The 132,356-nt window shown below is 39.3% G+C and overlaps 3 protein-coding genes and 1 non-coding gene across 6 annotated transcripts; 3 read left to right on the forward strand and 1 right to left on the reverse strand.

Annotated features, from left to right (window-relative positions):
- The first annotated feature begins 39,992 nt into the window (after positions 1-39,992).
- G3BP2 (G3BP stress granule assembly factor 2) lies at positions 39,993-65,993 on the forward strand. Of its 2 annotated transcripts, XM_069458275.1 has the most exons (12): positions 39,993-40,196; positions 52,313-52,431; positions 54,926-55,007; positions 55,799-55,972; positions 56,485-56,575; positions 57,273-57,375; positions 57,743-57,923; positions 58,931-59,029; positions 63,233-63,335; positions 64,502-64,630; positions 65,190-65,308; positions 65,647-65,993. In XM_069458275.1, the coding sequence occupies exons 2-12, from the start codon at positions 52,337-52,339 to the stop codon at positions 65,917-65,919; spliced, it is 1,449 nt and encodes a 482-aa protein (XP_069314376.1). In that variant the 5' UTR covers positions 39,993-40,196; positions 52,313-52,336; the 3' UTR covers positions 65,920-65,993. The 2 variants fall into 2 exon arrangements, with proteins under 2 accessions (XP_069314376.1, XP_069314375.1); XM_069458274.1 differs by lacking the exon at positions 58,931-59,029.
- An 11,071-nt stretch (positions 65,994-77,064) lies between these two features.
- Positions 77,065-101,322, forward strand: CDKL2 (cyclin dependent kinase like 2). The gene is made up of 12 exons (XM_069457821.1): positions 77,065-77,109; positions 79,295-79,493; positions 80,265-80,459; positions 84,791-84,969; positions 86,340-86,452; positions 88,029-88,168; positions 90,243-90,331; positions 92,145-92,280; positions 93,417-93,715; positions 94,319-94,412; positions 99,279-99,367; positions 101,120-101,322. Exons 2-11 carry the CDS (start codon positions 79,326-79,328, stop codon positions 99,342-99,344), a joined length of 1,479 nt encoding a protein of 492 aa, XP_069313922.1. The 5' UTR covers positions 77,065-77,109; positions 79,295-79,325; the 3' UTR covers positions 99,345-99,367; positions 101,120-101,322.
- An 11,956-nt stretch (positions 101,323-113,278) lies between these two features.
- ODAPH (odontogenesis associated phosphoprotein) lies at positions 113,279-119,331 on the reverse strand. 2 transcript variants are annotated; one of them, XM_069458290.1, is made up of 3 exons: positions 119,265-119,331; positions 113,472-113,610; positions 113,279-113,330 (listed from the first exon to the last, which is right to left on the reverse strand). In XM_069458290.1, the coding sequence occupies exons 1-3, from the start codon at positions 119,329-119,331 to the stop codon at positions 113,279-113,281; spliced, it is 258 nt and encodes an 85-aa protein (XP_069314391.1). The 2 variants fall into 2 exon arrangements, with proteins under 2 accessions (XP_069314391.1, XP_069314390.1); XM_069458289.1 differs by having other exon boundaries at positions 113,279-113,610.
- A 7,355-nt stretch (positions 119,332-126,686) lies between these two features.
- Positions 126,687-126,792, forward strand: LOC138375155 (U6 spliceosomal RNA). The gene has a single exon (XR_011231417.1). It is a non-coding gene; the product is annotated as a U6 spliceosomal RNA (small nuclear RNA).
- The last annotated feature ends 5,564 nt before the right edge of the window (positions 126,793-132,356 follow it).

Genomic DNA, 132,356 nt, shown 5'->3' on the forward strand with positions numbered 1-132,356 from the left:
CTTTACATTTATTAATACTCTCTATGGAGGCATTCAATAAATGCTTTAAGGACAAGACTATGTTATTCATTTTTGTATCTCTGTTGCTTACCACTGTCTCATAAAAGGTGATATTGATGGAAAAATGAATAAATCATTGAAAGAATACATGTATATTATGCTGAGGAGGAGGTCCTTTGTTCATCTGTAAAGTGGAATCGCAGAGAACACACATCATAGGCTATAGCGAGCATTCATTTCCTAGTGCCAAGGTTTTAAGCCTGGGTGACTTGGAGAATGAATGGTGGGGTCATGCTGCCAGAAATACTGCACGCTAAGCATTGTCCTATGCTTTAAAACTAGACACTTGACATTTTGCTTCAGACATTTTCCATGAGGGCATTTTGTTGCAGCCTAAAAAAAGTAACCAATAAATACTCAGAATTTTAATTACCAAGTAATGTGTGCAAAGAACCTCACCCAGCCCCTAAGCCTTACTTGTCTCTGAGCCCCACTCTACCCTATCATCACGCATGAGGCTCTGAGATAGAGTGGACTCATGGACGTCTATTACTGCTCTTACTTGGTAATAAAACACAGTGCCTTGACATTTTGGCAAAGTTGTTTTAAGGCACCAGCCTTGTCAAATGTCCTGGTTTTGTTGTTGTTGTTATTGTTGTTTTCTTTGAGACAGAGTCTCACTCTGTCACCCTAGGTAAAGTGCAGTGTTATTGTAGCTCACTGCAACCTCAAACTCCTGGGCTCCATTGGTCCTCCTGCCTCAGCTTCCCGAGTAGCTGGGACTACAGGCACATGCCACCACACCCAGCTAATTTTTTTTATTTTTGGTAGAGACAGGAGTTCGCTCCTGCTCAGGCTGGTCTCAAACTCCCAAGCTCAAGTGATCCTCCCACCTTGACCTTCCAGAGTGCTAGGATTACAGGCATGAGCCACCGCGCTCAGCCGCTTCCTTCCTGTTTTGTTTTAGACTTTGGCGACTATAATAGATGACCATACTTTAGTGAGTATAGTCATGACAGCTTACTATGAATTTTCCCTTCACTTGACCGGTTTCTTCCCTAACAGCATCACCTGGGGAAGAGGGACTGTGGGCAGGAGGGATGGACAGCTGGGTGGTTAGGGTGGAGTCACCCATGTCCCCTGGCCCCACAGTCTTTCCTCTGTTCTGGTATCTGAGAATGTATTGAGCTGCTCCCTACCTCCAGCCTCAAGAGGAGGCAGAGAGGGTGCAGTGGCTAATTTGTCCTCCAGTTAGTGTCTGAAAGGGGAGCAAAGGCACTGTCACCATGTAACAACCATGAAATGGACTCCTTATGTCAGAGCAAGAGTGTTACATATTATTCCACTTCCACTGTTTTTGTAGAGAAAAGTCAGGGACTGTGTCTTATTCCTGTTTGTACCCTTTAATCATCTAGCATAATTCCTCTACCATGGTACATCCTTAAGAACTGTTTGTTAAATAAAGGAAGAGAAGAAAATGAAAAAGTTGTGACTGCCTGACTTACACTGTTATATGTGTGACTTTCATAAATCTAAGCATTCAGGATAAGAATGCCATGAATCATTAAAATACACATAATCCAAAATTTTGAGTAAATAAGAATGATCTTTCTTTTCTTAAACCAAACCTGACAACAGAGCAACTAAAAATTCATAAGCTTGAAATCCATTTTTAAAAATTGCTTTTTTCAGTGGCCCTCTTTCCCATCCTTTCTTCCTTCCTTCAGCAAAAGCAATGAAATATCATTACACAAGATTGTTTTATTTGGGGGTAGATGGTGAGGTGGAGTGTTGTCTATACCTGCTTAGGAGAAGTAGAAATGATATTTTATGTGTGAAATACATCCTACACAGGTTTTTAGAGACTGATTACTGGAAAATCAGTGTCCAAAAACATTATTGACACAATTATGTGTTGCTATCAATCATCCAAACAACATGCAGCAAAATAAATTGATAATGATGAAGCAGCAGTCAAAATTCATGACTAACTAATAATAACAATATCAAACACATAGTGTTCTTTATTTGCGAGGCTCTGTTCAAAGTGCTTTACGTAAAATAACTTACATAATCCTCACAACAGCTCTGTGAAGGGGGTAGTTTTATTAGCCCTGTTTTGCAGATGGGCTAAACAGGTCAAGAGAGTAACTTGACCAGTGTCATATTAATAGCTAGGAAGTGGCAGAGCTGGGGTACAAATTGGCCATCTGGCTCCAAAGCCTGTGCTCTTAGATATTACATTATCCTACCTCTACTGCACTCAAGACAATCATTGTGCACTAAGTAGAAAGCTGGCGTACAAATCCATAAATAATCTGGCCCTTCTCTTATGTCTCTGAACTCATCTCCTCCAGGGGTGGAGAACCTGCAGCGTCAAGGCCACATGTGGCCCTCCAGATCCCCAAGTGTGGCCCCTCAACCGAATCCAAACTTCACAGAACAAATCCCTTTATTAAAATCCCCTCTCAGGGGAGACGAGGTCTTACTCTGTTGCCCAGGCTGGAGTGCAAGGGGTGTGATCATAGGTCACTGCAGCCTCGAAATCCTGGGCTCGAGCCTTCCTCCTGCCTCAGCCTCCCAAGTAGCTGGGACTATAGGTGCACACCACCATGCCCAGTTAAATTTTTTTTTTGTAAAGATGGGGTCTTGCTATGTTGCCTAGGCTAGTCTTGAACTCCTGGCCTCAAGCAGTCCTCCCACCTTGGGTTCCCAAAGTCGTAGGATTATAGACATGAGCCACTGCACCCAGCCCCAAATATTTTTTAAAGCCCTAGGAATTCCTTCAAAGATTAGGGTACAAGGAAGAGACTTTGGGGCCCCCATCCTGCTCCATTTCATTAATTTTGTTCATTTATATTACTTCCTATTTCATTTAACAAAAAAATTCAGTGGCTAAAATGTTGGACAGCTACCTCTCTTAGGCAATATGAAAATTTGACCAAGGCAAGAACTTGGAATAGTTGAGGTGTTTCATATGCTGTAGAGTCCAGGGTTCCCGCTCTACCCTTTTAGAAAGGAACAATAATTGTTACTGCATGTGGTTGTTTTTAGAATTTTATTAGATAGTATATCTAACAAGCCAGGCATGATGGCTCACTTCTGTGATCCCAATGATTTCAGAGGCTGAGGTGGGAGGATTGCATGAGGCCAGGAGTTGGAGACCAGCCTGGGCAACATTAACGACACCTTGTCTCCAAAAAAATGAAAAAACAAATTAGCTGGGCATGGTGGTGCACACCTGTAGTCCCAGCTATTTGGGAGGCTGAGGCAGAAGGATGGCTTGAGTCCAGAAGTTCAAGGCTACAGTGAGCTATGATCGTGCCACTGCACTACAGCCTGGGCGACAGAGCAAGACCTTGTCTCTTTAAATATTAAATAATATTTCTGATGATTATAGTACTTAGTATTTGAAACGTAGTAAGTACTCAATAAAGGTTAGAGTGAAGACCTAGATCATCTTTGGTATGTATTTTCAATTTCATAAAAACAGTTAAAGATATTACCCTGTAATAGTACTCAACTCCAACTTCATTGACTTATCTTACTGAAAAGTCTATTACTTCAGATGTCCCATAATCTGGGGTATCAAGACAATTTCTCCAGGACCTGGGTTTTCACTATTTCTGGGCTCTGCTCTCCTTGTTGGTTTTTTCTGCAGCTACCTAGTGGGGCAAGATGGCTGCCAGGACCTGCAGTCCTACAGTCTCCCAGGTCCAGGTTCCTAAAGGAAGATTCCGAACCTCTTTCTAATAGGCCCAGCAAAAGTCTCCTTGTGTCTTATTGAATCTAAATGGTCATGTGCCCATGTAGTGAGCCAATTCCTGTAGTCCAGGGTTTGAGATGTTTTCATTGGTCTTGGTTCACATTCCTACCTCTGAAGCAAGAAGTCCTCATCTCAGAGCATATGGCCTAACAGCTGGGGAACAGGGACATTCCTCAAAGGAAAGCTGGAATACTGTGCTGTGCCAGAAGAAAGTTTATCAGGATAGAAAAATAATAGATGCTCACTGTATCCCCTAATGTATTTAACTGCTTGCCAGGTTTTTTAAAAACATTTTTCCAGCAGTACCAGATGTTAGCATATGCTAGCATCAGTTCTATTCCTCTACAAAAGATTCAAAAGACCATGTCATATTGTTTAATAAAAGTAATTTTACATTGCATTGTATTTACATTAGCAAGCAAATCTACACCTTTTTTATTTTAAAGTATAATACAGGTGTTTTTCCATTTTTAAGAAAATACAATAAACACGGCTGGGCGTGGTAGCTCACACCTGTAATCCTAGCACTCTGGGAGGCTAAGGGGGGAGGATCACTTGAGATCAGGAGTTCAAGACCAGCCTGAGCTGAGAACAAGACCCCGTCACTACAAAAAAAAAAAAAAAAAGAAAATTAGCCAGGCATGGTGGTGCATGCCTGCAGTCCCAGCTACTCAGGAGGCTGAGGCAGGAGGATTGATTACTTGAGCCCAGGAGTTTGGGATTGTAGTAAGCTATGATGATGCCACTACTGCACTCTAGCCGGGGTGACAGAACAAGACTCTTCCTTCAAAAATAAAAAATACTGAATAGCTGGGGCTATAGGGGCATGACACGACAGCCAGATGATTTTTCTATTTTTAGTAGAGACGGGGTCTTGCCCTTGCTCAGGTCTTGAACTCCTGAGCTCAAGTGATCCTGCCACCTCAGCCTCCCAGAGTGCTAGGATAACAGGCGTGAGCCACTGCACCTGGTCCAAAGGACAGTTTTTGTTTGTTTGTTTTTTTAATAAACAAAATTTGACTGTTACCTCCCAACACCCATTGTCTCCCTGCTTCCATACCAACCCCCACCCTATCCCAGCTAGCTGAACAGGCAGGTCCTGAATAGGCAGGATGGAGTTGAAGTGTTTACTGTTCTATTCCATAACTAGACCAAAGCCTTTGAAATTCACATTACTGGCTGATGGCAGGATTCCATGGAAACTTAAGATGATTGATAGAGTCATTGCCACATTCACCAGCAAGCTATGATCCCAGAGCAAGTTGAAGCTGATCTATCTCATTTGCCTGAGACTATGGCCTAAGGGAGCAGGGGGTGGGTGTCAGGGTTGTTTGTTTCTTGAGATCAGAGTATAGTCTGTCGAGGCAGACTGGGTCTCCAGGCCAGCAGACGGTAGCTGACCTGGGCCAGAACTTTTCAACGCAGGCTGCACCTCCAAGATCCTCTTCTTCCCCAATGCCAGTTCTTTAGTGAAATGACTATAAATTGCCAATGCCCTGTGATTAGTGAGTAGATTATGCAGATAATCAAGATGGGCTCAGCAACTAGCAGATGTAAGGTGGAGGGTCCAGAACTGGCATAGGCAGGTGGTTTGAGGAAAGAAGGAGTTGGGTGTGGGCATCATTCTCTGCCTGTAGCTCAGGATGCGCAGAGAGATGAAAGATGAGAAGAGATTATAAGCACAGAGAGGCAAAAGAGAGAAGTCTTCTCTTTGGCCTGACTCTGTTCCCTGCTGCTGTCTTACCCAGCATCTTGCAAACACCACACTAGTGTGAGTAGTACAAAGAGCTAGACGAGCTCCAATTTGCCCTCCCCACAACCTACACCCCACCCCATACTCATAAACACGCCTGGCCTTTCCAGAGCAGGGCCACACAGTGTTTGTGACCCAAAGTGACCCAGACCCAAGTCCTAGAAGTGCTCCCTCTCAACTAAGTATGTGATCAGTGACTCCTAAAAAGCTCAGAATCCAAGGACTCTATAGGTCACTGCAGCAGCCAAGCTCCTTCCTGTGAGGGTGCTGCTATCTAGGTCTGGTTCTTGTATCTGGGTCAGAGCAAAATGACTATACTGGTATTTTGGTATTTATTTTATGGTATAATACATAGCAGGATCTTTGTTTTTAAAAAGTTAAGAGTCCATACCATTTAAAACAAATCAGTGAAGCAACGTATTGAACACATTTCATTTTAAACGTATATTAGCGATCTGGCATGCGTTCAGTGCCTTCCTGCAGCTTTAGCTCTTCTGCCTGGAGCTTTCAGAGCCGCAGCCTCTGGGTAGTTACTCAGCTCTGGCCAGAGGCTAGGGCTCCCTGGTGCAGCAGTTTTGACTTTTCTTCTGCCAACTTGGGAAGGATGGTCCTTTCTGTGGTCTAACTCTTGCCTTCCCCAGCTGAATGAGCCACTTTGTTCAGAGAGCTTTTCATACGGGATCCATATCAGCAGCCCCTTTGCAGGGAGATGGAGTTGCAGGAGCTGATTGATAAAGAAAGGGTAGAAGAGCTTCTATGGAGAGAGGAGGCAAAAAAGAGGAAAGGGATAGAGTGGCGCGTGAGAGACATCCAAGAAACTGAATGAAATTGCTGACTAATACCTGCAGCAGCTAGAGTATCACACCCACATAAATACAGTTTTTTTCCAGTACTTAAAATAACTCAGTATACTAGAATACTGAAAACAGATGTGTTTGGTTTCTTGAATTATTGATTCAGCAAACATTTGAGTCTCTGTGTTCTGTGCCAGGCCCTGCTGTAGGTACTCTCCTGTGTGTATCTCATTCTGGACGGCTAGAAATTCTTGTTCGTATTTCATAGAGAGAGAAGCCCGGGCTTCAGCATGGTATAGATGAGAAAGCCATGTTTTCTTTGCAAATATTGACAGACTTGGGTTTTCATTCTAGTCCTGTCACTTTTGAACTGTGTGGCCTTGGGCAAATTACTTACCTTTGCTGTATCAGTTGTGATTACCATCCACTGCAACAGAAAACCAAACTACAGAGTCTTCAATAAATTAGGAGGTAGGCAGTGCAGGACTAATGCAGAGACTCCAGGACTCCAGCTGGGATCCAAGCTGGAATTTTTCTGTGCAGGCAGCCTTGGTGTGAGGTTACAAGCTGGCTGCTCTGTCTCCGGCATTGCATCCTTATTTTGGGCAGGAAGAAGAGCTGCGGTGAAGGGGAAAAAAGTATCAACAAATGAATGTGTCCTCCCCTTTCTTCTACCCTTTTAACTTTTTATTGTGATCTTATTTCAGAATTGCAGAAAGGTTGCAAAAATTGTACAAAGAATTTCCATATACCCTCCATCCAGATTCCTCAAATGTTAACTTTTTTTTTTTTTTTGAGACAGAGTCTCACTCTGTTGCCTGGGCTAGAGTGCCATGGCATCAGGCTAGCTCACAGCAACCTCAAACTCCTGGGCTCAAGCAATCCTTCGGCCTCAGCCTCTCAAATAGTTGGGACTACAGGCATACGCCATCATGCCTGGCTAATTTTTTCTATATATATTTTTAGTTGTCCAGCTAATTTCTTTCTATTTTTAGTAGAGACGGGGGTCTTGCTCTTGCTCAGGCTGGTCTCGAACTCCTGAGCTCAAACTATCTGCCCGCCTTGGCCTCCCAGAGTGCTAGGATTACAGGCATGAGCCACTGCGCCTGGCCAAATGTTAACATTTTTACCCCAATTGTTTTATCATTTCTTTCTCTCTATATACATTTTCCCCTGAGCCATTTGAGAGGAATTTATAGGTATGATGTCCCTTTACCTCCCAAATACTTGAGTGTCTAATTCCTATTAAGACAAAAACTTTTTTTTAAATTAACACAGTGCAATAATCAAAACCAGAAAATTAATATTGAAACATTGCTATTATCTGATCTACAGGCTTTATTCAAATTCTGCCAATAGTCTCACTAATTTCCTTTTTGGGGAAAAAATTTTTTTTCTGGGAGTCCAATCCAGGATTACATGTTGGGTTTATTTATTCATTTAAGACAGAGTCTTGCTCTGTTGCCTAGACTGGAGTGCAGTGGCATGATCATAGCTCACTGCAACCTCAAATGCCTGGGCTCAAGCAATCCTCCTGCCTCAGCCTCTTGAATAGCTAGGACTAGAGGTGTGCGCCCGCACATCCAGCTAACTTTTTTTTTTTTATTCTTGTAGAGACAGGGTTCTCACTGTGTTGCCCAGGGTGGTCTCTAACTCCTGACCTCAATCGATCCTCCTGCCTTGGCCTCTCAAAGTGCTGGGATTACAGGCATGAACCGTGGTGCCCGGCCTACATGTTGTATTTAGGTGTCATATCTCTTTAGTTGCCTTTAATCTGGAATAGTTCCTCTGTCTTTCTCTGTCTTTCATGATCTTGACATTTTAGAGAGTAAAATAGGTTAATGATTTTATAGAATGCCCCTCAGTTTAGGTCTGTCTGATCTTGCTTCTTGATTAGGTTCAGGTAATACATCTTTCGCAGGAATGTCACGGAAGTGCCATCTTCTCATAGTACATCCTCTCAGAAGGTACGTGACATACGTTGGTCCCGTTATTGGTGACATAACTTTTGATCAGTAGTTTAAAGTGTTGGCCAGGCTCAGTGGCTCATGCCTGTAATCCTAGCATGCTGGGAGGCCAAGGCAGGAGGATTGCTTGAGGTCAGGAGTTTGAGACCAGGCTGAGCAAGAGCGAGACCCCCATCCATACTAAAAATAGAAAAAGTTAGCCAGCCTGGCCAACAGAGTGAGACTCTGTCTCAATATATAAATAAATAAATAAAGTGTTGTCTACCAATCTTCTCCATTGTACAGTTACATCTTTGCCCTTTGTAATTAATGTCATTTGGGGGTAGTGCTTTAATACTGTATAAATATCCTGTTTCTTATCCAACTTTAACCCTCCAATTTTAGCATCCATTCATATTTTCTGGATTTTTTTTAAATTTTTTCTTTCTGTTAAATGACACCTGAAGAGACATATTTTCTGATCAGTGGTGGTTCCCAGTCTACCTCCCAGATGAAAAGCCTTCCAGGAAGCTCCATCTTTTGACTTCCACCATTTTGTTGAGAATTATGTCCACCCTTAGCTGTCAGAGCGACTGGGAATTGCATGATTTTGTTGTTTTGTTTTGATATGGACCTGTTTTCTTGATAGAGAGGGGAGAATAAAAACTAGGTAAGCAGCTTGCCAACCTAGTAGCAGTGTTGTAAGGATTAAATTGAATCATGGTTGATATCTGTTCCCAGCCTGTGGGATCTGGGTACTGTTTATTTGTTGTTGTTTTTGTTCTTTTATCAGTTTTCGTCACACAGCTAGTAAATGGCAGAACAAGCCTGCAAACTCTAGCCACTGTGCCATAGTTTCCTTCCACTGGTTCTAGAAATTCTGTGGTCTCCTAAATCTTTTGGCACCCTTTCAGCTATTCAACTAAAAGTACTTCTATACTGTATTAATCTACAGAACTGTAGAATGGTCCTATGTACTAGATGAAGACAACATTATATGTATATTAAATGAAAGCATGACTCAAATTTCTTTATATTTGGATATTTTCACCTCCCTTATCATCAAAGGTATTAAGAGTTGTGTTCTTTTGGGACAATGGCTATTCATTGATTCTCCCAGGGATTATCATCTGGAAAGACCTGAGAGGGGAAAATAAATAATGGCATTTCTCAGCTTTATAAATAAACATAATCACGTGTTTTGATTCTTTGCAGTTTTTAAAATATTTAACGGAAAGAGAGAGGGAACTGTAAAAATCTTTTCCTCTTCTGCCAATTATAAGAATTGGGACTTTAACATTCCCTTGTAATAGAATCAATGTGAAAGAACATGAAAATTTAATTCCAATTGGCAGCAAAGCTCACTTCGTTTAACTGAGAATTTTACATCATTAAATAATATCAGTACATGACAGAAATAAAAAATGATGGTAGAAAAGTAATAAACTAGAATATAAAATTACTAATATGTGTACTGAATGATCACAGCTAAATTTAAAATATATACATAGGAAAAAGCTTAGAAAGAAATGTAGTAAGATGTGAATTAAGAATAGTTATAGACCAGGTGTGGTAACTCATGCCTGTAATCCTAGCACTTTGGGAGGCCAAGGTGGGAGAATCCCTTAAAGTGAGGAGTTCCAAACCAGCCTGGGTAATATTGAGACCCCGTCTCTACAAAAAGTAAAAAAATAGCCAGGCGTAGTGGCACATGCCTATAGTCCCAACTACTAGGGAGGCTGAGGCAGCCTCAGGGATCACTTGAGCCCAGGAGTTGGAGGGTGCAGTGAGCTATGATGATGCCACTGCACTCCAGCCTGGGTGACAGAGTGAGACCCTATCTCAAAAAAATAACCAAAAAAAACTAGTTACATATATATTTTTGCTCTTATTACTATTTTTAATTGACAAGTGATAATTGTACATATTTATGGGGTACAGTGTGATTTTTTTTGGTACATGTATACAATGTGTAATGATCAAATCAGGGTAATTTGCATACTCATCACTTCAAACATTTATCATTTGTTTATGTTGGGAACATTCAGCATCTGCTAAGAATAGTTATATTTTGATGGAAGGATCCCGATGATGTTTTTTTTTTCTTTCAACTGTTCCATGATCATGGTTTCCATTTTTTTTTTTTTTTTTTTTTTTTAAGACAGAGTCTCACTCTGTCACCTGGGCTAGAATGTCATGACGTCAGCATAGCTCACAGCAACCTCAGACTCCTGGGCTCAAGCGATCCTCTTGCCTCAGCCTCCCAAGTAGCCAGGGCAACAGGCATGCGTCATGATGCCCGGCTAATTTTTTCTGGTTTTTTAGTTGCCTGGCTAATTTTTTTTTTTTCTATTTTTAGTAGAGACAGGTTGTTGCTCTTGCTCCAGCTGGTCTCGAACTCTTGACCTCAAACGACCCTCCTACCTTGGCCTCCCAGAGTGCTAGGATTACAGGCCTGAGCCACCAGGCCTGGCCCATGATTTCTAACTTTTTAAAAATATTATCACAGATAACAACAGACTTAGGAAACATATTAAATAGAAGTAATTGTGGAAGAGAAACATCATCTGGAGCCCTCACAAAACTATTAGTTTGCTTGAGAAAAAAGGTTCAGGGGGCCCCACATTGCAGTTGCCTGAACCTGAATTTCATCCCATCCACTTTGGTAATACCTCTTTCTCCCTCCCTTTTATTTTTCCTTTCCTTTGTTCTTTTCCTCTTAATATAAGGTAGGTGATGAGATTAATTATAAGAAAGAGACACTGGGGGATGGACACGCTTGAATCTCTGACTTGGGTGGGTCCAAGGCAATGTATGTAACCTAAACATATGTACCCCCTTAATATGCTGAAATAAAAAAAAAATTAAAAAAAAAAAGGAGACAGATAGTAGGAAAAATATTATTAATACTCTATAAAGCCAGAAAGACTTAGATTTCAATCCTGGCTTCATCATTTATTTAATCAACAAACATTAATTGAGCAGCTACTGTGCCACTGGGGATTTACCAATGATTAAAACAGACAAAAATGTCTACCTTTGTGGAACTTATATTCTAGTAGGAGAAGCTGGTGTGATTTAAGAGGTCCTGTAAAGACCCTGAGATCAAAAAATAGCTGCCCAACGAACCAGATGATTACAATGGGTAAAATTATACCACGAAGGGCTTAGCTTTTGGGGTAAACAAACATCTTTTCAAGTCAAAATATCAGTGGAAAGAGTACATCAGCACCAGGCTTAACAGTCCTTTGTATGTCAGTGTGAATTAATTCTATCATGTACCTCAAGAGCTATGTGAGAGCCATGTTTGCAAGAATAAACATTTTAATTGAGGAGGAGACCGTTAGGTGCCTTTCAGGAAGGGAAGACTTGAATGGTTTTCAGAATAGACAGTATGAGAATCCTGTGGAAAGAGGTGACTTAGGAAGGGCAAGAAAGATGCAAAATGAAGAATGGTAGGATTCTAAGAAGAAATTTCACTCTTAATGTATGAGTTTGTCTTGGGGCAAGACCCAGAAGCTTCTCCAGGTTTCCTCCTACCCTTCATAGCCAGGTTTTTTGGAAGAGTGCCTTAGAATCCAGACATTCCTCAGGGTGCCCTTCCCAAATCCCTCACCTTGGCAAATACTCCTAGGGCGTGTCATCTCCCTCACAAAATGTACATGAAATGAGAAAGAATCAATAGCACAGCCACACTGAGGTGCAAATGCAGGCTCTGCTCATTCCATATATTGCCTGCTGCTCACATTTTTAAATAACAGTTTACTGTCAGAGACCTCTGGGTCTCTGAAAATAACCAGGATTGTCAACGTGTAGATTCAAGGTTCTGCTCTCATTTAAGTTTGCTTCTGTCCATCCTCCCTCTGGTTCACCCTTCCCCGCATAGAGTTGTGCCACTGTCCCTGTCATTCTGAAATTGCCTCATTTAAGGCTGTGAAGAAGTTCTGTGGGAGTCTAAGGCCCCTCCAGTTTAAAGGAACAGTAAATCTTGCAAAGAAACTTAGGTCCAGGAAGGGTTGATTGTGAGGATATGTAGGAATCTTCAAGGAAGAGCCTGGCCTCACGAGAAGTGGAGAGTCCACATGTGGGTACCGTGTGTGTGCGTGTGTGTGTGTGTGTGTGTCTGTATCGGGCTTCATAGTCTCTCATCTGTGTTATTTTTGGTGAGTCTTGCTTCTCTCTGACACCAGCTTTCTGTGCTAACTCAGCCTCTCTGCTGCCTTGTATGTTAAGCTTGCACGTGGCTTTGGTTTGCTACTGCCCCGACCCCCACCCAAATTCAACCAACCGCAGAGCCCAGCTTCCCGAAACTCATTCCTTCTGGCTTTCGGAATCTGAGTGGTTCAGGTTGGGTCAGGTGTCCATTCTGGTCCAATCAGGAGCTGTGCTTAATAGATGTTGCCTGTTATTAATTATCACCTGTGTCCTCCTTTATCTTGGTTTACAGAGTGTCAAGGGGGTGGCAGGGTGGAGAGCTGGTATATCCTACGATGAAAACCTTTCGGAATGTTCGTTTTTATCCAAGGGTAGTGATAGTTGGTATTATTTTCCTAACAACAATGACTACTGATTATGTGGGCTGAGCACTTTAGATGCATCGTGTCAGCTCTTTTTATGTCATAGGAAGCTACTGAAGGAAAGAGGTTAAGTGACTTGTGGAAGATCACAAAGTGCAGTGACGGGGACTTGTTATGAGATTTCTCCATCTACAGAGCCTGTGCCTACTCTTGTCTTACCACGTCTATCCCCACTCTTAAGTCATTGCTTGCTCCTAACAACTGCCATAGTACAACTGACCCTTGAAAAATGCGGGGTTAGGGGTCCCTGCACAGTCAAAAATCCATGTATAACTTGTGACTCTCCAAAACTTAACTACTAATAGCCTACTGATTAGCACATATTGTGTATGTAATGTGTACTATGTGCTGTATTCTTACAATAAATTAAGCTAGAGAAAACAAAATGCTATTTTAAAAAGTCATAGGTAAGGAAAATGTATTTACTGTTCATTAAGTGGAATAGTGGATCATCATAAAAGTCTGCATCATCATCATCTTCATGTTGAGTAGGCTGAGGAGGAGGAAGAGGGGGTTGGTCTTGCTATCTCAGGGGTGGTGGAGACAGAAGAAAACCCGAGTATAAGTGGACCCATGTCGTTCAGACCTATGGTGTTCAAGGGTCAAATGTACCTATTTCCCAGCTAAGCTGTCCCACTTTGGGGAAGTAAATAATTTATGAGATGGGGGAAACCAACCAGTGGGTTATAGAGGTCCACCCAGTGAGTGTTTCTCGGTCGTTCCTGGTCTGTGACAAAGCTGAAATCTTGCCAGAATACATGGAGACAAGGAGAGACCACCCTCTTGGGCATGTGAAGTCATTCAGCAGCTCAAGGCGCAGCCCAAACACACCCCATGCTTTGTCACTTATATAAGCTATCTTTAATGTTCAATAATGGCTTAGTGCCTAGCACCTGGCACAATACCGAGTATGTGGTGAGACGTTCAATAAGCTTTTCTTTTTCTTCTTCCATTAGACTGAACTCACTAACTTTAGCTTATATCCTGTCCTAAAATTGAAGCCAAGGATCATCAGAGTTGGTTTGTTGTTACCCAAGTTAGAGTCCTTGGTGAGTTGATGGAGTTGAAGAGAATCATGATTCACAGGTTAGCAGCCCTTGGAATAGATGATACTGTAAAAAACTGCATTCTTGGCCGGGCGTGGTGGCTCACGCCTGTAATCCTAGCACTCTGGGAGGCCGAGCAGGGTGAATCGTTTGAGCTCAGGAGTTCCAGAGCAGCCTGAGCAAGAGCGAGACCCCCATCTCTACTAAAAATTGAAAGAAATTATATGGATAGCTAAAAATATATATAGAAAAAATTAGCCGGGCATGGTGGCACATGCCTGTAGTCCCAGCTACTTAGGAGGCTGAGGCAGGAGGATCACTTGAGCCTTGAGCCCAGGAGTTTGAGGTTGCTGTGTACTAGGCTGACACCACAGCACTCTAGCCTGGGCAATAGAGTGAGACTCTGTCTCCAAAAAAAAAAAAAAAAAAAAAATGCATTCTTTGAGCCAGGCGAGGTTGTCCCAGCTACTCCAGAGGCTGAGCCTGGACAATCCCTTGAGTTTAGGAGTTTGAGTCTAGCCTGGGCAATATATCTCTAAAATAAATAGATAAAAAAGAAAAACTGCACTCTTTAAATAAAAATGCAATTACAGACTAAAACTTTAAACTTAATGGAGAAGATCCCAATGGAGAAGATCAACTGGACCATAATGTCATCATTCTCTTCCCTAAGAGAGAGATATAGCTATCCATCTTCTCAGGTCTCTTACAAATTGCTGCTGCCACCAGCAGTTTTGCCTCTAGGAGGCACCGTTTCCCCCTTTATGGCAGTGGGGGAAGTTGCTGTGATTCAGATCTACGGCTAAGCAGGGTTTTGACTCCTAGCAGTTCGGGGAAATAAGCACAGTGAATGAGAGTGATGTCAAGCTAGATCATCTGGTTGATAAGGAAAATTTATTTATCCTCTGCTTGGGGCTCACTCGAAGATCCTGTCTTCCTAGCTCTTGGACTATTTGTTCAGACTGGGCCCTTTTTATCCCCAGCATCCAGGAATCATTTGGCAGGCTTGGTGCTAGGGCCGGAGTAGAACAAAACAAGGCAAGGTCCTTTCTCTGAGCCAAGTCTAGTGGGGGAGAAGGGTAGTCACCCAGATTCTTTAAGACCAGGCCCGGACAGGGCAAGAGAGGGGTCCTGACAGCCTTAAGACTTACCCTCAGGGCTCCTAGTTTTCAGGTTTGAAATTGGGAAGGATACTTCCCTTTAGGCAACACCTGTCCCCCCAGCAGGGGGCAGCCACGTCAGCACGCAGAACAGTTCTAACACTTCTGTTGATGCACATACTTGATAATAGAGGATCTGTGATCCATACACATTTGAATTCACTATGAAATAAATGCCATTTTTTTTTCTTTTGGAGACAGAATCTCACTGTGTTGCCCAGGCTAGAGTGCCATGGCGTCAGCCTAGCTCACAGCAACCTCAAACTCCTGGGCTCAAGCAATCCTTCTGCCTCAGCCTCCCAAGTAGCTGGGACTACAGGCGTGTGCCACCATGCCTGGCTAATTTTTTCTATATATATTTTTAATTGTCCATATAACTTTTTTCTGTTTTTTTTTTTTTTTTTTTTTTTTTTTTAGTAGAGACGGGGTCTCGCTCTTGCTCAGGCTGGTCTCCAACTCCTGAGCTCCAACAATCCACCCGCCTTAGCCTCCCAGAGTGCTAGGATTACAGGCGTGAGCAACTGTGCCCGGCCATAAATGCCAATTTTATGTATACATCGGCTGAAAAGCAGCCCATTAGTGGTAACAGTAGTTAAGAAAACTAATGAACTAATTAATTAGGATTATGTTTACATTTTTATTCTCAAGATTAATGTTTAATATTGAATCATAGATTCTGCTTTCATTAAATCCAACTCTGTTCTGAATAAATGCCACAACGTTTGAAAAATACAAAGTTCATTTTAATTTTATAAAATTTATGTTTGACAGGACTAAGGCTCAATCAACATTTTTCTAAATTGACTTGTTAAACCATAGGATTATAATTAAGCTAACCATTAATGATCCTTTATAGAAAAAATGTGAATGGCACCCTTATTCATCAATTTGATAATTGTCTTAAATGTCATAGACATTATCTCAGGTCCATTTCTTCACCCCAACCTGGTTGTGGGGTTTTTATCTGGGGACTGGAGGGTCACATGTCATGTACATACCTGTCCAAGACCAGCCTGGCAACATGGCGAGACCCTGTTTCTACAAAATATATATTAAAAACATTAGCCAGGTGTGGTGTTGCGTGCCTGTTATCCCAGCCACTGGAGAGGCTGAGGTGGGAGGATCACCCGAGACCAGGCGTTCGAATTTGCAGTGAGCAGTGATCCTGCCACTGCACTTGAGCCTGGGTGACAGAGTAAGACCCTGACTCAAAAATAAATACCAATAAAATAAACCTCAAGCTCTGACACTTGCCAGCTGTGTGACCTTACCCAAATGATCATAGAACGGGCATAACAACAGTGCCTTTTCTACAGGGTGGTTTTGAGGGTTACATTAGCCAACACATGCAAAGTCCTTAGAACAATGTCTGGAACACAGTCTATCAAAGTCCATGATAGATCACAAGTAGCAAATTAGAATGGAAAGGACTATTATACATAGCAGTGGAAACTGAAAGCTAACAACTTTAACAGCAAAAGGGAAATATAAAAATATACACAAATAACCAAGTTGCATAGGTGTAAATATGTTTAATAGGAGAGTGTAAAAAAAGATGGTAAAAAAGATTGTAAATCGGCCCACCTCGGCCTCCCAAAGTGCTGGGTTTACAATTGTGAGCCACTGTGCCTGGCCAGAGTTTGGGATTTAAACCCAATATAATTCCAGAATCTACACAAGTATACAAGAATAGAGTCATACAATGCTGCTTCGTTATCCAGGTTTATTAGCATAGCTGAAGTTCAAGTGTAAGTAAGGTAAGTAAGCGCTCAGTAGAATTTCCAAAGCTTTCACCTATGAGTTCTATCTTGTTACCTAACCTCTTTGAGCCTTTTTCCTCATCTGTAAAATGGAAATAATAATAGAAGCAACCTCAGGATTGTTGTGAGGATTAAATGAGTGGAGATATATATATGTGTGTGTGTGTATGTATATATTTGATATATATGTGCATACTATGTATGTGACTAACTGGAAACATTGTCTGGCATTTAGCAAGGGTTCGTTATTCCAAGCACTGTTCCTGTGCTCAATAAATGAAAGCAATTATCAATGAGTTTTAAGGACAGTAAAACTTTCTGGTATCTACTGGTCTATAGATTTTGAGACTTCTTCCTTCTCCATAGTTTGTTCACCCCACACCCTGCTCAGCTCTCTTAGGAGAGCCTGGAAGTGGCTGTGGAGGAACCTGTGGAAGTGGAGTGGCCCCTCCACTCCTTACCCCTAGGCCGCTTCTGCCCCCCACTCTCCTTCCCTGCCAGCCTTCCTGGCGTCCACTCTTCCCCATGGGGTCTCTCGTCCCCAGGCCTTGTGCTGATTTCTATGACCTATACAGGCTTTTTGTTTTTTAAAATAAGTCTTCCAGCTAATCACCACAGGGAAGCAGCGTGGACACAATACACAGGAAACTGCTTTAAAAAGTACAGAGGTGACTTAATGAGGCTCCTGTGTGTAATTCCGGACTTCTGTTGAAATGGTAAGATGACGATTTACTGTGGGCGTCTTCCTGTCCTTTCTCTGTGAGGGCCTGTGCCTCCCAGGTAGCCCGAAGGTGCAGCCCAGGCTTTTGTGGGTGCTCTGCATCCTGAAGCGGGCAATTTGCATCTCTGAAGAAGCTCCAGGTGGAGAAGTCAGGCGGTTAAAAGAACCTGAGACCCTCTGTGGGGGGTAGGGTGGGAAGTACCCCTTGGGGTATTTTCTTCCCAAACTTGGCAAAGTTTAGATCTCTGGGCTGGCTTTGAGGTCAAAACATTTTTCAAATTTCTTTAAATTTTAAAAGGTGGCCAGGCGAGGTGGCTCAGGCCTGTAATCCTAGCACTCTGAGAGGCAGAGGTGAGAGAATCACTTGAGATCAGGAGTTCTAAACCAGCCTGAGCAAGAGGGAGACCCTGTCTCTACTAAAAATAGAAAAATTTAGCTGGGCAACTAAAAACAGACACAAAAATTTAGCCGGGTGTGGTGGTGCGCACTGGAGAGACTGAGGCAAGAGGATCCTGTGAGCCCTTGTTTGAGGTTGCTGTGAGCTAGGCTGACGCCACAGCACTCTAGCCTGGGCAAACTGAGAGACTCTGTCTCAAAACACACACACACACACACACACACACACACACACACACCTTATCTGGTTTCTCTCTTGGCTAATAGTCCTCAGTAGCTCCCCATTGCCCCCAAGGTAAAATTAAAAATGTTTGCTTGATAAAGGCCTTTCAGGGTTCAGAATTTGCCTTGCCCCACCCTTCCCTACCTACCAAGCCCGTGTGCTTGCCCCACCGCTTTTCTCCAACTCCAGCTTGCCTGAACAGCTTTCAGATCCCAAACATTCTGGACTCCTGGGATCTGCCTCTGCTGCACCCTCCGCCCGGACGATTTCCCATCCACAAAGTTGGTTCCTACTTACCCTTCGGTTTTTAGTGCAGAAGGCCTCTCTCCCTCCCCACCAGAGTCTGGTGCTCCAATATGCCTCTACCACAGCTTCTGTCCCACTGTGTTAAACTCACCTGCTTGCTACCCGTGTCCCCAGCCAAGGGGACCTCAGTCTCATCAGGCTAAAAACGCTGTTTGTCTATTTCAGCATCCGATACATTTCAGTGCATGGCCCTTTGTAGTCACTTCGCAAAGACGTGTCCAATGAAAGGATTTGGGGAGGGGGGAAACCAGTGGAAGTGGCATGCTTGGCTATGGGTAGGTGGTGTGGACTGCGGCACTTTGAGAGCTGGAGTCTTCCTGGGGTGCTGGCTGTTCCTTCTGCACTGTGTCGGGTCCTGGCGTGCTATCTGGTCCTCATGACTGGTCCAGAAACTGTTTGAAACCAGCTTTTGCTCACTGAACCTTGCACCACACTCAAGTTTGCTCATTTGTTAATGTTTAAGAAAAAAATGTTAACTGTCTGGAGGAAGAGAGGACTCCTGTCAGCACTTTCTCCCCACCGGAAGCTGCAGGGAAGCCAGATTACAGTCACAGGCTGCTGTGTGAGCTTTTTTCTTCATTCATTCAGTAAGCACTTACCGAGTGCCTACTTAGTGGTGCAGCAAAAGAATGTGGGTGATTTTAAGGAATGGCCTTCAGTTGAGGGAGTTTAGGAGACTCTTCTCTTCCCTGCTATGGAGATCTCCTACTGACCCAGCCAAGTGACCAAGTGGCCTTGCCGCGATAATGCAGGAATCACCCCAAAGTTGTTCCCTTTGCTCCCTTTCATCCTTTCGGGGTTGTTTGTTCCTGGGGAGGGGATTTATAACAACTGAATTATTCTGGGAGGCTCTGCTTTCAGACAGATGAGAGAGATTTCAGGAGCTCAAAAGCCTTCTGCTCAAAATAGTTTTTATGCCACCGTGGCATATTCTGGACCCTTCAAGGTCTATCTTTACTCTATAGATTAGATCAGTATTTGTATTTGAGTCCATAAACCTTCAAACAAGTGGCTAAAATATAAAAAACAAATATAAACAAACACAGTAACCTAGGGTATTATTTATTGTGTCCAGATGACACTGTTGTTCCAAGTGTGAAATACTGCTTATTAAACAAGATTCCTTTTTGCAAATTAAGAGGGAAAAGATTTAATTTTAAGTTTAAAATTATTAGTCTGATTTGTTTAATCTCCCTCCCCCCGCCCCGTTTTAAGGATCATATTAATGAATGTGAATAATGTGAATAATGTATTTTCAGCACCCTTTTTTTTCTTTTCTTTTGATCATAAAATGAAATGATCTCATTCATTCAACAAATATTTATTATACCAGGCACTATTCTATTTGGAAGTTTTATTTGAAACTTGATTCTGTGGTATGCCAAATATGGACAAGGAAACTAAGTACTGGGTTAAAAAGGCTGAGATCTTGCCACCCAGGTCCCCCAAGTGAGAAGTGAACAAAAACTGGTGAAGCAGCCATCAAAAGAGAAAGGAAATAACCAGGGGTGTAGGCAGAGCAGCCCTAACTCCTGAAAGATTAGCCTTGGTAAATTATAGAGAAAAGATTTAGGTCCATAAGAGAGCCATTCAATACCTGCAAAATCATTCAGCAGCATTCTTCTTTGTAGGAGGAAGAACACAGAAAAATAAATTTCATTAGTATCTGTTGGGTTGACAGAATAACTCATCTAATTGGAATCTAGAAATTGAAAGTGTAATGAGACTTTGTAGAATAGCAGAGACTGAGCTGGAAAGGGCTGAATTTAGAGAACAAAAGTTGAGGAGATAATTTGTTGTAATTACTTACAGATCAGTTATTTGCCATTTAATATACTCTATGCTTTCCATACATTATCTAAGTTAATTCTTACAACAATGCAATGCAGTACTAGTATTATTTCTACTTTACAGGAGAGGAAATAAATTATGTAACTATTCCTTTATTAATGGACATTTGCTTCTTGTATTTTTCCTATGCTGAATTAAATTCATATCATAGATCCTTGAGTACTGGTGCTTTTATTTTATGTTGATTTCTTTGCATATTTTAATAGATAGATGCAAGATTACTTTTCTATATTTGCTCTCATTAGGACTAGAAAAAACACACATATGAAAACCTGGGATGAAACAGAAGTGCTAATAGTACTTGTATTCAGTGGTATAATTACATAATTACAGTAAATATATTTTTGTTTCCCATTTTCTACATTTTTGATGAGCATGTATCACTTAAAATGAAAATACTAAATTTATCAATAAATAATATGTTCTAGATTATAGTAATATAGCCTCATAGCTAAGGGAAATATTTGTGGAATCCTTCCTAAAAGCAATAACTGTAAGAGAAAACATTATGTCAATATGAGCCATGACACAGCCAGATAAAATCTGAAACAAAGTAGTTTAAAAATCAATATGTTATGTCGAAGTTCACAAACCAATTGGAATCAAATTGTATAAACACTTTACAAGAAATGTAAACAAGACCAATGTTATAAGAGGCTGGCTAGGCAGTCCAGTTTATAGGTGAATAAGAAACTAAAGTTTGAGGGCCAGGCGGAAGCAGTAAGTAGTGATGTGTGGTTTTGAACAAGTTGCCCAGACCTTTCTGAGATTCCCTTTCTTCTTCTATGCAATGGATATAATGATTCCCACGGAGCAGAACTGTGCTGATGATGAATCAACAGCCAATTGGAGTGGGCTCAAAAGGGAATTAGAGGCAAGGGGAATTAGAAAGAACAAGTATAGACAACTCTTTTGAGGAGTTTTACTCTAAGGAGAAGCAGAGAAATGGAGCAGTAGCTAGAGGGGGACGTTGTAGGGGAAGTCTGTTTTTAAACTGGGCTATTTTAAAGCATATGTGCTGATAGGAAAGATCCAGTGGGAAGGAAACATTGATGGTAATGGAAAACTGCAGAAGCGATGTTCTTGAGGAGGTGAGAGAGCAGGGATTGGCTCTAGACAGGAGCACAGTGTATTGGAAGTAACAGGTGGGACAGAAGTGAGTGGGTATGGATGCTGGTGTGTGTAGAGCTGGAAGAGTTTGAAAGTTTGCATTGCTCTTGACCCTCTTGTGGGCATGGAATCAAGTTCCTCCCTCCAGTGAACAGCATGACCAAAAGGAGAAGTTGTTGGGAGACTTGAAGAGATCTCAGAAGCTGGGAAATAGTGGTAAAGTAGAGTAGGGGGGTAATTGATAGGAAATATTGCATAATTGTAGTGCTGGTGGAGGATATCCGTAGGGAAGAATTTAAAGTGACATCAGGTGGCATGTTGTGTTTTCTTCCAGGCACAGTCACTGGGCTAAAATCTAAGTGTCAGCAGGGCCACTTCCTTCTGAAGGCTCTAGGGGAGAATCGGTTTCCTTGCCTTTGCCAGCTTCTAGAGGCCACCTACATTCTTTGGCTCATGGCCCCTTCCTCCATCTTCAAAGCCAGCAGCAGAATGTCATTATACGTCCTTCACATAGCCTTCTCTCCAGCATTGACACTCTTGCCCTTCTCTTATGAGGAAGAGATCCCCCCATCTCGATCCTTAATTTCATCATGTCTGCAGTCCCTTTCTGCTCTGTAACATATTCACAGGTATGTGGATTAGAATGGACACGTTTGGGGGGCCACTATTCTGTCTTCCATAATTAGTGAAGATGAGTATGTTTTCATATAATTGGTAATTTGTATTTCTTCAAGAATTACTCATGACATTTTTATTGGCTGCATATTGAAGTATGCATATTGCGTATTTTCCCCCAGTTTATTGCTTGCCTTTCAGTTGTTTACAACATGTTAACTTACATAAGTACATTAATTTTTAAAAATATTTATATTATGGAAACTGTCAAACAAAAGTGGAGAGAATAGTGTATTAAATTTTCCACATACCCTTCATCAAACTTAAATATTGACTCAAGGCTAATCTTATTTTATCTATACCCTCACTCACTCCTCCATATTATTTATTATTTTGCAACAGATCCCAGATATGTCATTTCATCCACAAGTATTTCAACAAAATATATTAATTTCATGATTTACATTTTTTTTTTTTTTTTTTTTTTTTTTGTTGAGACAGAGTCTCACTTTGTTGCCCAGGCTAGAGTGAGTGCCGTGGCGTCAGCTTAGCTCATAGCAACCTCAGACTCCTCGGCTTAAGCGATCCTACTGCCTCAGCCTCCCGAGTAGCTGGGACTACAGGCATGCGCCACTATGCCCGGCTAATTTTTTCTATATAGATTTTTAGTTGTCCATATAATGTCTTTCCATTTTTAGTAGAGACGGGGTCTTGCTCAGGCTGGTCTCGAACTCCTGACCTTGAGCAATCCACCCGCCTCGGCCTCCCAGAGTGCTAGGATTACAGGCGTGAGCCACCGCGCCCGGCCTATGATTTACATTTTTATAAATCATTTTCTCTAAGGTTTTCTGTTCTTAGCGCCATGTACCAAAAAACCCCAATTTACTTGTTTTTTTTTTAAAGGGAATGAAAATAAAGTCTGAGTATATTTTTGTACCTTTTAAGGAGGATATTTCGTTTTCTTCAACTTGCCTTTATTAGGAATGACCGTCTTCCAGCTGCTTAAGCAAGTATATTTGAGCACCTACCATGTGGAAAATGCTGAGTTTAACTTCATGTTACCCTTGCGTGTGTGTGAACAGGGAACTGTGTAAGTGGATTACATTTATAAAATTAGTAGGCTGCTCATTGGTGTCCACACCCCTGATTTAGTCCTCTTTCCATGATGACACTGATGATTGGGAACAACTGCTGGAAGGCTGGCAATTGTCTGCCATGCCCACACCCACTTACACATTGAAATGTTTTTTGCCATGGCCACTGGGCACTGGGAAGTAGAAACAAATGTGCAAAAAGGAGAGATGAGAGACGGACATAACCTCTTCTTCACAGCCAACCTGCTGCTCAGGGACCCTTCCATATTCCCCAGACGATGGGCCCGGGATGCTTTCCTGACCCCACTTCGCACCATGATGGACTGTTGGCAACCACAGCTGGATTAGAGCCACCAGCTTCCACTCTGAACAGGAAGAAGTACAAGAAATTCAGTTATTCCTTACGACTGACTAGGGGAGAACAGGTGATACAGGTGATGTATTAGAGCTCCAGACAGAAAAAAGGGGCGCAGAGCAGGAGTTCCTTGTGCGCTTGTTGTAGCCTAGCAACTCCACAGCCAAAACAAACATAACTCAGACCTCACTACCATAAATACCAGGGTTTGTTTGGCATCTCTCTAACTTCCTCACCACCTACTCTCTTAACCCCTTGCAGCCTGGTTTCTACCCTTTTCTGTGAACACTCTTGAAGGTTGCCAGCCAAATCCTGGACATTATTATATCAATCTTTGTCTTATGTGTCTTTTCTTCAGTAAGTGACTGTGAATCACCCCCTTCTTTAAACTTCTTGTTCTCTTGGCTTCTGTGAAGCTAAATAATTATGTTCTACTCAGGTGTTTTCTGTGTGCATCTTTGCCTGCTAAGGTAGCTGCTTCCTAGTCCTCCTTCCCTTAAATGAGGCTCCTCTATAGGCTTTGGCAGTCACTTATGCTTCTCTTAGTACTCTCTCCTCGCCTTCAGCTCTCTTGGGAGATTGCTCCCAAATATCTATCTCAATCCACTTATTTCCTGAACTCCAGACTCTCATTTCTGGCTAATTTCTGGGGATGTCCAGGTTGACTTCGCTCACCTCAGATTTCTTAGCCCAGCCTTGATCCTCAGGCCCTGGACCCTAGTACCTGTCACCTCCAGGTTTGGATCCCCCCAGTCAGAATGCAGTTGTGTCCGCAACTGAAAAGGATCACAGCTTGTGTCGATCGTAACACTGAGTCCGACTGCCACAAATCAGGCGGGCCTGAATGGAACCCCCGGCACCCGAGTGGCTGTAGCCACCCAGCCTTCCCTCCTGGAGACGTGAGCATTTTTACATTGTAATATTAATGAAATAATTATACAACTCACCATAGGTTGGGGACCCCTGGTCTAGATACCAAATCTTGGGAGGTCAGCCTAGACAGGGATCAGATTCCCAATGTACAAGTCCAGGGAACAGGGAGCCAGAGCACAAGAGGTTCATTAACTTAGGTTAGGGCATCCAAACAAGTATTAGGCATAGGGCTCCAAAGAACAGAAAGGAACATGATAATAGTCAAAACATCTTTTTTTTTTTTTTAACAAAATTCTGCAGTTTTCGAAGGGAAAGAAAAAAGGAAGGGCAACTAACTTTTTAAACCCTATTATGAGCTGGTATGTCTCAAAGTCATACCTGAAGTTCAGAGAGATCAAATAGTTTGCTTATATCACAGAGCTAATGAATGGCAGAGTGAGAATTTAGATTTTCAGTTCTTTGTGGAAACCGCTATACCAGTGGTTCTCAATTTTGGCTGCATATTAGAATCGCCTGAGGAGTGTGTGTGCGTGTATTTTTAGGTAATATATCAAGATATAATGTGTCCACATTTTGGTTCCTGCAGAGCTTTAAAAAACTTCAGATGGCTACGTGGCACCCTACACCAATGAAATAGAATCTTTAGGGTTAAGACTCAGGCATTAGTAGCTTTCAAAGTTCCCCAGGTGATTTCAACGTGCAACCAAAGTCAGGAACCACTGTCTTCATCCCGTAATACCAACTCCTGTTGAGTAGTGCTCACAGGTTAAAGGTAAGCAGTGAGTAATAAACAGGTAGAGGTCAGCGGAAACTCAGGTAATGTGATTTTAATTAGCCCTTTCTTCAAAATAAAATGTACGTTTGTAGTTTGTTCTCATTTCACAGACACCCTGTCTGGAAGTCTGGGGAGTAGAAACAAAGGGATAGTGAGGGGCACTGAGCAATTAAGGTTATAACAGTTCTCCAGATGTTGGTTCTGGCTTTTGTTTTTGTTTTTTAAAGGGTACAATTCAATGGTTTTTACTGTATTCACGGAGTTGTGCTGCTGTCACCACACTCAATTTTAGAACATTTTCGTCACCTCAAAAAGAAACTCTACGCCCTGCTGCTCTCGACCCACCCACCCCCAGCCCTAAAGGCCACTAATCCTTCCGTCTCTACAGGTTTCCCTATTCCGGACGCTAATGCTGATTTTTAACCCAGGTGCTTTACTGATACAGGAGCCATGATGATCTTTGTTATTTTTCCTTATTTTTTTACTTTTATTGAAGTATAATGTGTGCAGAAAAAAGCATAAACAGTTAAGTGTTCAGATCAATGAAATTTTATAAACTGAACTCACCCCATGCAACCAGCGACCCGGATCACAATACTAAACCTTATCAGCACCCCCAGAAGCTTCCCTTGTGCTCCATTTCTTTTTTTTTTCCCTTTCCTTTCCTCTCCCCTCCCCCTTCCCTCCCCTCCCTTCTCCTCCCCTCCCATCCCTTCCTCTCCCCTCCTCCCCTCCAACAGAGTCTTACATCCTAGCTCACAGCAACCTCAAACTCCTGACCTCAAACAATCCTCCTGCCTCTGCCTCCCAGAATGCTAGGCTTCCAGGCATGAGCCACCTCGCCCAGGCCCCCATTTCTGACTTCTAAAATTATAGATTAGTTTTGTTCCTATTGAACTTTCTGCTAATGATGGAATTATAAAGTATGTCCTCTTTTGTATCTGGCTTCTTTGACTCAACATAATGTTTGTAAGATTTACCCATTACTATTGACTGCAGCCAAGAGGATCTTTGATTAAATCTATCCCATTTCCTTCAGAACAAATTATTTGGAAATGTTATTGAAACTAAAATTCATCAGATGATTTATTGAATAATCCACCTCCCTAGGTCAGTATGAAAATAATGCAATCCTGAAGGATTTGTTTGGGAATTTAAACTCAGAAGACTGACATTGTTGAGGACAAGTGACTTCATCTTTTTCTTGCAGAGCTAGTTGTGCAAGTCATTAAACTTGAAGTTCTGAAAAAGAGACTGACGGTATTGAATTCAAAATGATTTATTAAGAATCACAAACAGGTTATATAAATTTCACAAATACAACAGATTAAATTACTTATATGAGTCTTTCTTACTGGGAACTTTTTGTTTTGGCATGTCTTTGGGAACTGCTTACGTGTTTTCCTATTTAAAATTTTTTTTCTCTTTCCCATATAATATCCGATACTGTAGACCAACCCCTTTCTTTATGTAGGAATGTTTAACTATAAGACTAAACCTATAGCTAGGAATGAAGTCTTTTTACACCTATAAGAAAATGTAAGAATATTTCTTCTGAATTATTTCCATCAGCACAGATTGATTGTCATGCTTTTTAAGTACACTATCAAGTGTCTGAAAGTGCCGTGTAAGTTATTCCTAGTATCCTTAGCAGTTTCTCCTCTCTGCACACTCACCATTCTCAAACAAGCTAGTGGAATGCTTACCAAACATAGCAAAGTACTTTTCATGGAAATTTATTCCCTATAGAATTTCTTTTTATGGTCCAACCAAAGTTTACCCTTCAGAATAAAACACAAGCAAGGTCTTTGGGAATGACGCCTTTCCTAATGTATCTGAACATACAGGTGCCTTGCGGAGGCTCTGAAAAGGGTAGGAGGTGCAGGTTTTGTGCTGTGCTCTCTTCCCCAAAATAAGCCTCAGTTGCTCACAGAGTGACTGGGGCATGAGGTCAGTATCTTGGTTTGAGGCCAACTAGAACTGAAGCATTGAAAACAGAGGCTCTGTCACGTTTAAAATACACACAACAGACCTGAAAGCCATAAATGTGCTTCCTTCACTAGGTACTACTTCCCTGTGCCTGTAAAACAGCAACGATGTGTAGTCCTCACACTAAAATTCTCCAAAAATAATTTGAAAAATGTATTCCTAAGCAAATAGGCAGAAATCAATAATCACTTTTGACAAGTCTCTATGACAAGTGTTAGCCCCAGCTTCTGCTATGATTCTTTTAAGATACCACATTTTATAAGGAAGCTCATTGGACTTCTGCCACTTCCAAGAAAAATGCTGCTTTTAGATGCTTAAAAACTACGTATTTTCTCAGTTTATAGAGAACAGTAGAGAGGAAATACCGAGTTTATTCATGGAAATTAAGCCCAGCTTTCAAAGACTTACGTCTTCTTTGCTCAGCACAGAAATAGGTGTGCTATGATGAAAATGCTTATTTGTACAAGTATTTTTTTCTAGGATTTTATTTTATTTTATTCTAGGATTTGTATATAGTGGGAAAGCTTGAAGAAAATTTTTCTTTAAATGCTATTTTCCCCCCTTTGTGAGCTATCACACTGCTGTAGGTCATGCCTTGCTTTGGACTTGATCTTGTAGTAATACCAAACTGCTTGTGGTTGCCTGCACAGGTCACTGCTGCCCCTTACCCCCCACCCCCCACCCCCCGCCGTGCTCTTGCTGTTCCTTCCACCTGGGACATCAGTTGTCACTTCTTGCTCCACCTTCAACACTCAGCTCAGCTGTCATCTCCTCTAGGAATTCTGAACCTGTAGCTTGACATAATTGCCCCTTCCCTCTGTCCTCACTGTACCCTGTGCAGATCTCTGTCTTAAACCTTATTGTGTTCCAGGGATACTGATTCTTCCTTGCATGTGTCTCTCCCATTAGCATATGCACTCTTTGAAAGGAAATGATTAATAAATATGATTATTTGACCATCCTTTTCTTTTTCTTTTAAAAAATCGTAATACTAGCTCCTTTCCAAACTTGAGGTTTAAATAATCCTTAATGGAACCATATGCAGCTTTGTAAAATGTACACTATCATTATTTTGTTCACTATTACATAATTTAGATGAAGATTTTATCTAGTTTTCAGAGTCTTTAAGCACACTATTGGTGCTCAGCAAATATGGACCGGAAAGCCTAGTTTAAAGAATTGTCTCATTCCCTGTTTTTGCGGTGTGTGGTGTGTGTGTGCACACTTCCCTTCCTTTCTTCCTTCCCTCCTTCCTTTATTAACTCCTTACGTTCTCAGTCACACTAGATTTTCTTTCTTCTCATTTTCAAAGGGCAGGTCCTTGTTTATGATGTTTACTGTCACTTTGTAGATTAGGGTTTCCAAGACTACCCCAAAGGAGACAGTTTATTTTCCCTTAGGAGCCATCTCTGAAAGCCATGTGCCTGTCACCCAATGAAGAGTGATGTCTGGACCATGGCCACGTGGCCTAAAAATAATCATGACAGTTTACATTTATATGATACTTTCTGAGTCAGGCCTTGTGCTGAGAAGTGTATATGCAGCAGTTCTATCAGGCAGGAACTGCAGTTGTACCTTTTTACCAATGAGGAAACAGACTCAGAGAACTTAATAACTTGCCTAGCACTGTAGAAGTTTCAAATGCACAGCTGGAATTAAGAACCAAATTCCACCAGATTCTAGAATCTATGCTTTAAAAAAAACTTCTAAAAATATTTATTTTGAAATAAAATAAGTATAGATTAATAGGAAGTTGCAAAGAAATGTACAGGGAGGTTCTCTGCAACCTCCACCAACCTCCCCCAGCATTGACATGCTATATAACTATAGCTTAAGATCAAAATCAGTAAATAGTTTAGCATCTCATAGTTATGGTAAACTGAGGTCACTGATTAATGTAGGATTTTGGTGAAATATGACTTTTGAATAAAAATAGCATTCTTTATACTATAAAGCCTTCATTTCAATAACTAACTCATTATTACCAGGATATACATTGAAAAAGAGCATGGTCTAGATCATTGGTTCTTAACCTTTTAGGACATAGACTCATTTTAGAAGACAATGAAACATAGACCTTTTCGGCAAGAAAAGCCATATACACACACATATACAGAATGTTCATGGTTTCACAAAGGTTCCCTATATCCATCCCCCAAAATGTACACAGGCTTCAGTTTAAAAACTTACGGTTTAGCTGGGCGCAGGGGTGTGTGCTTGTAGTCTATAAACTTTTGGTTTAGACTTCTTCTGGTTTAGTGAAACATTTAAAGAAATACATTTACTTAAATAAATCTGGAAACTGTTTCACAGTCCTTATTAGTGCTTTTTATTTTTTTCCCAATTCTGCCTATAGTACAAACCCCTCCCCCAACCTTATTACTCCTCTACTTAAGAGGCTGAAGTCTCTTGGATTCTCTGTAGCTCTTGCGTAGAGAAAAAAACAAAACAAACAACTTTGCTTCCAACATTGTTACTCTTAAGAACACATTTTATCTAGGTCTGCTTTCTTATGCACAAAAGGCCTTTGGTCAGTAACTTTCAGTTCTCTTTTCTTTCTCATGTCACTGCCAAGAATCCAGGTAATTTGGGGTCATGACTGTAGAATTAGGGGTCAGACCCAGCTGGGATGATTGATGCCTACCTGGATACAGGAGGGTTAACTAGGAGCGCCTGTCAGTCTGAGCCAGCTGCCGGGAGCCAGGTAATTTACTTCCCCAGCCAGGACTCACCTAGCTAATATGAGTTAACATAGGTCAAAGTGACAGTCCGGGAGAAGGAGGATATGGATACAAAAAAAAAGCCAGGCTTATTATGGTCTAACCAGAAAGGGAGGAGACATCTTGATTCCAAGGAAGATTCCTGTCTTAGATAAATCTCTTACATGCTTCCTGCTGAGGTAAAGCTCAGAGAAGTATTCTGCTGCCATGGAACCAGAGCCCAGCTAGTCTAGATTTCCTCCTAGCTAGCCTAGATTTAATTTAGCTAGTGCAGAGTCTATAAGGAAGTGGTTACACCTGGAAACGTGTGGGCGGAAAATAAAGGCTGATGCTGACACCGCGTGAGGGATTAACTGTGTGCTGTTCTGAACTGGCCAAGGTACAGAAAAGCCACAATGCTTTCACTGTGTCTATCAGCTGCATGATTACTTTACGGAGATCTTTTTCCAATCCGAAGTTTCACAAATACTCTACTATCTTTTAAGTTTTCTATCTCCTGGTGAATGCAGCAGATGAATGTGTATTTTCTATACCGTTGATTTTTCACTACCCTGAATAGTTTCATAGTCTGGTTGCTAAAAGAGATTAATGAAACAAATTTGCTTTCAAAGGTCCTACAGTAGTCCCTCCACCACCACCAGCACCACTTTCAGTTACCTGTGGTCAACCACAGCCTGAAAATATTAAATGGAAAATTCCAGAAGCAAACAATTCATAAGTTTTAAAATGCATGCCATTCTGAGTAGCGTGATGAAATCTCCCACCCTCTCACTCCATCCTGCCAGGGATGTGAATCATCCTTTTGTCCAGTATATCTGTGCTGTCTCCACTACCCTCTAGTCACTTTGTAGCCATCTTGGTTATCAGATGGACTGGCACGGTATCACACTGCTTGTGTTCAAGTAACCCTTATTTTACTTAGTAATAATCCCAAAGTGCAAGAGTAGTGATGATGGCATATTGTTATAATTGTTCTAATTTATTAGTTGTTGTTAATCTCTTCCTGTGCCTAATTTATAAATTAAACTTTATCATAGGTATGTATGTATAGGAAAAAAACATAGTGCATAGGGTTTGTTATTATCTGTGGTTTCGGGCATCCCCTGGAGGTCCTGGAACATATCCCCCATGGATAAGGGGGGGAATACTGTTATGTCTTTATCTTCCTCCTGAATTTGACTCTATTTGAGCAAAAGACTTAGGCCATGGTTTGTCTACACCGCCAAACCACCAAGTGTTTGTCGCAAGAAAAGAACGGGGTGTGGAGGAAGGAGGGGAGGCCTGGGCTAGCTGTCTGTGACTGCAGGTAGCACTGCATTTGGTGTTGAGGTTCCCGGATGTTGAAGGTTTGCCTCAGTTTTATAACAATAATCATATATATATATATATATATATACATATATATATGCCTTGCCAGAAACTATACAAAACACTATAAACAATCCTCACAACAACCCTAATGTGGGCTGTTTATCCATAAGGAAGCTAAGGGTCAGAGAAATGAACTAACCTGACTAGCGTCACAGAAGTAGTGAAGAAAGTGGGATTTGATGTCATTTGTTTCATGCTTCTATATTTAAGTGGAGAATTGGCTCCTCAGCTCTGACTTCTGTCAGTACAACCTCCCACCTCTCCCCATGAAGAAATTTGGCTCAGGGACACTCTTTGATACTAACTGAATCTACAGGAGACTAATGAACAAACCACCAGAATTTCATTTCCACAAAGGGCGATATGCCTTCCCAATAAACAAAATACCTGCTGAGCAGGCCCCCTTCTCTGTGTCACAGTTCATGGTGGGCATTAAATCAAAGAGGAGAGAACTGGGTAACCCTGAGGTGTCTCATATTCAGACTGTAAGGCTTAAAGAATTAAATCTACCCTGCAGTCCAGGAATGGCTAGAATATTCTTGTCTGACAAATAGAGTCTATGCTGGACAGTGCAAAATAAACACTGGTGAAATTTTTCTCTTTTCAAAGTCATTTTCTGGACTCCAGGCAACTCAGGGCAGACGATTCCTCATTTATGCACATTATCTTGAGTTGTTACACTTTCCAGGATTATTGTATCTCTTAGGTCATTCAGCCTGAGGTGATTTTAGCTGTCCTCTTAGCTTCATGAACATTGGATAGAATCCATTAGAATTTACAAATTCAGAGTGGGTTATTTTTGTAATCCCCATAATCTAATTCTTTGTATGTTGATTTTTTTTTTTTTTTTTTTTTTTTTTTTGAGACAGAGTCTCACTCTGTTTCCCGGGCTGGAGTGCCGTGGCGTCAGCCTAGCTCACAGCAACCTCAATCTCCTAGGCTCAAGCAATCCTACTGCCTCAGCCTCCCAAGTAGCTAGGATTACAGGCGTGAGCCACCATGCCCGGCCTGTATATTGATTTTCGATGAGAATATTGTCTCTAAATTCTGAAGAAGTAAACTCCTTAGAGCTTGCATCCTTTCTTCTCTCAAGCTCAAGTAGCATGTATAATCTCCTCTATTTGAAGACTTTCATAGATATCATCAAAATAAGTTACATAGCTAAAATCCACCACTTACAGCAGTCATTCATACTGTGACATTTTGTACTTAACCACAAAATGGGCAGGCCATGCAAATGTTCTGTGCACTTTTCTGGACGTGTAGCATATTTCCCACACTCAAAATGATGGAAATGAAGAGGAAAACACCCCTTTATACCCTAACCTGTCCCAGCTTCACAAAGAGATAATGGATGGAAAAATTACAGGGAATCAATTACATTTGATTCTTTCTTCAGGCCGTAATAGGCTTTCTCCTGTCTTGCTCTAAAAGGAATAGATTCATCCTATTCGTGGGAGTAGGTTTCTCTGTGAATCTTAATGAATCTTTGTAAAGGAGCCAGTTGCACCAAGAGAGTGCCCTGAAATTGTCAAGGAAAATGTTTTTAATCAGGAAGTCTTGCTCAAAGGCTACAAAAGTTCATCATTTAGCAGTGGGACATGGTGTAGTGGCATGAGTCAGAGGGGACTCTGGATTCTCTTTCTAAATTGGCTATTTTTAGCCTTGTGCACCTTGCCTACTTTGTGAATTGCTTGTGAAACTGAAATGAGATAATGTGCTTGAAAGTGTTTTGAAAACTATAAAATGCTATACAAATGTCCTTTTGTAAGGACACTAATCTCATTCATGGGGCTGGAGGCCTCATGACCTAATCACCATCTAAAGCTTCCACCTCTTAATACTATTGCATTGGGGATTAAATTTCAACATGAATTATGGAGGGACACAAACATTCAAACTGTAGCAGCATCCTTCCTAACTGAGTTAGTGGTGAAACTAAGAGATCTGTTATGTGTGCCTTGAAAGGTTAAAATTGTGGTGCGTAAAGACACAAAGAAAAATAAGTATATAAGGACTTGGATTTGACTCCTTTCCAATGCTTAATCTTTATAAAATTTATTTATATGGGATGTGCAACCCCTAAACATACATGCAGTCATCTCTTACCTACTATATTAGCAAAATGGTGCTAATAGACTTGGTTGATGTTTTAAGATTCAGTTAAGTTCAAAATGATCAAATAAGAGGGTGTAAAGGAAAAGCCTTATAAATTAAAATGTCAGATAAGTATTTTATGCTGAAATTTATAATAAAAATCAAGACTCAGATAATATAGTTCTAGTAATTTTCCTATAAAAATTTAGGAGCTAATTGTGATTGGATCTGATTTTTTTTTTTTCCCCATGAAAAAAAAATTGATCAGAGTCTTCCCATGACATGTCTGGCAGAATCTTTTCTTCATCAGCATGAATTGGTAGATTTTTGTCTGATTTGTCTGGTTTCTCGTTTATTCTTTTCTTTTGTTTTACCACTTATATCTTTGGATGGTTTGATTTGGTATGTGTAGTCAGGCAATAATAATGTTTATTTATATATTATGAGATAGAAGCGAGACAGTTAAGAGAATGAGAAATTATAACCTCCTTTTCCCTCAGGCCCTAAGGCAATGCCTTGTTTTATAAATTTTTTATTTGAAAGTAACATGTAACCAGCCATGGAAAAGTAGGTACAGAAAAACATTAAGCCAACAAAAAAATGTGTTCCTACTTAATAGAAAATTGAGTACCATATTTTTTACTTAAGATTGTATCCAAAACATGTTTGACTTAATATTGAAACATAACTATGTAACATAAAAATATATTCTTAAAATTACATCTATAGATGTGGATGTGTCAAGCATATAAGTCATAGTAACCATTCATTATTATTGGATATTTGAGATGCCTCAAGTTTTAAAATTATAATAAATGTTTAAATAACATGCTGATAATCTTAATACATATCCTAAGGGGGATAAATACCCAGAAGTGAAATTACTGGCTCAAAAAGTACAAACATTTTAAAGCTTTTAATATATATTGCCAAATTGCTTGTTTGCTTATGTATTTATTTGTTTATTTTTTGACATAGGGTCTCATTCTATTGCCAGGCTGCCAGGCCGGAGTGATCAATCATAGCTCACTGCAGCCTCAAACTCCTGGGCTCGAGCGATCTTCCTGCCTTCCCCTCCTAAGTAGCTGGGACCACAGACATGTGCCACTGTGTCTGACTCCAAATTGCTTTTTTAAAAGGATGAATTAATGTTAACTTCCAACACAAATGTACAAAGGGGCTTCTTTTGCACACTCGATGTTTTCATTTAAAAATATTTGCCACTTTGTTTATGGTTTGCCATTTAGCAGTTCTCCCTATAGGTTTAACTATGTCCTTTTTTTTCCCTATAAATTAGACATCCCCTTTACATAGATGATCAGATTTTCATGTTGATTATCAATTAGATTTTCATGTTGATTTCTTATCAAGTTTTATTAGCCCTGTGACTCAAATTTTTGACCAAAAATGTATACAAATACATAGCTTGCCTTTATTTTGGTTATATCCTTGTAGTTTTCTTTCCAATTTATTTTATTGCCTCTAAGCTTAGAAAGTCATTCCTTACCTCCCTAACCACTGGAGACAAATTAAGTAAAGCTTGTTCTAACATAATATGATGTTCGAGTTATACTATTAAGGGAAAAAAGTCATGCAAAACAATGTTTAATTATGATCCCATTTCTCTTTCTCTCTCTCATACATATAACATATATACATACATATCTATTCAAAAAACTATCAAGTCAGGTACAGTGGCTCATGTCTGTAATTCTAGCACATTTCAAGGCTGAGGCGGGAGGATCACTTGAGGCCAGGAGTTGAAGACCAGCCTAAGCAACATAGTGAGACCCATCTTTACAAAAATAGAAAAGTTAGCTGGGCATGGTGGCCCATGCCTGTAGTCCCAGCTACTAGGGAGGCTGAGACAGGAGGATGGCTTGAGCCCAGGAGTTTGAGGTTGCAGTGAGCTACGATGATGCCACTGCACTCTCTCTTGGGCAACAGAGTGAGACCCTGTCTCAAATAAACAACAAAAAACTATTGAAAAAACAAAAGTACATACATTTGTTTATTCACTAATTATTTTTTATTGTCTCCATTGTAGCAGAGATATAGCATTGAACAAGACAGACAAAATCAGAGCCCTTATGGAACTTTACTGGGGATGCCAACAATTAAAAAAACACCCACCAAATGACATATATATAATGTCAGGGAGTGATGAGTGTTGTGAATGAAGGTAGAGCAGGGTACAGGATGGAGAGTGGGTTCCTTTTGAGTCAGTGGTCACAGGAGATTTCTAAAGTGGCATTAGATCATAAGTATTGAATGAAGTGGCTAGTACATTCTTTCATTTATTTTATATAAAAATATGGATAGGAAAACATTTGGAAGAACATTTATCAAAGTTCTGTGTTGACTTACTCAGTGAATATTATCTATGGCTATTATGTTACCCAGGCCAAAACTATTAATAGCCAAGTAGCCTATCCTAGACTTCTCCCTTACTTCCCATGTCTAGTTAATCATGACATTTTTTGCCACCTATGTAGTTCTCAAATTTATTTTCTCCCTGCCTTGTCGTCTTGTAGGCCCTTGTCACTTTTTAAAAATATATATAAATTCGTTTTTATGTGGCAAATAACTTAAAATATGTAAAACAAGAGAGCCAACTTGGTGGGGCTTCTACTGGCCAAATCAGGGACAATTTGAACAAGAAAATTAAGATTGATAGCAATGGACTATAAAATAGGAACCTATGAGTTCATATAAATAAATTAACGAAAAAATGAGAAAGAAGGAAAGGTCTTCCTTATAGATTAGTAGAATTTTAGCTAACAAACATAGGAAGAATGATAGAATTAGAAAAATCACAGTTTGGCAGCCATTGTGGCAAAAATTGATTCAGAGAAAAATCATCAATGGATGGTAAACCTGGTGGGTGAAAGTATGATGAGTATGTATACAGTGTCAAATACTACCCCATATGAGATACTTACTACAAATGGAAAAATGGTAACTTTACACTACAGAATCCTGGCAGATAATGCATTAACCAAGTGATGAAAGCTAACATCACTAGTAATGGAACAAATGGACGTCATGTACCTTCTAATGTGATGCACACAGAAGGACATAACAGTACTTCCCTGGAATTTTCATTAAAAATACATAACACAGATTTTGAGTGTGCCAATATCAAGGTGCTCCATCTTAGAAACTAACGAGAGTTCTTCCCTCATAGAACTTAAAAGTGGGGTGTGTGTGTGTGTGTGTGTGGGGTGTGTGTGTGTGTGTGTGTGTGTGTACGCGTAGGGCAAGGAGGGTTATCAGATATTGTTATAAATTCAAAATTCAATGTTATGAAGGAGAAGTACAAAGTGCAATCAGTAGCTCTAGTTCAATATCACTTAACAATACACTCCATTCTGTTTCCCTGCTGTCTTTCTCTGACTCTCCCTCTTTCTGTCTGCCAGGATTCTCCAGTATGAACTTAGTATTTTTCCCTTTGTATTTTTCTGTTTCTCTCGTCCCTATCCTCCTTGGTTTCTCTCTCCCAATTCCCTGAAGACACTGTATTTCAATTATTTTTGCCGCATCTTCAGCCTAGTACTCTGCTTGACATATTGGAACTGAATGAATGAATCCAAGAGTTTTAAAGAATCCTGTAAACTATTATTAAGTAGATACTCTGCCAGACAACCTGTAGATTGCCATTTGACTTCTGTTTATTAAAAACACTCTAGGAGAGAACCTAGGAACTATACGACATAGGGAGAATACAAAATAACCACAGAATACTGCCTAGATAAGTTAGAAGACTAAGCAGAGTTAGGTTAATTGAAATTCTGTAAGGGTAGTTTGTATAAGGGGAAAAATCATACCTAACTCACCTTTAGCATGCTAAAGAGTGAGATATTTCAATATGGGTACTAGGGGAAATCAGTAGATGTGATTTACTTTGATAAGGTCTTTTGGTAAAGGTTCATATTAAAGGCCTTGGGGTGGGAATGTGATTGGAATGTCAAAGGAAGAGCTGGGGGTGGTGTAAGAGAACAAGTGGTAAGAAAAGAGGTGGAAGTAACAAGGTCAGGACTAAATCAGGTAGGCCTTTTAGGCAATGGTAAGGACCTGAGCTTTTGTGTTGCCTTTGGAAAGTTTTGGGAATGTCATTTGATTTATAGCTGTAAAGGATCTCGCTGCTATGAGACTAGACTATAGTGGAATAAGAGTGGAAGCACTAACAAGTAGAAAGCTGTTGCAGCAGGCAATGGTGGCCTGGACTACCATCGTAACAATAATAGTGATGCGAACAAAGTGTTTCATTCAGGATAAATGTTGAATGTAGAGGGAATAGAAATTTACTGACAATTGACTGTGTAGTGGGAGATAAAGGAATCAAGGGTAACTTAAAGATTTTTGTCCTGAGCCACTGAATGAATACAGTTCATACTGGTCTCCCTGCCTAGCTTCACTGAGGCTATGTTTGAAAGGCAGGGAGATTAGTTAGGAAGCTACTGTAATCTTTCTGGGAAGAGGAAAGGGGCTGACCGTGGGCAGAGGCTGTAAGTATGAAGAGTCACCCAGAGGGCATAGACTTGAGACATTTACAAGGTAAAAAATCACCACTTAAGAGAATACGTTAGGATTATTTCCTAAAATTGGAGATAGATGAATCTTTTTTCCCCATTAACTCCACTTATTTGTGTATCCCCGAGGGCAGGGGTTACCTACAGCCTGTTTTTGTATAGCCCTAGAGCTAAGCTAAGAATGTTTCTTACATTTTTAAGGGATTAAAAAAAGAGGGATAGGAATATATAAGAGAGACCATATGTGGCCCTGAAAACCTAAAATATTTACTCTTTGGTCTTTTACAGTGTAAAGTTCGCTTATCTCTGCCCTAAATCAGTAATTCTTAAAGTGTGGTTTCTAGAGCAGCAGTAGCAGCATCAGCTAGGAACTTGTTAGAAATGCAAATTCTCAGGCCTCTACACAGACCTGCTGAATCAGAAACTCAGGGAGTGGGGCCCAGCAATTTAACATGCCCTCCAGGTGATTCTGATGCACTTTTAGGTCTGAGAACTACTGCTCTAGAGCAACTTTTGCAACTATGAACCAGGGTACGTGGTGAAGGATGTTTAAAACAGCATTGCACATAAAAGCCCCAAACTGGAATCATTTGAAATGTTAGTCCACAGTGGGGAAGATAAGTAAATTGTGGTAGTTAGTACAATGGGAGTATTCTATGGTTTGGGGTTAAGGGCATGGACTGTGGAGGCTGACTGCTTGTGTCTGAATCCCAGCTCCAGCGGATAGTAGCTGTGTGCCCTTGCGTAAGTTACTTGAGCTCTCTAAAGCCTGTTCCCTCATCTATAAAATGGGCAGAAAAATTGCAACTTCATAGGGTTACTGTGAGGCTTAAATGATTACATAAAGTAATTACAAGAGTGCCTGGTACCTAACTATTAGATTTAAAGGACAATCTACACATAATGTATTGTGATGCTTTCAGGAAAAACATTTTAGGTTCATTTTATAAAAGTGATGGTCCGCCCATATATTTTGCATATAACAAAATGATTAAGCAGTCTAAGGTAAATGTAACGAAGACTTTGGAGGCCCAACTGTTGGCATTGCCTCTGTGAACCCATCTTCACATGTGTAAAATACCTTTAAATCGCCCGTATAGGAGTGTGAGGAAAACTTGATGAAATGTATATATGCCTGCATCCATCATGTTTGATACATAAGAATTCATTAATAAATGTGTTCTCTTTCCTTTCCTGATTGCCCTTCCATTTCTTTCAACATTTCCTCAACCCTTCATTCCAAAATTCCTATGCTCTCTTGATATTCTTTGAAACTACTGCCAGACCTAAGGTGCAAAGTGGCTTCCTTGAGTACAAGATTTGGCTTTTTCAATGAATCAAGGTCAGAGTCAGTGTCTTCTACAGCTATGCCCAGGGGGGCAGGTCTGGGCCTAGATCTAGGACAGGACTGTAATCCTGATATTTCAAGCCTTTTAGCTTTAGTATGTAAAAATGCTTAGTATGTATCTAGCAATGCCTAAATACGTTAACAGGCACACAAAGAAATAGGCCCAATCCGCCCGCAACACACAGTAGAGTCCACTTTATATTCTTCACATATCCAGGACCTACCACCCAGCAGGTCTGTAATATATATTGCTTTGAAACGTTAGGATGAACGTGGCCTCAGTGGAGCTTAAACCTCCATTTTCTAGGATAAGTTAATAAACAATATAGGTGAGTTTAGTAAGCACACAGCTGAAACCACTGGCTGCATTTTATGCTAGTCTAGACCAGTAACCTACGCACACCTGGTTTAGAGAGATTACTAAATTACCTTCCTGTTAACATTAATGATCAAAAGGGACCAGAAACATCAGTGTACAAGACACAGCACTGCAGTGAAGCGGTTCTTGCTCGCGCGATCTAGAAGGGCGCCGGGGTTGGAGCCTTGGGGCAGGAGAAAGGAAGCCTACTTGTGACGTCAAATCAGCGGACTCTCATCTGGGCTTTAGGCCGGTTCCGGTTCCCCGGCTTTCCGGGAGCGAGCGTGAGCGCGGCGGTGTACTGCGCGTGCTCCTCAGAGGGACGCGAGGAGGTTGGGTCCGGCTCGCGAAGGAGATGCGTGATTGGCTGACGCCGTGCTGGGGGGTTCCCTGGCCCTTTCGGCAGGGGTAAAACAATAAGAGGGGGCGGCGGCAAAGGGGGCGGGACGTCCGTGGTCCTAGTCGCTCGCCGCAGCGCCTGGCGCCCGGGAAGAGGTGGTTGTGAGGGGTGACGAGCTCGCGGCTCTCCGGCTTCCCAGGCTTTCGGTTTGTCTAGGGAGGGGGAGGCGAAGGCGAGCGAGAAGAATCCGCTGCAGCCGACCCTTGGCGACTCTCCTGCTGACCTCCGCGCGACGTACCCGCCGCCGCTGTTGGTTGGAGGTGTGTACGGGGGCCGGGAAGGGAGATCGGTGTGGTGGTCGGAAGGGGACATTCCCTTCGCGCTCCGCGGCTCGAGGCAACCGTCCTGGGCGCGAGCCCCGGTGTCCGCGGTGTCGTGGCAGAGACATTGTTCTTGCCGGCTGCCTACGCTGCTGTGTGTGCGTGAGAGAAACCGAGCCTTTCCCCCTAGGTGAGCGATGGGCGGTCTCCTGGGAAGGGAGGTGACCAGCGGGTGTCGAGCAGACGGAGGGCTCGGAGGGCACAGGTGGGGCTGGGGTTTGTTGGGGATGAGGTGGCGAGGTGAGGGGACGCAGCAGCTCCTGACGGCGCGCTGATGGAAGCTTAATACAAGGAAGTGGGGGAGTGGGCTTTCGGGAGAGGGTGTTTAGGGTGGGTGGCCCACTGGTCTCGTCTCCGACTCAATTGCGGCTCTTAATACCGGTTCCTTCGGAGCCAGGAGGCCGTCGCCGCCCCGCCCGTGGGGGAGGGGAAAAGAGGCTGTGTCGGCGGAGGCAGAAGCGACGCAGATGCGAAAGTAGCGGCCTCCGGGCACCATTTCTGCGCACGGAAACAGAATCCGGGTTTGAAGGCAGCCGCCGCTTCGCTTACCAAGTACCTAGTGTTCCGGCGTCTTTGACCGCCCCCTACCCCCAGCCCCGGGCTTATCCTGAACGTGTTCGGACACCCGGGCTATAATGTGCTCCTTTTTCGTCCCCGTTTTGTGGCAGACGATCCCTTATTGACCCAGGAATAGTGAAGATGTTTGAGTGCTTTGGGGAACGGCTTTTCCGCCCCCCCTTCCCCCACTTTTTTGGGTCGGGGGACGGAGAAGAACATAAAGCTTCCCTAGATTGTGTTGATTGTTGGTCGAATCTGATCTAATTTTCCCTGCGTTTCTAAAAGCAGATTTCTTAAGATGGCCCTATGCCACTTTACGGCGAAGTATATTTGCGTTTACAATTTTCCTCCTGGATCATTTTTTTTTTCTCTCAGGTATACCTGATTTTTCTAACGGATTTTTTTGGGGCAAGTGACTTTGCCCTTTTTAAAAAGAAAAGCACGTGCACCTCTAGCTAGAATAGGAAAGTCGTCCCCCTTTCCTCCTTATATGATTGTTGTGGTGTTAACTTGGGTTGATACATTGATTTTTAGGTTCAAGGCTCCATTCCTAGTTCTAGTCCTCCAAACGTTAGCATCGCAAGTACCTGGATCTAGGAACCATTAACTGCAGTTAAGGGGAGCCTTGTGGACTAGAGTGTAAGATGATGGCAGTTTCTTGTCCAGCTCCATATTTGGCAGTTAATATAGCCTTAGGCATGTGAACAAAGTTTCTAAGTAAACATTTGGCCGTTAGTATCCAGTGGTCGTTTTGATATCCGAGATTCTTGGTCTTAAAAAATAGAAGGTATGATGAGTTTGAACCTCTTATGATTGAATTATGTGTTGTGTCTTTAGCGGTATTACCTTACATTTCTCTTAAATTTTTAGGATTAGTCATATGTGTCCTTGTGGTATGATTTAATCTCTATAAGCTATGTAATTCTGAAAAACTATCAAGGGAGCATGGATAATAGGGACCTCGAATGGATTGCTTGCTGTGTAAGAGCTATTGTGGTTCAGATTGTTGAATATTCAGGGTTAAAATATTAGTAATGATGAACAAGTATCAAGAAAAAGTACAGTGAACCAGAATGCTTGTTGGATGGATAGGAATCAGAAGTAGAAAGTAAAGAAGAAAACAAGTCGTTTGGTAATTTTATAGTCAGTCTAACTGGCTAACCTGGGTGTTCTGTTAGCAGCTGGGCAGTTGGATTGTCAGCAGGCAACTCCTGGTTTGAAGAAAGTATTGGCACTGTTGGTAGCAGGAAATATTTATCCATATTTGGTTTTTAAGAGATTAAAAATCAAAATTTGTGTGTCAGTTACTGAAAAATTGCGATTTTAATAGTATTTTTAGGTTCTTAGCAGCTTCCTCATCCTGCAGAATTTTTGTTGCTTATTACCCATTATCATGATTGAAAATTTTTTTCCTAGCTTCCTTTAAGAAGATGTTTTCCTCCACTATTTTATGTTGAGTGGATATGAGGACAGTGAATGACTCCTTTTCAGTGCTGCTTTTGAGAGGCACAAACTTAAGGGTGGTTGCTTCTGAACTTAAATTCAGTAGAATTTAATTGACAGACATAAATAACTAGTTACTCTTCACTGTCTGTTTAGTACTTGGTAGAATAAATTGGTTTTTCTCCCAGAACCCGTGGCCTGGCTTCAGAAGCAATAGAATCAATTTCTGGACTGCTGTGTTTCAGCTTATTTTTATCTTCTAATTTGCAGGTATTTTACCCTATTTTGATACCATAGTGGGCATAATGGTTATATTCCTTTGCTTTTTACACTTCCCAGCAGTTTCAAATAAGCTACGTTGTATTTTTAAAACTAATTTTGTGTGTTCTTGATTCATTGGCTGCTCTTCCAAAGCTGTTCTTAGCCAGGTGTAATGAAAACATCACTGGAGGCAGAAAACCTGATTTCAGATCCTCTTTCTTACAACTCTGAGGGACCTTCATTCAACTCCTTTCTTTAGGCTCTCTAAATAGCAGTTTCCTTTTCTGTAAATGAAGCTAAAGCCTATCTATTTCAAGGAACATACAGGTTACTTGTTAAACTTTAAAGCATAATATAAGTACATGCTTTTTATGTTTTATGTTTGTGGGACAGCATTCCTGTTTCTTAATCCTTGCTCACTTTTAATAGCTTCTCAATGTCAAAACTTGCCTCCTTACCTTTTCAGCCTGAGAAAAGAAGAGGTTTAATCCATAACTTCCTTTTGTTATTTATTTCTACCACTGTGGTTCTTAGATCTTGTTTGTGAAGCTTTGATCCTACGGGTCTGCTACACTGCTTTAAAAAGGTATAGTGCTACTTTGATTGTTAAAGTCACTTTAAACAAAGACCGTCTAGAATTTGGAGAAGTTCAAGTATTATAATAATATCAAGTTAGCAATTGAAAATGAGTACAGTCTATGACTCAATGAAAATGGGCCTGGGCCTAACTAATGTGAGCCCAGCTGTGAGTGAAAGGCTCCAGAGAGGGGAAAGAGGGTAAGTAACCTATAGTGGATATAAGCTGTGTCTCATCACAGGCATATCCCATAGTAACAGTGTCTGGTACAGAGAGAACTGTTTCCTGTTAATAGAAATCTTACTCTTTTTGTAAGGAATAAGATACAGTATATATAACGTCTCAGGGATGTTTGGTTCTTTTTCTATTTCTGGATGTAATTTTGTTTTGGTTTCCTGACTTTTTTTTAATAAGATGACATGGTTTCTTCTTGGCATTCTTCATTTTGGCTATTTTCCCCAAACATTGAAATAGACACCAAAGAGTGACATGAAATTTCATGCCAGTAATTTGCAATGAGTGAATTTTCGATTGTGCCTTTTGGTGGTGTATGTAGTGTTGATGGCCAGGTGTTTGACGTTAAGTTAAAATTAGATTTTCTGATTTTTCTGTAGATTTAGCTATTTTATCACTATATGGCTAATGGTGAAGTCCCTTTGATAAGAAGATGGACAGATGCCATTTCAGAGATTCCTGAGAATTATGGAATACAAAATTATTTTGCCTGGATTACCTTTTCTTTTCTCTTGTAATCTGCTCTGATTATTTTGCTATCTGTAGTGGGTTTAAAAATTAATTTCAGCTGAGTGCTGTGGCTCATGCCTATAATCCTAGCATGTTGGGAGGACCAGGTGGGAGGATAGAGGCCAGGAATTTGAGACCAGCCTGAGCTACACAGCGAGACTCTGTCTCTGTAAAAGAAAAAATTAGTTGGCACAGTGGCTCACACCTGTGTGTAGTCCCAGCTGTTTCGGAGGCTGAGGCAGGAAGATTGCTTGAGCCCAGGAGTTTGAGATTATAGTGAGCTATGATTGTGCCACTGTACTCCAGCCTGGGTGATAGAAAAATTTAATCTCTTTTCTTGTCCTGATACATAACATTGCCTTTACATTATTGAGATTATAATTATACAATTATACATTATGTACTATTTTTCAATGTTATATATAGTCTTTGACAATATTTTAGTGACTGCATATTATACCATCAAACTGATGTCTCACAGTTTACCTCTTGGAAACATTAAAGTTGGAGGAGAGTGCTCCTTAGGACTAAGGTTTTCTTTCTTTCCTTTCTTCTTTTTTTTCCCCCCATACAGACGGGGTCTCACTCTGTTGCCCAGACTGGAGTACAGTGATCACACATCATAGCGCACTGTAGCCTTGAATTCCTGGACTAAGGTGATTCTCTTTCCTCGGCCTCCCTGGTAGCTGGGGCTATAGGTGCACACCACCATGTCTGGCTAATTTTTTTCCTTTTTAGTATTTTTTGTAGAAGTGAGGTCTTGCTATGTTGCCCAGCCTGGAATTGAACTCCTGGTCTCAAGTGGTCCTCCCTTCTTATCCTCCCAAAGTGCTGGGGTTACAAGCATGAGCCACCAAGCCCTGCCCCAAATTTTTCTTTTTCTTTTTGAGACAGAATCTCACTGTTGCCCAGGCTAGAGTGCTGTGGTGTCAGCCTAGCTCACAGCAACCTCAAACTCCTGGCTCAAACGATCCTCCTGCCTCGGCCTCCCTGCCTCAGCCTCCCGAGTAGCTGGGACTACAGGCATGTTGCCACCATGCCCGGCTAATTTTTTTTTCTATATATATTTTTAGCTATCCATATAATTTCTTTCTATTTTTAGTAGAGACAGGGTCTTGCTCTTGCTCAGGCTGGTCTTGAACTCCTGAGCTCAAACAATCCACCCACCTCGGCCTCCCAGAGTGCTAGGATTACAGGTGTGAGCCACCGTGCCTGGCTTGTTCTACAATTTATAATTGTTAACTTTTGTGAACATTCTTGTCTACATTTATAGTTCTTTCCAATTTTTTTTGTGTTTAATGAGTGCATAATGTTATAATTAATTTGAATCAAACTGCTGAATTGCAGTCTCTAAAGGGTTGTAACAATTTATATTTCTGCCAATAGTGTATGTGGAAGAGGCCATTTCCCCCCACATCTTGACAATACTAGATATTATCAGTTACTTTCATTTTTGTTGATCTGATAAGTAAAAGATGATGTCTTTCTCTGAACTGTTGACTATTGCTGATTACAGGGTTCTGTGTTTCTCTTACAAAATATTTGGTGTACAGTAGATTTCTCCATAAATGTTTGTGAAATGGTTGACATAATGAAACGTAGTTGTGTTGGCTGGATTTTAAAAATTGAATGAGCAGTAAAAAACATTCTGGGGTGCCGTTGTATGACTTTGGACAAATATACTGTCACAAAACCACCACGATAATCAAGATAAGAGATCTTACCATCACCTCTGAAATTTTCTCACCCAATTTATAGTCATTTCCTTCCATCTTCAGCCCCTGTTCTGATTTGTCCCTATAGTTTTGCCTTTTACAGAATGTCATGTCGGTAGAAGCATATAGTATTAGCCTTTCATATTTGACTTCTTCAGCTTAGAATAAGGCTTTTGAGGGCCGGGCGCGGTGGCTCACGCCTGTAATCCTAGCTCTCTGGGAGGCCGAGGTGGGCGGATCGTTTGAGCTCAGGAGTTCGAGACCAGCCTGAGCAAGAGTGAGACCCCATCTCTACTAAAAATAGAAAGAAATTATATGGACAGCTAAAAATATATATAGAAAAAATTAGCCGGGCATGGTGGCGCATGCCTGTAGTCCCAGCTACTCGGGAGGCTGAGACAGGAGGATCACTTGAGCCCAGGAGTTTGAGGTTGCTGTGAGCTAGGCTGACGCCACGGCACTCACTCTAGCCTGGGCAACAGAGTGAGACTCTGTCTCAAAAAAAAAAAAAAAAAGAATAAGGCTTTTGAAACTCAGTTCATGTTGTTGCATGTAACAGTAATTCTTTTTATTGAATAGTATTCAATCTTATGGATTTGCCACAATTGTTTATTCTTTTACCTGGCTAATGGATATTGGGTTGTTTCCAGTTTTGGGGTGCTTATTAATATAAAGCTACTATAAATAATGTACAGGTCTTTGTGTAGACATAATGCTGTCATTTTTCTTGGGTAAATATGTCGGCACGGGCTTGCTGGGTATAATGGGGGTGTGTATGTTTTTTATTAGAAACTTTTATACTGTTTCCCAGAGTGTATCTTTTGTTCATTCCCACCAGCTGTTCTCCATCCTTCAAGCACTAATGTTTTTAGAATTTTAACGTTAGCCATTATTATATATGTGTAGTGTTGTCACTGTGGTTTTAGTTTGTGTTTTTATAATGATTAGTGATTTTGATCATCTTTTCATGTGTTTATTTGCCACCTGTATATCTTGGTAAAGTGTGTATTCAAATCTTTTGCCCACTTTTAACTGGATTTTTGTTTTATTATTGGGAGTTTGTCTATTCTGGATATAAGTCCTTTAACAGATATATTAATATATTGCACAAATATTTTCTCTCAGACTTGTCTTTTCATTTTCTTAATGATGCCTTTAAGTGAGCAGAAATTTTAAATTTTGGTGAGGTCAAATCCCTAAGTTTTTTTTTATTTGTGCTTTTTGTGTCTTATCTAAAATTTTTGCTTAATACAAGGTCACAAATATTTTCTGCTATGTTTTCTTCTGGCAGTGTAGAGTTTTAGGTTTCACATTGAGATATGGGACCCATTTCAAGTTAATTTTTGTACATGGTACAAAGTATGGGTCAAATTTCTTTTTGTTTTTAACATTGGATGTCCAGTTGTTCCACAATCATTTTTGTTGAAAAGACAAAATGAGTAACCTTGGTACCTTTGAAATAAGTTGACTATATATGTGTAGGTCTATTGTAATGCTAAATTTTTGAAATTTCATTATAAGCTCTTAAAATTTTTTGTGCTCAACTGCTGTACTTAGTTTATTTGAATTCTTAAGCATCTTGTAGAATCACAAACTCTGATAGGCTTGGATTCATCATTAGCATAGAGGGGTTTTGTAAACAGGAGGTGGGTGTACTAGGACTAAGTGACTTAGTAAGAGCTAAAGAAAAGACTGATATGATACTAAGAGGAAGGAGCAATTAATCCTGCTTAGGGGACCTAGCTAGAAAAACCAAGTAGAAATGGAATAGAATCTTCAGTAGGTTTTTGAAGAGTATATGGGGAAAGATTTGGTGGTGTGAGATTTTGAGTAGACGGTTATTCTCTGAAATTTTTTTTCTCTTTTAGCTCTGGTTTGGAATATTCACTTTTCATTTTCTACATGTCACGTTTCCACTCCTGTTCCAATTTAAATGGTACATTCTTTGTGGTAGGGCTGTAATACTTAAAATTATGTTTAGGAATTATGTCTCCCACTAAACTTTAAATTTTCTTTGTACAACAGACTGTGTCTATCATGTTCATCATTGTGTTTCTTTTTGTAGTTTCTGGTACATACATAGTAGCCATTCAATAAGTGTTGAATGAATTTATGTTGTTTAACCCATTCACCCAGCTTGTGTTGAATGAATGACATAAGAAAAAGGCCCAGAGAATGAAAATTGCAGAGAATGGTGTTCAATAATTTATAGCATTTGTTGCAGGGATGAGAAGTATAATGGGAGGTTTGAAAGGTTAATTAGGACCATGAATGTCAGAATAGGTTTCTGTGGTGGGCCTTATATGCTAAACTGAATGCAGGTGTTGGATTTTTACCATATACTGTGTATATTACACATGATGTAGGAGTTTTTTAAAAGGTCTGAATTCAGTGGGAGTGGAAAGGAGGGCATGAAGACTTCTGAGTTTTCAAGATTTCAGTTTGAATGACAACACTTAAAGGGAGAAAGTCACTTACATGACTGAGCTTTCAAGCCCAGATGGTGACTTTAATAGAAAAAAGGAAATAGCTTTCTCTGCATGGGGTGTGCATATATTGGGTTACCTATGAAGTCATGTGTAGGTATCCTGCACATGGTTAGACATGTAAAATTTGAGTTTATGGTAGAGACGAGGTATAAATTTAGGTAGAGAACTGAAGCAAAAATAGCCAGGTTAGAAGACAAAATCTTTTGAAGACTTTTGCATTTTGATGAGAAGAAAAGTTGCTTTATCTTAGAACTGTAGGAGAGTTAGGAAGAGGTGATCAACAGGGATAATGCACATAGATGGAGGACTAAGTCATTGAATTGTTGAAGAATTGTGATTTTCCTGAGAATTGCATTCAAGGAATATTTGAGAGGGGAGTGGGAGAAGAGGAAGACTAAGACAGAGGTACAATTAGTAACTTAAGGCAGAATATGATCAATAAAGTGCCATGGTAAAGACCCAGTGTACTTTGAGATTTCATAGAGAACAATATCCTGTTGAGGAATCAGGAAAGATTTTCAAGGGGATGGTATTTTTGCTGGGCCTGGGTGAATGCAGAGGGTTTCAATCATTAAAGATAGGAAGGTGTGGAATGAGTTTTAGAGTAGAAGTCAGAGGTCCTGTCCTGGTTCTTGTTAAGAGTTCTAGAATCTTAGTGCTGGGGAGACCTAATCTCCCTTTTTTGATGTATGGCTCCTTTACTGTATTTGTGCTAAATTGTTTATGTAATCTCTGGAATACCTGTAGTGCCTGGCTAGTCATGAAATAGCTAGCTAGCTTTATTTGACATTTGAACAACTCTGGTTATTCTTGAGTTATACTGAACCCAAATCTACCTTCCTGTAATTTCTATTCACTATATTCAAGCAGAACTTCCAGCTCACTTTAGACATTACATCTGTATTAATGTAACCTGAGAGTGTTTGCTTTGGCGGCAACTTTATTATACTAGTGAGTCAGTGAACTTACTTTTAAAAAGTAAATAAATATGTATTTTTACCTAAAAGCTGAAGTTTTAGTTAAGGGAGGAAAAGAGAGTGATAACTTTGGTAAGTTTTTTTTTTTTTTTTTAAAGTTATTTTGAAATTGAGGAAATCTAAGCATATTGTAGGAGATGAAGCCCAATGTGACTTTTCTATCTTATTTGTACATATGTCTTATTTCTTCCTCTATTCTACTTCCTTCTCAATGTGCATTATTAAGAGATAAAGGGAAGATAGTGACAATTGCTATAGAGCAATTTCTCATGATAGCTGGAGTAGGTGTGCTTCAGGAATTAGTCTAGGCAAATAGAGAGGAAACATTTTAAGAAACAAGACTGAGTAAAAAAAAAGGATGTTGATGAAGATTCACCGGATTTTAGGTGGGATAGGTAGAGTTGGAGGGTAGAATGATTCTAAACTAAACTCCACTCAACTCTTAACATATTTACAGCTTATATGGTGAGAGGTAAGTTGGGTATAATCATATTGGGAACTGGATGAATAAATAGTATTAATGTTTTTACTTGGCAAATAACAGATTTGTTAGTAAGAAAGGCTTTGTCTGTCTACTTAGAGCTAATGTGCCAAAGAAAAATTTACATTGTATAGTCCTATATGACTGCAATCTCCCCATTTTCAGGTGTCATTGGAAGACATGGGGTTTAATACATAAAATTTCACTTTCTCTAAAAAGGTAGTAGGCAATAAATGCTCTTATCTTTGAAGGTGCTAGAGACTGACAGCATTCCAAAAATTCTTTGTATAAGTATCCTTTAATCTTGTCTATCTTTGTAGAACTGTATAGTCTTGACCAGAGGTCTCTTCTCAATATGTAAATTATGAAATTGAGATCCAAAAAGGTCATGACTTTTTCATGACCATAGATAGTGAAAACCTTTTTCTCACTTTCATGTTCTGAATATTTTTTATTTTTTGATGACTTTTCTTTTTAAAGAAGTGGAAGGCTCCAAATCCAGAAATTACTTACCTGTATGTAGGGTCCTTTGCTGTGAAGAATAAAAATGGCACAATTCATTCTTCTTGTAATTACATTTTTTTTTCCCTGAATGTGTAATTTGGCACTTTCCCCTCTTTTTTCCAACTGTATACACTGATTGCATATGAATTGAAACCTTTTATGATAAATGTTAATTTAATAAATAATGATAAGCATTAGTTCTGTTGCCTTTCTGTGTGTCTCTAATCTAAATTGACATTGTGGACAGCATCCTTTAATGACTATGTATAGATAATGGGCAATTTGAAACCTCCCTTGGAATTTGTTATAAATGAATCCTTAGTGTATTTTGGCCTTTCTTTGATATTGGTATATGTATTCTGTACCTTTTTATTTTGGTTTGAGAAAGAAATATGTAAGTGACAAAAATGATAGGTGAATATGTACTTTATGAATGTGCTAGATTAGGGATGAATGACAAATGTTGCAGTAGAAAGCATGGAAATACAGAGGAGAGAGAACAAAAACAATAATCCCAAACCCCAGAAACAATCCCTGATAGCATTTCTTTCACTAGCAACTTGAAGAAAATTATTTTGTACTATAATTATTTTATTCAGAGGGCAATGTAGTATTTTCCTATGTCTTAGTATTTTATCATCAATTTTGTTACAGTATTAAAATATCTATAATTTTCACATTTTAGTTATAAAATTTTACTAAATAGTCTACTGTTCTTCACCTTATCTCATTATTGAAAATAAAAATGTTATGTTGCTTAGCTTTGTTACTTTAAATGTAGCATTAGAGTTGTTGGCTTTATTACTGGGAGTTTTAAGTTAGTTGGAAAACCAGTGGCACCTGAAATGGTAGTATCTGGATTTGCTTTGTGAATTAACTATTTTTGAAAGTAAGCGAGGCTTTATAGAAAAATTTAAGTAGATTTGAGAATTTTTGTCAGTTCAGTTTCAGATTTTGAGGACAGTTGAAAAAGGAGAAACAACCTAATAGAGAGCATAAATTGTAAATAACTAGAATTGTGTGAAGCTACGGTTTTTAGGCTCTACTATTGGTACTATTTTTATTAAAAACAACATCACAATTGTAATGACTATGGCAGGCTGTCTTTGGCTGTGAAATTTTTTAGTTATTTAAAGGAAACCTTTGTTAAGTAGGAATTTAAACTGCATCCTGATTTGCCCAATAGATACACACTTAAATGTTGTGATTATTTTTTCAGTACTTACAAGTATAATAAGAAAGGATGGTTGATTATGTTTGTTTTTTGGAAAAACAAGTCATATTCGAATTTTCGTATTTTTTTCTCTCCCTTCTACTCCGCAGTTCCTAATGTTATGATTTTGATTGTGCTGGGCTATATGCATAAAGTAAATGAAGAGAAGTGTTCATTTTGTGCTAGTTTTTCTTGACCTTTATGAGGTTTCAGCTTAGAGGTACTTAATCATGTACTTAACCCGTTCTATTGAGTTTCCAGTTTGCTTGTTTCTTGACAGACTGTAAACTCCTTGAGAGTTACAGGCTATCTTGTTCACCAGGGTATCCCATTTACCATAGACAGTACCTGATGTAGTGAGATGCTTAACTAATGGAAGGATTAGAAAGACATAATCCCAGGTGGAAAAAATGATTGTGTTTGAGTACTGAGGTTATAGCTGGTTATTAATCATTATTACTATTTTGAAAACAGTGAAGTTAATTCCCCGAAGAAGAGAATACAAAGACATAAGTATAAGTCACAGTACTTTGCCATGATGAGTGTAATCTTTACTAAGACCTAACTTTTACCTTCTGCCTAGCTTTCTGAAATAAAACCACTGCAATCCAGGAATGTAGATTTTGGTCCCCAGAGGAAAAAAGGCAATGTGAATAGAAGGACTAGGCTGTGGTATACTTAGTCTGAGGCAGCATTGGACTCTTGGGAATAAGAAAGAACAAAGGTGCTACTTCCTCTGATACCGAGGGTTAGGGAAATCAAGAAATAGAAAGGGAGATACAAATGTTGGAGGTTACCTTACAGGTAGTAATTAGAAATTCATTATTTTGATGATGTAAATTATTTTTGGTTTGTTTTTCTTTTGTTTTCTAAGACAGGATCCTGCTACGTTGCACAGGCTGCTAACTCCTGGGTTTAAGGAATCCTCCCAGGTAGCTGGGATTATAGGCACAGGCCACTGTGCCCAGCTTGTAAATTACTTTTTAATAGTTTATGTTACTTTAATCCCATTTGTATGGCTAAGAAAATTTCTTTCATGATAGTTTACAAAGATGACTTTTTGATAATTGTTATTCTTGTGTTTGCTTCCTCAGCATTTGACATTGTGCAGCAAAGAAATGGTTATGGAGAAGCCCAGTCCGCTGCTTGTAGGGCGGGAGTTTGTGAGGCAATATTATACTTTGCTGAATAAAGCTCCAGAATATTTACACAGGTAAATTTTAAACAAATTGTTTAGTATTTTTATTTAGTTTTGGGGGGTATGACTACATATAGTTTTCCTTTCCTGTATCCTCATAACCTGACAGTATCTTTGTAAATAATCTCTAAACCGTATTCAATATTTTAACCATCTGATGTCTAAAACCAGTGTTTTGACAAGTCACAGCAAGAAAAACACCTCACACCATATCCCAGTACATAACACATTCATATTTTTATATATACTCTGGTATTTTATTTTTCATTTAAAAAAATCTTGGGCCTGACCAACTAATGGTTTTCCTAATTTGAAATCAACGGTTTAAATCATTTAAGTCCTCCCAAACAGTGTTGAGGAATGAATTGGTTAAATGATTACACTTGTGAAAAATTTGCATTTCTTCTAATCAGCAAAATAGTATTGGTAAAACAGCAACAGTGGCCTTGTTTATTATAATATCTTGGCAAATGTTGGACATCTGTGGCTTATTTTTTCCAGAGATTGAAATGAAATTGATTTACATTGTGGGTAGTACTTATTAATTTGTCATCTGCGTATGTCTTAGCAAGTGGAAGATAAGTGCAGACTCTTAAGAATTAGACTTTGTGTGTATTGTAGAACACACTGGCTAACCGAGTTAAGGATAAACATTTCACTACCACTTCATGTGGGGAAGGCTGTTTAAGAGACTTACATTCCTTTATCTATGTAGTATTTTCTGCCTTATTCCAGAAGACATTTTTGTATTTACTATTTGCTAGGGTCTCTTAAGTACTTCCATTAGTATATTATCTTGTGTAATCCTCATGTCAATCTTATAAAGTGAAGGTGCTTTTATTATCTCACTTTACATATTGGGCATCTGAGGCTAGTAATTCATCCAGGATCATGCAGTAAGTAAATGAGCTAGCCGTAGGCAATATTCAGGCCCAATTCTGACTAGAGAGCCTCCAGCCACCCTACTAGAATGCAGTACCTATAAAGTATAACTAATGTGTAGTCCCTCAATAAACCCCACATGAATAGCTAGCTGTATGTTTTTCTAATTGTAAAAACAAAGACATTTTTGTTGACTATATGTAAGGGAGTTGGGGAAGAATGGAATTAATAGGGCTATTGATATCTGAAATTTGGTCTTTTCATGATTATAGGTAGTATTAGTTTTTTTTTAAGTGACAAAGCAAAAATTAAAACAAGGCTCTACAACATCATGTTAAGTGGCACAAACTTCCATTTTATAGCTAGCTCATGTAACCAGTTTCCCTCTTAATGAAAATTTAGGTGGTTTATAATTTTTCATTTTTTATAAGCAATGCTATAATGAATATCCTCATGTGCATTTTGTGTACCTTGCTAGTTATTTTCTTAGAATAAGTTCCTGGAAGAATTGTTGCATCAAAGGTATGATCATTTCTAAGGCTTTTCACTCTCTCTCACATACACACTCTCTCTCTCTCTTTCTCTCTACCCCTCTTTCCCTCCACCCACTCTGCCAAATTGTCCTCTAGAAAAATAATGCCAGTTTACTTGCTTGCCAATAGTACATGAGAGAAAATAGTATAAATTTAAAAATGTAAGTTAATACTTAAAAACCATGGACTCTGGAGCCAGATTGGATTCTTATCTTAGCTACTCACTTGGTAGGACATATGGCCTTAGTGGAGTTATTTAACCTCTTCTGAACCTCAGTTTGTTCACTGAGATAGTAGCATTTATTTCATGAGTTGTTAAGAGGGTTAAATGAATCAATAGATGTAATGCACTGAAGACATTGCTTGGCTTAAAGGAAGCTCTTACATGTTTTTTTTAGGATAGGAGCTGAGTTCTCTTTATGAAAAAAATTAACTTTGTATCTTTGATAACCTCAATTTAGATGTTCTAATTGCTTTAGGTAATATCAGAGAAAGACTAATTTACCATGTACTTAGCATAAAAATATTAACAAATTCGATGCTGAAGTAGTTTTAGATTTTTGACATGGTCTCTGAATTACCTTAATTATTTTAAGTCTAAACTGTTCTCACCTGAGCTTTTAGAATTAATAATTATTTGGAGATCTGAATAGAGTGTTAAACTCTGATTCCTAAACAAATCTAGACAGGTGAGTTTTTGTATTTGAAGGGAAGAAGTGGATCAATTGCTATAGCTTCTGTATTTAGAATTTACTAAATAGTCAAGACTATTTCATTCTTCCACTTACTAAAAACATAGATGTGATAAGAATTAGATGAGCATAGGTAATGATTGTCTACTTAGTATACCAAATACACTAAGCATTCTATGTGCATTACTGATTTAATCTTTATAGCAACCCTGTGGAGTGGTTACTACTCTTGATTTATAACCAAGGAAACTGAACTTACAAGACTTTCAGTGACTTGCCCAAGAGTACACAACTGATTGGTGACAGAGCCAGACCTGGAACTTACTTAGTCTGACTGACTTCAGAACTCTACTGCCTCTTAGGCTTTTTTTCACAGTTCATTAATTATCAATGGTTTTGCAGGTTTTATGGCAGGAATTCTTCCTATGTTCATGGTGGAGTAGATGCTAGTGGAAAGCCCCAGGAAGCTGTTTATGGCCAAAATGTATGTATCAATTTCATATGTTTTAGAAATTGTTTTGTGTTAAGATAGAAATTTTAATATAGCTGTCATGTGCCCATGGATTTCTTCAGTATGATCATTAGTTGTAACTGGAATTTGTTTCAGTAATTGTCAAAGGTGCTTTGAGTTCTTTCTTAAAACATCCATTTTTGTATGAAACATGGTATTACGTTGGGATGGATACAAAGGAGACAATGGGATGTTTTCTATCCATGATATATTTTGTACGTGAAATAGTTGAGATAATGTATTAAGTTTATGCAAATGTGGGCTAAACCCTGTGTTACAGGAATGCACAGGAGTATATGCTCCTTATGGTCTAACAGGGAGGGAAGACTTTGTATTCGAAGTGAGACTTCAGCAAGACTTTATAGGATTTGGCCTTACCAAATAAGAAGAAATTGGAAGTAGAAAAAACGGCATCAGCAAATACACAGTGAAGTAAATTTAGGTATGAGGTCAAGGAGCAGTCAATACAGTTTGTGAGAATACTTAATGTAGAAAAGTGGGAGAAAGCTGTACAAAGCCAAGATTGCTGTACAATATCAGAGAGCCATTGTGATTTCTTGTATAGAGGGGTGACATGTTGAAAATGGTTTAGGAGCTTCAGTCTGGCAGTGATGCATGGCATGGTAGAATGGATTCAAATGAGGCAGAAAGCTTAAATAATCAACATTTAAGAGTTGTAGGGAAATCAATGAGGGTGGGTAATAGTATTGTGTAGGTAATGCAGTATCACAAGAGTTTCTTTTCTCCCCCCTTCCCTAATAAAGGATATACACCACAAAGTATTATCTCTGAACTTCAGTGAATGTCATACTAAAATTCGTCATGTGGATGCTCATGCAACCCTGAGTGATGGAGTAGTTGTCCAGGTCATGGGTTTGCTGTCTAACAGTGGACAGCCAGAGAGGAAGTTTATGCAAACCTTTGTTCTGGCTCCTGAAGTAAGTTTTCATTTCACATGATTTTATTTGTATGATTTAATGTAGCTGTTATTAGTTGGCTGCAGTGTCCAAGAGTTTCTTCTAATAGATGTAGATTTGCATGTTGCTATTTTTTGAGAAATTTGTGTTCGATTCTGTCATAATTTGAGCATGTGTATGCGGGCGCATGTCCTTTCATTATTTGGAATTCAAAGTTAAAAACTGATACAAGTGTGTAAATGGATGCTTAAGATTCAGAAATAGTACAAGAAGTATATTGGTATATTTTAAAAGTTACGTTTTGAAAATGAAATGGAAAAGTTCTGTTGGTTCTCTTGAGTAGCTGTTTCTTGAGTTGTAATATTTTTTATTTTTTTAGTTTGTATTAACATAGCATGTTCAGCTTTGGAAAATTGAGTTCAGATTGTTTCCCTAGTATTGAAATTTAAAACGTATATGTCATGTAATTTGTTTTTTATGTAATACAAAATTCATGGGTATTTATGGAATATTTACATGTTTTTTTCCTACAGGGATCTGTTCCAAATAAGTTTTATGTTCACAATGATATGTTTCGTTATGAAGATGAAGTATTTGGTGATTCTGAACCAGAACTTGATGAAGGTGAGGTTAACTTTGAAGCTAGAAGGGCTCTGTCAGTATTCTTTAAGGACAGTTTAATTTCCATGACTACGAAATTTATAGAAATTTGCCTTTTTATTGTAACTGAGTCAAATTCCCTTTTCTCCTTTTTTTGGTTATAAAAGAAATAAATGTCCATTATGTGAAATTATACAAAAATCAGACATAGAAAACGAAAAAAGGTTTCCCTTAGTTTCATCGTCTGTAGATAACCAAGTTTGGCGCCTGTTACAGAATTCTCTTGGATTCTGTACTTACTGATGCTTACTTTTACAAAAATGGAATTATGCTGGCTCGGTTTACTTTTTTCAGTTCTTTTTTGGGTGTTCATTTTGTAGTTATACCATTATTATTTGATCTTCCATTGATAAACATTGGTTTGTTTCGTTCATCATTGCTCTATTAAATAGATGTGACAAAGGAAACTGAATCATGGCTTTAATATTTTTCCTTCCTTACTAAAAGTTCTTTTTACAATAGAGTATAAAAAATATCAAACTTAATCATGCTTGTTCTCTTCAGTTTTTGAGAGAACAGGGAATGTTGCTGTTGAATGCCTCTGTAAAAAAAATTTGTCTTTTTTTTTTTTGCTATCATACCACCTCCTTAAACATATTAAAAATATATGTGTATTAGAAATTGTTAGGCTTCTTAAAAGATATGTGTTATGTATTGCCAGAATCAGAAGATGAAGTAGAAGAAGAACAAGAAGAAAGGCAACCGTCTCCTGAACCTGTGCAAGAAAATGCTAACAGTGGTTACTATGAAACTCACCCTGTGACGTAAGAATAGTGTTTACAAGGTTAAATTTGATCTGAACTATGTCGTTGGCAAGGTGGTTTCTGTACCTAGAATAATTATTGGAAGTAAATTTTTGATAAAACTACCTGTTATATGTATGAAAGAAATTTGGAAAGAATTGTTTCATTTAAAAAAGTAAGGTTAAAGAATTGCTGCTTGAGAGTATTACTCCTTTCTACCTTCTAGTTCTTATTGGAATTTTGCTTCAAAACACTTTATAGATAGACATAGTACAGGTTATTGTCATATAACTCGTTATGTCCATTACATTAGAGAGAAATTGAATTTTATCTTACTTGAACTAATCATATTACTTCCACTGAAAAGTGAACTAAATATTTATTGTAGTAATGGCATAGAGGAGCCTTTGGAAGAGTCCTCTCATGAACCTGAACCTGAGCCAGAATCTGAAACAAAACCTGAAGAGCTGAAACCACAGGTTGAGGAGAAGAACTTAGAAGAATTAGAGGAGAAGTCTGCTACTCCTCCTCCTGCAGAACCTGTTTCTCTGCCACAAGAACCACCAAAGGTGAGATCAAAGAAACTCTTTACACCTATAACATCACACTTTGATATTTGGTGCCATTAATGAAGCATGACCTTTGTTCTATTATGTTAAATTATTTAATATAGTAATAAACTATACTTTCTTATGTATATGAAAGAAGCTGTGGGTTTTTTTGTTATCCTGAGGAAATTTCATTGTTTCCCTCCTCCATACCCCCTAAGAGTGAAGTTTATAACTTAAGGTCAATCCTTTGTCTGTATGCAGTGTTTAGTAACTTACATGAAATTATTTGGGTCCATGTATAAGGCTGTCAGTTGGTCTTTCATTCTGTATTAAATTCTATAAGCACATACGCACCAGGAGTCATGCAATTTCCCAACTTACACAAGTTGGTCTGTAATTCAAAGAAGAGATACCTATTGTTTGTGGTTTAAATGGGATCAATTTCCTTACTATACCAATTGAACTATCTTGGAATTATGAGTGACACCCTTAGTGTATCATGTAAGCCTACTTAAAACTTCTTTTATCTTTCTGTAAAGTAGAAGGTTAAAGTATACTTGGGTAGTGAGAGGAGGAGATTCCTTGTTCAATTTGTGAATGTCTGTTAAAGTTTCCAGCTAGTACTTTCTTCTTTCCTATCCTTCCCCTTTCCCCTTTTATACCATCACACACCCTATCTTACCCCAAAAAGGGAAAGAAATTGGTTCTGTTAGGCTCAGGTTTTTCTAGCATGTTTAGTTGTTAGTGGTTTTGTTTGCCACTTGCTCATCTGCTCAGAGTGTGTAGGAACTTGCGTGTGGTTTTATTTAGTGGTTCAGACAAAACGGTTATAAATAATCTTGCATAATGAGATTTTGAAAGCTGGCACATAGACTGGCATGTGTGTGTGTGCCTTTCTTTTAGGAGTCCTCCAATATAGAGCAATAGTTTAGAAATGAAAAGAAAATATATATTTGGGAATTTCCCTATAGGAATGTTGGTGGTTTTCCATGATTAGTAGTCTAGGTTTGTTGCATTTCCTGCAGGCTTTCTCCTGGGCTTCAGTGACCAGTAAAAACCTGCCTCCTAGTGGTACTGTTTCTTCCTCTGGAATTCCACCCCATGTTAAAGCACCAGTCTCACAGGTAACCAATCTGTGAACACATTGGATTGTATCCTTGTTACATTGCCAATTGCTTATTTTTTTAATACTTTTTAAAATGAATCAATCAGAAATTATGGATTGAATATACAAAAAAATTGTATTAAATGTCAGTGCACCCACTTTAAATGCCAATTCTCCATTCATCATCTACATAGGTGGTATTTGGGGTTTGGGTGTGTGAAATACAGATTAAGTTGGTTTTACCAATATATAATATTGTTTACCAATATATAATATTAAAAGGCTTCTTAAAGTAACAAAAAAATGTTCCTTTTTAAAAAGCTTTATATTTTATGTAGCAAAACATATTTTAGGTAAGAAATTTGGAATGGCACCAAAGTAGTGTGGCGTTATTAAAAAAAATTGTTTTTTTAAAAAAAACAAAACTTTTTTAACGTACACTGCCTAAGCTCTCAGTCTGTAAGTGGTTCACACCATTTAATTGAAGCCTGTACCAACTTATGACTGTAGCGTTCACCTTAATTGATCATTCCAGTATTCTGCTTTTTGTCTGTTTGTCATCTTACCCATTTCAGAGCTTTCAAAAATGTGAAAATAAGACACTGGCTACTTAAGATATTTGTTAGATGATACAGTTTAGAGTTAACTAAATTCTGTTTAAGTTTATAGGCATAAAGAAGGTGTCCAATTTTTTTTGTTACATTTTGTGTTAAATTTCATTCCACTAGAAAATTTACATTTAAAATGTTAGTATATGCATCTTTTATGTGCTCTAAAAAGTGAAACTTTGAGGTTTCAAAACTAACTAGTAATTAGTCTCTCTGGTGTTGGTATGCATTCTAATCAGCTACATAAAATAGAGTATGTGGTCTGGTCCCATAATACTTGTTTCAGTTAGATATTCAGGAAACGATGAATGGTTACCTCAGATTATCAACCAGAATTCCATCTTAATGAAGGAAATTAGTTTGCCCACTGTTGTTTGTGCTTTTCAACATGTCTGAAGACCTGACAAGTGACTTGTGACTTTTCTTTTGAAATCTTGATTTCCTATCAGATTTGGATTTGGAAGCTTTGGATTGTTTTTTCAGAGAGTTGGCTACATGTATTGGTTAAAAGTTAAAATAGCTAATGCTCATTATGCCTGTAATATGTGCCAGGCATTGTGGTAAGCGCTTTATATTCATTCTCATTGAATCTTTATAACCATCCTGTCACTATTGTTATTTCCATTTTAAAGATAGAAAAATTGAGGCCTAGAGTAACTTATCCATGGTCAGACAGCTATGTAAATAGTAGGACTGGGCTTTCATTTCATGCAGTTGAACACCAGAGTCCATATGTGACTCATGTAAACCTACATGTTTTTTAGGCACCTTGCTGGAGGGTAATATATCTATCTGTGTTTGTATTAAAGAGGAATACTATACTTAAGGCATACCTAAATTACATTAAATGCTAGCCTCTTGCTCAGGAAAATAACTATTCTTATATATCTTAAGTAATTTTTTAAAGTTTTGAGTATTTTTGAAGATATTTTTCAAGTTGTAGGAAACTACCTTGTATTTCCTAAGCCTCCCCTTTAATAAAACAACATTTTTAAATATTTAAAATTCAAACTTTAAAGGAATACTTTGTGATCTGTTTAGGTTATACTTAGAGTGGATTCATGATATTCCCACTTAATAATCCTTCAATTTCATTTTGTTGCTTTTGCATTGCGTTCATTTCCTTACACTGTTAACTGAGATTACCGATAAAAGGGAATTAGATCCAATTTGGGGGCATTAGTAGGCATTAATTTAGAAGTAGGTAAGTTAATTTCTTGGTAAGGTTTTGTGTGGAAGTTCACTAGTTCACCTAAATAGCCTATGTTTAATTGAAGGACTTGTTTATTGGTTGTGGTTCTACCTGCTTTTATTGACTTGATTGGATGACTTTTTGTTTTTTAATATTCTGACCTTCATGTGTGGGATTTGTCATGTGATCGTGCTTTCTGGTTACATGGAATTAATTATAAGGCCCTAAGTAGTAGTATGTGGCATATTAGCCAGTTATCCGGACAGAATAACTATTAGTTTTAATCATGAAAATGGGCCTGAAGAATTGTAAGTACACAGCTGGCTTAGTTAACATATATTAAGTCATTTATTGAAGGGAAATGGTTAGCTTTTTGGTCTCTTATTTTTCTTGCACTGGCATCATCAAATACCTACTTAAAGTCAAGTTGCTAAATCAGTGGTTTGAATTATATGTAAGATGTTGGAAATACTTAAATTTATCTGCTTTTAATTTTAATTCCTGTAAGGATAAGGAAGAAACTTTTATTTTCCTACTTGTTACTTTTGGATATCTGTTTTGAAAAGAATTTAAATCAGTCAAGGCCGAGAACTCAAGTTCTTTGATAACATTTAGATTGGATGAGTCTAAGGTTTTTCTGAAATTTTTTAATACAAGGTACATTTGGTGTTTCCATTAATTGCCAGTAATATACTAGCTTCATTAACCTTTAAACAGAATACATCTATTCTTTAATTCTGTTTTACATTCATACTAAAGTAAGGTGTGCTTTTAGACCCCCTTAATTTAAATTCCTAAATAACTGCCTTTTTCAGGCATCACATTTTGTAGCATATTCTTTAGTGTTAAACTTCAAATACAGATAGTGATGGTTTCAGGGCTATCATTTAGATCTCCTTGTCAAACATAGAACATTCACTTGCATGTTTTGGATCAGAGTAGTAAAAATGTAATTTAATTTTAAATGAACCAGTAATTACTGAACATCTGTGTGTAACAGCACTGTGCTTTGTTCTTTGGGTGATGTAAAAATGAATAAAGATGTGGGCCTTATAGGAATAAATACATATTATAAGTTTTTAAAAGCTGCAGAGGGTTAAAATTTTTATTTTTTAACTAGCAGAATTTTAGAACATGGGAATCAATTTCATCTTGAAGGAAATGGAACATCTGTATGGAGGAAAACAATTTGGAAAGAGGCAGGCAAACCTGTTAAACTTCTAGTTTAGGAGTTATTATACCTCTTGGTTACAGTAGTTAAAATCATTTGCAATAAATTGTTGTTTTTGAAAGAAGCATTTTCGTATCAGATTTGTCCTTGCAAGTTATAATATCTCAGTTATATAAATGAAAGAGTTTGAGCCACTGCTTAGACTGAGGTCTTCAGAGATGATCACCTTTAAAGACAAGACTGAATCTCTAGCTTTCTGATTTGGGAATATGTTGTCCATATCCTGCTGGGTGTTTTCAGCATCCTTTGAAGGCTTATTTCTTTTGTCTCTTCCTTGGACCATAATTATTTGGGCAATAGAAGGCAATACAACTGAAAATGCTGTTGTGTATTCAGGAAAAGGTAATAGCAGATAAGGATGTTATTTTGTTTTAAAAATAGTTACTTCAGTTATATGTATTTAATTCAGCAACTATTAGAAACTTTTGGAAGGCATCTCAAAATGTCCTATTACTCCCATCCCAGCCTAGCCCTGACCGTTAAGGAAAATTGTTGTGGCCAATACTTTAAATAAATGCACATCTCTCCCATAAGGAAAAATAGTAAGGAGCTAAAAGAGTTTTTTGGCTACTTGAGATGCAATATACAAGTTCCTATAAGTTCTTATCATGTTTTTCTTTTTAATATGCATTTAAATTTTAAGGTAGCATTTTTTAGGTGCTGGAGTAAGCTAAATTGTATATTTTGAACTATTAAAGTATTGATTCTAAGATTATGGGGTTTAGGAGGTATTACTGAGCACTGTTACATTTGAAGGGCAGCAAACTAGATATTTAGAAATTATGTGTCCTGTAATCTTGTCTAAGATAAAGATAGCTTTTAATTTTGTTTATGTATTTACATGGAGTGGCTCATCTTGCATTTTTGTGGTTTTTGTAGCAATACCTTTTATACTATTTTAGTGTTGATACAGCTTGAATTGCTTGAATGAAAAAATGTGATTATAAAAAGCAGCTTATTGTGAGTTATACAACCTTGAGTGGGAACACAAAACCTACCCTACAGTCCTAGATTGGTACAGAATATCTTTATAAAAATTTCTTTTTCACATACATAGGAAACTATGGTAAAAACATTCTAAACTTAAAATTACTATTATGCCTGCTAGTGACTTGTTGATGGTTACTTTAGTTGGTTTTTTCTCCTGTAGTTTTTTTTAATATATAATGTGTTTTTTCCCTTTTATTTTAGCCAAGAGTTGAAGCTAAACCAGAAGTTCAGTCTCAGCCGCCTCGTGTGCGTGAACAACGGCCTAGAGAACGACCTGGTTTCCCTCCTAGAGGACCAAGACCAGGTGAGTCAGCCCCTTTATGACCTTTTAGCATTTAGCACTACTTGTAAGATCAGAAAAGACAACTTAAAAAAAAATGTGTTTTATACACAGATTCTTGTGGTATCAAAATTGCTTAAAGATGTGAGTAGCCTGCGAATACACTGTCTGGGGCAGAACAACCAACTTTGAGGGGAGGAGTGGTTGAGAACCCATGGAGACATGTATTTTGAAGGTTTAAAAAACTTTTGAGACAAGTTTTATTTGGTTATTGTCACTGGTTTTAAGAACTGAATTCTTAAAGACCGTGCTGCCAACAACCTAACCTACTCCTCCCTTACTGAATTCAAGACTGAGCTGCCAATGACCTAACCTCTCTTACTTGGCACTCTTACCTCTTCACAGGTAAATACTAAGCACATCCTGATTCTCCCTATTTTGATTGTCTTAGGTATTAAGTAAGTTGCCATGATTTTTGACTTGTTTACACTGTTAGCTATTATATGTGGTACCTCTATTTGAATTAAATAAGACCATTTAGGTTGCTTTTGGGAGAACGTAGAAGATAGTGTAGATCAAATTTACAATGTTATTCCCCACAAAATAAAATCGTGTACTACTAAACCAGAAGTCCTAGCTTAGCCACTGATTGAATTTATGATCTTGAGTGAGACCCTTAATTTTGAACTTCTTTTATGCTATTCAGTTATTAGATTTTTCTTGTGTGATGCCTATTTACCTTAGTGTTCCTTGTGGTTTTTATATATCTGTGTGTATCCTAGTATGTATAAAAGACTACATGAATGAGATTATTGCTATTAAAGTTTACTGATTTGGCTATAATGTCAAACAACCAAAGATTAAATAATTTGTGACTTCCAGAAGACTAAGCAAATATTTGGTAGAAATATACCTCACTATCTGAAGTCTACTTGGTTCCTGGCTGATGGCAAGTTTGGTTAAGGAGGAATACCTGTATTATTAATATTTGACTTTTGTATACTCAGGTCAGTAGATCTAGCAGAAGGGATTTTAGCAACCTAGTTAATATTCTCACTTTACAGTTTAGTGCCATACTGTTTTCTAACTTATTAATCATAGGCACTTCTGCCCGCTTTAACATTCATTGCTTTGAATTGGTTTTTATGTAATATTGTAAACTTTAATATCTGCTGCATTCCTATCCTCAGGCAGAGGAGATATGGAGCAGAATGACTCTGACAACCGTAGGATAATTCGCTATCCAGACAGTCATCAACTTTTTGTTGGTAACTTGCCACATGATATTGATGAAAATGAACTGAAAGAATTCTTCATGAGTAAGTGGTTTATTTTGCTTTTAAATTAAGCAGGAGGCACATACTTTTCAATAACATAACCAATTTTTAACAAAATGTTTCTCTCTTGACACTTGGGTCCAGCTACCAATCTCACCTTAATTGATCAGAGAGGAATAGATTATATCAGATGTTTCTCAGTGACTGCGTAGTGTTGACTTGACCTGGTTCAGTAGAGCTTGGAAAAAACAGCTGGATGAATCAGTCTTCAATTCAGAGATAGGACTCATGTGGCAAATGAGTCCATGTATTAGCTTTAGACAAAATATATTGTCTAAAACTGTGCAGTTAACTTTGCTTATGGAAGGACTAACAAAGAGGTGGAAAGGCAACAAAACGGGCAGCCAGGCTAGCTCTTCTTGGTACCTTAGGTGATTGCCTGCATAAATGAATTTACCTTAGTTATCACTGGGTGTAGCAGCTTGCAACTTTGATTTTTGAAATGGATCAAGGAGATTAAGGTTATTCATCCTGAGCTATTGAAGCCATCAGAGTATTCTGTTAAAATACTTAACCCTTGGTGTAATGTATATTTTCACAGGTTTTGGAAACGTTGTGGAACTTCGCATCAATACCAAGGGTGTTGGGGGAAAGCTTCCAAATTTTGGTTTTGTGGTTTTTGATGACTCTGAACCAGTTCAGAGAATCTTAATTGCAAAAGTAAGTGATTTAAAGGGCATAATTCAAGAATTTATTATTTCTGTTGTATATAATATTGGTTCATTTAAAAGCCATAGAAAATCTTATTTTTAATGATAAAGCTAAAAATAGTTCATTATGAAATGGTATTTATGCAAAGAATAAAGATCTGTTAGTAATTTTAAAGTTTAAAGTGTGGATCCTTTTAAATTCCATAATTTGCTCTGTTGAAGGTTGGAGAGATTGCATAGTAAGAATTTCATGGAAGTTTTATTTCTTACGTTTTCTAACTTATCTGTGCAGGTTAATATTTCTGTTGTCTAAGCTGCCTATATACATATTTTTCTTCTCTTTTAAAGCCAATTATGTTTCGAGGGGAAGTACGTTTAAATGTGGAAGAGAAAAAAACAAGAGCTGCAAGAGAGCGAGAAACCAGAGGTGGTGGTGATGATCGCAGGGATATTAGGCGCAATGATCGAGGTCCTGGTGGTCCACGTGGAATAGTGGGTGGTGGAATGATGCGTGATCGTGATGGAAGAGGACCTCCTCCAAGAGGTGGCATGGCACAGAAACTTGGCTCTGGAAGAGGAACCGGGCAAATGGAAGGCCGCTTCACAGGACAGCGTCGCTGAAGCTCCACTGTTGGCAAAGTCTTGGCAGTGGTACATTATTCATCGTGTTTGCATTCTTGTTAATTTTTTTTGGCTTTGGAATGTGACACAGCCTTTTTGATCATTTCTTTGATGTGAAAAGCATCTTTTGGTTATCAGTTAAATTGAGGTGGACATTATTTCCCCAATTTCACAACAGGATTCACATTGTTAACTTATAAATCTAGACTTGGAGAATTAAGGACTGAGAAATGACCATATCTTAAACTATCTACAACAAAATGAACTTAAAAGGACATGCCCACTGAATTCAGGTCCTTTGAGTCCAAAAAAAAAAAAAAAAATCTTCTGCTGCACATTTTGTTTAAGTGTTACTGTTTCTGCCTGTTAATGTTGGAAACACAAATAGTGCAATTTGTGCAATTGGAGAATCTTGCCTTTTTTTCTTGGCTCCCCCCCAAAATACAAACCAACAGAAACTTGTTATGCACTCATCAAAATGCACTAATGGGTACTCTGAACTTGTTAACATTGACATCTGCAACAGGAGGCAACAGGGGAAAAAAATCTTTCATCATCTTTTCCAGTAGAGAATAGTTTGTGAAATGATGAGGGCATTTTATCTGCTTGCTGTGACCAGCGTGTGTACACATAAACCTTAATGAGACTACAAGTATATTCCAGAAGGAAATCATTTAGTTATGAACTAAATAACAAAAATCAGAACTTCAAATGCTATGGTCTTGAATATTAGACCAGATTTAGTAGCTCCATATCTAAGATTTTTCTACCTGCCCCTCTTCAGTACAGGGATGGCTGGCTGCTCAACACACTCCTCCTCCCCTCTTTCCTTTCTTTAAGCTGTGTACAGTGAAAATTGTCTTTACTGTATTTTTGTTCTCTAGTAATGTAATAAGCATGATGGTGCCTTCTATTAATACATCATTCCAGTCTTGCTGGTAATTTTGTACAGTATGGTGTATGAATTGCTGTGCTGCAAAGCCAAACAGCTGCAAAATGTTGAAAAATCATTGAAGTGTATAAAAATTGCAGTATCTTTAAAATCAGTAAAACAGACTAGCATATTATTATCTTGTTCTTCAGTTAACAACTTTGTGTTCTTTGTGGGAGGGAGGGAGTCTTGTGTGTTTGGGAGGGAAAGAAAGGGAAGGAGGAAGTCAGTTATTTGAGTAAGTCTCTAGTTGACTTTTCTCCTAGCTTGAATGTGAACATTGACGGGTTGGAAAAGTCAATCAACTTGATGTACATTTTTAGTGACGTTTTAAAAGCAGTCAGATTCCATAAATGGCAAGTAAACCTGAAGTGAGGATACTGCAATTTTCAGAGAAAAGAACAGCAGCTCTTAAGTGTTTGTATTTTCTTTCTATTTGGGGGGCAGGGAACTGTCATTCATTTTGCACAATTCTTGAACTGATGTCAGCACCCGAGTGGCTCCTGAATTTTAAGTCTGGGATGACATCTTTTATTTTTACATGAATCTTTAAACAGTTCTGTGAGCAAAGTTTGTAGCTGCTGGATTATTGTCTGTCTTTATAGCAAGTTCCAGTAAACCGCAAGTATGACAAAACTTATCCAATTTTATGCTTGGAGCAATCAGTACATACCAGTTTCTGATGTTTCAGGCAAGAAGTGGGGTAAATAAGTGTGACCACTTAAAGCTGCTTGTTAGCATGGAAGACTTCTCCATTCTATCTTAGTAAAAACAAACAAAATATGCACTTGACATGGTAGCAAATTGGTTCTGAATTATGCAACTGTTTGCTATTTAGTAAGCTAACAAATGATGCACATTTTGTTTTTCATGTATTGGGCAATATAAGTAAAGGTAAATCTTTCTTCCCCTCCCATGAATGAGGTCTTCCATGTTTGAGGAAAAGTCTTGCACTATTGCATATATTTGGGGGACACAGATTTTCAGTTTCCATTTTAGGGGGGCTTAAGGATTTTTGTTTGTTTGTTTCAAACAGTTTTATACTTTCTGATGTATAGTACTTGAAATTCTTACCAGAAAATTACTTTGGAGTTTTGAAGCCTTTATTCAGACTACTTTTGAGTAAGTGGTTGTTTTTATTGTCAGTGTTTTATTTGCCCCAAGTGTATTTTTTCTCTATTCTTCTATTTCTTTGTTTCCCTTTTTATATATATGTATAAAATTCTTTTTTATATATATATATATATATATATATATAATTACCAATCCAGGATATTGCCCTGCCTGCCACCCATGAAAACTATTCTGGCACCAAAAGTAATGACAAATGTTAAGTGTAATAGAAAAGTAGAGCAAAGAGCCATTCAGCTTCAGTCTTTACATACCGTGAATAAAACATTAAGACATCACATGGAGAAGTTTACATGGTGATTGTTCACCTGCAGTACTGTGGACTTTTAACCTTTTGTCCCCTTTTCAGTGAAACAGAGTAAAAATATTCATCTACCATTACTGTTATTTGCTGATTTTATTTTATTTTGATGGTAATATTCTATCCTTATGACACTATTGCAACCAAATTGGCTTTACCATCTTGGCTTTAGTAGGTATAGAAGACAATGGATTACCATCTTTATTGCTGTAATGTGTTAAGCATTATATGCTAGTAGAATCTAGTTTAATTGTTTCAGGTGGAAAGTATTCTTTGAGTTTCCATTTTGAATGTGTTTGGACTAAACAAACAATAAACTACTGATGTCTGCAGCGTTTTATCTATGTCCCTAATTTAATCTGTAGTTCTTATGTTCCCAAATATTTTCTCCTAGTTGCATCTTATATAGCCTAAGTGGAAATAAGAAATTACTCTAAAACCAGCTGCTTATTGTGAAATTTTATGTATAAAATAAAACATTCAGTAACACCGAACATTGTTAGAGATCTGTCCCGGTTCAATTAGACAGCTGGTACACAAGTTGAATGTTAGAATAATAAGTAGTAAGGACACTGAAAATGATCTAAAGCAAACTAACTACTAAACATTTTTTAATAAACCATCTTGGGTTTTCTAAAGGATTTCTACCTTGCATCTCAGAAGGAAATGAGAGAAAGGAAGGGATGACAAGATTGTGGTTATCTGAAGTTACTGACACGGCTGAAGTTCAGAAATTAGAATAAATTTATCAATCTCTACAAGAATATTAGAGAAGTAATCAGTCATACTTAGCCATACCTCCAATAAGAAATGAGGTCCTAAGGGATATGTAATTTCAGAACTTGAAACTGTTGCTTCCTTTGAAGGGGATGATATAAATTTTTCTTGATAATATATTCATAAGGTTTTAAGATTCCTAAAGCAATCTTCATAAATTTGTACAGGAGAAAGCCAGAACAATCATTACTTTTAAATAATCTCAAGGAAATAAGACTTAAAATTTTTGTAAGTTTATATTAAACTTTTAGTTCTAATTGTAATAACATCTGACTTTATGGCTATGGAAAAACATTTTTTAAATGGGGATAAAATGTATATCCCACATGGTTGGAAACAAACCCAAATTTGAAAGAGCAAATTTATTACTTGGTCCAGGAAGTTTGTATGGAACCAAATATTTGAAAACTTCAGCCACTCAAGAGGTTGACTTGTTTATCTTCTTATTACTACAGATAAGTAAAGACCCTTGATTTTTTTTTTTTTTTTTTATTCTGTGTTAAAAAGACTTTCTAATTATTTGGTAGCAGTTTGCGTTTTGATCAGTTTGATGCCAGAGTTCTAATTTATTTAAAATTACTGGATAAATTGACAGTTAAGTCATGAAAGAAATTTCCTTTTTTGGTATATTTCGGTAGGTTCACATAGAAGGTAATTGTTTAAAATCATTTGCAGCAGTAAGTCAAATAATTCCTAAATAGTGAAGTTACTGATTGTTTTTGACAAATAGAAACAAAAATCTTCAAATCTGTTACATAGATGTGCACATTATATTTAACATGCTTCCGAATTACAAGAAGCAAAGTCTTTTCAGCATTACCAAATGTAGGGCCAAATGCTATAAGTACAGATTCAGAATAAACATTCACAGAAAGATTTCTAGCCTTCTGTTAATTGCCAAATTAACTGATCTTTGTCTCTGATCTTTGTTTTGATAAAGCTGGCTGCTTCCTTGAAATGCTTTTATTTTTGTGACATTAGTATTCTTTTAGCTGCCGTTTTCTGTTGTCACCCCATACCTTCCCAGTCCCTTCTGTCTTTAGTCTGTTATTTTCCCCATAGACTTTGCCTCAGTGGTTTTATTTAGGCCATGCACTACCTTGGCTTCAATATATTATCCATTCAATAAATTCTATGTAGTATATAATGGTCAAGAGCAGGACTTTGGAAACAGCCTGGGCTTGAATGGCAGCTCCACCACTCAATGGTAAGCCTTTTTCTGTGCCTGTTCCCTCATTTGTAAAATGAGTGATTGTGAAGATTCAGTGAGTTAATATTTAAAGCACCTAAAACAATGTACTAGGCCATCCTCAGTAAGTGCTAGCTGTTATCGCTATTGAGTTCTTCGAATTTGTACTGTCTACCTACATGTTCCAAACATGTCTTTTTTAATTCTTTTAGCCACATCCCCTTTGAAGCACCTGATAATTCAAAATTGGGAAGTCTAAAACAATATTTTCCCTAGGTGACTTACATGTGCATACCTGACTCTATAGTAATGAACATCTCTATTTTTTATTTAACCAGCCTGCAAATGTTTGGTGTTGCATCTGTTCCACTCAGTATATTCTCTTTGTCTCCCTCTTCCTTTGTTATCCATTTTCCCAGGCTACAAGAAGACTTGTTCATGTTATCCTGATTAACTTCCACTGGCTCATTCAATTCATTCATTAACTATGTATTAAGCTTCAAAGTGCCAGGCACTGTTCTGGGGGCTGTTAATAAATGATGAGTTAAATAAGGTTCCCTGCTCTTAAGTTAAAAAGGACTGGGAGGCCCTCTGGGGAGAAATGAGTTGGGTACATATTTAAGAAGGTGGTTAAGGAGTAGTTGGCCTCAAGGAGGTTGGTCTTTCTCCCAAGAGCAAAAGGAGCTTGAGTTTTGGCACATGGATAGGTGTGGTGGGAAGTAATGGATGACAAGATTTCTACTTTGAAATGTCTCTGGCTACAGAGTAAACAAATAGGAGTTCAATAATGAATTGAAGTAAACCAGATAAAAGGATGTAATATTTCAGTTAAGAGCTATGATTGACTGGCAGTGTTAGAAATCTAAAGAATTTGAAAGATTTGAAGGTAAAGGTAAGATGGCCAGGTCTTGGTGAGGTAAGGTGTGGTATCAAAGAAGAACCTCACTGGCATAATCGAGAATTACGTAAAATGGTACGTGTATGATAGGAGGGAAGAAAGCTTTCAAGGAGGGGGGCACAGGAGTGCTAGGGAAATCATGAGCTGGACCTGGAAAGATCGGATTTGCTAGGATCGTGCATACATTATATTTGGTTCCTTTGGCTTGTGCCCTTTTTATTTTGAAAACTACGTGAAAACTTTTATGTAGATTTTACCATAGTTTAAAGAAAATAACATGCTGTGCACATGAAGAAAATACATACGGTCCAAAGGAATGAACTGTCATAATGTGACCCCACAGATGTTCCCTATAAATACCTTGGTATATGTGTATTTTTTTTCAAATTACTTTTTATATTTGCTGTCTTAAGACAAACTATTGAACTGTTTATCAAGTGTTTGTTGAGCACCTCTCTGCACCAGGCACTGTTAAAGATACGTGAATGAATAGAGAAAGCCCTTGGTCTCCCAGAGCTTAGTTAATAGGCAATGAAGTAGTTGTAAATGCTATACATAAAGCATTAAAATGAGATAATGCAAAGTCCCTAAGTGACAACTTTAGGCAGGTGTTGCCCAGTGGCCCATTCTAGAGTTGGATCCAACGAGAAAGACCAGCTAGTAGTATGTAAAATTCAAAAAGCTTGGAGAACACCTAGAAGAGACAAGTGAATGAAGAAGTGGCAAAGTGGTAAAAGGTGAGGTAGACTAGATCATGTAATATTATTGGCTTTGGTAAGGAGTTTATTTGGTTTTTTCCTAATTCTAGTAGGAAGCCATTAAAGAGACCAAAGCATGGGAGTGATAATATGTGCTATATTGAGAACAGGTGGTTAGGAGGACAAGAAGTAAAGTGGGAGAAACTGATGCGAGCTGTTGTAATATAGGACTATTAAGTCTGAGGGAGAGAAATATCTGATTTAATATTTAGGCAAGCTAAGTGTATGTAGTTAATCTATTAATATTTTACAGCTGAGATGGAGGCTCAGAAAGGATACTATAGTCAACTCTAGTATGAGACAACTTTTAAAGAACTATAAAAACCTCAGGATGAGCTACTTAATTTTGGAAAATGGGTTTTAAACATAAATTTAAACTTTTAAATCAGTGCCTTTTTATCCTGGCTTTATTTGAGAAAATTGTGAAATCAAAGCCTTCAGCACTAGCAGCCCTTAAAATTAAGGATCCCTTAATCAGGAACTACATTCAGGAAGCACAGCATTAAGCAATAAGACAGAGTAGAAACTTGGAACAGAAGTTAAGTAGCTGTTGGATAATGAGTCTACTATGAGCTGAGAAAAAGGAATGTTTTTTTTTGAGGGCCTGTCACTCACCTTTTATTTTGATAACCCTATTAAGTTTTGTTTGCTCTTTAAAAGGTGAACTAAAGCTTGGAAGAGATTAAACAAAAAGCTGCCTGACATGGAAATAAGGCTTTTGGGGTAGAAAGCGGATGTGAGACATTTCACCGGAAGGTGACTTGGAATGACTTAGAGTGGTGTTTTCAAAGCAGGCACAAATAAGTAACATATGTGTGAAAGAAGTGAGAAGAACTTACATAGTAGTCATTGAATATTAACATTTAATATGTGCCAGAAACCTGCCTAGGTGCTGGCTGGCAGTACAGCAGGCACAATCTACCTTTAGGAAACTTGAGTTTCTTGAGGAAGAGAAGCAGCAAACAGAAGTAATTTCAGTACTGACTTGTCCTAGACAGAATACAACTAACTCAGTCCTAAGTAATCCTATGAGTAGTGTAATTTATTTTACAGAATCATTAACTGAGGCACCACAGGGTTAGCTACTTGTCCAAGACCACATGGCTCATATGTAGGATAACTAGTACTGACAGGAGATGGGGCTGTTCTACCAACGGTGGTAGTGAAAGGAGGTACATTGAGACCAGAAGGCCTTGAGAAAATCTGGGGGAAGAGCATTCAAAGTGGAAAATCAAATACAGAGGCTCCGTGTTTGGAAGAAGCTTGGTGTGTTCAATGCAGATGTTAGTAAGAAGCAGGTAGAGCTAAAATTGAGGCTGGCCTTGTAATTTGGATTTTACTCTTTCAATGAGATTCTAGGGATCTGAACATCGATACAATCTGAATTGGGAAGAGATGTTGGGTGATAGGTGATGGGAGTTTGGTTAAGTATTGTAACAGTGAAGACGGTGGTAGGCAGTCAGCTAATACGAAATTTTGGAGATAGAACCTACAAAAGTTGGATTTTGAATATAGGGGGCAGAGAACTCAAGGGTGACTTTCCTGGGATTTTGAGGCAGCTTGGGTGGAAGGCAATACTCTACGGACACAGGGAAGGAGCAGAAGTGGATTGTGGAGGGAAAATCAACAGTTCTATTTTTGCCATGTTAAGTTTCATATGCCAGTTGGATAGCCAAGAAGAAATACCAGGCAATTAAATGTATGATTCTGGCGTTCTGAGGAGAGCTCTGTTCTGCAAGTGGTCCATATTGATTCCTGCAGCCTGTGGATTAGATGAGATCACCTAGGAAGAGAGTATACAAAAGAGAATAGGCTGAAGACTGAGCCCTTAAATACTCCCAAAATTGAGGATTATGGTAAAAGGAGTGTACGAAGAAAACAAATTAAATATGGCAAGTATTGGTGTCCTGGAAAGCTAAGTTTTAAGAGTTTCTTAGAAGGAAAGAATATGCAGTTGTGAAAAATGCTGCTTAGAGGTCAAATAAAACAGCAAATGAATTAGGGTGGGCTGACTCTTCATAAGTAGACCCTAACTGTCTAATGGCTTGGATACAATAGATCCCCACCCCCCCCGTTAGTTCACTTAGTTATTTAGGACAGATGAATGAAGGCTCTACCGACTTTAGTAGGTGGCTTCCAGCACTTTGGAAGGCCTATGCAGAAGGATGAATTGAGACCAGCTGGGACAACACAGTGAGACCCTGTCTCTACAAAAAAAAAATAAGAAAAATTAGCTGGGCATAGTGGCATGCACTTGTAGTCCAAGCTACTTGGGAGGCTGAATATTGCTTGAGCGCAGGAATTGGAGGCTGCAGTGAACTGTGATCATGCCACTACACTCCAGTCTGGGCAAGAGTGAGATCCTGTCTTAAAGAAAAAAATCACACAAGTCATCTCCATTATAGCCAGCTAAAAGGGAAAAAGAAATGGAGGATCTTGAATGGGAGATGATTTATGGGTCAGGAATGGGAATGATACACATATTCCATTGGCTTGAATTCAGTCACAGCCATCCCCAACTTCAATGGAGATTGCAAAAAATAAGCCATACATATAGGAAAAAGTGGAACCACATTATTGTGAGTAGCTAGTAATCTCTGCCACAGATGGCTTTGACGGGATGTAGGTCCCAGTGACTTGGTAAGAGCTATTTCAGTGAAGTAATAAGGATGAAGCCCAAGAGAGGACTGGGGGTGGGGGTCAGAAATGGAACTAATGAATATGGGCTGTTTTTGTAGTTTTGCTATGAAGATGAACAGAGGAATGGGGTAGAGGCTAGAGAGAAATGAAAAGTAAAGGGGGGTATAAGAGGTATGCTACAAATAAACAATGCACACTTTTTAATATTTGAGGAGTGGATTCCCATGTTCACACCTTTATAGTATAGATTTATTGGTGGCTGACAGATCAAGGTGTGGTAAATGTTGAACTTGACAAAGTAAGTCTCACTCTGTTGCCTGGACTAGAGTGCCATGGCTTCAGCCTAGCTCACAGCAACCTCAAACTCCTGGGCTCAAGCAATCCTTCTGCCTCAGCCTCCCGAGTAGCTGGGACTGCAGGCATGTGCCAACATGCCCAGCTAATTTTTTTTTATATATTTTTAGTTGTCCAGCTAATTTCTATTTTTAGTAAAGACTGGGTCTCGCTCTTGCTCAGGGAGGTCTTGAACTCCTTATCTCAAGCGATCCTCCGGCCTCGGCCTCCCAGGGTGCCAGGATTGCAGGTGTGAGCCACCACGCCCAGCCTATTTTCTTAATAGAATGGTGAAATGTATTCATAGTTGCATGCTCTATAACTTCAGTCCCCAACCCCTGGGCCGAAGAGCTCTGCAGCCCCCCACCCCCAAACTCCTGTCAGTGGAAAAATTGTCTTTGTCTTCTATGAAACTTACGAAGGAGGACACACAGCAGGAGGTGAGCAGTGAGAGAGCGAAAGAAGCTTCATCTGTATTTAGATCAGATTCTCATACAGAGGTTCCAAAATGCGGCAGAGCTCCCTCTGACTTGGTCACAGCAAAGGATAGAGCTAATTGCTACATTAAGACTCAGATCTTGTATTGACCAAAACATTCTATTCTTTCCATACCCACGTCCTAGGTCTGGTGCTCAATATTACAGGTTCAGGAACTAGATTTTAAGCAATTTGGTCAAGGTAATTAAGCACTGGAAGATTAATGTATGCTAACCAAACTCTCAAAAGGTTACAAACAGAATGTTTTTCTTACTGTACAAGAAGCAATGAATACCTTAATATTAATACTTTAATATTGACTAGGGTATAATTGTCTGCTACCCAGGATACTCTCTTCCGTGAATCAAGGTATTTTAGGGACCAAATATGCTTAGGAAACGTTTAGTTATCATGACTAAAAGTGAAAATAACTGGTCTCATGGCCTCCTCGCTGTCTCAAATTCCTTGAAAATGGGGAAAGCCCTGTTCCTTGTGTGACTTCAGCAAGTGCATGATTCTGACCTACCCATCTTGCCCAGTCATGGATCAAGTCGGTCTGTCCCGCAAACATTTTTACGTTTAAGGCAAGTTTTATGGCGAGCGCCAACCCCACCCATTTGGCTGCGCCGGTATTGCGCATCTCTTCCAGTTCCCCAACCATCCCAGCACGTTCCCTCTCACACCATTCATGGCCTCTCTCCCCTCCCTTGATTTCTAAAGTGTTTCCCTCCCTTTCGGTGCCCAGGCTGTCCTCCCCGAGGTCCCACTAACGTCAGGTCCTGTCAGCACCTGCCTTCTTCCACCTTGCCTTGCCTACTAATCATCACCTACTAGACTGTCACCCTCATCTCCTCCCTGGCCCCTACTGTGCCCACCTTCCAGAACGGAAAGGAAGCATCGGATCGCGGCCGGGCTGCCTTCCTGAGTGACGGCGCCCGGGCCCGCTCGCCGCCCCAGCGGGGAGGCTGTAAGGAACTCTTCATCGCGCCCTTCGCAGGTCTTCACAGCCCTACACTAACTACCGCCTTTACCCTCCGCGTGGACACCAGAATCACCTCCCGCCCCCAGTGCGAGCAGAGTCTCCTGCCGAAGGCAGAAAGGTGCCTCCTAACTTAAGGGCGCAGGCGTGTGGGGACGCAGGCCCTCTGCGCGTCGGCAAGCAGAACCTGGGCCGAGTCCTAGGTGAAGGGCGGGTGGTGGACGCTAAGCCAATCAGAGCTCGTGGCGACAGGGCTCGGCCAATGAGAACAAGGGAAGCCTGGCGCACTTGGGGCGGGCCCGGGCGGTGAGGACCCGCCCCCTTGCAGCTCGGCGGCCAACGCCTTCGCCCCAGGCTGGCTGGAGCTGTGCAGGTTCACGGACTCGAGCGGGGGCGCCGTCGGAGCTGGCAGGTGGTGCCCTGTCACGCCAGCTTATTTCTCTACAGGCCTTGGCCTTGACAGGTGCCTGCCGTGGACGCATTCTGACCTGGGCCGTGTCTCTCTCTGGAGACTTCGCGCCTATGGTTGGGGACAGAGAGAGGTCGTTGCCTTGACGACAGCATGCGGCCCGCGGTCCTCCCAAGAGTGAGCTTGCGGCGGGCCCGGGTCCCTCTCTCCCCCTGCCTGCCTCACCTGGGACCCGTGCCTGTGACCGCAGAAGAAATCACGGCAGCCCTGGAATTGCTGGTTTGTTAGTCAGCGATGCGTTTCACCTCAAAATTGTTTCAAGTTGAAAACCTTTGGGTCTTTCCATGCGAAAGGATTTGAAGAAACAGTAAGTACAATTGTTTAAAAAGCTTCTATTACCTTTTTCTTTTGTCTATAAGAGATTTCAGTGTTTGAAATGAAATAAAAATTAGCATTGTCCAAGTATTTTATCTAAATTGTTGGTACTAGAACCGTATACTTACCTGGCAGGTGTCCAGAAATACCACGTTGCTAATGGGCCAGATTTCCTTGTAGTCTGTAATACCTTCAAGAGCAGAAGGCATGAAAAGTTATAGTTTATGAGTAACTATTTCAGGAAACGAGAGGCTTTGTAGGCCAGGATACTTTTAAGGTATTTGTGGACAGACAGTGCCACTTGAAAAAGCAGGTGTGTCCGGTAGGGTGTGTCCAAATGTGCAGTTGGTTGGAAGAATAAACCTGAAGTTGTCAACTTGCATCATGTCAGCTTGTGGTATGCTTCAGGATACCTTCGACGTGCCTAAAGTAAATTTTATTTTGCTCACTTTGCATTTTCAAATGTTGAGGATGCCAATTGCGAAATGTTTTTAAATGATCCAGGTTATACATTCTAGCTATTTTTGTCATTGGTATGATAAACCTAAAGCCTATAAAACATATTCTTTTAATGGAAGGGGAAAAATTAAGGAAAGGAGGGATAGAATTACATTGAGAATTTTTTTGGAATACATTTTGTTAAAAAATAGAGAAGTTAAAATGTCAAATGTATGGAAAGTTAGTGTCTGAGATACTGCTATATATATAGTTTGTAGAAGAATCTGCTATCAAAACTGGTAGTAAAATAATGAAATAATTTGCATTGGTATTGATTCATATTGTTTTCATCACTACCCCTCTCCCCCAAGATCAATCTTCTGGTTCTTTATGTATATCCACATTAAAAATATGTGTATAAGAAAATCTCAAATTATTAAATCTCAAGTGCCAAAAATGTATTGTGTGCTTGGATTATCATACTTTGCTAGAACAAAGAGGATATTTGTTTTGTCTTTGCCATCCCTGTACCATTAGTGAAGGAAGAAAAACATGACAATTCACAATCTGGGTAAGTTAATTTTAGATTGCCATAAGTACACAATATAATAGGTAAGAATTTTTTTCTTTCCAAAGTTTAAGAATGAGTTTTTTTATATTGTCAGGTTTTGAAAAAATTAACTATGAATCATCATTTGGATTTGTAGTTGTTAAAAAGACTTTGTTTTTTTCTCCCAACACCTTTGGATCCACACTGGGATTTAGAGCAGTATTTTTCATTCTTGGCTTCTGGAGTTTAATTTCAAAATCAGATTTTTAAAATAAAAGTAATTTTGTAGTTGTAATTTAGTAGCTTTAATATATCATAGCAATCAAACTTTATAATTAAAATCTACCTGTATTTGGACTGAAATTTTTTTCTATACCAAAACATGGGGAAGATCCATTGCTGGATCTTCATCAGTCATCAGTAAAACAAGAAAGATTGTATTAGGATTGCCTTTATTAAGAAAATGTCATATAAAAAAATTCTAAACACAAAATTCAAATTATCATACTCATAGTGTGTAATCATGAACAGGATTTTTAAAATACCTTTAATATATTTGGTAGTGCTAGTATTTCATATGAAAGATCTGCTTATATACTGATGTCATTGTTCTTATTTTGTATGTTCAATATGGTAATTAGTACTGTAAGAAAAGAAAAATATTTTATCAAAGATTCTTAGTGTTAATTTGGTTAGTGATCATTTTGTGATTACATATTTTTCCCAATTGAATAGAAAGTGCATAATATTTCCAACTTGAAATTGTCAATCTTTTAAACCTGCTATGAAAAAAAAATTTGATCTTCAGAAAAACCAAATTCAGTTGTGCCTTTTCCACCTGTGGGTAAAAAGGAATTGTAATTGTTACGTGTGATAGTTCAATTAAATTGCTTTATTAGCATTAAAAATATATTGAATTTCATTAACATGGCATTTAGTAATTTAAAATTAATGGCTTCAATTTCATTTGCCCTGTCTGTTATAAAATGTGTGTGAATATTTTGAAAAATATAGCTTAGGTGTGGAAACACTAAGAAATTGTGAGTTAACACAGGATAGCCATGAACAAAGTGACTGCTCTAAATATGGAAAACAATCAGGGAAGAATTATTAATAACTTGCTGGGAGGGTGGAGGAAATTATCAATAATATACTCAACATTGTTAACTCTATGTTTTGGTTTCCACAGCAAAAAAAGTTCCTGCTGGTTTTAAATTAAAATGGAAAAATATGAGAACCTAGGATTGGTTGGAGAAGGAAGTTATGGAATGGTGATGAAGTGTAGGAATAAAGATAGTGGAAGAATTGTGGCCATCAAGAAGTTCTTAGAAAGTGATGATGACAAAATGGTTAAAAAAATTGCAATGCGAGAAATCAAGTTACTAAAGGTAAGTAAATGCATATATTGGATTTAAAAATGAATTGTGTGTTTTTTTTTTTTTTTTTTTGAGACAGAGTCTCGCTCTGTTGCCCGGGCTAGAGTGAGTGCCGTGGCGTCAGCCTAGCTCACAGCAACCTCAAACTCCTGGGCTCAAGCGATCCTCCTGCCTCAGCCACCCGAGTAGCTGGGACTACAGGCATGTGCCACCATGCCCGGCTAATTTTTTCTATATATATTTTTAGTTTTCCATATAATTTCTTTGTATTTTTAGTAGAGACGGGGTTTCATTCTTGCTCATGCTGGTCTTGAACTCCTGAGCTCAAACAATCCTCCCACCTCGGCCTCCCAGAGTGCTAGGATTACAGGCGTGAGCCACCGAGCTCAGCTGATTTTTTTTTTTTTTTTTTCTTTTCAAGGTATGTCACCAACTTTGGAGAACTCTTGCTCTGCTAGCTTTGTAGCCACAGATGATCTTTTGTTGTCTTCCTATACTCCTATTTGATCTTGATTACATTTGGTAGTCTTATCTCATTTATTGTGGGTAGGGGTCATAGATTCCTCTTAGTATCATCAAAGATGGAGTTACATTTCTTTTTCTCATTGGCTTTATTGTGTTCTCTGACAGGAGAAAGGAGCAACTGTAATTTAAAAATCAGAATATACTCTTACATTTTACATTGTTTATGCATTTTATTTGTATGTTTTTCTTTTATTTTAAATTGTGACTAATTGCTAATAATTTGGTCTTGTAAAAACTATTTTGCATTTTTTATAATAGCAACTGAGGCATGAAAATTTGGTGAATCTGTTGGAAGTATGTAAGAAAAAAAAACGATGGTACCTCGTCTTTGAATTTGTTGATCACACAGTTCTTGATGACTTGGAGCTCTTTCCAAATGGACTAGACTACAAAGTAGTTCAAAAGTATTTGTTTCAGATTATTAATGGAATTGGATTCTGTCACAGTCACAATGTAAGTATTAGGTTTAAATAATTATTTTGCCAATCATTGACTATCCAGATACAGTCACTTAATCTAGTGAGACATTTGTTTAAAGTTTGAACCAGTATAAAATAAAATAATTGAAATGAACTATGCTATTCTGATACTGCCAATTTTCACATGTCATGATACATTTATTCTTTACCCCGAACATTTTATTGTGAAAATTTTAGGCCCTGCTGAAAAGTTGAACAGTACGCACAATGAACACCCATATACCCACTAACGGGTTTCTATGCTTATTATAATAACATTTTGCTATATTTGCTTTATCACGTATTTATTCACCCATTAATTTATCTGTTAATCTGTCTTATATTTATTTATACATTTGAAAGTAAGTTTCAGAAATCAGTACACTTCCACACTAAATACTTCATCTAATGTATATTATTATCTAGAGTTATTTATTTGCTTTTTTTAAGATAACATTTACTTAGTGAAGTGCATAAATTTTAAGTGAATTTTGACAAATGCATACACCTAAGGGTCTATACTTGTTAATTCATGTTTTCTTGCCTAGTTATGAAGTATGAAAGTATGAAAATCTTTATCCTATAGTTTATCACAATAATTTTATATTCTTTGAGTATCATATAAAAAGCACCTCCGTGAAAAATCAGACCTGTAGAGTATAAAATGAATAACTCAGCATGCAGATTCTGCCAGTTTTACAAAATACTTTAAATGATATTTTTGTGCGATTATAAAAGTAATAAATGCTAATGGTAGAAAATTTGAATGCTAAAGATAATTATAAAAAGAAGAAAAAAATCATTTTACATGCCTACCACTTAAACATTTGATATATTTCTTTTTTTTTTTTTTTTTGAGACAGAGTCTCACTCTGTTGCCCAGGCTAGAGTGAGTGCCGTGGCGTCAGCCTAGCTCACAGCAACCTCAAACTCCTGGGCTTAAGCGATCCTCCTGTCTCAGCCTCCCGAGTAGCTGGGACTACAGGCATGCGCCACTATGCCCGGCTAATTTTTTCTATATATATTTTTAGCTGTCCATATAATTTCTTTCTATTTTTAGTAGAGATGGGGTCTCGCTCTTGCTCAGGCTGGTCTCGAACTCCTGAGCTCAAACGATCCGCCCACCTCGGCCTCCCAGAGTGCTAGGATTACAGGCGTGAGCCACCGCGCCCGGCCTGATATATTTCTTTTCAATTTTCTTCTTCTTCTTCCTCTTCTTCTTCCTCCTCTTCCTCTTCTTCCTCTTCTTCTCTTTTTCTCTTCTTCTCTTCTTCTCTTCCTCCTCCTCTTTTTCCTTATCCTTCTTCTGCTCCTCCTCCTTCTCCTTTTCCTCCTCTTCTCCTCCTCCTCCTCCTCCTCCTCTTTTTCCTTATCCTTCTTCTTCTCCTCCTCCTTCTCCTTCTTCCTCCCCGTCCTTCTTTTCCTCTTCTTCTTCTTCACTGTTTTTATTTTTTTCACTGACTTTTAGTATATAGTTGAATTATGTTATGAAGTTCATATATACATAAAAAATAGAAAAATTTCTCAGTAGAGGGAGACATCTAATTTCTATTGGGAAAACACTTTCTGGCCCTTTTTAGGAGCCCTCCCAAGGTGGCCAAGCTCAGGAGACTGAATGCCAGTGTAGTAAGTTAGAAAGAGAGAGAGCTGTTACAAGGATAGATTACATGAAGTATAAGAACAATGTTGTGTGTGCAGGGAATCACACTAGTATGAGGTGTTAGTGAATCAGATACTTAATGGCATTAATTTAAAAGATACCAATTCATCCTTCTCATAAAAAGGATGATTTGTTCCCAATGGGCCTGTAATACTTGAAGTTAGCGGCTGAATGCCCCACATCCACCTCTACTCTAAGGAAAGGCCGGCCAGTAGAGCTGGTAAACAAAAAACTCATTGTTGCTCTCCCTTTTGAAGAGCATTTGAATATGTCTTGTGTACATCTGCTTCTGTGTCCCTTTAGTTTTATGCTTTCATGACTAACCTATCCATGTTTAATAACACATTCTACCTTTAAATATATGAATACATTCAGGCATGTTAGAGTCATGTGTTGCTGGCATGAGTGCCATTCGATCTTTAAAGTAGACGTTTTAATATTGAGTGGTTCCATGCATAGCTTCAGAGCATTCATGTATGTCTTTAAACTATGTAAAATATGAATTTTTATGGGGAGAGAACTGGTCTTGATCTAATATATGACCACTTACCTCCAGGGAGCTTTAATGTTGCCTGGTAATCATATTACTTTTTTCTAGTCCATTTACTCTCAAACTCTTCTAGATTATGATTTCATATCCTCTTTCTTCTCAAACCTCCAGTATATCTTCTCCAATCCTCATTCCCAGCCCTCCGTTAAGCAGAGATAATAATCGCACCTATCTCATAGGGTTATTGTGAGGATAAAATACAATGAAACATGTAAAACACTTAGAATAGTACCAGACACATAAGTGATCAGTGTTATCAATCATTACTATTATTATTAAAAGTATATTCTAAGGTTTTGTTTTCTGGGCAGTTAACATTTCTGTTCTTAAAGCAAACAGATAATTATGGTGGGGGAGGGAATAAACACACACACATATATGTATATATGCATGCATATGTACACACAAGGATGAAATGTCTGACTTCAAGAAAATGAAAACATTTATTCTTAAATACATTATTCATTTGTGTATGTATCTATATATGTAAGCACTTGAATTTAAAAAATTAAAAATAGGCTGGGTGCGGTGGGTCTCTCCTGTAATCCTAGCATTCTGGGAGGCCGAGGAGGGAGGATTGCTTGAGCTCAGGAGTTCAAGACCAGCCTGAGCAAGAGCAAAACCCCATCTCTACTAAAAATAGAAAAATTAGCCAGGCAGGCGTGGTGGCTGTTGTCCTAGCTACTTGAGAGGCGGAGGCAGGAAGATCGCTTGAGCCCGAGAGTTGGAGCTTGTGGTGAGCTACGATGACATCACTGCACTCTACCCAGGGACACCAAGTGACACTTTGTCTCAACAAAATAAATACATAAATAAATAAAAATAAAGAAGATGTTGGCCATAAACAAGCTAGATCAGAAAGAAGGACAGCAGGCAGGGAGGAAAACAGTGGGACAACTATGAGGTGATACGGGGCTAAACTAGGCTGGTGCTCAGAGGAATGAAAAGGAGATACACACTTTAGAAATACTTTACATCAAGAATCAATAGAACTTAGTGGTATCTCAGATATTTTATTTAAACTTGATAATCTAAAAGAATGGTAGTTCCATTTTCAAACATAGAAAAGTCTAGAAAAAGTTAGTTTTGATGGAATAATTAGTTTAGTTTTATCCATATAGACTTTTGAGTGGAATGCTGAACACCCAAGCAGAGGGATTCATCAGGCACTTAGAAGTGTAAAGAGGACACAAAAAGGTCAGTGGTTAAGATTTCTGAAGGACAGACTCTAGAAGAAGAAAACAGGATGCTGGGATAGTGACAATATTAAAAATTCTGGGCTGCGAGTGATCTTTCTGCCTCAGCCTCCCCGGTAGCTGGGACTTACAGGCGCACGCCACAATGCCGGCTGGGTTTTGTTGTTTTGTGTATTTTTTTTTATTTTTTATTCTGTGGAGACGGGGTCTCACTGTGCTCAGGCTGCTGTCGAACCCTTGAGCTGCAGCGATCCTCCTGCCTCAGCCTCCCAGAGAGCTAGGATTACAGGCGTGAGCCACCGCGCCCAGCCCAACATCTTTAAATACCATGTTGGTCATGTCACCTCCATGAATTCCTAGGGTCTCAGTACAAGCTCTCATCCCAAGTAGACACAGCCTACTTCCCAGGCTGATGGTAGAGGTATCCCTTCTCCCCCTCACACAACCTCTACGCTAGAAAAAAACATTTCCCCATAGTCTCTTGATCTATTCCAATCTCCACTGTTGCTCTCTTTATCACATTCACTTGGATTGCCCTTCCATTTCTACATTTATCCAGATCATGCTTAGTATTAATAACCTATCTTAGAGCCTACTTCTTTCACAAAAATTTTCCTTGACCACCCCCAGCTTTAATGACAGCTTTACTCTCTTAGTCTTGAGAGCATTCATTAACCAAACTGTTGATTTGGTAATTAATAATATATATTTTATCTAATATCTTTGATTGTTTAAATAGAATTTCCAGCATAAATGCCCTTTCTTGCCCAACTAGGTCCAAGGTCCTTTAAAGCCAGGAACAACTTTTATGTGCTTTTATTTCTTTATAGGAACAAAAAACAGTGTCCTGCCCATGGCAGGTGCCAAAAAAAAAAAATAATTAATTTTGTTTAACGTCTGTCATGCTCTGCTTTTTCTAGATCATACACAGAGATATAAAGCCAGAGAATATATTAGTCTCCCAGTCTGGTGTTGTCAAGTTATGTGATTTTGGATTTGCACGAACACTGGCAGCTCCTGGGGAGGTTTACACTGATTATGTGGCCACCCGATGGTACAGAGCTCCAGAACTATTGGTTGGTGATGTCAAGTATGGCAAGTAAGACCTTAGTGATGGGAGGGGGCAGATTCTAACTCTCTTTGCTTGATAAAATGGAATACGTCTATAATAACATAAATGGTCCCTCTAACACTGAAAGGAGGGTTTGAGTTTAGAGAACTTTGTAACTTGTAATCATTTTTGGTGCTTCCCCTTTTAAACATTCTTGTGAAACAAGTTGGAGTGGGTGTACTTATTTTAAAGGTGGGAAAATTAAGTTGAATAAGTGGTCTGTTTTATACGGTGGGTAGGAAGTAGATATCTTTTATCTTATCTTTATTTTATCTTGTAAAGAGAGGTTAACATTGATTGGATAAGTCTGACGCTGTTGGAATGAGGCAAGGTGGAGCAGGCAAGGGTGGGGGCAAAAATATAATTAAGTGAAACATTTATAAAACATAAATCATCTTATAAGTGAATTCTTCAAAGAAGAAAAGATTCTAACTTTTACTGCTTTTGATAGAAATCTTTAAAATATTTTCTACAGTTCCTCTGTTTCAGAGTACATTAAACATCATTTATTATTTTATTACTTTGAGTTCTCATTTTACTAAAATGATATAATTTTTGTGCCATTTTTTATAATTCAGCAACGACCGTACACAATTTCAAGGTAGTTGTCCCTATACTAATGAGGCATATATATTCTTCTTTGTGACTAATTTTTAAGATAGTTTTAAAATTTCCTCCAATCAGCTTTCAGTTCTCCTCCTTGTTACTGTATTTGTTCTGTGCAACCATTGTTACTGTATTTGTTCTGAACAACCACTTCCTTTTTCTGGTATGCTTTTTTCAGTGTACCATGGTATAGCATAGGCTAATCAACCTTGTCAGAATTACATGTAAACAATGAATAGTCTCTGAGTGGAGCCTGAGAGTCTTATTTCCAGACTAAAGTACACGTAATAACTATTATGGCTTTTCAGAAGGCTTTCCTTTTTATGTCACATGATTGAAGTTTCTGGAAATCTCACTTATGTAAAATTGGGAGTTAGACTTTTAAATTTATAGGGAAATGTCTTTTTATGGGTAATTTAAAAGGCTTAGTTCAGATCAAATATCCCTTATCCAAAATGCTTGGGACCAGAAGTGCTGAGGATTTTGGATTTTTTCAGATTTTGAATATTTGCATTATACTGGTTGAGCATCTCAAATCCCAAAATTTGAGCATTCCAAATCTGAAAGTTTGAGCATTATGTCAGTGCTCAAAAAGTTTTGTTTCAGATTTCAGATTTCAGATTTGGGATGCTCAATCTGTACTATACTGTGGTTCTCAGTACCAAGAATACCAAATAGTAACATGCAGAACAGATATAGTCACAGTAAACATATTATGATACCAGATTTTACAACACATTGTTTTCTTTCAGGGCTGTTGATGTGTGGGCCATTGGTTGTTTGGTAACTGAAATGCTCATGGGGGAACCCCTGTTTCCTGGAGATTCTGATATTGATCAGCTATATCATATTATGATGTGTTTAGGTAAGATTATACATCAGCATTTTAAATTTTAGAGTTTTTTCCCCAGTGTGTTTGTGATTTTTGAAGCTGTTGGTGTAATTAAAGATGATATATGTTTTAAGTAAAGATAGCAGCAAATAGGAAAACTTCATCTTCATCTATCTGTCTATATTTATATAATTTTTCCCCCCTCAGTCTGGCTTTGGTCTATCTGGACATATGTTCTTAATCACACACACATCCCCCTCCCTGTCAACAGAGAAAATAAGAGTAGAGGTTGTGCATTTCTCTGCACTTTTACATTCAGTTAATTATATGTAGAGAAGATGCAATGATCATTTATTATTTTGGGGTCAGTAAGCATTTGGTATAATGTGACTACTACCCTAATTTTCACATTCGAGATGAGAGGCACAGAGACTTCCAAGGTAGTTTGATCTCTCCTCATATTTGACTTTTGTTGTTATTGCTTTGGACATAATTTCAAAGCTAGAGTATCAAAGTCTTACATTTCTTGAAATATCAACTTCATGTTTGAAGATAGAACTTGGAAGATGGAAATAATGGGAAAACACTTGGGGATAATTTAATTATTTGATTTGAACTTTTCAGGTTAGAAATTCAGTAAACAATACAATGGCAGAATTTTCATATATATATTTTATATTAAATTAGGTATTTAAGTTGAGAAAAAAAGATAAAGTGCTCAAATCTGACCTTAGATATAGGCACAAAATCAGTTGACCAAAAATTAAATTCTTAAAAGGTGGAACTAATTTATCTAGATTAGATTTTGCTGACATAAGTGTTAATAGTATCATTGCTTTGGCCAGCACTTTACATTTTATTATTAGAAATGAAGTGCTGGTACTTATATCTGGAAAGGTATAAAATGTTCTTCACCTGTCCTTTTCCTATGCTCCCTCACTTTAATTCTAATTGTAGTGGCATATGAACTTTTTAGTTTTTAATTTTTTTTTGGCTTCAGTGATGAATTTTACTAAATTGATGACAAATCATAAGAATTTTACAAAAACTCTTTCAAAATACAGAAAAGAAAAGGAAACATTTTTATCTCATTTTATAAGACCGGAATTACAGTGATATCCAAATCAGAGAAAAGTATTCCAAGAAATGAAAACTAACTTTAAATGCAAATGTAACAAAATATTAGCAATCATATTTATAAATATATATTTAAAGGACCACACATCATGATCAACTGGGGTTTATCTCAGGAATGAAACGTTTATGTGATGTTTGAAGATCAATTCAAATCGCTATACTGACTACAAAACAAAAAAAATGTGATCATCTCAGGATATATAGACAAAAAGCTTAGCAGTAGCCTATGAACTTTTTAATGAGTATATTGAGATAGCAATGCTACTTTCCTTGAGTTGACTTATGTCAAAGCCACTGTAAAGGCTGCTGTGTGCCATCACAAGAGCACTGTGTTTGGTAGATTTTGCATACTGAGAAAGCCCTGAACTCCGTAAGCTGTGTTCCACTATTTCCTCTACTATGCGCCCCCTGTCTCTTCACTACTTCTTTCATGTTCTATAATGACAGAGATGTGCGCTGCTTTCACTTCCAGGTAATCTAATTCCAAGACATCAGGAGCTGTTCTATAAAAATCCTGTGTTTGCTGGAGTAAGATTGCCTGAAATCAAGGAAACAGAACCTCTTGAAAGACGCTATCCTAAGCTCTCTGATGTGGTGATAGATTTAGCAAAGGTAATCATAATTTTTCTTTACACTTTCTGACAGGAATTTATGCATTATGGAGACTTGGTTTTCTCTTTTTTCTTGTCTAGTCGATCTTTTAGGTCAACAATTCCTTGTAACGATTTTGATTTTTGTACATTTAGAAAGAATTTAAATAATTTGGCGGGGATAACTTCAGAGATAAAGGCTTGAAAATTTTACCTGTTTTAAAACTCATTAAGAAACCATTTAGTATTACCCAGCATGTTTTAAGTGTGAAAACATCATCTAAAACATACAAAAACCATGTAAAGACATTGTATGTTTTTAATGTTTAACATTTAAACGCAAGCCTTGTGTGAGTGGAAAAGAGAAGAAAAGTAGGATAAGAAGATAAAAAGAAAGATGGAGAAGTAGGAAAATGTTAATGTGTAGGTGGGACATACAATCATGACCTGTATAGTATTGTCAGAGGGGCTTCTGCTTAGCCCCTGGATTTGCTGAAGCTAATTTATAAATTAGCAATGCATTTGTTTTGTATTTGAGAAAAATATTAGGGAGATTCTCACTGGATCAAGTTGTCTCTGAAAGTTGACCTTTTGGAATTATTAGCTCAAAAAGTTCTCATTATCAGCTGGGTGTGGTGTGGTATATGCCTATAGTCCCAGCTAATCGGGAGGCTGAGGCAGAAGGATAGCTTGAAGCCAGGAGTTCGAGGCTGTAGCGCACTATAATTGTACCTATGGATAGCCACTGCGCTCCAGCCTGGGCAACATAGTGAGAATTCCATCACTTGAAAAAATAAAAAGTTCTCATTAATTAGGATTGTCCAGGGTATTGATAAAATAAGTACCTCTAAAACATCAGGATCATATGACATTTACCCAAGGTGTCTTTTTTTTTTTGCTTTTTAATTCTTTAACTCATTTTTTAAAAGTTTAGTAAACTTATAACTAATTATAACAAGTTGTTAGGATAATATATTTCCAGTTTTCTGCATAATCTTCTAACAGATAAAAATATTTTTTATTGAGACCAGCTTTATGATCTGTCTGTAAAGACATTTAAAGGGAATAAGGTAAAACTATTTTCCAACTTGTATTCCTTAAGTAGAATCATATAATTTTTTAAACATTTTATTATAGAAAATTTCAAACATAGAAAAATAGAAATGATAGTAGTATAATGAACTCTCATGTACTCATCATCCAGTTTCCAGAACTATCAACCTTTTGATAATCTTGTTTAATATATCCATACTCCCTTCAACTTTTTTTCGAGTACTTTGAAGCAAATCCTAGACATTTATTATTTCACTTATAAATAGTAAATTATTCACAGAGCTTTCTTATTTATTTAAAGCTACTAATTGAGTCCTTTCTATTTTTACTGGCATTGAGGACTTTCAATGAATCAGAAAAAGACCTTGCATTAAAATAAAATCATCTATGTAAAGCATCTAGCACAGTAATAAGCACAGAGTAGGTCCTTTCCCTTCCGGTCTGTAATAGCTTTAAGTTTTAAAAATTCCCAATAATTCCTTAATGTCATAAAATATCTAATCAGTTTACAAAGTTTCATTGATTTTCATATAATTTCTTTTTATAGTTTGAATTAGGATCCACATGAAGTCTATAGATTGCAGTTGGTTGATGTATCTTTTGAAACAATTTATAAGCTCCTTTTCATCTGTTTTTTTTGTTGTTGTTGTTTAATCTTTGCAATTTATTTGCTGAAGAAACTAGGTTGTTTGTCTCTTAGAATTTTCCACATAATGGAGTATATGTGTTCTTCTCTATCTTGTATTTCCTATAAACTCATAGTAGAGCTAGAGCTTGATCAGAATCAGGTTGATTTTTTGATAACAGCACTTCATAGGAGGTTTGTATATTTCCATCTAGAGACAGTGAATATCTAGTGGACTTTGTTTTCTGATATTAGCAATCATGATATGGTCATTGTCTAGATTTGTACTTTATTCTTTATCTTTGATTATAGATGTTTTATTGGCTATAAAGAATAATTTTCTATTTTTCTATATTTATAAATTTAAGTGTAAGCAGTTTTTTCTTTGATATGAACTGTACGTGTTCTTGAATTTCAGAAATGCTTACATACTGACCCAGACAAAAGGCCCTTCTGTGCTGAGCTCCTACACCATGATTTTTTTCAAATGGATGGATTTGCTGAGAGGTATAATACTGACACATGTCATTTTTCATGTCATACCAACCTAGGGTTAAAGAAAGGTTTCCACAATCATAACAAACTGTACTTCTGTTATTTCTGTTCTCACCTACTTCGCAAAATCTCAAATATCTACCACCGTACTTCCATCTGCCCTTAGCAATTATTCAATTCCTAGGGGTTTTCTCCTACATTTACTACACTAGCGCTCTTAGTTTTCATGAAGCAGTCATTTCATGCTTTTCTGTCTATCTCCTTGTGGTGACATCTACTATTCAGGTCATTGATTTCTATGTCGCTACCAACTGTGTGATGCCATCGTCTTGGGTGCTGATGCAATTATAAAGTTGCCATCTCCTGTTGCTGCCAAACACACCACACCAGGTCCTATGATACTGCTGACACTGCTGATGTGCTGGAGACCTGGATGTGCCAGACCTGTGGGTGCCAGAGCTGCTGGCATGATCTTTTATGCTGCTCAGCTGCTGGCATCAGTGCAGCTGACAAAACAAAAAATAGTACGATGAGTGGCAGTGACACATAGCTTAATAAAACATAGCTAGATTCTCATATTTGCTTCTGCATTCAATTTGTTGTGATACGTTGTTTTGGCTGAAGTATGTGAAAAAACTCTGGCCTCACACACAAATATGTACTTGGAAAACAAAATAATATTTTAATAGCCTTTTTAGATAAATTGTGGCTATTCTGCTTTGATTCTATACCAAAACACTGACGCTATACCAAAACTTGACAGTGGTAGTTTTCTAAAAGTTGCATTGTGAAATCTGAAACCTTATCGATGAAATTTTCTTCCTCTGTTACATTAAAATCAATTTGTCTGTCTTGCTCCTTAAATGGACCTTTTACCCATGCATGCTTTTGTAACATCATGCTTTAGGCTTTTGGAAAATATTGATTTGCTAAGTTATGCAGATCTTAAAAATGGTGACATATTTCATTATACCGTGTCGAAAAGTTACATTCTATCTTATCAGAAAAGTCTGTAAGTATTGGGAAACTGCTAAGCTCATACTTTAACAGAATTCTAACTTTCACATAAAAGTTTGAATTTTATCATTCACATAAATATTATCAGTTGTTTTCCTTGAAGTGACAAGCTTACTTTGTTTATCTATTAACGAAAATGTCTGCCGAATTCTCTAAATCTGAATAACCATAATTTTTCTGTCAGGCTTTCTTTCAAGTAAATGTTATCCCTTGAAAAAAGTGTCTAGTTTAGTTTGTTTCTCAGTCATACACGTGCTTTTCTTAAGACAAACGTTGTGCTTTGGTGTATAACAGAGATGCTTTATGCATATTCCCATTTTGTCGCACAGAATATGAAGAAACATAGGTTCAAGGGTTTAGATTTAATAGAATTAATACATAAAAAAAGTGCTTCACCAGGGATATTCTTAAGTGAAACTGCCTTTTTTTTAAATAGAAAATATGTGGCTATGAAAAAAACAGTGACTGCCTATACATTTTGGTGCCACTTCTCTGATTCTTGGTAAGGCGCCAACAGTTTTATCCACCATTGCTTTTGTACCAACAGTGCAAATGGTGAAAAAGACATCTTCATATTAAAGTAAAAATAGCTTTGACCTTGTATACCTCCTGAAAGGTCTCAGGGAATCCCCAAATATCTACAGACCACCCTTTCGGAATTGATGATCTAGGCCATAATTTTTCTCATTTTCAATAACATAGTCTACTCTAACACTCAATTTTTAAAAAATGAATATCTTGGAAATAAAACTTTTTTCTAGGTTTATCTGTTTCATACAATTTTATTGACAAATGTATTTTTATGTAGGTTTTCTCAGGAACTACAGTTAAAAGTACAGAAAGATGCCAGAAATGTTTCTTTATCTAAAAAATCCCAAAACAGAAAGAAGGAAAAGGAAAAGGATGATTCCTTAGATGAAGAAAGAAGAACACTTGTAGTACAGGTAAATTTTCATGTTTAAATTTTAAATTCAATATACTTCTTTTTTCTTTTCTTTTTTTTTTTGTTTGAGAAAAAATGAAGATTTTAAATAGAGTTTACTGAGTGGTGGACAAGTTAACTTTTAGCTTAGTTGTAAAAATGTATCTTCTCAATAGATATTACCTGTTTAACAACTGAACATATCACATCTTGAGTGCCTATTGTGTACCACACTGTGCAATAATGCTTTTTAGGAAGTCACACTCATCCAAGAACACCTAGACATGTGTGTGCATGTGTACATACACACAGACATACGGTACAAACACCACCCCACACTTTTCTTCCTTAAATGGTATGAGTGAAAAATATTGTTTTTAAAATTTTATATAAATTAGAGCTTTTTAAAATTGAGATTTGGATATTTAGTTTATGTTTGCTTTTCCTGGTAAATTTTCCAGGAGCTCTTCTTGATAAGATAATTCAAATACACCACCAACCCAGTCCAATTAAGTGAACCAAAAGAAGAAAAAGTTCTCAATTTTGTGTTCTCTGACTCTGAATATATAAGAACAAAAGTGGCATTCTTGATTGATTCCTCTTCCATGATTTTTTCCACTGATATGTGTGTGTGTATGTGAGAGTTGGTGTAATTGCATTTTCATTCTTTTGTTATTTTCCCTGTAACTGTTTGAATAAGAATCTGGGTTTAATTTTAATCCCATAGGTAGAATAAAGAAAATGGGAAGGCTGGGCATGGTGGCTCACACCGGTATTCCCAGCATTTTGGGAGGTAGAGTTGAGAGAATCATTTGAGGCCAGGGGTCATGACCAGCCTGAGCAACACAGTAAGACCCCATGTCTACAAAAAATAGGAAAAATTAGCCAGGTGTAGAGGTGCTTACCTATAGTCTCAGTTGCTTGGGAGGCTGAGGCAGGAGGATCACTTGAGCCCAGGAGTTTGAGGCTACAGTGAGCTATGATGAGGCCACTGCACTTTAGCCTGGGTGACAGAGTAAGACCTTGTCTCAAAAAAAAATGTGCAGGGCACAAAAGGTGATACCTATGAAATTCACTAGTTGACAAGTACTTATAGGAAGGGATGATTTTTTTATTCTCAGGTCACTAACCTTATTAAATATTTTTATTAATGGTCAGGATACCAATGCTGATCCTAAAATTAAGGATTATAAAGTATTTAAGACAAAAGGGCCAAAAATTGATGGACAAAAAGTTGAAAAAGGCAGTAGAACTTCAAATGCCAGCTGTCTCCATGACAATGGGGCAAGCTATGTGAAAACAGTGCCTTCCACAAGCCTCAGAGACTGCAGCAACGTCAACGTGGATCACACGAGGAATCCAGGCACGGCAATTCCCCCACTTGCGCACAACCTTTCTGCAGTTGTTCCCGGTATTAATTCCGGAATGGGGACTATATCAGCAGTTCAGAGTTACAGGTATGAATTAAGAAAGTAAGATCCAAAAATTGTTTAAGGTTATATCTGCAAATTCCAAATGTTTGTCAATTCATCCACATTGTTTTACTCTGAGAATTCTAGATGCTATTCTTGTCAGGTAGCTGTTTCAAAAGACTGTTTGGCTGTGTGATGAAAACTGTTAGCATTTGATCAAAAAAATTCACCTGAGTCCTAAGAAAGTAGGGTTGTATTGTTTAAAGGGAAGAGAAGCTACAGCTATTTAGTCTAGTAATGTAAAATGAGGTTGTCATCTCTTTTATTATCTCTTTTATTAAGAGATAATTGGTTTTGGGCATCTGCTGCTGCATGGTGTGGCAGTGAGCATTTAGTGGTACAAAGAAGCCCCTTTTGGGAATTTTGCTGAAAAGAAGGTAATTTATTTGGTAGAGGTTGGAGGCTGGTGGGAGGCATGAGGGTAGTGATAAAGGATAGACTGTCTCACCGATTTATGTGCATTGTATATTTGAGAATAGGCATTAAATTCTGATTAAATCACATGTCACTTGGTGCTGTGTCATTTGGTTTTGTGCTTGAAAAAATAATTATTATTGATTCTAACTTACAAATTTTTTTTTGTTACAGAGTGGATGAGAAAACTAAGAAGTATTGTATTCCATTCATTAAACAGAATAAACATTCCCCATCAGGCATTTGTAATATTAATGTGAACACATCAGTAAGTAAACTGTTCTCAGTGATGAAAGAACAAATACTATTTGGTTCTAGACTGAAAATTTAAATAAGTTTTATGTCTGAAAATTTAAATACATTATACATATTTGCAATGACATCTGTCTTATTTTTTTAGTAACATAGTAAATTTTCTTAACCTGATGCTTGCTGATCAGTTCTTTTTTAGAATAGATGAGAAGATAAATTGTCTTATTATATCACCCATACCAGATTTTTGGTGAAAGTATTTTATCTATTTATTTAACAAATATTTATTGATCATCCATTATGTGTGAGACACTGGAGATGAAAAAGTCAATTTTTCTCTTCAGGTACTTCATAGTCTAGTAGAGGATCAACAAATCAAAACTTAGTATCAGATCATAATAGTAAAAGCATGTACAAGGTTCAGAGATAGCATAGGAAGGAGTATTGTTCTTAACATGGCCTCCAGAAAGTTAAGTCAAACCATCATCATTCTCTTTAAAATCCTCCAAAGGTCAAAGTCCATGTTGGACCTATAAGTTCCTTCATGATTCACTCCCTCCACCCCCATCCCCTCTCCAGCTACTCTCTTTCTTGATCAATCTGTTTCAACCACATTGATTTCCTTGTTATTCTTGGAACATGGTTAGACATACTCCCACCTTTCAGCTTTTTTGTACTTGCTATTTCCTTTGCTGTAGAACATTCTTCCCTCATGTAACCCAATGGATTTGCTTTTTCTCTTCTTTAGCTCACATGAAACCTTATTGTTAGGTCTTCCCTAATATTGTAAACTCATTTTCTCTCCCTTTACTCTCTATGGCCTCTCCTTGATTGTTTTTTTTCCATTGCACCTGACATCCTCTATATATTCTTATTTATATGTTGTCTGTCCCCCCACCCCCACATCAGAATGTGAGCTTCCAAGGCAGGGATTTGTGCTTTGCTTGTTTTCCTCACTGCTCTACTCCAACACCTACAACAGCGTTTAGCATACCGAAGCTGCTTAAGAAATGTGGTAAATGAATAAATGCTTTTCACAAGAAAGGGAGGTATAGATACACTTCCAAAAGAGTATTTTTTTTTTCCTGACAAATTTCTCTTCTTTAACTCTCTGATTATCCTCAGCTAAAAAATACAGCCTTTTCTTCTCTCATGATTTGGACATTGCACTTGTTTTTCTTTTGATTATTCTTAGTTTATAATGTCTGTGGCTATAGCACTTTCCTTTTTGGTACACCCTACAGATTTCTTTGTGGATGTTTGTGTTTTAAAATCTGGTCTGCTTTGGAAATTATTTTAATTAGCAAGGCTTTTCAGAATAGCTGGTTCAATACCATTTTGCTGGAATCGATATCAGCCTGCTTTCAGCAATTGCATAATCAATGCTGGTTGATCGTTTTGGATCCTATTTCTATTTATTCTTCTTTGGAAGAAGTAATCAAGAAAGGAGGTAAAGATTAATGGGGACAAGACCCACTGGAGTCTTTCATTAATGAAAATGAACACAGGCAGAGCTAAGCCTTCTAGGTTGGAGATCAATACTTCTCTCTGATGTCTTATGCCCCAATTTTGAGATGTGAATGTATTATTATAAACATATGTGTTTTATTTACCACTCTTTGAATGTATAAATCTGATAGTTTGAGCTCATTTTTAAATTTTATTTTTTGTAATTGCAGATAGTTTTTTGACCTAATTATTTTATTTTATAGCTGATTTGAACCAAGAGCCTTTAGCACTTGTTCTATTAAGAGTAAGCAGAAACATCCAAAATAAAGAAACTCAAAAGCTCAAGTCATCAAGGAACCTCAGTGGCTTAATGTTGTCATTATGCCTGTGATTATGTGTGTTATACATTATATATGTGTTTGTGTGCATTCATCATACATATGTGGGTTTTTTTTTCTTTTTTTAGCAAATCACATAAGTAAATGGGTTTTTTTTTTTTTTTTTTTTAGCAAATCATGTAATCTCTCTCTGTGTCACTTGTTTTGAAAATGTGGAAAAGAATGTAGGGGTTCTGTGATTCTCAAATGAAAATATTTGGAAAAGTGTTAAATTCATAAAGATGTAGAATTGAAGTGCTACTGCTATTCTTTGCTTTATTATTTTTTCTGACTTAATGCACTGTGAAGTAATAGCATTAGGAAAGCTTAGGAAAATAATTGAAGTTGTAATTCTTTACTTAATAAACTGTATTCCTAGGAAGATATTATTATGTGCTAACTCTGAGGAGCAATACAAGGACAAATATTGAAAAACGAGTAACAAAATTATATTGGAAAATTAAAAAACAAGCTGGGAGAAGATATGATATATATGTGAAGATAAACTGTCTAAAATTAACATAGACAACAGCAACTATTTGCTTAAAAGCCTAGGAAGTGTTGTAAGGCCTGTGCTCGCTGGCCTGAAGGACCAGGGCATTGATAGTCATCTTTTCACCTTTTACTCCTTGCCAAGACTTACACTGATGATTGGCAGAAAGAGAAGGAGAAATTCATAGCAATCAAGTTATCCACTTGTTAGTAATTTAATAAATTTAATGAGGAAGAGGTTTGAAATAATTGGATGAAATTGTTTTCTGTGTTATTAATGTCCTTTAAATTTTTTATTATTCTCTATACCTTCAATTTTACAAGTTTTAGGACATGAACATAGGAATTACAGAAGAGGGAAAGCCTAGCTAACTTTGAAGCTAATTCATTTGTGTTAATCATTCTGATGATATTAGGTCTCCAGTGAAAAGAGCCTCCTTCAGGCAAATAAGAAAAGAAGAGAATACTCCAAGACAGATGTCCGTTTGCCTGAACTAAACTATAATCATCTCCCCGAACTAAGAGCCTTGGAAGGCATAGGTATGTTTATGATGTTTTTACTTTTTATAGCTTTTTTTTTGTTCATCCGTTTACCTGTTTTTATAGCCCTTTTGTTTAAAATGTATGTTAAATAAACCAACAAAATATTAAAAATAAAATTCATACTAGCTTTACATTTTAAGTATGTAAATAATGTACATAGCTGGTTCAGTACCATTTTGATATCAGCCTGCTTTCAGGCATTGCATAATCAATGCTGGCTGATCATTTTAGATCGTATTTCTATTTATTCTTCTTTGGAAGAAGTAATCAAGAAAGGAGGTAAATGTTAGTAGGGACAAGACCCATTGGAGTTTTTCTTTAATGAAAATTAATGCAGGTAGAGCTAAGCTTAGAGACTTTCTTCAACTTCTAGGTTGAAGATAGAGACCTCTCTCTGATGTTTACATACGTATAATAGCTACATACGTATTTATATGTATATATAATAAGTACATACTGAGGGGTAGACATAGGATGTGAAAAACTAATAAAATGTCTAACATTTTTACTGTGTTTATGGTCATTTTCACATAGCTCGAAATCCCAGGCTAGTAAAGAAAGAGAACAAAATTCTTTCAGAATCTCGAATTCCTTCTCTGGCTGCTATTGACTTGCACACCCCCAGTATTGCATTACATCAGGTATAGAAACACCTTTGTATGTTGGGTGGAACTCGGGTCTCTCTTATATTTACTGTTACAATATTTTTGTGTCTAGGCATAGTTTTCTTTGAGTTTATCCTGTTTGGGGTTTGCCAAGCTTCTTGAACCTGTAAACTTATATCTTTTACCAAATTTGGGGAGTTTTTGGTTATTATTCTTCAAATATTTTTTTTCTGCCACAATCTATTTTTCCTCTCCTTCTGAGATTCTAATGACACATATGTTAGACCTTTTGGTATTTTCTCACAGGTTCCTGAGACTTTGTTTACTTTTTAAAAATCTTTTTCTTTCTCTTCTTCAGGTTGAGGGCAATTTCTATTTTTCTTTTCTTTCTTTCTTTCTTTTTTTTTTTTTTTTTTTGAGACATGATCTCTCTTTGTCACCCAGGCTGGCTGGAGTGCAGTGGTATAACCAGCTCACTGCGACCTTGAAAGTTTTGGGCGTAAGCAATCCTCCTGCCTCAGCCTCCCAAGTAGGTAGGACTACAAACATGTGCCACCACATCTGGCTAAGAGTTTGTATTGGTCTATCTTCAAGTTCTCCGACTTTTTACTTTACCATCTCCATTCTGCTATTAAGCACATCCAGTGAGAGTTTTTAAAATTTCAGATACTGTATTTTTTAGTCCTAAAATATCCATTTGGTTCTTTGCTTCTATTTTTTTGCTAAGAATTCCTGTCCCTAGCTGGGAACAGTGGCTCATGCCTGTAATCCCAATGCTTTGGGAGGCTGAGGTGGGAGGATCACTTGAGGCCAGGAGTTCAAGACCAGCCTGGTCAACATGGTAAGACCCCTGTCTCTACAAAATAATAATAATAAAAAATTAGCCAGGCGTGGTGGTGTGTGCCTTTAGTCTGAGCTACTTGGTAAGCTAAGGCAGGAGGATCACCTGAGGCCAGGAGGCTGCAGTGAGCTATGATTGCAGCACTACACTGCTACACTGTAGCCTGGGGGACAGAATGAGACCCTGTCTCTAAAAAAAGAAAGAAAGAATTCCTGTCCCTTCATTCATTTCAAGCATGTTTCCCCTTACTTCATGTAGCATAGTTATAATGGCTGCTTTAAGGTCTTTATATGATGGTTCCAACAGGTTTTTATTTTTGTATTTTTGTAATAAGTAGAAGAGATGGGTCGTAGTGGGCTTACACTGCCGTGGCAGATCAGAAGTATCTTTTAATGTGTATAAACTAAGAGATCAAAGAATAATATCCCCTCACTTCATTCTTTTCCATGTAAGCAACTTGAGCTATGAATAGTTAATTCTAAACATCTGATATTTGAACAACTGTAATTGGAATTTTGGGGAAGTGGAACTTTTACAACACTAAGAACTTATGATGCTTTATTATTAATTTATAGGTATCAGGAGCTCCCCTGTCAGATGATTCGGAGCCTGATTTGCCTCGAATGGAGCACCAGCACTGAGGATCCTTTTGGTTCTGAACTGGGTAGGTCTGATTTCCCATATTTAAAGCGTGCAACCTTTCATGGGAAATATTTTGTGGCTTGTGTTGAAGACCATATTTTTCAGCTGAAATATTCTCTGGTGATTGATTCCATGACAACTCCCGATAGAGAACGAGTTGTGCCACTTAGAAAACTGGAAGTAGTATTTTTCTCTGGGATGAAATCTCTTTTCGTAGAGCTTACATCTCTTAAAGTAATCTCTGGTGTGTTATTGGATATAGTAATGTGAATTTAGGATGACAAGTGCTCAAGAAAGATACATACTTCTTTCCCTTATCAGTCATTTGTCCCGTGGGCTTATAAAGCAAGATAGATAAAGGATTATAGTCATGCTTCACCTAACATTCTGAGAAATGCATCCATAGGGAATTTCATCATGGTGCAAACATCATAGTGTACTCACACAAACCTAGATGGCACAGCCTACTACACACCCAGGCTACGTGGTCTACCCTATTGCTCCTAGGCTACAAACCTGTACAGTATGTTACTGTACTGACTACTGTAGGCACTTATAACACAATGGTAAGTATTTGTGCTTCTAAACATATCTAGACATAGAAAAGGTAATGCATTGTGCTATGATGTTACAACAGCTATGATGTCACTAGGCCACAGGAATTTTTCAGCTCCATGATAGTCTAACGGGACCATTGACTGTCGTATATGTTGTCCGTCATTAACTGAAATGTCATTATGTGGTGCATGACTGTTCCCAGTAAAGAGGGATCAGTACTATACCAAATAATTGCCTTCCTTTTAAATATAACTTTTTGGTATTAAAAAAAAACAAAACACAAAAATCTGACCTTTGTGAGAGATAATTTGCTACTTGCTCAAGCTGGTCATTCAATGTTTAATATCTCATTACCTCTATGTAAAATATGATGGTAATAGAGCCCCACATTCTCATAAGCATATTATTGAAATTAATTTTACAAAGCATCTGTGACAACGAAGATGAATTTACTGTGAAGCAAACAAAGCTTAAGTTTTGTTTTTTGTTTTTTTTTTTTTTGTTGAGACAGAGTCTCACTTTGTTGCCCAGGCTAGAGTGAGTGCCGTGGCGTCAGCTTAGCTCACAGCAACCTCAGACTCCTGGGCTTAAGCGATCCTACTGCCTCAGCCTCCCGAGTAGCTGGGACTACAGGCATGCGCCACTATGCCCGGCTAATTTTTTCTATATAGATTTTTAGTTGTCCATATAATGTCTTTCTATTTTTAGTAGAGACGGGGTCTTGCTCAGGCTGGTCTCGAACTCCTGACCTTGAGCAATCCACCCGCCTCGGCCTCCCAGAGTGCTAGGATTACAGGCGTGAGCCACCGCGCCCGGCCTTAAGTTTTAATTTTTCATTTGCTCAGGCACTTCTAAGGCCCTGGGAGAGGTTTTGCAATGCATTTGTTTGAGTTAATTCATGTGAACTATGAATAGCTAATTCATATAAACTGTATAAAATGTAGGCTCTACAAACCTTGGATCTGTTTTGTCAAAATTAGTCATTATTTGCATAAAAAGAGACAGAGTGCTACACATGGTAGTTTTGATTGGTAATTATCCTAAAGATTGTTTTTAAAATCTTATTTTTGATACATCTAAGCTAGGTTTTCTCAGACTATATAGTATCTACTGATATCATCAATATATACAATGTGAGAAAGCAAGTGAGATAGAAATCAATTTTTATAAGTATTTTATGTAAAATATTTGGTGGTATATTCTCCTGTGCTTTTAGATGCTGCTCTAGCATTTGAGATGACATCCTCTTGCAACAAGAATGCTGGTATCCCAGGAGGAGAGATTTGAGGTTCTGACTGTTTCCTTCTGAACTACCTGGGTTCTCTGAGAAAGGCCTTGCAGAGGAAGGAAAGACAAAGACTTCCAAATATGAAGATTGACAAAGTGCCCCCCCCCCCCAGCTGTTATCCTGTCGCCTTTCAAGTCCACTGATGCGATTTCAAGATATATCTGATGAAAGAATAGTGTTATAGTTCTTGTCACATGAATGTGCATTTACTGTTAGTAGATTGTATATTTAAAGTTAAAGATTAAAAGTATGTAAAAAAGAGAGAGAGAAACATTATAAAAGGTCATGTATTCATGCACTGAATTTGTATGTTATCTGTATAAATGTGTACATTTAGGAGTGGGTTCAGTGGGGTAGGTGATAAAAACTAGGATCAGTTGAAGCAAATGACAAAAATGAGGATCAGCAAGAGAAAATGTTTCCTTTACCCTAACTTAACTATAAAAACACACTTAAAAATCTTGCTTGTTTCTAGGCATTAAGGGGATATGTAACTGCTGTCCATGGATAGATGTATATCCTTGGTTTCTGTGATTATTGTTGATGTTTGATCAGTGTATTATGGGAATCTGGCCTCTCTGCTGATCTTCTAAGAATCACACTAATGCAAATCTAGCCGTAAAACCTTTTATTTCTAATGACTTAGTACAACTCTGGCAATGGATAGTTCTCTGTTTTGTAAGATTCTGGTGCTAATGTTCTTGTGTGAAGGGACATAATTGGAACAAGAGTGGAGAAGGAGATTTTGTAGGTATATTGTGGAGTTGAGTACTGTGATTCTCATTGAAAAAAGAGGTATCCAAACAAAATTAGTTAATGGAAAGCAGGTTTACCTACTAATCAGGACTGATTACTCTTCTGTGGTTCCAATTGCTATTGAACCACCCACCTGAAGAGACTTTGGGGAGGGAATGTTCATTATTAGGGACTCCACTCTTGTCCACTGGTAGTTTAAAGTTGATATTAGACAGAACCCAGAGCAATTCTTGTCTCCTTGTTACCTCAAACACTTAGGCCTTCCCAAAAACTTTTCACTAAGGTGCAAAGTCATTTATTCACATTCCATACATCTTTTCTAATGCATAGGTCCAAAACTTTTTAAGTGGGAGGGATAAACCAGTTTGGCTCCATTGGAATCTGGGTTTTCAGCCATGCTCTGCATTTATCGTTTTAGAGGATGGTTGTTAAGGGAACCAGAATTTGGGTTTTTTTGCTCTAACCAATTAATAGCGTGTTTTTTTTCCCCCCAAAGCCATTGACTAGAACTTAGCCCAAGAATTTAACTAGAACTTTTCTGTATTACTCTGAGCTTAGTATTGAAATTCTGACCTTAGACACTGAGCCTCAAAAGAGTAGGACATTCAGGAGGAGGCAAATAAGGGGTTTCAATGGACAAGTCCATAGTTGGTGGTTAAATTAAAATTTGGTCTTAATTTAAAAGCTCTAGGTTTCACCTCTGAGCAGAGGTTTCACAAGGTTAGTATGGCTGACATGCTGGAAAAAATTAGTGAATTGGCATTAATAGGCTTCACATTAAAATGTTATTATTTTGTTTTTACTTTAAAGAATATTTCCAATAGACTCTGCACCGTGGAAAGCAGATAATACTTAAAGTCAAATGGCACTCTAGCTCATTTAAATGCTATTTTTATTTAAGACCAGTGTGAAAATATCAGCTCAATGTTTGAGGTCCTAGGATTAATTACTTTCAAATTTCTGTACTGGCTGTTGGTATCTTTTGCCTCTTAAAACACCTTGTGAGCTTTAGAATTAAGGAACGAAAAATTATTTATTAGTAGTTTGAGACTTGAGGATCATATCTGGTTAGAACCTTGGCAGAACTACCAGAAAAAGATTTTGCAAATTGGGACTGAAGATACTGAACCAAAATAATCCTTTTTTTTTTTCAGTTTAAGGTTAGTCCGTCTTTACAAGGATACGATTTAGTCACATACTAATAGGGAATATGTGTGTGCACAGTGGGTGGCAGTGGGCTTTCTGTGTGTATATATACTTTAAAATTAATAAATATTATCTTACCAAGCTCCATAGATGGTTTTAATTTAGAGACTATAAATAATGCTTCCACCACTGTATGGTATGTAACAAATAAGTTTGAAATAATTTGTGAATTCTTTTTTTGGGAAACTTGATATAGGGGTGGCAAGTTAATTTTCTTGTGTAGCTGGTGATAGAAGCAGCATGGTCATAAAATAACATGTCTTGTAAAGACTAACTGATGAAAGTTGTGACAGACCCAGGCTTAGGACCTGGTTCCCCTGATTGAGAATCCCTTGCTTGGTTAGAGTATCTGACTTCCCACTGAAATGGGAACATAGATGTATTTTCTTATGTGATTCTCTTTATTGGTTCCCTTAGCTCAGTTGTGCTACCATATAGGTCTGGATCTTGTACTAAGCTGTGAGTCAGACTAGACTGAAAAATGTGATTGACTTGCTGTCTCAGCCCTCCTTGTTATGACACAACCACGGGCACCAGAGCACTGCTCCTAGGGCTTTAGGCTAGTCTTAGTGAATCGGACTACATGGATTTTTCTCTGTTGTTTTGCATTAAGTGTTTTTGCATTAGAAGTGGGTGCTTAACGCTCTATGTGAATAAAAATTATGTTCTCACATTGCTTTCTAAAGGGTCTTATTTTTTCTCTTGATAGCTTCAGACATGAAATAACTTGAAAATGTAATTAACATACAGCTTGTTTCTTAACATGCCCTTCTTTGAAGTATCTTACCACAAATCTGGATGTCATCACTTGTAAGAAACTTGATTTAGAGCTTTGTGTTTATAGACATCTGTGGATATCTGATGTTGAATGTATCATACACTGAGAAATTTTCTTTAAAGCAAAAACATAAACCCATCCACAAAATGTCATTTTCCTTTGTTTTCAGTAAAAATTTATTTTGCCCATTGTGTACCCTCATTTAATTCCTTTATTCTCTACTTTGGCATTCAGGGTCATCACCTTTAGAAGTGAGGAAGGTTCCAGTAAAATTTTAGAAAATGTATTATAAGTTAACATGAATTAAAATATAAGAAAGGATCAGGGAAATGAAAACAACATATCTCAATTCAGCATGTTTTCTGTCCTTAGACTAGGATAGGCTCTTGTATCAGTCAGGAGAGCGGGATTTTTTTTTTTTTTTTTTTTTTTTTTGTTGAGACAGAGTCTCACTTTGTTGCCCAGGCTAGAGTGAGTGCCGTGGTGTCAGCTTAGCTCACAGCAACCTCAGACTCCTCGGCTTAAGCGATCCTACTGCCTCAGCCTCCCGAGTAGCTGGGACTACAGGCATGCGCCACCATGCCCGGCTAATTTTTTCTATATAGATTTTTAGTTGTCTATATAATGTCTTTCTATTTTTAGTAGAGACGGGGTCTCGCTCAGGCTGGTCTCGAACTCTTGACCTTGAGCGATCCACCCGCCTCGGCCTCCCAAAGTGCTAGGATTACAGGCGTGAGCCACCGCGCCCGGCCGAGAGCGGGATTTTATGTCAGTTTACCTGCACTCAGCTATCCTACCTACCTTAATCTTGCTGCTAGAATTCGAAGCTATGCCTTGATCCAATAATGATAATGCTTCAGTTGGTTGCTTCCCTCCTCAACCTGTTTTTAGCTGTCTTCCTTGGATCATCACTCCTTTTGTTTACATGTATACTTCTCTCTCTCACTATTTATTTATTTTTTTAAGTAGAAAAGTCATTTATTGAAAGGTGTTAAGTTGCTTCTAGACCCTTGAGAAGAGTTAGGGCCAAATTCTGGAGGCACGTGGGCAAGAACAATACCTGAAGCCACTGCCTCGCTAAATTTTCAGTGTCTCTAAAGATTGGAAACCACATCTTATTAATCTATTTTTGTTCCACTTTGTCTAGCACAGTGATTTCTATGTGACAACAGTAATAATAACTCTATGAAAGTAAGAAAGTTATTCATATTTTATAGGCAAGGTAATAGGCTTACAAAATTTGAGGAATTTACTGTGTCAATCAATGATAGAACAACGAGTGTTTAAATAAATATGTGGTTACAATTACTTAGATCTGGAATTAATTTTAAAAAATTTGTATAACATAAATTTTGGGAGCTTAGACTCCTGGGGCTACATGCTTCCTCATTTCACTTCCAGAGGAGAAGGCCAGGAGTTTCCCAGCCATTAAACCAAACTTCACTGTACTCTAATTGAGCCTAATTTATTTTTATTTATATTTATTTATTTATTTATTTATTTTTGAGACAGAGTCTCGCTCTGTTGCCCGGGCTAAAGTGCCGTGGCGTCAGCCTAGCTCACAGCAACCTCAGACTCCTGAGCTGAAGCGATCCTCCTGCCTCAGTCTCCCGAGTAGCTGGGACTACAGGCATGCGCCACCATGCCTGGCTAATTTTTTTCTATTTTTTCTGTATTTTTAGCTGTCCAGATAATTGCTTTCTATTTTATTTTAGTAGAGATGGGGGGGGGGGGGGTCTCGCTCTTGCTCAGGCTGGTCTCGAACTCCTGACCTCGAGCGATCCGCCCGCCTCGGCCTCCCAGAGTGCTAGGATTGCAGGCATGAGCCACCGCGCCCGGCCTTAATTGAGCCTAATTTACTGCCGGTCCTTGAATCCATCACCATAGCCAGGAGAATGGCAGGCACTGACGCGCTTGGGCCTTGGGCCTCTGTTAAGTTCCCTTGCCTGAAGTAATAATGGGAGCCAAGGGAAGCGGGGTTATGCTGATTGGTTTAGGCCAACAGCAGCCTGTGCATGGAACTGCACGGCTGCTACAAAGCACTGCAGGCCCAGAGTGGACACTGGAGAAAACATCACAGTGCTCACCAGAGGTGGCTGTTTTGAAACTGCAAAAGGTATTCTTCATTGCAGATTTTGACTGATCCTGCCAAACTGTCTTCCAAAAAGGCTGTACCAATTTATATTCCCACCAACAGTATATTAGATAGGTGAAAATTATCTTGCTTTGGTTTATGGTTTCTTGATAACATAAGTGAGGTTACACATATTTTCATATCTTTTTTTATTTTTCTGGTTTTTTTTTTTTTTGCCATTTGAATTCCTTTTGTGAATGAAAGATATTAAGGTGTTTAAAAAAAAAAAAAGGTAAAGTAGATTTTAGCTCTAGTGTTGGAGATTGTTCTTTGTAGATGTTTTTTTCCTACCCCTGAAAACAAAGGCAAACACCCAATTCAGATAATATGATTTGACTCAAAATACATTGTAGATCAAAAATTATTTTGGGGAAATACAACCCAGCCAGAAAAACGTATTTTTAAATTACACTTGCCCTAAGTAAGTGGTCAGGTCCCCTTTCTCTTATTGGATCTTGGGAGGAAATAAACCAACGAGAGATAAGTACTTCTCCGTCCTAGGGTAGAAAGATGAAGGAGAAGCCAGTTCTGCCTGGATGGACAGGAGTTATTTAAGAAACGTTATGAAAGATCTGAGGTCTGGGGTTGCTGCAGTTGGCCTTACATCCATTTCACCAGCATGACACCCTACTCCTTTGGCTCCTGCCGGGATTGCCCAGCGCTGCCAAGCCATGATCCAGGAGATGGCAGTAAAGCCCCACTCACTGTAAGCATTTCCATTCCAAGGGGAAAAATGCTAAAATCTGTGATCGGTTTTACCTGAGAGGTATTACCTGTGCCTTTTTGTCCATGCATCCAATAAATGGTCTTCTTTTCCCGCTTTTAAGAGCACAGTGTTTAAGGAGAGCTTAATCTAGTTGAACTTCCTAAAAGTGGCCAAGGAGAATTGCATTATCATAGCAGAGGGCCTCCCCCTAGTGGACATTGTTAGTTAAACACTCTGGGAGTAGAAGAGGTCCAATGCACGTGACCGCCACAGGCTCTGCGATTCCATCAGGGCTTCCCTACTGTCAGCAGGTGGCTGGTGACTCAGGTCAGCAAGGCAGAGCCAGTGGCTAGAGGAAGTCTAGGCTGGTAGGAGCATGGGGCTGGTGGGGACGAGTAAAAGAAGCTGGAGAGTTATGAAAGTAAATTTGCCTCATGAAATGAAATGTGGGCAGATGGGTAAAGGCAGAGTGGCAGGAAGTCTGATTAGACCACTTCCAAGAATGCCAATCGAATAAGGGCTCTGAACATCTTTGAAAATAATTGGAAACGTAGTTTTCAAGTGTGATGTCTAAGTAAGTAGCGAAATGTAAGTTGATCCTCACAATGAATGGAAATTTGAGCGTTAGTCTGTGCTGGCACTGGCTTGCTTTCTTGATTGTATCTGGAATGCAGCATAGGGAGGTGGCACCGTGCAACCCCAGGCACATTTCCAACCTTGACAGCAATCAGCCATAATGTGTGTTAAGTCAGCTGTCGGTCCACTGAAATTCTGACTTTGAAAACGTGCAGGGCATTGTGTTCTTTAGGGGAAATAAATCATCTATTTTGTGTCTAAAATTTAAACCCTTAATATACTGCTCGACATGCTGATTTGAAAAAAATCCACAAAGAAAAATGAAGAAGGACTATGGGAAAGGAAAAATGTGTTGCCTATACGGAAACAGAACTTTAAAACACATTTGAGCAAACTTTTATGGCTATGTCTGTATGAAATCTACCTCTATCCTGAGTGAAGATGGGCATCTAATCCTCCAGCTGAAGGAAATTGTGAAAGATATTTCTAAGGAAGTTAAAATATTTACTATGTGCAGAACATGTAATAAACCTTTTATTTAGAACATAAGCCAGGAAGTAAATAAATTTGGTTGGCCGAAAATCAGTTTCTCTATGCCTATTGAACTGATATTTGAAAAACAACAGTTTGAAGAGCCATGTCAAATAATTAGTCTTCCCGGGAAACTTATGTGTCTTGACATGGCCTTGGAGGAGGGATTTTACAAAGAGAATTGGATTTGGATTTAAAAAAAAAAAAAAGAATGACAGGTTCTGCTAATAAAGGTCTGAAAAAAATTACAAAATTAAGTGGGCAATTAAATTGGAGGGTTCTCTGTCTCTGGTTACCATTCTAACCTATTCTTCAACAAACGACTGAAAGAGAGAAATTTCGTTTGCAGTGAAACAAATAATTCATTTTAAAACAGAGATTCAGGCCAGGCGCGGTGGCTCACGCCTGTAATCCTAGCACTCTGGGAGGCCGAGATCGGTGGATCGTTTGAGCTCAGGAGTTCGAGACCAGCCTGAGCAAGAACGAGATTCCCGTCTCTACTAAAAATAGAAAGAAATTAGCCAAACAACTAACATATATACAAAAAATTAGCCAGGCATGGTGGCACATGCCTGTAGTCCCAGCTACTCGGGAGGCTGAGGCAGGAGGATCACCTGAGCCCAGGAGTTTGAGGTTGCTGTGAGCTAGGCTGACGCCACAGCACTCTAGCCTGGGGAACAGAGTGAGACTCTGTCTCAAAATAAGTAAATAAATAAAAAATAAATAAAACAGAGATTCATTTTAACATTTCAGAAAGGAGATTGAAAGCATGCACCAGTAGCCACGAGGGATGTGTGTGCCTTATCTTTGTCTCATCAACAGTTCTTTTTTTTTCCTGGGTGGAGATTTTTAAATCTCAAGACTTCCTCTGGAATGTGTGAATTGATTTGAAGGCAAATAGGGTTAAATATCAGGAGGTTTAAAATTCATTTATTTGACAGATGTTTATTGAGTCCCTACTGTGGGCAGACATTGTTCTAAGTCCTGGGAGTAAAGGAGCAAACAAAATAGACAAACATGTCTGCAAATACCAAACAAGATAACTAAGAATACATACTGAGTACACACAGAATACACAGAGAGAACAGCAAGGGCACAGGCCCTGAGGACGGAGTGCGCTTGGTTTGTCTGAGGAACAGGGAGGAGGACAGTGTGTCTGGAATAGCGTGAGAAAGGAAGAGAGTAGTGTGAGATGAGCTCAGAGAGGACAGGGGTGGGGATGGGGTGGGGAGGCCAGGTCGTGCAGGCCACCCTAAAGACCTGGACATCTGTGTCAGCGGTTTCAGGTGTAATCATTTATTTGCGATGGTCCCTTCTATACAAAGCATTGAAATGCCACTGTCCAATCTACGTTTACCATAGGTTCCCAATGTTGAAACTGAGAGAGGTATTTTCTCCTTGGTGTGTGTGTTTGTCTCTTTTTGGGTTCCTAGGCTAGCTAACTATATGACATGCAGGGTTACATTTAAGACTGTGAAGAAATTTCTGGTTTAAATTTGCCCTTGTTAGGAAAGGCAAATGCTTACTGGAACATGCTAAAAAATATTCAGAGGAATCCTGCTTAACACAATCTTGCTAACCACCAGTCGACAGAATGTTCAAATGCTTGTTTGATAAATGAAAGCTACAATTTGTAAGTAGCATTCATTTACTGATTTCCTTCACACTGCAGCATTTACAGTTTTTCAATTAATATATAACTCACATATAATAAAATACATAAATCTTAAGCATGTAGCTTGATAATTTTTATAAATGTATGCACCCCCATAACCACCTCCCAGAGCAAGCACCATACGAACAATTTCCAGCTCTCACCGTGTCCCTCTTGCCAATTCCCAACTGGTCACCCGCCAAAGGTCGTCATTATTCTCACCTCTCTCACCATGGATTAGTCTCGCCTGTCCCTGAACTTCCTATAGATGGACTCTTACTACATGGATTCTTTTGGCTCTGGCTTTGCAACTTTCTCCTTCTCAGCCACACAAAGCAAAGGAGCCACCTCTGCCTCCTGAGTTTCAAACTTATCTGCCTTTCTGGATTCCATGGAATTTAAAAGAAAAAAAAAACTTATCCGCCAAACCAGAGACTAACACAGAGGCGGAAGTATTCATACCTCTTTTTAATTATAATTCTTCCTCTAACTCTCCTACATCAACCCCAGTCGCTATCGGCGCTGCCCTGGCCACTTGCACAGCGCGTAACAGCTGCAAAGTCACCGTTGTCCCTGCTCGGGGACTTTTCTCATCACAGTGAGTCACAGGGCTTTCCAGTAACAAGCATCCCGGACCCTCCGGTGTTTTGGGGGCGTCCCTGTACGCACGTGGTGGCACACAGGCACCGGCAAACGGGCAGCGCCGCCGCACGCAGAGGACGAGGGCCGCCCTGGGGGTGGCCCCGCGGGTTCCTTCCCCTCGCCCCTGCTCGGGTGCCCCGGCTCCCGGCTCCGCACGTGCAAAGCCAGCCCCAGATGCCCAAGGAGCCAGAGAAACCAAACAGCGAGGCGGATGAATCAAGTTTGTCGGTATAGGATGATTTATTAGGGGGGCTCACGGATAGAAGCGTGGTCTTAGGCAGACGAGGAGGTCTCTGCCCCGCAGCCCCCTGACCCGGGCTTGTATCGGGGACATGAGTCCACGAGCTCTGGAAGCAACGTGTGGGTGGCTCAGAGGATGCGGCTGGTGTCACCGTGCACCAGCATCAAGGGTTGTTCTGGAGGAAAAGTGAATAGGTTTCACTAGATAGAGTACATCAACTTACTAGACATTTTGGAGGCATTTCCGGACTCATAACTAGCATTTAAAATAAATGCTAAAAAAGTCCCCTCACTCCTATTGCTTCAAAAGCAGCTAGTCTCACTTAAAAGGAACTCATTTCAGAAACGAATGCACTTTGAGGTATTAGCGACGGAACACTCTAAACCTGCTAGGGACTCGATAAACCTGCTAGGAAACCTTGTATTTTTAAAGGCAAAATTTATTAATCCAAAGGAATGAGGCAAATTTTTTTTTTTTTTTTGAGACAGAGTCTCACTCTGTTGCCCAGGCTAGAGTGAGTGCCGTGGTGTCAGCCTAGCTCACAGCAACCTCAAACTCCTGAGCTCAAGGGATCCTCCTGTCTCAGCCTCCCGAGTAGCTGAGACTACAGGCATGCACCACCATGCCCGGCTAATTTTTTCTATATATATTTTTAGCTGTCCATATAATTTCTTTGTATTTTTAGTAGAGATGGGGTCTCGCTCTTGCTCAGGCTGGTCTCGAACTCCTGAGTTCAAACGATCCGCCCACCTCGGCCTCCCAGAGTGCTAGGATTACAGGCGTGAGCCACCGCGCCCGGCCCAAATTTTTTTTTTTTAAATCACAAAGTTATATACATTTGATTGCAGATGGAGGCTGCTTCTCATATAGGCAACTCTGTGCATGTTCCAGGGGAGGAATGATGCAATTTTACCTAGAGTTATTTTGAAAAGGCACTTACTATACATGAAACACTAGAGATGTAGCCGGCCAGCTACGGAAGATGCAGTCACAATGCATTGAAGCTGTTAATCCATCATTAGCTTCTCTTGGTTTACCTGATGTTTACATATCACCTAGCAAGGCCTTAAGGGTCTAGATTTCAGAACTGTTAAGTTTCGAATTGCAAACATTCTAATGTCTGGGAAGAGAAAGCTCAGTCAATGCCAGGTTGGTTTTGGGCAATCAGGGGCACTGTGAGGACACGGAATCCCTAGGTGACCAGTGAGCATGCCAGAACAAAGCACGGGGGTCAGAAAGAAAAATGAGACTCAAATACAAACATTTATCTGTCTTCAGGTTTGCCCAAACTTGGCCCTTTTCTGGTATGTCCTTACTGACCAAAGCAGGGAGCAGGTATGGTTTGTTTTTAAAATACTGTTTCTTTCCTTTTCTTTTTTTAGACAGGGTTTCACTGTGTTGCCTGGGCTAGAGTGCAGTGGCATCATCATAGCTCACAGCAACCTGACACTCCTGGGCTCAAGTGATCCTCCTGCCTCAGCCTCCCGAGCAGCTGGGACTACAGGCGTGTGCCGCCACGCTGGGCTGATTCTTCTACATTTTGTAAAGACGGGGGTCTCACTCTTGCTCAGGCTGGTCTTGAACTCCTGGCCTCAAGTGATCTTCCCCTCTTCAGTCTCCCAAAGTGCTAAGATTACAGGTGTTGAGCCACCGTGCCAGGGCTAAAATATAGTTTGTTGATGAAGATTTCAAAAAGGTTTTTATTTAAACCTGTAAATTTGAAGCAAATATCTGTTCTTATAATGAATATTTGCTATGAAGTGAAAGAAATGGTTTTTTTCTTTTTGTTGTTTAATATTGGAAGGAATCACAGCACGATTATCTCATATCTCTCTTTTTCCCAGGCAACCATTCCCAGAGTCCTTTTGTCTTTGTGTTATTTTTTCTTTCTTTGCAGCAGCAGCAGCAGCAATTTTTACACATAGTTCTTGAGAGGGACAAGTGCAAGCCACTGACCCTGTATGCAAATCCAAAGTCCCTATGTGACAGGCAAGAGGAGTGGCGTAAATAGGAGGCAGAATTTTTACAGTGGCCAAATAACCAATGAGTGCAGTCTGTGGGATTTGTTTCTCAGTTTGCACCCCGAAAATACGAGGTTCCCATAGTTGAATGAATTTATGTCTGTAAAGTTCCAGAATTACCAGAACATCCGTGTAACCTTTTAATCCGGCTTTTGAGCCTGGAACCACATTGAGGGGCAGTATATCACTTTAGCCAGTATCTACATGACAATAGGAGAAATCATGAGATACTTAATTTGCACTGGTTGTCTAAAAAATTTACATTAACGTCAATTTAGATACGGTTAAAAAAATAATTATTCGGGGTAGATAATTCAGTTTATATTTTTAAAGTATTATCTGTAGCCAGATTCCCCATAACTTTTTGTGCTTTAAACTTTATAATTTTTTTAAAAAGTTCACTTTGTAAATGTACCTTGTTCTTTAAGTTTTCCAGTGAGTATAAAAGAGCATGTCATTCGTGTCTTCGTTTGGTTTGTAATGATCTCATTTTATTTAAATGCTCTTTAATTTAGAAGAGGAGGTTGATTCTTCTTGTATCTCACTATGGATAGGAATTATTGGAGCCACCCATTTAAAGATTTTATTTGCGTAAATAATGACCATAAAAATTTGAGGATAAGAATAACATGTTTACCGCTCTCTTTTGTACTCGTAATTAGCCTATAATCCAGCATCTTTGCTGCTGAGGAGGAGAACAATCTCTAGCTGATGGTGTTTAGGATACTTAATCTTCAAATTTTTCAAGGAGTTTTAGCTTGGAAAGAGAACATCAATCTTTTTCTTGCCTTCTCTGAGGGATTGGCTTCTTTGGCTTCAGTAAGTTTGGGTTTGTCTTCTCTTCAGCTTTCCTCAGATGAGCTTCCTCTTCGGAGTGTCCTTCTGGGGAAATATCTGTGAGGAGGAAGGCGACCGTGTGGCCAGTAAAATGGCTGGAAGTGAAAACGGTGGTTGCACCTTGGAGGAAAGAAAGGTCTAATTGGAAGCCTAACGTAGATTCTGGGTCTTCTTGGTGGAAAAACATGGAAAGGACACTTGGGTGTCCTTGTGATGGGCTGGACCCTTGTTATTGGACTCCTCGTGACGGGCGGAGGAGGGGTGAGTGTGAAGATCTGGCAGTCCGTATGGTCTAGGTCATTCTGTGAGCCTCCAGGAGGGGTGAATGCCTCTTGTCCTGTGGGGAGGAAAATACAAGTCAGGAAACAGATCTGGTACAGAAGCAGAAGGGAGGTAGATATTCAGGGTGATGGCAGGGAAGAAAAATGGGAAGAGAGAATGAGAGATGCCTCAAAGCATGTGTGAAAACATCGCTAAAGTTTGATAAAATGAGACACAGACACACCTTTGACCCAGCATTTCAACTCTGGGGAATTTATCCAAGAGAAATGAATGTTTATGTCTACAGGAAGTTCAAGGATGCTCATAGCAGCCTTATTCATAATAGCAAAAACTTGAGAACAATCCAAGTTTCCATCAGTAGGTAAATGGATGAACAAACTGTGTATTCATACAGTGACATAGCATTCAGCAATGACAAAAAAGAGCTACTAATACCGACAACAACATGGATGAAGCCTGTTAGGGACAGGTGCAGGCTGGCAGTGCTAACCACAGGAAAAGAGGAGAGGGGCAAAAATGAGGAGGCCAATGAGCATTTAGAACCAAACCCGCAACAGCAGGAACTTGAGGTTGGGGACTTTTCCGGGCAAGGAGCATGCACAGAAACCAGAGGCTCATGTCCAAAGGTAACCTTTTCCCCATTAACATACATTAGCATAATGAAATCACACCCACCAGCACCATGACAAATCCCACAGATGTTATGTTGAGCAAAAGAAATTAGACACGAAAGAGTTACATACTGTAAGATTCCATTTATATGAAGTTCAAGAACAAGCAAAACTGAACTATGGTTAAAAAAAGTCAAAATAATATTCAGCTTAGGGTTAGGGTAGGTGTTATTTAGTTGAAAGAGCAACTAGGGAACTCTTTAGAAACGTTCTATATCTTGATCTGGGCCGGGCGCAGAGGTTCACGCCTGTAATCCTAGCACTCTGGGAGGCCGAGGTGGGAGGATCGCTCGTCAGGAGTTCGAGACCAGCCTGAGCAAGAGTGAGACCCCCATCTCTACTAAAAAATAGAAAGAAATTAGCTGGACAAGTAAAAACATATAGAAAAAAAAATTATCCAGGCATGGTGGCACATGCCTGTAGTCCCAGCGACTCGGGAGGCTGGGGCAGAAGGATTGCTTGAGCCCAGGAGTTTGACGTTGCTGTGAGCTAGGCTGACACCACGGCACTCTAGCCTGGGCAACAGAGCAAGACTCTGTTTCAAAAAAACAAAACAAAACAAAATAAACCCATTTTGACATTTTACTAACAGATCAGCTGAGCTAGGCCTTGAGCTCTGCCATTCAGTTAACTGTGCTCCAGCTATTAAAAACCAACCAACCACTCACCCCTTGTGTCTATCTCATCTCTTAAAACCTGAGCCTCTTCTGCTAGGCAGGTTTTTTCTGACTCTGGAATGTCCAGTAGTGTTCGGTAATCTCTTCTCCTGGGAATTTCCAAGGGCTCAAGATCAAGGTCCAAACTTGCTGCAGTCACCTACTCAAGAATGTGGGTAGGACCATAGGACCATGTAAAACCACATTCTTCCAGCAAACTAGACACATGGGGATTATATCAGGTCACTGGCTGGCGAGCACAAGTGTTCTAAAATGTGGGACCATAAAGATTGATTTGGGAACCTGTCACATCTTACAAAGTTATACAGTAAAAAGTAAAACAAAACAAAACAAAACAAAAAACTGAACAAAGTTAAGTGAGGCCCCACACCTGAGTAAGTAGGTTGATGCCATTCATGGTTTGTTTATCCTTGCTCTGCCCTCTTCCCGCTGTCTTCCAAACCTTTGCTCTCTCCTCAAAGCCCCTGAAAAATGCTCACTGTTTTTCATTCATCTGAAGAATTCACTTGGAAATTCTCTCTACCTTTCTAAGCAGATTACTTGGCTTCATATTTCAGAAAGAAAACTGAGGCGATCTGACACGAACTTCTTTGGTTCCTATTTTCTCTCTTTAAAGGCTACACACTTACTGACCCCACTTCTCCCCCTGCCCCCACCGCCTGTTTAATCCACTTGACTCAGCCTCTGTCTCCTCCACTCCCGGAAAGCTACTTTGGCAAATGTCATCCATGGTCCTGGGCGGTGGACCAGGGTGTTCTAGAAGCCTAGAGCACGGCTTCCTGCGCTCTCTGCCCGGCTAACTCCTGTCTAGATTTCGAGTCTCATTTTCTCAGGGAGGCCTTGCCTACCCAGAGACTGCGTGAAGGCCCTTTGCGACGAGCTCCCTAGCTCCCTGTGAGTCCACTCTCATAATCCTCATCAGTAACGTGGTTATTACTCAGTGGCTACGTTCCTGCTCCACTGAAATAGCCACGTGACCATCTCATAGACTGCTGTCTCTTCATCCCCAGCACGGTGCCTGCAAGCAGGATTGAATTGATTGAGAGAAACCTCGGTTTCTACAATTGCAAAAGGTATCAAGTTCCTACCTCTCAGGGGTAGTGTGATGATTAATATTAATAAGCAAATATGTCCGCTTAGGTAATGTACTGACATGCCACCAGAGGCACCGAATGTCCACGATGAGCGTTCCTCCGCAAGCTTAATATTAATAGGACCGAAGTGGGTCAAATATCTAAATGCAGATTCCAAACAGGCTGAGAGGCAGAACAGCTCAGTGTTCACAAGGAGGAGTTCTGGAGCCAGGCTCCCTGAGCTCTGCCACTTAATAACCGTGTGACCGGAGATGGATTCCTTAACCTCTTCCGGTCTCATTTTCCTTAATTGTAAGATGGAGAGAGTAATATTACCTATTTCATTAGCTTGTTGCAAGTCTCAGCTGAAATACAATGTGTAAAGTGCTCAGAATATATTTCCTGACCTACGGCATGCGTTTAGTAAGTGTTAGCTATTGCTATTAATCTTACATGTTATGGAAGATTCTATTAGCATGAGCCCCATTTTCTTAGGCCCATCTGGTTACATTTACACATAAAATTTGTGCACTAAGAATAGGACTAAAGGGTACAGATAGTATTAGAATAGGACCGCCACGAGGACAGTTGACTCTGTTGGTGTCTTAGTTTGTTTGTGTTGCTATAAAGAACACCTGAGGCTGTGTAATTTATGAAGAAAAGAGGTTTATTTGGCTCACGGTTCTGCAGACTGTACAAGAAGCAATGGTGCCAGCATCTGCTTTTGCTGAGGGCCGCAGGAGCATCACTCATGGCGGCAGGAGAAAGGAAGCCAGCACGTCACATGGCGAGAGAAGGGGCAAGAGACACAGGAGGGAGGTGTGAGGCTCTTTATAGTAATCAGTTTTCGCAGAGTGAGGATGTCAACAAGCCACTCATGAGGAATCCACTCCCATGACCCAAACACCTCCCTTAGGCCCTACCTTCAGCACTGGGGACCAAATTTCAACGTGACGTTTGGAGGAGACAAATAGCCAAACTATATCAGTTGGTCACTGGCTGTGTCCCCGGCACCTAGAATAGTCCCTGGCTGGCTGTGGTGCTCAGTAAACACCTGACAGATTGAATGGACGGTCAGGCACGTGCTGAATATTTTTGTGAGTATTTCATTCTAGTCCCAGAAAATTTGCAATGATTAATTTATATTGAAAATTAGAATATAATAGAAAATAGAAGGCAAAATATTGCTTGGAATTTGGATATCAATTTTAAATGGGTTTATTACAGTCTAGACATTGAAATTAGTAGCATACCAACTGCTTCAAAAATAAGTACTTTTAAAAAAAAAGGTAATGATGAAAGACTTTTTTTTTTTATATAATTACCTGTAGTCTGTGGTTATTTGGTCAGACAACAGCCGGCTTGTAGCGAACTATACTGAGTTTATGAGAAGTAAGTTTTACACTTGACATTTAACTATGCAGTTCTTTCCTTGCACGGCACGTGGACTCTTAGAAAATCTCTCGTGTTCTTCAGAGTTGAACCAGAAAGTCCTGTGATTGATTGACTCACAATAACCGCAACTCAATTCATTTTGTAGGCTCATAGAGTGGCCAGATCTCTAACTTTACAGATAAAAAATTTGGAGCCTAGAAATTGTCACACAGGCCTGTTTCAACTCTTTGCTGCAAGTCAAGTCGTTTCAGCAACGTACAGGCTACCGTGTCAGGTGCCGCAGCGGGTGCAGAGATGAGCAAGACACAGTGCTGTGCTGGAGGGGCGGGAAGCTGCGATCACTACACAGATCTGCATCCGGAGCAGAACGCAGCATGTGCAGTGGGCTGTGTAGGAGAAAGTGCCAGAACCAAAGATCGCAATTTTAAAATTATGTGTCTCAAGGAAGACTTTGTAAAGGCAACATCATAGCAACATTTAAACGTGCCTTGAAGCAGAATTGCAACAAACACAAGTGAAAGCAGGAAGAGGGAGCAGCAACAGCCGCAGCCGCTGCCATGGAAGAGAGAAGAGGGCGAGCTTGGAGAGCCACACGTGACCTTGTCTGGCAGCCCCAGATGTGTGCGAGCAGCCACAGACTGGAACCAGGGCTGCCGGGATGGAAAGAAGCTATATTTGACGGACTTCGAGGGGTTATGGGAAGAGTGAGCCCAGTTCAGAAGTCAAATCTCATGTTTCAATTGGTGTCGTTTAGATGCAAATAGAAGAAATCTCTAATCTCATTGTCACTCGTTTAGCTACATAGTTACAAAGCCTCTTGAAGAGTGGTTCATTTTCTGGAAGGAAGGTGGCAGGTGGCTAGTTCTGTTTTAGGATGCCTCTTTTAGCAGGTGTTGATTGGGGGGGCCTTGTGTTGGGATTTGGGGGGCAGTTGTCTATGATCTGTGCCCCTCATCCTCTGATTGCCAGAGTTGTGTGGAGGTCGGATAAGGGGATCTCTGGGGGTCCCTGGACCAGCTCTGACGTCCCTCCCCCTCTCCAGTCTGCCGTGAGCTTTGGGGGGTAAGTAGGGTCTGGCTGAGCCCCTGCCACCTCCTGCCCCAGGGCACGTGAGCGGGTGAAGGGCTCTCTCTGAGCCTGCTTCTCTCCTCCCTAAACCACATCTCGTTTTGGAACACAGCTGAACTGTGAAAATAAAGTTAGACCCATGGCCCGCGGGGTCTCCTTCCCCTTTCTTTCCTCCTCTTCCCTTCTCTGTCCTTTTCTTTCCTTTCCCCAGGGGTTTGCAAACCAGGCTCAGGCCACTGGTACATTTTGTAGTGGGTGAAGGAAAGAGACAGGAACAGTGGAGAAGTTGCATCTAATAGAATCCTAAAGAAAGAAACCTGTGCTTACCTCAGTAGCACTAAGACACAGCTTACTAGGTGTGATTCATTAAAGCAATGAACAGAGACGAAACACCCACCAGGTGCAAACTATTGAGCTACTGGAGCTGTAAACAGGTGGCCAGTGCTGTAATTCAAGGTGGAAACTGTTAGCTTTCTAACAATAATAACTAGTATTTGTACAGTGTTTTGAGCCTGCAGAGCTGTTCCCCACATGGTAGCTCATTTGGTCCTTCTCACTCCCACAGTGATGACTATTATGAATACTGTCACATCGCAGATGAGGACTCTGATGCTCAGAGAGGTGAAGTGTGTCTAAAGTCCCAGAGCTAGTGCTGAGACCAGGACCAAAGTCTCTGGACGATAAAACCCAGCCTTTCTCGTTAGCCACACAGGCTGAGGTCAATATTTCCCGTTTATGGGAACGTGTAATCATGGCGGCAATTTTGACTCTTCATACAACTCGTCAATTAGTGGAACCACAGTGGAATAAAAACAAAACCCTTACCTTCTGCCACGGTCGCCAGCAACCAGCAGACCAGTACCCAGGAGGAGAAGCAGTGTCTGCGAGCCATGGCTGCCACCCGGAGCAGCCACCGTGTTGAACCCAAGGTTGCTTTAAAGGGGAGCTGGTGAGTCACCTGCAGCCTGATTCAGATAATTTGCATTTGCCGTGTGGACCACAGAGATCAGGGATTGCGGTGCGAGGGCAAGAAACCAGCAGGGGAATACCAGACAGTATTTGTCAACCAGAAGCTTCCTGTAATGACAGCTGAATATATCGTTCATCTCTCCTTGCAGTGGGATTTGGACAACCATGCCCTCCCCAGCCTTTTCATCCCTCGAATCTTCTCCCATGTTAGTGTCTTCTACTCACTTGTGCGGATGGATCTTCCTCTGCAGGAGAAAGCAGCTGTCCAGAAATATTCCACACTGCTTCCCTCTGTGTCGCTTACCCACTTAGAAAAGCCACACGGAGCAGGACAGCATACTCTGCAGAGGCTTCCTGCCCCGGGCGTTTGAAGGGGCTGTTCTCTGGACCCGCACAGGTTCATGCTGCTGCTTCTCAGCGCTGCTCGTGTGCAGGAGCCGAGGGACGCAGAGTCAGAAAACTGCCTTTCCCAGGGGCCAGCAGAGTAACTGTCCAAACAAACATGAAAATCTGGGAGAGTAACTTAGTGCCTTGTCCTCCCAGGGCTCCTCTTGGTTCACCAAATTGCCTACAGGATGGACATGGTACACCTGTGCCCGGTTGGGTTCCCGAGAGAAGGACTCTGTCAGCTGCTGGAGGAATGAGGGGGGTAGTCACAGGCGATTCAGAGCATGGACCTTGGAATTAGGAAAAACTCCGATCCTGACCCTGTGCAGGCCTAGGCTAATGTGTGTGTGTCTTAGCTTTTAACAAAAGAGCTTAAAGAGTAAAAAGATAATTTTTTAAATAGAAAAAAGCTTATAGAATAAGGATATAAAGAAATAAAATATTTTTGTACAGCTGTACGTGTTTGTTTTATAAAGTTAAGTATTATGAAAGAGTCAAAAGGTTAAAAAATTTTTAATTTAAATTGATTAAATTTTAAAGTCTTTGTTTATTTTTATGTGTATATATTCACGGAGTGCAATTTTGCCATATTGAGATATCGTATTGTGGTGAAATCCAGCCCTTCAGTGCATGCGTCATTGGAGCAATGCCCATTGTACCCACCATTTTTTAATCTTTTATATCCTGTTTTTACAGTACTTTTTCTATGTTTAGATATGTTTAGATACACAAGTGATTGCCATCGCGTTGCCATTGCCCGCAGTGTTGGGTGCAGTAACGTGCTGCACCACACGCCTAGCCTGTGTAGGCTGTACCATCTGGGTTTGCGTGAGTGCACTCTGCCATGGTCACACGACCGCAAAATCACCGATGCATTTCTCAGAATGTGTCCTTGTCATTAAGTGACCCATGACTGCATTCACTTTGCTTTAGAAACTCGTGTATTCATTTACTAATTCATTCGTGGATTTATAGTCTTAGTTTAATCGACTTTTTTGTTTTGTATCCTTCTGGCTTAGCAACCTGTGAGGAAGGAGGCTCTTTCCGGCTAGCACCAGTTAGAAAAGTCCCCGGGCAGATCTCTGGTTGGCCAAGGCCGGGTCTTGTGGCTGGAAATGGGAGGGAGGGGACAGTTAAGAGAAGAAGTGGGGCCATGACAGAGATGGGCCACTGGCGACAGAGGCTGAGAAGCGCCCCTGATTTGGGACTAGTATACTGTGGTGTCACGTGACCCTCCCAGCCCCGCGGTGGATGCGATCTGCAGTGTGCGTGTTACCTAGAACGCCTGGGGACCCGCATAGGACCATCCAAGTTCCTGTGAAAAAGAAAAAAGAAAAACTTTTTATTACCCGATGGCTGAGACTGCTATAAATACAGCAATGCTTAACACCGTAGTGCTTTCCACTGGGGAGGATGGCAGGAAATAGTTGTTGGTGACTGAAGGGCTTTGTGGTTCAGCCACATCTTGGCGTGTGAACTTGTCCCAACCAAACGTGAACCGACTTGGAATTATTCACTGGTTTCAGTCTGTCCAGTGCCTGGATCTAGGCTGCCTTGAGAAAAGGTTTCCCGTATGCTGGAGTGACACGTGTTGTCACAGAAGGAACACCAGTCTAAGAAGGCTTTGTTGGACATTTTAGGGGAAGGTCCCCCATGTCCTCCTCCCCAGGTGTGCAGCCCAGAAAAGCAGAGCATCTGGCCCTTGGGAGGGTCGCTTTGGGGAAGTGAACTTTGCTCTCTCGTCACTTCATTTCATTCAACAACTAGGTATTGGGTGCCCGCTGCGTGTCGGACATTATTCCAGGGGGTAGGATACAGACAAAATACCTGCCCCGGTGGAGCTAACATTCTGGTGGGGTAGAGACAGAGAATGCACAATAAATACGACACATGAGTAAATTAGCTAATATGTTAGAATATTCTGTGATATGTGGTACAGAAAAATAAAAGATGATCAGGGTAAGGAATGCAGGGAAGTGTTGGCGTTTTAATCAGAAGATGGTATGTGAACAAGGACTGGAGAGAGGCGGGGAAGTTATCCGTGTGGCTACCCGGGGGAAGACAGTGTCAGGCAGAGGGGACGGCCAGGCACAGGCCGTGAGACAGGATGGCCACGTGCTGGACTGTGTTATAACACACAACAGCAGGGAGGCCATCGTGGCTGGGGCAGAGCGAGTCAGGGGCCGTCGCAGGAGAAGAGGTTAAAGGGGTAACAGGAGGGCAGATCGCTAATCTGAGGGACATGGGGAGCCACCGGAGGGTTCTGCAGAGAGGGGTGGCATGAGCTTACTTACATCTTTTTTTTTTTTTTTTTTTGAGACAGAGTCTTGCTTTGTTGCCCTGGCTAGAATGAGTGCTGTGGCGTCAGCCTAGCTCACAGCAACCTCAAACTCCCGGGCTTAAGCGATCCTACTGCCTCAGCCTCCTGCGTAGCTGGGACTACAGGCATGCGCCACCATGCCTGGCTAATTTTTTTTTTCTATATATATTTTAGTTGTCCAGATAATTTCTTTCTATTTTTAGTAGAGACGGGGTCTTGCTCTTGCTCAGGCTGGTCTCGAACTCCTGACCTTGAGCGATCCACCCGCCTCGGCCTCCCAGAGTGCTAGGATTACAGGCGTGAGCCACCGCGCCCGGCCCACATCTTAAAAGGACAACTTGGGCCACTGTGTGGAGAATAGATTTTGGGGGCAGACTATCGCAGCAGTCCTGTGGGGAGGGGATGGAGACTCAGGCTGGGCTGGTGGCGGTGGAGGTGTGGGAATTGGGGAGATGATGGGCACCGTTTGACGGAAGAGCTGACAGGATTTCCTGATGAATCGGAAGAGGGCGTGAGAGACCAGGGGAGCCATAGATAATACCACGGTTTTTGGTCTGAGCATTCGACCGCTGGGGTTGGGTGTGTTCGGGTGATGAGATTATGGTTGAATTTAAAAATAACGTCATGGTAATATTGTTTATTTTAAAAATAAAACTTAGGGAAATAAAAATGCCTTGTTCTGGAAGATACCTTGGCACTTTCGTGAGTAAATGCTAGGAAACTTTATAACGTATTGGAAGAGTCTGTGGAGGGCAGCTAAGGCGGGAGTAGTGAAATTGCGCAGTGGAGCGGGGAGATTTCTGCATTTGGGCAGTAACGTGGGCCTGAGAGTGTGTGGGGGATTCTTATGTCCCTTCTCATGTCTCTGCTCAGGGCGGAGAGAAAGGACGAGGTGAGGCACAGTCTCTGTCGATTCCGTGGGCTCTGGGTTCTCAGGCTTGCCCTGTTTTACCACCTGGGAGCCCCTACACAGCAGGTCCTTGAATAACGTCATTTCACTCAACCTTCGTTATGACGCTGATGAGAAAAGAACAAAGGATTCCCAGCTGGGGCTGTGTGGAGTTTGCACGTCCTCCCCGTGGAAGTTACAGAATCAAAATGGAGTTGCCAATGGTAAGAAAACCCTGACAAGTAGAGCCGGGGAGGTCAGGAAGAGACGGTTCTCACGCCTGATAACGAAAAAGTCTCTACAGATCCCACCACCTTGCAAAAGGCCATCGCAACCTTATACAAGGAAATACTTCTGCAAGGACCTCTGCCCGGCAACTGCCTGCCCAGCCTTGGTGTGGTGCCACCCTTGTTACTGATCTTTGTAGCCAAGGATAATTATTACAAAACAATTTATGTGATCTTCCTCATTTTTTCCAATAAAAACCTTCGTCTTCCTTTGCCTCCCTGAATATGCACGTGGTTTACTAGGACATGCATACTCCCATTGCAATGCGCTATTCCAAATAAATGATCTCTTCTGTTAGAGCCTCTGTTGGGTTTGGATACAATGAAAATGGTTTCTGGCAAGTAATTTACTTTTTTTTTTTTTTTTTTTTGAGACAGAGTCTTGCTCTTTTGTCCTGGCTAGAGTGCGGTGGCGCCAGCCTAGCTCACAGCAACCTCAAACTCCTGGGCTTAAGCAATCCTACTGCCTCAGCCTCCTGAGTAGCTGGGACTACAGGCATGCGCCACCATGCCTGGCTAATTTTTTCTATATATGTTTTTAGTTGTCCAGATAATTTCTTTCTATTTTTAGTAGAGACGGGGGTCTTGCTCTTGCTCAGGCTGGTCTCGAACTCCTGACCTCGAGCTATCCTCCTGCCTCGGCCTCCCAGAGTGCTAGGATTACAGGCGTGAGCCACCGCGCCTGGCCAAGTCATTTATTTTGGATGCTTACATTGAGACAATGTAAACGTCATTCTGTATTAACGGAAATGGAAGCTAGAAGCAGCCTGAGAGGGGAAACACCAAAGACTCGTGCTGGCAACGTTCAGAAAGGCTGGACTGTTCCAGCTGTCCCTCTGCAGCTTCTAGGGCCAGTCTGCAGAGCTGTTTTCACACCCTTGGGGACCCACCGGATGTCTGTCTGAGGACGGATCAGCCGCACTTGTGCTCTAATCTCCACAGTCCTGCTGGGAGAAGGCGCAGCCCTGCGGTTGGGCCTTGGAGAAGCAAAGCTGAGCTGCCTTAAGTCCGATTAGGTGAGTCCTCCTTCCGCGGCCGAAACTGCTGAAGCCGCCTGGGAGGGGCATTCCCCTCATGGGCCACGGTGAGTAATCTAGGGAAGCCTCCATTAGGGCCACCGTGAGTCAGGATGACGTGTGTCGGGGAGCATGGGGAGTGGTGGATACCCCTGAGTCAGGCTGGGGGAGGCCCAGGGCTGGCTCGGGGTGCTCTGTTGGAGGGAGTCTTTGGGGGATCTAACTGTCCTGTGGTTGGCTCTGATTTGCGGGTGGCCGGGATGACTTCTCCGCAAGGCTTTCGAGGGCATCTTCTGCTGGGATTTTTCCTAAAAGGGGTTTCAGACATCTTAGCCACACCTCCAATTTCTTCCTTTTGCAGAGCAGGAGACATAGGCCTCAAGAGGGTTCCCAAAGTCACTCCAGTGATTTAACGACACAATGGCACTAACACCCTGCTCAGAGGCAGAGTGAGGCCCACGGCACCCACAGCCCTCCTTTATCAAAGGTTTGAAACACAGGATTTGAAACCAGTGGGATAAATCAGTGTTCTCCTCTCTCCTGCCACCAATTAGCTGTGAGGCCTTGGACCAGTCGGCCTCGTTGCCTCTCAATCGCCTCATCTGCGTACTATTTATCATACTGTAAGCATCACTGTTCTGGGCATTAAACATACATTAAGGCACTTAATCCTTAAAGCAGCCCAATGAAGTAGTTATTATTGTCATCCCCATTTAGAAAACGAGAAAACTGAGGCCCAGAGAAGTTAGGTCATGTGGCTAATATGTGGCAGAGCCATGCTACAAAGCCAGGCAATTTGGTTGTAGGATTCTTGCTTTTAATCGCTGTGCTAGGTGTGCTCTGAGACCCTGGCTGTCACCTTATTGCAGTGAAAGCTCTGTGAAACTATCTTCCCGGTGCTGCAGGACAAAAGATTGGTTTGTGTAAAGTTTTCTCAAGGCAAAATAAATAAATAAAAAGAGATGGAACGGGAACAGACTAAGAGAGACTTAAGAGACATATCAACCAATTACAAGGTTTGGATTTTATTTGGGTTCTGTTTCAAATAAACTAATTGTAAAAAATAAAATAAGACAACTGGGGAAATATGAACATTGGCTGGATATTTGATAATATTAAGAGATCATTGTTAAACACTTTTAGGTGAGATAATGATATGTAGCTTTGTCTAAAAAAATAGAGTCCTTACCTTTTAGAGGTATATGCTGAAATATTTACAGATTATATGCTGTCTAGGATTTGCTTCGAAATAATCAGAGCCGGGAGTGAGTTGGGGGATGGACAGAACAAGATTGTCCCTGTTTAATAATTGTTGCAGCTATGTGACAGGTACATTGGAGTTTATTATACTCTGTACTTTTGTTTGGAACTTCTCATTACAAAAGGTTTTTAGAAATCACCTGTATAAACTTCTGTTTTATGCTCTTTGAGAAATGTCAAAAGCACCTTGGATCCACCTCAGAGCTAGTGGGAAGATCAACAGTCCACAGGGAGAGGGTGGCTGGGACGCTGTTTAGAAGAGTCAACTTCCAAGGGTGTAATTTATCTGGGGGTGACCCACGGTGCTTCGCACATGGTAGATACTCAGTAGATTCTTCCAGACTGCATGCATGCACGCATATGCATGAACAAGTATGAATGAATTTGGTCCACAGTGAGTTGCAGAACCATTCTGTCACAAGATCACGAATATGATCTATAGGCCAAATATGTAAAATGATTTTGTCTGCTTCTCAGTAGACCAAATGGTACATCTAAAGGCAGCTTTGTCTGCAATGATTATAACAAGGACAAAATACTTCTACAGTGTCCCCCCTTATTCATGTGGGCAAATGTTCATGAAAAGATTTACGAACAACAATCCTTTACTCTGCAGCTATGCCCCCCGCCCCACCTCAGAGCCCACTCTGCTCTCAGCTCTATTGCCGTCGTTTTTGCTTGCCCAGCCCAGCTCGCATCCTGATTCTTCTGATTACCTAACCCTGAGTCCCCTCTGGGAAAACCATCATTTCTCTACTCTCCTGGCTCCAGGATTGGGCTATAACCTATACCTGCCAATCATAGCATAGCATTCCTATGGCCACAGTGAGTGTTTTAGGGGTGGGCATTTGACGGAAGCCAAGTCAATCAGGCCCAGTCCAAACTAGTGCTAGAACTGTTGTATGGGTGACTGGAAAGGAGGCACACAATTTTGCTTTTGGACTTGAAATTGCGAGGAGACATACCTACATAAAGGGAGAGGCTACGTGATAAGGCAGAGTAGAGAGATTCCAGATTCTGGTAACATCGTTTGAGCTCCTGGATCCAGCTATACCTGAAGTCATATACAGTATGCTGCATGTGGTTTGCTGAAATTGATTCTGAAATATTATGAATACAGTGCCTGCTTCAGCAGCACATATACTAAAATTGGAATGATAAAGAGATGATCAGAATGGCCCTGTGCAAGGATGACATGCAAATTTGTGAAGCATTCCATATTTTTGTAAATTTTCATCTCTTTGAAATAACTTGTTATATCTGTAAAATGTTTTTTGTAAGCCTCACAGTAGCCACAGCATAAAAATCTGTAATAGATTTACTAAAAATAAAAAAAGCAACAAATTAAAACATACTGTGAGAGATATTAAATTTAACTACAAAGGTAGACAGCAAGAAAGGAAGAGAGGAGTCTCAAAACAATGATAAAATAAGCAACAAAATGGCATGAGATGGTTCTTACTTATCAATAATAGCACTGAATGTAAATGGTCTCAATTCTCCAATTAAAAGGCACAGAGTGGCTGAATGGATAAAGAAACGAGACCCAATTATATGCTGCCTTCAAGAAACCAACTTCACCCGTAAAGACACACATAGACTGAAATATTACCAATATAGTAGCAAATCACATAGAAGATAACAATTCTTAAGCCTAGTATTAAAAAGTGAAAAAGCAGAGCTATTAATTTTTATATTCTTGTATTTGATTACAGACTATAGATGTAGACATGGAGTGGAAAATTATGTCAGTTCCAGTGGTTGAGTAAATCTTTAACAGAGATTAGGACCAATCTTTTATCATTCCATGCATTCTTTCTGAGAGCTAAGAGAAACCAGGTGACTAGGCAGACGCCTGTGCTGATGAATCCCTTGGGTACTTGAATGTATGTGGTAAGGTGACTTCACCTTGAGTGCTCAGCTACCGTGTCTATGCTTAATGGTAGCCTCAGACAGATCCAGATTGTGGTAATGAGTAACTACGGGTTTTCCTCAGTTTGAGACACAGGATGAGTTCACGTTTTATCCTTCAGCCTCTAAATGCACCAATTGGAGCTTCTGAATGGAGTGATTGAAGTCTGGCCTTTAAGATGTTATGAATGTTCAACAACAATTCCACATTTAGTGAATCAAAATCTCTGGGTCTGGCATTGTAGATCAGAATTGAGAACACTGTGACTCTGTATAATAATAATACCATTATACCAGCTGTGAGACCTTTTCGCCATTTAATTTCCTCATCTGTAAAATGAGAATAATAATAGTACCTACCTTATAGGGTTATTTTGAAGTTAAATGAGTTAATAAAATTTAAGCACTTTGAATAAAGACTGGCACCTGGTAAATGTTAGCTATCATTATTACTGAACACTGATAGTTTTCTGCCTCAAACAAACATTTCCTCTTGAACATGAATATCCTAAAAAAACAAAGAAAAGGCTAGAAATGTGAGGATTTATGCAAATTGTAATCATCTCTGTGAGAGTGGGCAACACTTCTCAGATATTGGTACTTGGACGTCACATTCTTTAGTATTTTGAGGTACCGAGTCAGCTGGAAAGCTGTATTTGAAGGATCTCAACAGGGGCTTATTTTTAGGGTTCTGCTAGCTGACCAGTCACAGCAAAGCTAACTAAAATCTTGTACCCACACCTACTCAGACAGTGATTTCTTTAAGTCTCATTAGTTAAGCTGGGTTTGGGAGATTTGTTTGAGATATCTAGGTGTCACAGGAAATAGCAGTAATTCAAGACTTGGCTCCAACTTTAGCCAGTATCCCAGTGAGAAAATAAAAGCACTGGTAACAAGCAACCCCTAGTTTTTCAGAGATGAAATTGTTTAATGGTTTTAATTTAAATCGATAGAATGCTCTTATTATAATTTTCTTTTTCTTTTCTCTCTTTTCTTTTCTTTTTCTTTTAGAGATGAGCTCTCACTCTGTTGCCCAGGCTGGAGTACAGTGGCATGATCATAGCTCATTGCATCCTTGAACTCCCAGGCTCAAGCGATCCTCCCACCTCGGCCTCCTGAGTAGCTGGGACTACAGTTGTGCACCACCATGCCCAGCTAAGTTTTTCTTATTTTTTGTGGAGATGGGGTCTCACTGTGTTTGCCCAGGGTTTCAAGGCCAGGCTGGTCTCAAACTCCTGGCCTCAAGCAATCCTCCCACCTCAGACTCCCAGAGTGCTGGGATTACAGGCGTGAGCCACCGAACCTGGCCCCCCTCCCTACATTTAAGACCCATCTACAAGTGTCATAGTAAAAGTGGCAACCAAAACATTTTTAAGAATCCTTAGGATTTCAGAGGTAATTTCTTTCAGCTGGGTAGCCGGGCAACATTTTGTGCCATTACAAAAACTACCTTTTTAATAAGCACCAGTACCCTACATTTTATTGAAATTGTATGTTGAGTCCACTCTACTGGCGAGTCTGTAGCTGAATGCCTGTCTCCACATGGTACTCACCACTAGTATTTGCGGTTGGCAGCCTGCACGGCACGTACACCTCACTCTCTTCATTTAATGAAATGTTTCTGTTTTAAAAAGCACGAGGCCCAAATCTGCTAAGTCAAATGTGATGTTACCTTTCAACTGCACAAGCTCTGCCACAAGGATTTGGGAAGTTTATTATCTGACTCAAATCCGTCGGGAACTTCTCTGCCGTTGACTGAGCACAAACCACAGAACTCAGGTTAGTTGATTGTTCAGTGACTTGATACGCTGAGGCAGTGCTACTCAAAGCAGCTGGCCTGTGAACCCTTTCTGACTGGTCCAGAATGAGATCAGCCACTTATTTCAAATTGTAAACCAGCGTAATGTTTCATTCATGGAGAAAGTCTTGCTCTGGAAAAAATGCTGATGGAGCTGAACAGCGTGCTTCATGATGTCGCTGATCTACATTCTGGTACAAGCTCCTTAACGCGTACACTGCTCTGTGAACCACATTTGATAACTGATGCAGGGGTATAAAGGCACAGCTTCTTTGCCCTAACTCAGGACAATTCTGGAAGGCCATCTGTGTTGAGGTCCACAAGAGAGCACCTCCAAGTTTGATGATTCACTAGGAGGACTCACAGAGGGCAACATATAGCTGTACTCATGTAACCTTTTGCTTACAGCAAAAGGATACAAACAGAAAGCAAAATCAGCAAAGGGAAAAGGCACATGGTACAAAGTCTGGAGGAAACCAGGTGTAAACTTCTAAGAGTACTTTCTCAGTGTGGTTACACAGGACATACTTAATTCCTGTAGCACTGAATTGTGAACAATATGTATGTAATGTTGTTTACCAGGGAAGCTCATTAAAGATTCAGTGCCGAAGGTTTTCTTCAGGGCTGGTCATACAGGCACCCTTTGCCTAACACGTTCCCACCTTCCAGACTCTCGGAAGGAAAGGCGTTCAGCATAAACCACATTATTTGTACAGTTTGGCATGGTGAGCTACTCTCACCAGTGAGGGAATGGTGGGAACCCTCCCTAAACCCAAGTTCCCGGATGCCGGCCAAGGACTAACTTGCAACCTTGCAGGCCTAAGGATAGCAATCTCATGCCTATGTTAGCTCATTTTTGCACACTACCCCAGTTTCAGAGTTTTCTGTGGGGTTGGTTAAGGTGCCACCTTCACAGACCTGCAAGATACAGGAGCGGTGGCCCCCACCATATCTCCATTTAACTCACCATTCTGGCCCTCACAACATTTAGACAGATCCTGCAAGGTGACAGTGGACTAATGCAAATTCAACCAAGTATTAATAATAGCCTGACTATAGCTGCTGTGCCAGAGGTGACATCTTTGTTAGTGCAGATTAACACGGCTTTGGGTACAGGCTATGCAACCAATGACCTGGTGGGTGCATACTTTCCCACCCCTATCAGAAAGAAGGATCAGAACAGCTCACAGTGAATAAAGTATACATCTACAGTCTTGGCCCAAGGCTGTGTTAATGCTCTTGCTTCCTAGACCAGACAGACATTCTATAGAAAATCACTTAGTTCACGATATTGATGGATTATGTTAATCCAATGGGATGAACAAGAAGTAACTAGTAAACTGGAGGCCTTGATATAGCATATGCGTGCCAGAGGGTAAGATAAAACCTATGAAATTCAGGAGCTTACAAGGATCAGTAAAATTTGAGGGGCGGAGTGTCCAGTGATCTGGGGCACACCAAGACATCCCCTCTAAAGTAAAAAACAAATTACAACTTGCACATCCCATTATAAAGAAGAAAGCACAATAACCGAAAGGCCTCTTTAGGTTCTGAAGGCAACGTGTTTCACACCTAGGAATACTGCTCTCCCTTATATACCAGGTGGCACAAAAGGATCCCAGTTTGGAGTGATGACCAAAGCAGCAAAGGGCTCTATGGCAGGTCCATATTGTGGTGAAATCTGGTCTGCCACTTGGGTGGCCCAACCTAACAGACACCACGTTGGAGTTATTGGTGGAGAGAGAAGATGCACAAGAAATTAAAGCAAAACCCCTGTGTATTTACCCTTCATTTTTCTCTGTCCATTTTATTGAATAACCAAATGTATAGAAGCCACAAAACACGTTACTGGAGAAAATATTTTATTTTTCAAATAAATAATGGATTTTTTACCCCTCAATTATTTCTGTAATAATTTTATCTTTTTATTAAAACTAAATAAATATTTAATACATTTCAACTTTTCACAAATTAAAGACTATGGTATAACTGTAATTATCTTTAGCAAACAAGGTTCATTTCCAGAAATTTAAACTTGATATGGAGAAAATGCTACACGACAAGTCCTTCGTACCTGACTTGGTGCTGAGGTTGAACTAGGTGTATTAGTGTGTTCCAGGATCCAGAACCCACTCCAAGTTTTAAAGCCAAGTGGAACCCTTAGGTCAGCCTTGGCTGCCAGAGGAATTTCTCGGTGGGAGAGATGACTTGGCTTTGCTTTATACAGGACAGTTCTTTCCTGGGGTAGGCTGGAATCTCTGGGAACAGAGGACTGAGGTATATACTGTGTTCAGGCCTTTGTTTGGGGCTGCAGGGGGGGAGGACCCTAATTTTTACGTCAGATTTCTATTGGTAACCATTTCTCCATAAGAACAAAGAGCAAATGGGCAGCTCCAGGTCCTTAATGATACCAATATTTTGCCCACAGTTACCTGTTTCTCAGAGATACTAGATCCAATGAGAAAGGCAACAAGGGCTGAGTTCACTACGAATACAAGTAGTAAAAGTGACTGTGGCAATTGTGATAGTGGCAGAATGTGGGATTTTACTTTTGGAAAGATCTTCCAGCCTTGATTTATTCTAAGCAGCCAACAGAGTGTTAGAATTTAAACATACCATGTTTGGATCTACCCTCTTTCTTTTCTCCACTGTCCATTGGCTTACTTTAATTTATACACTACTCACAAATAGGGTGAGGGAAAAAGGGAAGAAGTCTTCATCTTTATCAAAGTTTCTCTATAAAACCTAAGTTCATACCCAAACTTTCCATTAACGTATTCATTATGAATTCAAAATTAAATAACTAAAACAATAGGTAGCTAATGAAAGGGTGTTTTTGTTTTTTTAAGGTAGTAAAAAGATATGGCCTCAGTGATTTTCTCTTAGCATAATACTGGTGGGTAACATCCCATTTAGATGGAAGGTTTGGAATCCTACATAAAAATATAACATGCATTGAAACATTGAAAATTCTTACATACAAAAAAATTCAAGTCACCATATCCTTACTGATATTAATGTAACACAAATAAAGGTACAATGAACAAATCAGCACAAAATGCAATTCATTTCTTGTTAAT

This window comes from Eulemur rufifrons, chromosome 24 (genome assembly GCF_041146395.1).
Source record: "Eulemur rufifrons isolate Redbay chromosome 24, OSU_ERuf_1, whole genome shotgun sequence".
In the NCBI taxonomy this organism is placed as follows: Eukaryota; Metazoa; Chordata; class Mammalia; order Primates; family Lemuridae; genus Eulemur; species Eulemur rufifrons.

What these genes read in the sequence shown, in the direction of transcription:
- ODAPH (XM_069458289.1), bottom strand. Translation starts at nt 119,331, where the DNA reads ATGGCTCGCAGACACTGCTTCTCCTCCTGGGTACTGGTCTGCTGGTTG. An exon ending in GCTGGCGACCGTGGCAGAAG is followed by an intron (nt 113,611 to 119,264) that starts GTAAGGGTTTTG and finishes TCCTCCCCACAG; the next exon opens with GACAAGAGGCATTCACCCCT.
- G3BP2 (XM_069458275.1), top strand. Translation starts at nt 52,337, where the DNA reads ATGGTTATGGAGAAGCCCAGTCCGCTGCTTGTAGGGCGGGAGTTTGTG. An exon ending in TGCCACAAGAACCACCAAAG is followed by an intron (nt 57,924 to 58,930) that starts GTGAGATCAAAG and finishes CATTTCCTGCAG; the next exon opens with GCTTTCTCCTGGGCTTCAGT. An exon ending in TTAAAGCACCAGTCTCACAG is followed by an intron (nt 59,030 to 63,232) that starts GTAACCAATCTG and finishes CTTTTATTTTAG; the next exon opens with CCAAGAGTTGAAGCTAAACC.
- CDKL2 (XM_069457821.1), top strand. Translation starts at nt 79,326, where the DNA reads ATGGAAAAATATGAGAACCTAGGATTGGTTGGAGAAGGAAGTTATGGA. An exon ending in GATTCTGTCACAGTCACAAT is followed by an intron (nt 80,460 to 84,790) that starts GTAAGTATTAGG and finishes TGCTTTTTCTAG; the next exon opens with ATCATACACAGAGATATAAA. An exon ending in TGGTGATAGATTTAGCAAAG is followed by an intron (nt 88,169 to 90,242) that starts GTAATCATAATT and finishes CTTGAATTTCAG; the next exon opens with AAATGCTTACATACTGACCC.